This window comes from Crocodylus siamensis, chromosome 9 (genome assembly GCF_052110815.1).
Source record: "Crocodylus siamensis isolate JL-2025a chromosome 9, ASM5211081v1, whole genome shotgun sequence".
NCBI lineage: Eukaryota > Metazoa > Chordata > Crocodylia > Crocodylidae > Crocodylus > Crocodylus siamensis.
In genome coordinates this window covers 32,465,000-32,586,895 of record NC_143403.1, presented here as the reverse complement: position 1 = coordinate 32,586,895, position 121,896 = coordinate 32,465,000, and the positions used below count along the sequence as shown (strand labels likewise).

The 121,896-nt window shown below is 44.6% G+C and overlaps 2 protein-coding genes and 1 long non-coding RNA gene across 4 annotated transcripts; all 3 read right to left on the bottom strand.

Moving 5' to 3' along the window:
- Positions 1 to 1,019: 1,019 nt before the first annotated feature.
- On the bottom strand, positions 1,020 to 35,222 carry LOC149857283 (phospholipase A2, minor isoenzyme-like). Of its 2 annotated transcripts, none has more exons than XM_090062384.1 (5): positions 35,097 to 35,222; positions 13,712 to 13,774; positions 11,614 to 11,773; positions 5,153 to 5,280; positions 1,020 to 2,338 (listed from the first exon to the last, which is right to left on the bottom strand). In XM_090062384.1, exons 2-5 carry the CDS (start codon positions 13,743 to 13,745, stop codon positions 2,196 to 2,198), a joined length of 465 nt encoding a protein of 154 aa, XP_089918510.1. In that variant the 5' UTR covers positions 13,746 to 13,774; positions 35,097 to 35,222; the 3' UTR covers positions 1,020 to 2,195. The 2 variants fall into 2 exon arrangements, with proteins under 2 accessions (XP_089918510.1, XP_089918511.1); XM_090062385.1 differs by lacking the exons at positions 13,712 to 13,774; positions 35,097 to 35,222 and adding exons at position 19,821; positions 19,916 to 20,193.
- A 341-nt stretch (positions 35,223 to 35,563) lies between these two features.
- On the bottom strand, positions 35,564 to 80,509 carry PLA2G15 (phospholipase A2 group XV). The gene is made up of 8 exons (XM_090063292.1): positions 80,464 to 80,509; positions 70,826 to 70,829; positions 68,722 to 69,026; positions 56,117 to 56,273; positions 52,436 to 52,554; positions 49,899 to 49,997; positions 46,259 to 46,483; positions 35,564 to 39,743 (listed from the first exon to the last, which is right to left on the bottom strand). The coding sequence occupies exons 1-8, from the start codon at positions 80,507 to 80,509 to the stop codon at positions 39,232 to 39,234; spliced, it is 1,467 nt and encodes a 488-aa protein (XP_089919418.1). The 3' UTR covers positions 35,564 to 39,231.
- Positions 80,510 to 104,278: 23,769 nt separating this feature from the next.
- On the bottom strand, positions 104,279 to 107,228 carry LOC149857281 (uncharacterized). The gene is made up of 3 exons (XR_016444347.1): positions 107,094 to 107,228; positions 105,947 to 106,010; positions 104,279 to 104,955 (listed from the first exon to the last, which is right to left on the bottom strand). It is a non-coding gene; the product is annotated as an uncharacterized LOC149857281 (long non-coding RNA).
- Positions 107,229 to 121,896: the final 14,668 nt, after the last annotated feature.

Here is a 121,896-nt window from a genome sequence, read left to right as displayed (position 1 = left end):
AAAGCTTAAGAGGTGAGCATGCATAAAATTGTGCTTGAGCAATTAAGCTTTTAACACTATTTTCACTCTGAACTGTGGTGGAAGCAATTAAGAGACATTGAAAGGTATATTTGTGCAGAATTTCTGAGGTATTTAACTCTTAGGGCGCATCCAGATGAGCCTTCCCATGCCTCTTGTTGAATCTCAAAGCAGTTTGTGATATGACAAGAGACATGCTGGGAACAAAAAACATTGCGCAGACTGCATATTTGTAGCAGGTATCAAAAAAAACCAAAAACAAACAACGCCCCCCACCCCCAAGAAACCCTGAAAAAAAGCAGGTCCAGGACTGTGCCTTGAGGGGAAAGGGAGTCTGGGGTCCTCTAATGAGACACTGGTAGCTGACCAGAGCATCTCTATGGCTGTCCCTTGCCTTGGTGCTGAAGCATGCTGCCTCCACAAGCAGGGCAGCCTGGAGAGCTGCAGGCTGCAACCTGATGGGAGTGGGCTCGATCCCAGGTAAGTAACGGATTGAAGGTGGTGGGGACTGGAGTAAGGAAGTTGTGGGGGTTTGGGGGACTGTGGGTGCCGGGAGGGGTGGGTCCCCTGCCTGCCCCCCTGCATGGCCCTCAGCCTGCCCCACCCCACCACTGTATATAGTGGTGTTTCATTTTAGTAGTGGAAGAACAGCATTTTGAGTATATTAATGAGAGAATTTAGGTTTCTTATCAGAGAGATCAGTTGGGCAAAGGTTTATTGACATATTTACAAGTGTAAAGAAATTTGGAGGGGTGGGGGATTAGGGGAGTTTGTGGATGGGTGTAGGGTTTGTGGGGGTGAAGTTTGGAGGTATGGGGCTTGTGCGGGTCTTTGGGGTTTGTGGCTGGGTATCTGGATGAGGGGTTTGTGGGGGTGGCTTGGGGATGTGGGTGGATTATGAGGGGACCAATACCCTGTGGGGGGGCTGTGGGCCCGGTGGGGGGGGCAGTCCATGTGCTGTGGAGGGACTGCACCCTGCACCCCTCCTGAATAGCCTCCCCACACCCACAGTCCCCCAGGGCCAGGAAGAGGTTGACCAGAAGGTCCCAGGACTTGGTGGAGCCATGGATGAGGTGACCAAAAACATAAAGATGGAGGGTGAAATTCAATCAGAACCTCAGGAGGAGGTTCTGGAGGTGGAGATGGAGGGGCTGCAGCCTGGCCCATTCAAAGGTCATGTGCACCAGGGTCTCCCCTCTGCCCACAGAAGGGGCAGGAGACTGGGGTGTCTGTGAAGCTTGCCACATACACATCTGTGGTGATGGCTCCAGGTCCCGCCACTTGGTGTCTGAGTGGGAGGCAAGAGTGGCATGATGGATCGTGGCACATGAGCACGTAGAGGTGACAGCAATGGACAGTGGAAAAGTGGACTGCTCTGATACCCTCCAGCTGGCTTGCATCTTGTGGCATCTCAGACTCCTTTGAGACACTGTGAGAGGCATGTGAGGGTTCATCTGGATGCACCCAGTGAGTCTATTTTAATTTACTGGACCATAAAGGCTTTATTTGAAATGTGTTTCACAACCTTTACAAATTCTATGCATATCTGTTAAATTTTTTCTATACTATCTGTTCCCAATTTAAAACGATTTTTTGGAATAGGACTTTGTGTTTCACTGTCAATAGAAATCTCTGTTTGCTATAAAAGGAGATTTAGGAAATGAAATACATGCTTTTGTCATTTTATTAACTATTGCAAAAGAAATGCACAAAAACAAATGGTGATGTTTTACATGATTTTTTTTTATTCTAATATTTTCAAAAATCAAAGTAATTTCCAGAAAGTGCACCACAAGATATGCTCAGGAAAGCCCCACTGAAAACAATAGGAGAAATTTAACAAGGAACAATACGACGTAGATTTTCTTTTTCTTTTTTTTAAGAGACCAAAGGCTAAATCCCAGGATATTATTCAGACAAGTAGTCCTGAAATGGAAATGGGGGCTGCTCACCAAAACTATTGAGACTCAGCCCTCAGGTTAAGTCCTGAACATATGAGCACAATGTGGGCAGCTCTGTTACAGAGAAGGAAAAGTTAACCATGCAAGATTTGCTCTCAATATATTTTGAAAGGTACAATTGCAAATATTTAGATTTTAAAGGATTCCCCCCGCAAAAAAACCCTTAAATGTAACACCCAATATGAATTTCAACTCTTCTGTGTAAATTAAGTTCCATTAGAAAGCACTGCTGTCACCACCTTGACAGTATTTCTTCTTATCCAGGTCCTTGTGCGCTTTATCATACTGTGCTTTTGAAAAACATATTGCTGCTGCTCTGTCACACTCACAGACATGCATCTCACAAGGGTCATTGTCAGCTTGAAAAGGATTAAAATAGGTAATGATTGATAAAAGTGGGGGAGAGAGAGAAAGAGAGAGAGAGGGAATTCAGTTATTTACCAGTTACTTCCATGAGTCATAAATTTCCCCCCTGACCGTAGGATCTGTTTAATTAGGGGTCTGATTCTGCCTCTCAAATAAGGAAGCAGGATAGAAAAATGTGAGTAGAAATGGCAAAATCTGTTGTGTTGCCTTTTGCTATCCTGTGACAAAAGGAGAGGTTTCTGCTTTCTGAAAGCCTCAAGATTTAATCTATGCTGATGTACCTCTGAAGAAGAAGTCACATTTATTGCCTCCCCCGTGCTGTTGTCTTGCCTATTAATTACATTCTATGGTTATCCTTCTTTCCATGAATTTCTCAGATGCACAGTTGTTACTGACAAATCTGTCTTCTCCCCCCTTTCCCCACCTCACTCAAGCTCCCAGAAGTAAGATAGCAAAGTAAAGAATGAAGACATACTCTAAAACTTTCTAGTCATAAACCACTTAAGTTCTGGAAGAAGAGAGGCAGTAAGAAGAGCATGCAGGAAGACCTAGACTCAGCACAATTAGGCAGCCTGTGTAACCAAGGAAGTGCAGTAACTCAGGCCCAAGCCTTCAAATGTATAAGTGCCTAACTCCATTGAAATCAATGGGTGTTAGGCACTTACATACCTTCGAGGATCTGGGTGTTGGTGCTAAAATGTATGATTCAATCTGAACTTGTCATAGCTCATGATTTTTTCCTATTAATATAAAAACTTCATTGCCACATGCCTTGTTACTTTTTTGGTAGATTCTTTACCTTGGTAGGAGGGGGATAGAAAACAAGCCTTTTCTACAGGAGGTAGTCCAAATCATTCATATTGATGTAATGGGCTAGCTGGCAGTGACCTAGCCCAGGGGTTTTGAAAGGGCAAAAGATGATTCGAGGACTTGGGATTCCCTTTCCTCACCAATCTGGTAATGATTTGGCCCAGGGGTTTTGAAGGGGTAAAAGATTATTGGAGGACTTGGGATTCCCTTTCCTCACCAATCAGGCCCCAGAGACTCACCCTCCATGTCCCCTGATTGGCCCCTGGGTCACCTGGAGGGGGATAAAAGGGACAGCGTGGCTGACTCAGGAGAGATCAGTGAGGGACCACAAGGTAGGAGCTTCAAAGAGCTGGCAAGAGCTGAGCCAGCAGGGTGGGAGCAGTTGCCCCAGAAGAGCCTGAAAGAGCAGGACCTGCAGGCAGCAGTTAGATCCTCAGCAGCACGGCATGCAGCCAGGGCTCCAGGGAGGTCAAGACCCTTAGGACGCTGGAGCAGCGCCACCAGTGGGGACTGTGTAGCAGTGCCCCTGCCTACCAGGTGGGAAATCTGAGTTCAAGTCCCAGCTGGGGTAATTAAGCCAACAAGAAACAAATCTTGCAGTGAAAAGGGGCCATTGTGTTTTCTCCCCCTCCAGGTACTAGGCCCTATATTTCCTTGTCATGTGACATTTTGTATTTTGTACCTTTTTATATTTCACCAACCAGTATTGTTTGCTTTGCTGTTTGTGTTTTACATTTTGTTAATCCTGTCTTTTGTCAGTGATTGTAAGTGTCTAACCTTCGTTGAATCCTGCCCCTTTGGGGCATTGTAGTGTCCACTATACCCTCTGATTTATGCCTGTTATGTTCCCAGTATTGTTCCCTCATTAAAAGTTATATGGTTAAGTCCCCATTGGTGGCCTGGCTCTGCTCTATAGGGGGAGGAGAGTCCCTATACCTCCCACAGCGCTTGTGCACCTGCTTTGATCCCTTCAATTAGAGAGGGGGTACCTCTTGGAGTACTGCCCGGGTTACATTAATAGTTCGCCCATCTCTCTACTGATTGACAGGAATTACTTCAAGAAGGCATATTCTTCCCTCCAAAAAGATGCCACTCCTCACAGAAGATTATGTTTTTTGATTGACAAGGAATCAATCAGTTGGTACAGTTGTGAAACATGGTACCAGTTCAACAGTGCACAAAAATACTAAATAATTTAGTTCTACAAAGGAAGAGCATCTTACTCAAAAATCAGGAACTGATGATGGTATGCATAAAATCAGAATGTGCACCTGATGTATTTGGGCTATCAGCCCCATCACTAGGAAAATTGTATTAGTTTAACTACTATAATCAAACCATAACCTTCACTTTGCTGTCTTATCAAACCCATATGGAATTACCAATTATGCTCCAGCATGCCTGGAGTATCGTACCGTTATGGCCACCATCATATTTTCATCCTAATTCAGTATAATTTTAAATGTTAAAATAATGTTTACAAAATGTACAGTATTTATTCAATCAAAACGGAATCATTCAAAACCTTTTATACAACTGGGAGCATCACTAACAAAAGGAAATAGACTAAATATTACTGATGACAAATTGTCAAAAGAAATCTCAAAAAGAGAATGAAATTATTGCTCTGGGAGATTTTTCCTTAAAGGAAGGATTGGGGTTAGTGTTCCTGGGCAAAAGGATGCATAGGCATGAAAGGGGCATTTTAATTCAGGACTTCACGATTCAAATAAGTGACTAAATAAATATTGTATGGTCCTAATTGCTGTGGTGATATTATATGCATCTCCACCAAGTTATAAGCTCTGTAGGCAGGTTGGGAATGTATCATTTTCTGTATTTGTCTAGTATACAACACCATGAGGTAGCATCAAATGTATGCAAATATAATAACATATAGGTGTTTGAAGGGAAGTACTGACCCTTGAAATGAATTTTATTTTGGATATGTTTATCATTCCATCTTGGAAAAAAAGGATCAAAAGCCAGGAACTTACTGTTACAAGTGATATTTGGTCCAGAGCAGGAGTATGAATAGATTTGAGTATATGGGTTGTGGAACAGAGAATGGCAGTTTGGAACAGTCTCAGCCTGAGAATAGCAATGATCGTGGGTTTGACAGCACCTGGAGAAAAATGGTTGATATACTAATCATTGAATTGCAATCTCCCCCTCTACCCCCACAAAAACAAAATTTCTCACAAAAAAATTCCTTTCTAGTGTATTTTAAAGAGAAGGCAACTCCTGAAAACAAGACTCTGAGGTTATCGTTGGGCTTTGTTATTACTGGTTAAGTGCTCTCTGAAGAATGTTTGGGATTAGATATCATCCCATATTTTATTGGTATTTTGCGCAAATCCTTTTACCAGAACTGATCAGAAATAGCAAAGAATTTTCTTGGAATTTAAATGGAAAAATTCCATCAAAATCCTGCCTATTGCTTAACATCCTACTAATCTGGTCATTTTGGAGGTTAGGAGCCAGTACCCTCAGAGCTGCTAGGTCCCCTGATCACTTTAGCCTTTACTAGGCCAGCTACCATGAGGTGGTGGATCCTGGAGCTGTGAACTGTTACTGATATTTGTCACTCATTGCTGTCCACTAGCCTCAGTAAAATAGGCCAGACTTACGTTCCCAGGGTCCTTAGGGAGGAAAGCTATTTATTTCATTTTAGGAACATGATATTTCCACACATCTGAAAGAAAACTTGTGGAATTTTATTTCCACGAAAAGAGTTTGGGGAAGGTTGTCCTGTTTTGTGCATGGGTAGAGTATTTCTAAACTCAAATTTGCTTGGAACTGAAATTCACTTTCCCAGAAAACCTACTCTTGGCTGAGAGAGATGCTGAGCAGTCGGATTTCAGCATTTGGTACTAAAGCTGTCACTGAGAGCACAACCAGTTCAGAGAGCTTGGAATTAGCACCTACCAAGTACAGAGATTCTAATATAGACTGTGTGGTGGTCACACCCCTGCCCTCCCTCTTCCCCTCCTTCCTCCCCCCCACCTTACTTTCCTGGTAAGATAACAGATTTTTTTAAAAAGACACCTGTGTCTAACCTCCCTTCCACCAAGTGCTAAAAATTCCTCATAGTTGACTGAAAGAAACATTTTCAGTTTTTAAAACAAAAGAATTCAAGGAGAGGGTCCCTTATGGTGCAGATGGAAGTGCAGCTCCTGACTGTAATAGAGTGCTTTGAAGGAAGCATTCTGAGTGACATTGATCATCCCCCTGACCAAAGAGAAGTTCACTGTTGATTCCAGGGGCAAGGGGAATCTAGCTGCGATACATCTGCCCTACCCTCCAGTGGGGCTGAAAACCCCCCGGTTCAAACTTCCTCTGCTCCCTTTCCCCCCTCCAATTCTGAAAACAGCATGAGGAAGGCAGGCAGTGCAGAAAGAAGTTACAGAAATCACTTTGTTTTGAAATGCCTTCATCTGACCCCTCATGCAATAAGGGTTCAGATTTTTGCCCAATCGGCAGGGCTGTGTGAAGCTTTCATCACTGATTCAATTCAGAGGAGATTCAGCTCAATTCAATGGCCAAATTTCCAAATCCAAATTGAATCAGGAGACACATTAATCTCTCCAAATTGAATCAGAAAGTTCAGAGATATTTGACGATTTGGCCATAGAGACACGTTTTCTCTATGTACCTTGAGGTACCAAGTGCAGCTCATGAATGCTCAGACAGCAGGGCAGATGAAGCGTACCATGGGAGCGCAGGGGATTCCCTGAATGCTCAATAGAGGACCCCCCCCAAACCCAGCTTGGTGACTGATGCCTCCTGAGACTAGGAAGGCACCCAGGGTCCCCCCATGGGCAACTGCTGAGCAGGGAGACCCCCTGCACTCCCGTGGGATGCTTCATCCACCCCACCATAAATGTCCACAAGCTGTGCCTGGTACCTCAAGGTACATCGAAAAAACATAAAGCTGTGTCTGTGGCTGAATTGTTGTTTCTTTGAATCAGAATCAAATCTTCAGATTCACATTCAGTTGAATCGAATCAGGACAGTGATCCGAATCAGTGAATTGAATCACTGTCCCCCAGATCAGGCAAATCTGAATCAAATGCTGCCCACTTCGCACACCCCTACTGATCAGCCATTCTTTAGAATGTCTGGTTATGCACTTGTGTTTGGTCATGGCTCTAGGCTGCTTTCTGTGGCCAGACTGAGTGAAAATTGTCACAAGTTGCTCCCTTTATTGCCAGAGGAACCAACTCAAATAGAAAGGCATTGAACTATTTATTTCTAAAAATGAAAAGCTCTAAGCAATATTGGTTTGGTCCCAAAAAATTCAGATTCGGCAGGAACAGTTAAGGGCAATGTGCCCAGTCTTTTTGAAGGGTTTTTAATCATTATTCTTATCAACCTTGGCTCTGTCCCCTTTTATTTTTTTCCAGTAGTCTTTTTCAGTATAGACTAAAAAACATGAGTTCCCTGGCTTATTGGAGTAGCTCATGTGGAAGAGAAACAATCCTGTCAGGCCAATACACAGATTATCTGATAGTTTTGAAAAGGAATTTCACCTTTACATATTGTTGCTGTTTGAATAAATCCAGCTGCTTCATAGGAGCACCTATCACATTTCTTTAATATTCTAATGAATTTTTAAACACTATGACATGTCCTGAACATGAGTACTGACTTCATGGTACAGTAGGTTTCTAGTTGGACCTTCAAATGAGAAAAAAAATCTGATCTATATAAATTATACTTGGGAATAATGCATCAGTTTGGGGTTCTTTTTCACCCAAGATTTTTTTTTTAAGTTTCATTGTGTGCAAGTTTCTCTGACCACCTGCACTTACAGTTTGAATTAATAAAAAAAAGCAAGCCAAGACCCAGTTGAAAGTGGTGAGAATTTCTGCCCAAAACCACATCAGATCCAGACTTATAGCTCAAGATTGCTAAAAAGTAAAACTTTCAGCCCACTTCAAAGTATTTGGTTTGTTGAAAAATACCTCTAGCCTCTCTCAGTAAATGTAGTGCATTCATTTGAAACATATTTTCTATGATTCTGTGCGGAAAATATCACTCTTCTGACCAGAAGTACTTCCAGTCCACTTCCAGGACCACCGGGGAGTATGCTGCCCCCCCCGTACCCCTCCCCAGCTCAGCGACTGGTACCTCCTGGGTCTGGGGGGAGCATCTGGGGTCCCCCCATGGCCAATCACTGAGCCAAGGGGGCATGGGGGGGCTCTGAGTGCTCCCCCAGACCCAGGAGGCACCAGTTGCTGAGCCTGGTGGACCTGGAAGTGGCCCAGGGCTGATCACTGAGCCAAGGGGGTGCAGGGCAGGGAGGGGGCCCTAAGTGCTTCCTGGTGGACCCAGAAGTGGACCAGAAGTATTTCCAGTCCAATTCTGGGTTCACCACCAAGCATATGGGCCCCCGCCCCCCCTCACGTTCCTGTGGGATGCTCCATCTGCCCCAGCATCGCAGTATTCACAAGCCATGCCTGGTACCTTGGGGTATGTAGAAAAAACATTTAAAGCTGTGTCTATGTCCAAATTGCTGATTCCCCAAATCAGCATTGAATCTTCAGATTTAGACTGGGCTGAATCGAATCGGGGACAGTGATCCAAATCAATGAACTGAATCACTGTCCCCGATTTCGGACTGAATCTGAATCTAATATTACACATATCCCTAATAACTATTCTCCAATTTTCATTCTAAAATCACTGTTATTACAAACAGCAGATGAAGAGGGTTGAAAATCCAGTCCAAACACATTTATTTAAAAAATAGAAGTAATGATCACGAAAGCATGTTGCAATTCTCCTGTGCCCCTACTGTGCTCTAATTACTTGGACTGGTCTCTGGATTTGGTTCCCTGAGCTGGATTTTGTGAATCTCTCTTCCATATTCTTCATGGGCTCATCTTCATAATATCTAGAATATTTAGAAGAGATAGGAAGGGGAAAAAAGGTGGGGGGGTTGCGCTCTATGTTAGGGAACAGTATACCAGTTCTACCTTCCAAATGGGACCAGAGGAAAGCTTAACTGAGACTCTGTGGGTCAAACTTCAAGGAGGGTGGGGGGAGAGGGATCTGGTGGTAGGGGTTTTCTATAGGCCACCACATCAGGAGGAAGAGCTGGATCTGGAATTCTCCAGGCAGCTGGGGGAGGCCGTGCATGCAAAGGATGTTGTGGTCAGGGGTGATATGAATTACCCTGACATCAACTGAGAGGAGCAGTCAGCCAAGTCTAGCCACTCACAAAGGTTCCTGACGTGTGTACAGGACCTACACCTTGTGCAGGAGGTACACGTCCCCACTAGGGAAAACGCCATACTGGATCTGGTGTTAGCCTCTGGGGACGACCTGGTGGGGGAGGTGCTAGTACAAGGGAGGCTAGGGGACAGTGATCATGAAATGATCCAGTTTGCTATTCAGAGAAAGGTGGGGAGGGTAACTAGCACAGAGCAAATGCTTCACTTTAGGAAAGCCAACTTTGACATGCTCAGGGAGGCACTCAGAGCTCAGGGTGTAGCTAGTATGGGGGTCCAGGAAACCTCAAGGAGGCTATCCTTGGGGCGCAGCAGGACGCAATTCCTCTGCACAGGAAGGTGGGAAAAGGGTCCAAGAAACCTGCATGGCTGAGTGCGGATATCCAGGCTGGCCTGAAGGCAAAGAAAAAAGCATACTGGTGGTGGAAGCAGGAGGCGGGGATAAAGGAGGAGTACGCCTCCCTGACCTGAGCTTGTAGGGATTTGGTGAAGAAGGCTAAAGCAGCACTGGATCTTAGATTAGCTTCTGGGATTAAGGATAACAAAAAGTCCTTTTTCAAGTATATAGGTAGCAAGGAGTCATCTCGGGGTAACACTGGACCCCTACAAGGCTGGGCAGGGCAGGACAGTTGGTGACAGACGCGCAAGAGAAGGCAGAACTCTTCAACAAGTTATTGGCCTCCGTGTTCCTGTCTGCTGCCAATGGGGTGCTCTCAGGTGATAGCGTGGAGAGGCCCAGGAAGGATGCGAGTCCCCCGACTGTTAGTTCAGACCTAGTTAAGGATTACCTGGAGGGCTTAGATGTGTCCAAGTTGGCGGGCCTGGATGACCGTCATCTGCAGGTGCTGAGGGAATTGGCTGGTGTCATCATGGAGCCATTGGCACGGCCATTCTAGGACTCCTGGTGCTCAGGCCAAGTCCCTGAGGACTGGAAAAGGGCCATTGTGGTCCCTATTTTCAAGAAGGGGAGGAGGGAAGAGCCTGGCAACTACAGGCCAGTCAGCCTCACTTCTATCCTGGGGAAGGTCTTTGAAAAAATTATCAAGGGCCACATTTGTGAGAGCCCTGCAGGGGAAGTGATGTTGAGGGGTAACCAACATGGGCTCATGCAAGGCCGATGCTGCCTGACTAACCTGGTCTCTTTCTATGACCAGGTAACAAAAAGCTTAGATGGGAAGGAGGAAGTCGATGTCATCTTCTTGGACTTCCAGAAGGCCTTCAACACAGTGTCCCACCCAATTCTGGTGGGCAAGCTGAGGGACTGCGGCACTGACGAATGCACAGTCACATGGGTGGCAAACTGGCTCCAGGGGCAAAGTTTGCTGATGACACCAAGCTGTGGGATAAAGGGAATACACCGGCAGGCAGGGACCGCATCCAGGCAGACCTGGATAGGTTAGAGAAATGGGTGGATCTGAACAGGATGCGGTTCAACAAGGACAAGTGCAGGGTGCTGCACCTGGGGAGAGGGAACCAGAATTATTGTTATAGGTTAGGGGCTGACCCTCTCGGCAGCGCAGAGGCAGAGAGGGATCTTGGAGTCAGGACTGACTCCAGAATGAATATGAGTTGTCAATGCGACGAAGCAATAGGCAGAGCCAACCACACCCTGTCATACACCAAGAGGGGCATCACTAACAGGTCCAGACAGGTCTTGCTCCTCCTCTGTGCGGCACTGGTCAGGCCGCAGCTGGAGTACTGTGTCCAGTTCTGGGCGCCACACTTCAAGAAGGACGTGGAGAACCTGGAGGGTCCAGAGGAGGGCCACTCGTATGGTTGAGGGCCTCCATGGCCAGCCCTATGAGGAGAGGCTGAGGGACCTGAATCTCTTCAGTCTCCGCAAGAGGAGACTGAGGTGGGGATCTTGTGGTTGCCTACAACTTTAATGAGGGGCCACCAGCAGGTACTCGGGGAAAGTCTGTTCACCAGGGCCCCCCTTGGAGTCACCAGGAACAATGGCCACAAGCTGAGGGAGGATAGGTTTAGGCTGGATATTAGGAAGAACTACTTCACTGTAAGGGTGGCCAGAGCCTGGAATAGGCTTCCCAGAGAAGTGGTGCTCTCACCTTCCCTGGAAACCTTCAAGAGGAGACTGGATAGGCACCTGGCTGGGGTCTTATGACTCCTGCCACCCCCAGTGCTCCTTCCTGCCCATGGCAGGGGGTTGGACTAGATGATCTGTCTAGGTCCCTTCTGACTCATTGATTCTATGATCTACTCACTTGTCCAGTTCATCCACAGGTGTTCCAGATCCTCCTAAGCCACAATAACATCCATAGTGATTAAATCTCCATAGTGGATCACTGTTAGGAATGGTACATTTGATCATTGACCTTAACTGCCACAAGGCTCTTGGAGTGGGATCAGCTGCAATAATACTGACTGAAACAGATCAAATAGAAAGAATGCAAGATTCATTTTAGGGTACAACAATAAGTTAACACTGATGTGGAAGAAGCCATGTTACTGGTCAAAGCCATGAGAAAACGTCTAGATTTTTCAAATAAACTCCAGCTTCCTTTCCTGATTCAGATTAAAACATTCCCAAAACAAGTTGAAACTGTGATGGAAATCCAGGAAGTAATTGAATCTATTATGTCAAATCTAATTTGGCTTCTTTACTTTGAAGTTATTAAGGTATAGCTCATGTGCCCATGCTCTTAATAAATAACGAGAGGTTTTCTACATTAATTTAATCTAGTTTGGGTACCTGTAGACATGCAGGATGCCTGCTCCAACATGCTGCAATTATAGTGTGTCAGAGCTGACATGATTAATCAAGTCTGCTGGAGTGTGCTAATCAGCATGCTCCAGCAGCCTCAGCTTCTCATGTATTCAGGGGCCCCACACTTGAAAATGGTGGAAGGGGCACTTTAACTAAAGAGGTACTTTAACTAAAGCTCATTGAATGAGTTTTAATTAAAGCACTCCCGCTGCCATTTTGAAGTACGGGATACTGAATACAGGAGATGCTGGGGGCACTGTAATTAGAATCCCCTTCCACCTCAGAGCATGTGTAAAAACTAGGACTAGGTTAATATAAACCAGAAAAAAAACATTTTTACTCTAAAATAAGAGCAACCACATATGGAGTTAGTCTGAAATAGGTTATTGCATTCCATTCATACCCTGCCCTAATCCAGAGTTACATTTCATGTGGAAAAAAGTTACACAGCCAAAGACTGACCAAAATTGACTGTACAAAAAGAAGGACTTTTGGTCCCCTTGACACATTATAGGTATCACACAACTGGTAAATTGCACAATTACCTTAACCAGCTGTGTGCAAATTAGCTAAAACCTCCAATGAGCTATAAAGTTAGATCTAAAAAATGTGTACCAACTTTATAGCTTGTTGCTATTGAGCTTTAAATTGCACATGTAGCAGGGTCTCCACTGTGGCTGGGAGCCCTGCCAGCAGATAGGGCTTCCAGTCACAGGGGCGTACTGTGCCCAGCATGAAACCCCCAAGACCTAGGGATCATGGCTGCCATGATCCCCACGGTTCAGGAGGTGTGAAACCCCCAGCCCACACAGGGCTCTTGGTCCCAGCTGTGCCTCACACAGCCAGGACTGAGAATCCCACAAATCACACAACACTCACAATTAAGAAAAATGTGAGGCGCAGCCAGGACTGGGCACCCAGTCCCGTCTTTGCTGAGGGGGCTTCCAGCCATGGGGGCCACCTGCAGCTAGGACTGAGAGACCCTGCAACTGTGCCTCAATCACAGCTAGAACCAAGAGTGCCACAACTGATGGGGCTCCTGGTACCAGCTGCTACAGGGCTGAGCTGGGGCTGTGCTCAATGCCCCAGGCTAGAATGGGGACATACCCTTGTTCTATGCTGGCAGGCTAAGGTTGAGAGGATGGAAGCAGGAAGCAGAGACTTGGTGGAAGAAAAGGCTTTGGTTGGGTAGACAGGAGGCAAAGGTGACATGGGAGCAGACAGAATCAGGCAGCAAGCAAAAACATATCCAAAGGAACAAAACTGTAAAAAAGGCACAACAAAAAAATTCCCTCCATCAAAACTCCCTATAGCACCTGCCTTTTCGCTGCCTTCCCCCCAGCTCCCTGCAGCAGTGGGGGGAAAAATCAAGACAGCCCTCCAATAATTAGATTCTATACATGGAAAATGATAACAAATGTATACATTTTCTGTATGTGGAATCTAATTATTGAGGGGTTGTCTTAAATTCAGAGTTGTTTTAGATTTGAGTAAACAGGGTAAGTAGCCGTGAATATTAAGAATTCTCCCTCTATTCTGAGACAGGCACATAAACTTATAATATATAAAGATGTGAACATTTAAAGGGTTCTTACCTGCCCCAAGGAGAACCAGAAGCAGGTGACACATCTTTGCAGCGGATAGCAACAGAACTGTAACTGCGCAATGGAAAAGCTAAATTATTTATATGTATTGGTTCAACTTGTATACTCCCACTTACATCAGCGTCATCAAAATTAGTTATGCTCACATCAGTGGATATAATCAAAATTTACACCAGTGTAAGGACACCTTTTGGCCCAATGCCTTTTAAGATGTCCTTGGCTCTTTCAACATATCTATTTGAGGAATTTTTATAGCACTGGACAAATAGACTTCTTAGTTAATATTTGAAAAGGAAAGAAAAGTGAGCAGAGGAACCTTTTGATGAGTCAAACAGCCAATTTAATATCTTCAAATCAAGTGGAAAAATGGGGGAGGGGGGTGATGTGTTTGCTGACTTGGGTGAAGAGTGCAGGGGAGATGTGCATTAATTTAACTCTGAAGATACTAAAGAGATACATTCCGAACCCAAATTTTAATGTGTTCTTCAGCTATGCTATAATTTCCCCAAAGCTCTGATCAAAATGAGATCACTGCTGCAAGTATCATGACATGGTGCCCTCACTACATGGGCAAGCAAAGACTATTGTGACTGCACCATGTTGAACCTGTCTGTCTTTCAGTGATCCAACAGCTTTTCTCAGACCTCTAGTTGCTGATACTGCACCACTTCCACTCTTCTGATTCCCTTCTCAAAGAATCAGTCAAGCACTAGCAGCAGCAGTGCTGGATGTTACAGGTAGGCCAGAGATGGGAAGACAAGTCCAGGCAAACATCCTGGTCCAGGGCCTTTCTCCAACTAATGAAAACCATCTGCTGCTTGGAGCCTTTTTGGATATAGCAGGATATAAGTTTAATAAAAACAAATCCTCTTTAATAAAAACATATTCTTTTGTGGGTACCAACCTTAAGTGGCATCTACTTAAGGATGAAGGCATTTTTTTCTTAACAATAAAAAACATATGGGCTACATGCTGTAGCACTTGACAGTCTTGAATGAGTCAGACTATCACTAAGGTTCTTATATTTCATAGTTTCATAGTTTCATAGTAGCTAGAGTCGGAAGGGACCTAGGTAGATCATCTAGTCCGACCCCCTGCCTTAGCAGGAAAGAGCACCGGGGTCAGATGACCCCGGCAAGGTGCTCATCTAACTTCCTCTTAAAAATCCCCAGGCTAGGAGCCTGCAGCACTTCCCCTGGAAGCTGGTTCCAGGCCCTAGCCGCCCTGACTGTGAAGTAGCACCTCCTAATATCTAATCTAAACTTACCCTCCGCCAGTTTGTGACCGTTATTCCTGGTCACTCCTGGCAGCGCACGGGGGAACAGGGACTCCCCCAATACCTGCTGATCCCCCCTGACCAGTTTGTAGCAGGCCACAAGGTCCCCCCTTAACCTTCTCTTGTGGAGGCTAAACAGGTTCAGGTCCCGTAGCCTCTCCTCATAAGGCCTGCCCTGCTGACCCCTGATCATACGAGTGGCCCTCCTCTGGACTCTTTCCATATTGTCCACGTCCCTCTTGAAGTGTGGCGCCCAGAACTGGACGCAGTACTCCAGCTGCGGCCTGACCAGTGTCGCATAGAGGGGGAGGATCACCTCCCTGGACCTGCTCGAGATGCATCTGTGGATGCATGACAGGGTACGGTTGGCCTTCTTGACTGCCTCCCCACACTGCCGGCCCATGTTCATCGTGGAGTCAATGACGACTCCAAGATCCTTTTCCGTCTCCGTGCTGGCAAGAGGGGAGTTCCCCAACCTGTAAGTGTGGTGCCGGTTCTTCCTCCCCATGTGCAACACCTTGCACTTATCAGTGTTAAACCCCATCCTATTCTCATCCGCCCACCGTTGCAACCTGTCAAGGTCAGCTTGTAGCCTATTGCACCCTTCTAGTGCACCCACATCCCCCCACATCTTAGTGTCATCAGCAAACTTGAACAGGGTGCTTTCTACCCCATCATCCAAGTCACTGATGAAGATGTTGAACAGTGCGGGCCCGAGGACCGAGCCCTGCGGAACCCCACTGCCCACGTCCTTCCAGGTCGAGAAGAACCCATCCACTACCACCCTCTGGGTGCGGCCCTCCAACCAGTTGGCGACCCATTTGACCGTGTGGGCATCGACACCACAGTCTCCCAGCTTTTTGATGAGGACAGGGTGAGAGACAGTGTCGAAAGCCTTCCGGAAGTCCAAAAAGACTACATCCACAGCAACCCCTGCGTCTAATGATTTGGTGACCTGATCGTAAAAGGCCACCAGGTTGGTCTGACAAGACCTGCCACTGATGAACCCATGTTGGTTGCCCCTGAGCATGCATTCCCCCGCAAGGCCCTCCTGGATGTGTGCCAGGATAATTTTTTCAAAGAGCTTACCCGGGATTGAGGTCAGACTAACTGGCCTGTAATTTCCCGGGTCCTCTTTTTTTCCCTTTTTGAAGATAGGGACCACATTGGCCCTCTTCCAGTCCTCCGGCACCTCGCCAGAGCACCACGAGTGCTCATAGAGCCGTGCCAGGGGTCCCGCAATGACCTCAGCCAGTTCCTGTAGAACCCTAGGGTGAAGATCGTCCGCACCAGCGGACTTGAACACGTCCAGCCTCTCCAGAAGTACCCTAACTAACTCCTCGCTAACCCCTGCCCCAGGCGTGTCTCTCTCGGGGCCCGAGGGGGGCCCAGCAGGGAGGTGGCTGAACTGGTCCCTACTTAGGAAGACAGAGGCAAAGAAATCGTTAAATATGTTAGCTTTGTCATCTGGCGTGATGACTAAGTTGCCCATCGTGTCCTGCAGGGGCCCCACATTACCCGGGACCCTCTTTTTACCCCCTATGTATTTGAAGAAGGACTTCTTATTGTCCTTAATCCGGGAAGCTAGTCCTATCTCCAACTCTGCCTTGGCCCTCCTGACTGCCCCCCTATTTGGTGGCATTATACTGGATTACTGCTAGGCTCATGTGGGCAGCTCAGGAAATTTCTTCAGTGCTCAGTGTGATACCCACAGATACATTCAGTGCTTTGCATTTGGTACATACTTTTTAAGTAGAGAACCACACAATAAAGATGGCTGCCAGGCTTTAAAATTGTTCTGCTGGCATTGAGAGCTGCTACTCAGTCTTCCCTTCTTCCCCCTGAGGCATCATATCTGTCCAAAACCCAAAAAAGGGCTACTCATAAACCAAAAGAAGATATTGACTAGCCAGAGAAATGATCATTGCGCTAAGTCACAAAACAAAGTCAGACAGTGTAGTAGTAGTGCATCAGGAGCAGGGTCCTTCAGTTTTTGTGAGACTGTCAAAAGCCTATCAGGCCCTACAACTTCATATCAAGTGGAGAAAGGAGATTGGAAGCATTCAAAACAGCAACATTTTAAAATAAAGCAGTACTGGGGATCAAACTTGTACATGCTACAGCACCAACCAAAATCCAGGCACCAGCGACAGAGCCCTGATAAATTTAGATCACTGAACTTAAATTGCCTGCAAAGCAAAACTAGATAGAGGTTACCTGGGAAAAAGAAAAAACAAACAACACAAAAAACAAGAGAGCCAGCACCTTCATGGCATAGCTCCTTCAAGGGTTCAGTGAGCTTTTTTATTTGACTACTGTCCAACTGCACCTAACTGGAATGGTCAGAGGAGATGGCATGTAATGACCCATGGTGGACCTCATTCAAGATCTACCTAACTACTGCTGTCATCAAGGCTAAAATAGATATTTTAAGAGGTAAGGAAGTCCTACTATAATTCTTGGACCAGGAGTGGAGATGTAGGTCTCTTTTTTCTCTTAGCAAGAGATCACAACAAGCAGTTTGGGCAACTCTTCTTCCACCCTTTGGGTTCTCTCATTGAGTCATAAACATTGTTATTTCTCAGATGAGTAAAATACCTGTTTCAAAACAAGTTGCTAACAGGCAATGGGATCACATGAAACTGCAGGTGTTCTTTTACCCTGAGCTTCACTACAGCATTGATTTTACAGAGCACAAGTATGTAAAAACATTTATTTTTACTGGGAAAAGGGCCTCTTGTTGGAATACCTGGTATGATAAAACCTATCTAGCTGCTTTGTTATATCTTGACAATCAACATTAAATATACTTTCTCCTGAATTACTCTCATGAGTGAAATGTAACCGTTTGTGGCTAGGGATTAAGTGTAAACATTTAGCGAGGTTCCTCATCTTACAGCCTACCTTTGCTGTGAAAATACAAGCTACTTGTAAGTTAAGTTGTAAATGGCATTGTTGGCCCAATGGTTTTGCTGACTAGGACCTAGTTTTGACCAAATCCATGAAATTTATATTAGACTCTCTCATCAGTGCATGATTCTAGAATCCTGTAATACTGAAAACAACCTTGTGAAAATGCTTAGCCTTTAGGCACAACAGCTTGCTTTACATTCAGCAGAATCTGCCATCTGGCTTGATAACTTCTTCTGTGAATTCTTAGACTTTGACTTTGCTAACAGAAGGTGACATTTTTAGTTTTATCAAATCCTCAGTTAGAATTCCACCAATAATTCTACTGTGCCCAAAGTATGAGCAAATGAGTCAGTGGCTACAGATCTGACTGAAATACTGGGTAATGGTTTGGCAGACAACTGTCAACTATAAGTGCAGCAACAAGGTAAGGTTTTAAGGAAACTAATTTAATACACATGTCTTTTACCATTCCAGATCAGGCCCTCTCTGTTACAGTCATATTCCAAAGATGCTCAAACAAGATGCTGTATGAATCTATTCAATTTTATATTAAAAAAATACTGTATGTTGGAATAGCCTATGACTTCACGGAGCTGCCTACCCATACAGTGACCAGAGTTCTTCAAAATGTGCTGTCAATATGTTCATTCCATTACCGGTGCATGTCTTGTGCTTTCAAACTTATAGACTTTTGAACAACAACATCCATGTAGTGTAAGTGCATTTGTGTCCTGATGCTTCATATTCAGGGCGAAAAAGGACAGCATATGCCAACTGTATCTCAGTTCTCCAGATATACAAGACTTCTACACAGGAGAGAGAATACAGGACAACACAACTTCAAGAACTACAGTTAGTATATTGCTAAATAACTTTCCATTCTCAAAGTCTCCTTGAGTGACTTTGAGTACACACTCCATTATTGATTACTCTAAAGCAGCAGACCAAATCAATCCAAGGTGGAATCCCAGAGTCTCAGAAGCAGAATGACTAGCAGAACGGTTTTGCCAAATGCAGCATCCTATCTAGTAGTCTCGAAAATTACAAAATATGTTGCAAATGTGTAAATAGCATTACAGAGGAATACTCTGCAGATATCTGAGAAGAATGTTTGAGGTTTTTTTAGTGAAGCTACCAATAAGTTTCTGTTATGATGCCTGAGCTCTTCTAGAATTCATAGATACAGATGGAGGCGAGTCCACTATAGCTGTCTCACTGTATGTGTTTATGCAGTTCAAAACCCTCTTAGAAGTACTTTGGGTGCAGATAACAGAAAGAATGAAGGACAAAGCAATAACCCCAAATGGGTGCGTCCACACATGCAAGCACATGCGCTTGCAGCAGCTCAAATAGAAGAGGTGCACATTTCAGCTGGAGCTTCTTGCCTCAGTGCACATGCCTGGACATGCACTTTGGTGTGGTATAAGTTGTACCACTTGGGGCAAAATGACCCTGCCTGGCTCTACCAGACCTGCAGCCAGGGGAAACTCGAGCCTGGGGCCAGCACCTGTCCTGGCCCCATCAGTACAAAAAGCTGGCCTGGCAAATAGCTCAGGGCTACTCGCTCTCAGGAGCTGCTACTGCTGTGGCTGGTTGCTGCAAGCCTGGTCTCAGGAGCTTCTGGGGAGAAGTTGGCCCGGTCCTTTCCTGCCTCTGGCTACTGTTAGTTGCTGGCTTGGTTTCAGAGCTTTTAGAGTAAATTGGCTCCACCCCTTCCTGCCTTGAGCTGCTGCTGTCTCCCCAGGGGTGGGTCCTCTACTGCATGGTGTTGTCCCCTGCCTAGGGAGGGGCCCACTGCACTACACCCCAGCTTCTGCACCTCTGTTCTGGCCTGCTGCCGAGCCTGCCACCAAGCCGTGGCCAGGCAGCCTGTGCTGCCTGTGGACCCCTCCCCCACCACCACTGCCAGACCCTAGAGGAACTTTGCCTGGCCCAACTGCCTTGGCAGGCCACCTCTACTTTCACCAGAAGCACACCACGAGTGGCTGAACTAAATGGCTCCCAACATCACTGCTGCTGTTGTTTCTGCTGCTGCCCCCTCTCAAGAGAAAAGATTTCCTGCTGCACCACATGACACCACAGCTGCATTGGATTATTTCCTAATTGACTGACTGCTCCTACCCTCCCCCACAGCTACCTCACTGCATCTGATCCTGATTTGTCTTCCTGCCTACTGCTCTGCTGCTAAGCAACCAGCTGAAGGCTTAAGAGGCTTCTGACCAGATCGTCCAGAAACAAAGCCCCTTCACTGCTCCAGTAGCCTTCTCTGTGTATATTTTGCCTTTGTGTGGTAAGTCTTACAGTCCACTCCCCTTGACCTGGTGTTTGCTGTGTGGCTGAGTAAGCCAGCTTGAGTCTCCCTAGCCCTTGTGTGTGTGTTTCCCTCCTCCCCACATATTCTCAAAGCATAGTCTTCCTGGCTTTTTTTCCTGTGGGGCTGTGGCTCAGTGAGTTTCAGCCCCCTTCCTCCCTATTCCCCTTCTGACCCACAATCCCAGCCTGTGCCTACTAGGTTCACCAGCCCCATGGGATATTTTGTTTTTCTTTACTGTCTTCCCTGCCCTCATGTGAAACAATGGCAGGGAAGGAAACTTGGGGGGGGGGTGATGCCCCCACAGAGCTTCCTGCAGCCCCCCACTGTGGGGGTGGATCCCAGCCAAGCTCCCAAGGGGATGTATGCCCCTGCAGCCTTCACCCCAGAGGCAGAGTCCAACCAACCTCCTCTGGGGGTGGAGAAGCCTGCAACCACTGGTGCAGGGGCAGGTGGGACTCTGGTAGGGAGCCAACAGGGCCAGGGGGTCACCCCTGACCAATCCCACACCCCTGGAGGGGTTCCCAAGCCCCCTCTCCCATTATCAGGGCCCAAGGGCAGTGGGAAGGCTTCTCTTCAGCCTTCTCCACAGCTGGGAGTGGGAAGGGCAAGGGCACCCCAAAGCCTAGACCACCAGCACCTGAGGGGACCAGGTGCACTACACCAGCCAGCACACCCACTCAGCCTGTCCCTGTCCCTAGCTCCGGCCCCACGAATATGGCCCCCTGGGAAGGGAGCCACAGCTAGGCACAGGCAGCTGTGGGGAGACTTGAAATTGGGGGGCCTGGACCGTCCACTGTCAGCCCTTCCAGCTTGGGCAGCAGGGCCCCCTTTCCAGCACTCACCTGCAGGCATGGGGTGAAGTACTAACTGCCCAAGCAGAAGAACCTGCACTTTGAGATCTGGGTGCAGGCCCTGGCTTGGGTAGTGGGGGCCCCCGAGACTGTGGCAACCTCCTGCTTTCATGGCAAGGGGATGTTTTTTCTTGCTTCAGAGGCCACTGCACAAAAGGTGGTGGAGAGGAGGCTCATGTTGGAGGGTGAGTATACCCCCCTTGAGCCTCTAAAAGAACTGGGGACCAGAGTGGTCCTCGGCTCCATCCCTCCCTATATACCCAATTGGTCCCTGCTCCCCCAGCTCCAAACTCTGGGGACAAGTTATTTCCCCAGTAGTGGCCCTCTTGCTGGAGTGCCAAGACTGCAGCCTCTGCCACATGTGCTCTTTCCATCACCAGGTTATAATCCAGTTGATCTTTGATTCTTTTTCAGGGGACCTGGTGAGAGTTTTCTAATCATTGGGTGACCTGAGATGCTTCCGGGGCTCTTGCATCATGAGTGCCCAATGGGCCAGGAGGAGAGGGCATTCACAGGTGCCCCTGCTACTGGTACCCCTCCCTCTTCAGCCCCCCTGGCATGCCAGCCACATCATCCAGCCCCCCATTAGCTCAGGGGACCCTGCCCCCAAACAAAGCTTGGCAGAGTTGCCAAGGGGGGAGAGAGCAGGCACTGTAGCTGCCCCCCTCCCCCACCAACCTTCACCTACTCTTACTAGAGACTGTTCACTTGAGAACCACCCCATGGCTGAGTGGGTGCAGGTCCCCTCTGGGCACAAAACCAAGAGGAAGGCCCGGGCACAGTTGGAGTCCTCTAACCTGGAGGACTCCTCCCCCCACTCCCAAAACCACGATGGGGAGAAGGAGGGGCTCAGCTCCTGGGCCTCCCAGCTGTGCCTGACACCCCAACCCCTGAGAAAGATCAAATGGGTGATCCCTGTGGAGGAGATTTTTGGGCCTGGTAGATGGTCCTGAACAGGAGCACATGGAGGAGGCCCCTCACTCAACTGGCCTACCCCCTGAGACCACAGGCACCAAAGCTGAGGCCAACCCAAAGGAAGATCCAGCAGTGGAGCTCCCCCCCACCCCAATGATCTGGGGGAGATGGGAGGAGCCAGGGGCTCACCCCAGTGAGGCCTGGGGAGGGAGGTCCCTTTTCCCAGGACCCCAAGGCAGACACCAAAGCTATCCTAATGCCTGATGGGTCTCTTCCCTCCCCTCCCAGGAAAAACCTCACTTCCAGCCTGCCCCATGGTCCTGCAGCAGGGGAATCAGGGTGGGGTCCCCTAATCATCAGGCCAATCTTGTTGGGGACCCTGAAGAGACCCTCTGGGGCTCCAGCCCTACCCCATCACCTTGTGAAGGAACCCCATCCCCACCCTTACCCCCACCTCTGTCCCAAGGGGCTGCAAGCTCTCCCAATCCCAACTGGAGTCTGGGGTCTTAGTGGACCAGGGGGTTCAGATGATACCTAAAGAGCCCACTAAGCCCCAGGATGCCCAAGAACTGGCAAGCTCCATGGTGCCTGTGGACCTCTTGGTCCTGGTGGTCCCCAGTGCTGAGGTACTTGCATTTCTTGACCGCAACTACATGTGGCAGTCCACCAGCAAGGTACAGCTCACCTTGGACCACTGGAGAAATTTTGACAGCATCTTTGCCACTGCAAGGGCACTGGTGGGGGAAGGCAGGGGGCCCAAAAGCTGCAATGCCCAGATCTATAGGCGGGTCCCCAGTTTTGTACATGTCTGCCATACTTACGGGAGGGCACCTTCTGAGCCGGAGGGCCCCACACTGGGCTTGATATGCATGAGGCCCCTGCTGAACTGTCTACTCCACTCCCCCCCCCCACCCCCAGCCATGAGATCATTTAAGATCACAACCCTCAATGTCCACAGTTGCAGTGGCCCCAGCTCCCTGATGGTGTGGAGCCACACAGCACCCTGCTGACTCCAGCTGCACCTACATGATGAAGCAGTAGTAGTGTGGGTGCCAGGCGGCCAGGGCCAGGGCCAGGGCCAGGGCCAGTCCCTGCTGCCCTGTGCTATGCTCCACCATAAGACCCCAGTGACCCTGATGGTAGCTGCTACTACTGGTGAGTGCAAGGCTTTTTTTTTTAAATTGCCAGGATGCTGGGGCCAGGTGGAACAGTGATGGAAGGGCTTGGTGGGCAGGTGGGGAATGGGGCTGGGCAAGGCAGCATTCTGGGGGACTTGAGTGGGTGGGAGATGAGGCTAGTAGGGGTCTCCCTGTGGTCCCCTCCCCCAGCCCCTACCCTCTATTTACTGGCATGGAATCTGGGTCCCAGCTCCCTTCAGAGTTCTAATTTTGCTCCTGTGCTGCAGATTTGCAGCATGGGAAGTTTTGTTTCCACTTGTGCACTCATCTGGACACACCCAGTGAATCTAGAGGTGGCCTAAATGGGTTGGGCTTTGTTATGCTCTGGCACCTTACTGATGTCCAAGACACAGATATATTTCTACTAAGGCTACTTGTGATTTTTACAAAGGTGAAACTCTTAGTTCATGTGGAACTCTAACAGTTGTCTTTAGCAATTCCTTGTCCTGGTAGAAAAGTGTAAGAAATGTCAGTTATCTGTAGGTATTGTAACCTAGAAAGAATAGCTATTGAAAGTCTCGATTTATATTGATGTAGCAGACAGCATGATACCATTTCAAAATGAAGACCCATGAGAGCTGGGAAGACTAAGACAAAGTCCCACAACAGGATTGGATTCTTTACAGATGAGAGAACTTTGACTAGACCCTTAACAAATTTTAAACACGCTTGGGGGAACAGAACATTTGACCCAATTCCCATCAAGTGAAAAATTTTATACTGAGGTCACTTGTAAATGCATCCTGACTCAGCTTAATTTCAGGTATCAATGACTCAATTAGTGTAAAGGATTTTATGCTGCACCAGTAGCAAATATTGTGAATTTTGTCAAGTAAATCTCACAATTTATTTTCTACTATTGAACTATTGCTTAAAGGGAGAAAAAAGACCCTGAACAGCAAACTAGCAGGTCTTGCATTTCTATTTAATTCTTGATCTGTGTTTAAAGCTACCAATAATGGTGGTGTTTAACTCCAATTCTGACAGGAATTTAAATGATTCACTAGTGATATGCACTGCTCTGCCCTCCTCTGTGCCTTCAGTATAAGATGTAAAGATCTGCATAAATTTAATCCTGGGTAATTTCTTGCAAAACTTTCACAGAAAAACCTGAAATATGGGGAACTCCAGGATTTGTGCAAAAGGTTTGGACAGACTTCAAGTAAACCCCTGTGTTTCCCATGCATTCCAGGTGATGCCTTATTTTCATTGAACCATTGGTCACACACACACAAAATAAATAAATAAATAAAGCAAGCAAATTGCACGATTAAACATGATCTTAAACTTGGCATAGCCAGCCCCTCAGCAAACAAGGCTGGCTTCAGACAGTAACAAAAAAAATTTTTCCAAGTCTTAGACAAAACCCTCACTCAGAACTGAAATCTGAGAGCCAGAAGTACCAAAAAATGTACATAACTCAAGTTACAAGTCTCTGTTTTCTGTATAGTTGTCAGCTCTATTTAAATATAGATTCACTGTAAATAGGATGTCATTCATCTGTGGCTGCTCTAATGCAAGCCTTGAATATATATGCTCCCCTCCCTACTCCCTGTAATTAAGCTTCATAGCTCGGTAATGCTTATGAATCTCTAATGTTACTGACAGCTGAAAGGCAATATCCCTTCATTCAAAAGAGAGAAGCCTGTGCAGACAAGTAATGGCATAAACATTGGTTCATAAGACACCTGTGTATGAGCAACCAGACTGACAATCTAAATTTCAGAAGCCACCACAGAACCAGCAGATATCAATTAGCTCTTGTTGCTATTAAATCTAGTTTACATGAAGTGGTAAACTTAGGTCTACAGCCTCTCAGCCTCATTTACCAGCTACTTCAGGGTAATCCAGTTCCTCAAATGAGAAACGCCAGCTTAAAGGAATTTCTGCAGGACAGCAGAATCCCTTAGCATTCCCACAAACTTCTGATGTTTACAAAAATATTTCCCCTTTATGTCACTTCTCACAACAGTCTTCCTGCTCCCTGTTAGAAAAGCCAAAAATTATTCACATAATCCATATTAAAGTCTTGTAACTTTCTCTCACTGCTGCAGTAATGCAAGGCTTTCTTAGTGCCAGGATGCAGTTGGCTGCATTTGCTGGGAGTGCCCTCCCTCTAGTGGCTGTGGTGAGTGGGTACCTCAGCCATTTCAAGAGCTTGAAGGTAAAAAATAGGTTTCTGTTTCTGTTGAAATTTTCACATTTTAAGGTGTATGAGGGTTTCTAAGTGACATAGCTCTGACTTTACATCAGTATCCTGGAGGAGTTAACACACGCACTGTTAAAACAAGAAAACTGCAATGATAAGGACTGTGAATCCTGGCTACACCTCCAACCTACCCAGCCTGTTCTACACAAGTTAGGAATGTCCTGGATTCCAATCCCTCCATGCTAGTTGGAGACTAAAACTTGTACCCCACCGTACAGGAAATGCACTGTGCACTCCTCCATTTTGTAACAAGTCTCTTACTATTTGGTGATCTTAGAGACTCAGTTTTGGAGTCATGTTATTATTTGAGATTCCCCCCCTTCCCCAGTTGAGTCCTTGTGGTTTCAGAGAAAACTTTAAAGGAATAAACCCAACAGAAACTAGTGGGCCAATTAAAAGAATTCCAATGTTTCTTTAAAAAGTCTTAAGACTTTAAAAAAGATGATGTCATGATTTTTGAATGTGTGGTATTGATAATACTATCTTCAAAGCACTGTACAAACAATGGATGATTGGCCTTTAACATATTCCTAAAGTAAGATGGAGTGGGAAAAGCAGAAGTATTAAAAATAAGTCTTGGTTCAAGCAAGGCAGCTAATGCACATCAGTTGCACTTCTCTTCATTGTATTTTTTTAGTTTTACAGCAAGGTTAATTCACCAAACCCTAAGTAGGTAAGGGATAAGGTTTATCTCACAGGGAAAACCAAGTGGCTTTTCTTCATTGTGTTTTCACATGGGGCATATGTTAGTTATCCCAGGGTTTAAAAAATGCTGTTTAGCAGTGGAAAAAACAAACCAAGCCTCCACCTGGTTTTAAAGGAACTAGCCATGACTAGGAACTGTTACATAAAGACCCTTTAAAGTATACACAGGTTTCCAGGCTGCTTGGACACAAAACTCCTATCCCCAGGGGCATGACAGGTGAAGGACTTTTCACAGCAGCTGTCAAGCTACAACAACAAAGCAAGTGCCTGGCTTTGGAGAGTTCTCACCCCAAGGATCCCAAATTTTGATCTCAGTCTATGTGAAAAGCATTGAATAAAAGCTCAGGGTATCGGGAAAATTTGAGCCCTAAATTTTCCTAGAGCTACCCAATGTTCAAGCAACTAGAAGTCTTTCTGTGAAAACTTACAAGACCCTGGAAAGTGAGACAGTGGCTTTGCTAAAAGGCTGGTGCTCTGCAATAAGATAACTGCTGCTTCCCTTGGCAACATCTGCTCAGGTGCAAATCTCAATTGCATTCTCTGGCTGATAATAGAACTTGGTGTATTTTATACCTGCTCTGGAAAGCTGTTTGACATCTCAAGCTGGAGGTGCAACTGTTCTTTTCTTTGCACCAGAGGGCATTTTTACACATGCTGGGAAGGGGGGTGTTAATTAGAGAGGCTCTGAATAAGCTTTAATTAAAGTGCCCCTGCCACCATTTTGAATCACAGAGACACTGATATACAAGATGTGGAGGCTAACTGAAGCGTGGTACTTACTGTGCTCCAGCAGACTGGGTTAATCAAGTCTGCTTCAACGCACTGTAATTACAACACATTGGAGCAGCATCCCAGCTCCTGTACGGACACCCAGGGATAGCTTCCTTCTCCAGTCAAATGTTGCCTATTGCTCGACCTCTTTGCCAGCTCCACTCGGTGCTGCTCTCTCAAAGATGGTGCCCTACTGAACTCTTGTTCTGTCATTCATGCAAACACAAGTCAAAAAGCATTCACTCAAAACCTAATAAATTGTCCTTTTTTTCTTTTTTCCTAAGGAGGAAACCATAGTCTGATATAGTTTGTACTAGAGGAAAGTGCAGCCTTCTCCTTTCATTCAGGGTTTTGCAGAGGGCCTTACCAGTTTGTCCAGAGTAACAGAAGTCCTGCCTTATTTCTTACCATTGCTAGATAACATCTTTGACTTTTGGGGCCCATTTATTTTGTCAAAATTAATACAAAACACCACTACCATAATGACCTGTCTAGTGGGGAAGTTTCTTCCAACCCACCCCCTCCTCTGAAGTCCTAAAGCATTAGAATTTATATCCATTATACACTTTTATTTGGGTTTCTACAGGTGTTCTCTCTATCCCTGTAAGTGTCCAAACCTCTTTTCAAATCCTGCTAACATCTTGGCTTCAAGAAAAACTTGTACAATTAAATTCCACAGGTTGGCAAATTAATCAGATTTTTGTCTTAAAAATGCTGCTTAATTCCTACTTTCCTTGAGTACTTAAGCTGAGGTAAAAGAAAATGAGTATCCTCTCTCCCCAAGAGAGCTCTCCTCTCATTGCCACAAAATTTCTTCCAATTCAGCCATATAAAATGAAAAAAAAATCAAATAATGCTGCTGCTAAACCTGCTGTGTGTGTACCCAAGACTAAACACAAAGAAGAGGATTCCATTTAATGCTAATGTACTTCTTGGCTTTCTCTGGCAACACAAGATCCCAGGATTATCTTGCAGGATGTCATTGTACATTGCCTAAAACAGCAGTCAGCCATCATTCTGACCTGTTCTATTGTCGCCTTTCAGCAATAAATCTACATAGCCCCTATTATCTCTGTCTATAAAGCCTCTGACCAAAACCCAGATTTGAGGAGAAGTTACAGCACTAGGATTCAGTTCTGAAAACACCTAAAGGTTGCATCATTTATACAGTGCCTAACACAATGGTCAATATAACCAAATCCTCAAAAGCTACTATAATACAAATAGTACAGGAGATTTAGCTAATTTTGTTGCAGTAGGACTTCAGTAACTATTTCAAACTTGCTCTGGAATGTACTGCCATGTCCAGCCAGACACACATGTAGTAAAGAGCACCAAAAATTTGATATTAATGCATGTCCAAATGTTCATTTAGAACAAATGAGTGGTCACATTTAACACGAAGTACAGTGAGTCAGCTGAAAGGACAGCTGAATCACAAATGGAAAAACATCAGCTCAGGTGACTTGAGAGACTGCATATGACCTGCCTTCCTGGAACGACTGAGAACACAGCTTCACTCAGCTAAGAATTTTCTGTACTGCTCTATATCAGATTTTGACTGCACATTCTGTTCCTAAATAACAAAGCTCGTTGGGATTTCTTTTACTTAAGTTTTTCAACAGAATATGCCAAACTATAGAGAAGGTTTTTCTGAAGCAGGATGGACTTTCAGTGGAAGCAAGAAAAGATGATACTCCCCAAAATAGCTAACCCAACCTGGGGCTTAAGGAGAAGCAGGTTCAAGTCCATACTGCTGTTGGAGATGTTGGAACACCATTTTGTATGAAGAATTAACTGCAAAGACTCATTGCCACATCAGCTGATATCACAAACTGTATGCTTTCCCACAACAACAACAAAAATTTTTACAAACCATCACACATTCCTAAACCTTGCAAAACAAAAATGTTAGCTGGCCTTCCCTATTAAAAATTATAGGCTTTAAAACTAGCCGCTGGAAAATGCTGGAAAAAACAAAGCCTGTTACAGGTCTGTAAATGTACTAATATTAAAACAGTTTAATTTCAACACAGAAGCAGAAAGGTGAATGAACAATGAAATTCTCTTATTGCTAGCAGTGGACAGGTTCCCATGACTGACAGATGGAGAATTGAATATGCATTCTGCTGTGTTGTTCTTGTGTGACTGAAAACAGCAACTGCCAAAAATGTTTCAAAATATAGTTGTTCTCCAATATGCAGTTACTTTTCTTGAAGCTGCTTTTAGCCCTGTAACCAGACTTCTAGTGCCAGCTTGTGGAACAGACTGAGCCCTTATTACAATTAAGACCATTCAATATTTGGCAGGGTTTTTGAATTTAAAATAAAAGTGAGAATGCTTGCAGGGATAATGTCTTCAGCATCTACCCCAAGACCTGGTTAACTGGGGTGTCATCAGTTCAAACTTAATCTTTGTTAAAATGCTGAGTGATGATGAAAAAAGCATGGAAACATAAAACAAAGTGCAAAAATGAATAATGAATAATGTGCCCTTAGTTTTTTCTTTCCCTATCACAGTGGCTGGAAGTGGTGTCACAGAATACAGTATTACCACATCACAAACAAAACTACTAAAGAAAAATCAGATTATGCTCCCATACTTCAGCCAGTCATTGTCTGAGTTTGTACCAAGCACTAGGCAATTAAGCAGAGATTCAGACCTGAACTCAATTCTGGATATAACGCAATTTTATTGATAAGCAAAACTAACTTAAGAGCCCTTGCTTTCTTAATACCAACAAGTGGCATCAAGGTGCGTCTACTCAAAAGTCAGTCAATCTCACTCACATATCTTTTGAGGCAAAGATACCAAACTGGCACAAGTACAAAGTTACAATGAAATCACACATCTTCTATACTCTTAACTAATACATAGTCATTTTCTAGTCTACAAATCAAGTTACATGGTTTTAAATATTTCGCAATTTTTATGCTTCCTATTAAAATGAGTTCTCACTTTTAATGCAAATTCTACTTCATTATAATCTACTTATACCATCATTATAATATTGCCAAGCGGATATGCGCGGTCAACAAGTTCTCAACTTGCGGTTATTTAACATCCTCTTTTTTCACTCCATTGCCATTTCTTGCGGTCACTTAAATGCGTAAGCAATTTTTCATAAGCAATTTTTCTAAAGGTCAGGTGGCGACTTAACCAGAATGTCTATCAAGCACTCCTGCTCCTCCTAGAAGCATTCTGGGAGTTTGGTCATTATAAGGCCTAGCCTTATACCACCTCAGTGTCATGACATCAAAATAAAATTCTGCTCACAATGTGCAGATTTTGCATAACATCTTTCATCTTTCTTGTGCATGTCAATAAGCTGTGAAATAACTCAACAATGCTCAAGTTGTCATTAGGACTCAGTTAAAATCTTAAGGCTTGCTGCGATGTCCAGTAAAGTTTGTCTGCAAGCATAGGATCTGAAGTAGTGAAATTTCTCCCAAAACAGAATTTCCCATACCCAATTATGCAAGTTCCTTTCAATGAGACCTTGTCCTGGAAAACATGAAAGCCTACAAGGTGACCTTAAGAAACGGTAGACTATGCATAGGGGGGTTAACTCAGGCCCCAGAGACCTAAACCAGCTGGATCATAAGATCCCATTTCCAAAAAGGGAGTTAAAAACACAAAAACAAGTGTGTGCCCAGAAGAGGCAGTGTTGCAGCCTACTCAGACCAAGAGAAGCCTAAAAGCACAGAGGACTTGTTTGATGGGACCCAAAAAACAGTAGCCTAGCGAGCATTTAAGTTGGGAGAGCTCTAGTAGGTTTTGGAGACTGGACGAACACGAGTGTTTCTCATCTTTTTCAGCTATTGCATAGTTGCATTGATTTAAATGCTAGTGTACAGCTACATAGGATAGAACTTTTATATTTATTTTAAAAAATGAAAAAAAGTTTAGCGTGCCTGTAGATGTGCTGGGAAGCTGCTTCAACACTAATTACAGAGCTTCTCTCCCCTCCCCTGCAGCAATTAGCACTACTTTTAGCTGGCTCTGGCAGCTGCGCCCAGCAGACCCCATGTTGCCTCCCTCCCACCACATGCAGGAGCCCCACGCCCAACTACGCTCCTCTGCAGCTGTGCAGCGGAGGCTGCCTGATGCCCGAGCTCCAATGGGGCGGCTGCGCCTGCAGCCATGTCTCAGGGTGGCTGCAGGCAGGTGGTGAGAACCTGGTCCCCACACGTCAGCAGTAAGTACCCATGGCTGGAGCCAGCACCTCTCAGGCTTAATAGGCTTAAAATCGCCCCCAGAACCGATACCATCAGGTGCGGGGAATACATGGGTGCAGTGTATACACAGACTATTTTCCAAAAATACAATTTTCCATGGGTTATACATTGGTGCAGGTTATATCAGGGTGCAGGTTATATGTGAGAAAATATGGTACAGAGCTTCAGAGCAGACTTGATTAACTGAGTCTGCTTGAGTATGCCAATTAACATGCATCAGCCAGCCTCCGTGTCTCACATATCAGTGTCCCCACACTTCAAAATGGTGGTGGGAGCTTGTTTGATGAGCTTTGGTTAAAGTGCCCCCACTGCCATTTTAAAATGTGGGGATGCTGATACAGAAGATGATCAGAGAGCCACTCTAATTCAAGTGCCCACCTCCAACTCCCAGAGCATGTGTAAGAACACTCTTAGACTCATGCAAAATATAGAAGATTTTTTTTTCTTATTGATAGTTACAAACAAGCTCAATTGAACCCATAAGAACTTGATAATTTTCTAAAGAAGTAATACAAAAAACTTCTCTAGCCTATTAGGTGCTAGTCTCTAGGTGCCTCTATAATACATGTTAGAGCACTGCACGGGTTGCAACAAATCCATTTATTCACCAGTCATTAAGAACTCCAACACTCTTCTTTCCCTTACCCCAATCTCACTTGTCCCAACTGCCTTTAATTTGAGGGTCCATTTTTGAGCTGCTGCTTTAAAACTCTTGGTCAACTTTGATGTAGTAGTATGTGGTAGTGTGCTGCAGAGCAACTGTCATCTTAATTTCTAAAAGGAATGGACAGTTCACCATGTCTGGGCAGCTCTCCTAATTAGTTGGCAGAACAGTTGACAGATTACTCCCAATATATAGAAAACAGTTGTTTGTTAAAGCCAATGCACAACTTTAAAATTCTTGAGGCCATTTTAATCAATTCCATCATCCAGCTGCACTTGAATGACTGCACAGGGCATCTCCTACAGCAGTGGTCCACAACCTTTTTTGTACTAGGACCCATTTGTAAAATGGCCAGTCCTGACCCAGTGCCTTACACTCCTAACCCACTGGCCCCAACTTCAAGTCCAGCCCCCCAGTGTGTGGGGCAGGGAGTGGGTATGTGGGGCCCCCAAGCAGCCTGTTGCAGGCTGGAACGGTCAACCTGCAAGGGAAAGCCACCATGTCCCACGTTTTTTTTTTCCTTTAAAAAGCAAAAAAAAAAAATCAATTTTTTAAAAGTTTGTTGATTCATTTTTAAAGTTTGTCTGTGGCCCTTTCATATATTCTTGTGACCAGCGTTCGGATCATGACCCACCAATTGAAAAAATGCTGTCCTACAGTATATGAACTCTGCATGTTTATAGTGAGCCTGCCACATTTCAGATACAGCTATACAGATCTGAGGCCCCATCTATACATTACACTGAAGGTATGATTAACCAGTTAATCATGCCTTAAGTGGTCACCTGGCCACATATTCAATCAGTTAAATGGCAGGATAAAAGAAGAGGAATATGCTACAAGTTATTCCACAAAATGTGTAATAACTTTGTAGCTGCTATCACACCATTAATTGAACAGGTGGCCATCAGCTGACCAGTGTTCCCAGCTGGAGTGGGGACAAATGTGCACTCCTGAACCTGGGAGCTCCCAGCCAACATGGCTTCCAGCTTGCAGAGGGGCCCCACACCCCCATGGCTAGGAGACCACAGCTGCAGGGCCTTTCAGTTTCAGGAACTTGCTTCTTGCTGGTGCAGGGGGAGCCCAGAATCAGGCTCCCCCTGCACCAGCAATAAGGCATGATAGGATCTAATGCTCGATTCTACAACCACAACTCTTGCTATGCATGTGTGGCATGGCAGGAGGTGCAATTGTGTGGATCACACATTACATGTGCAGGTAAAAGGTAAAGTGAAATCTAAAAGGAGCCCCAAGGCCTTTCCTAGAACTTGTTTGGAAGCAAGACAGGCATGGAGCTTTACCCCTAAAAAAGTTGCTATTGTTACATGGTGTGCTGTGTTTCAGGCCCCTGTTTAATGCTTCTCAGAAGCACTCTCCAGGGTCACAGGCTTGGTTTCTTGTGCCTTTTGTATGGGTGGAGCCAGTGATGTAGGATTCAGCTTCTTTTCCAGTCATTTCAAATACAACAGACTAAACTGTATTTGGCACCAACAAATTTTCCTTCAAGCAAACATGAGACCACAGGCTGACTGGTTTGTTCACCAGAGCGCCCCAAGGGATGACTAGGTTGAACGGTCACAAACTCCTGCAAGACCGTTTCAGGCTGGACACAAGGAAGAATTTCTTTACTGTCCGAGCCCCCAAGGTCTGGAACAGCCTGCCATCGGAGGGGGTTCAAGCACCTACATTGAACACCTTCAAGAGTAAATTGGATGCTTATCTTGCTGGGATCCTATGACCCCAGCTGACTTCCTGCCCTTTGGGCAGGGGGCTGGACTTGGTCTCCCAAGGTCCCTTCCATCCCCGATGTCTATGAAACTCAAAAACAGTTTCTCCTTAGGTTCATCTCACCTTCGACCAGAACAACCTACTCCAAACCTGGAAGAATAACATAGTCTACGATGCATTCTGTTAGACTCATGTCCAGCAGCTGCTGCTTGCACCCTCTTTCTTCCTAGCCTGGGTGGTTTAATGATTTAGGATCCCTCTTTTATCCCAGGACTTGGGAAGAGAGACTCCCTCTGTTATGCACCATCAGGACCTTGTTATTGTTTCACTTCCTCTGAACACTTCCTTTGACTCTGAAGTCAGACAGTATATCCTGAAACCAGCTAAAATAAACCTAGTTCCCTCCCTAATCCGAGATAACTTTATCACTGGTTACTAGATTACTCTATTGGATGACTAAGCTAGGATTACTTATCACAGCATTTTAGAGTCAGATATTCACATTCTGTTCTTTAGAGTACTTTTGGTCCATGAACCTTTCCTTTCAGCCCAATGAAGGCTGGAGAGCAGAGTTACGAGACTTCCTTCAACGTGCCTACAGTCATGTTCCAGTGGAAGAGGGAAGATAGTGTATTCTCCTCACCCCCAAGGCATTACAAAACAGGGGCATGGTTAGAACTCAGAAAAAGAAAAAACAAATAAAACAAAAATCCCTCAGCACACACACTATTCAGATTTGACTGTTTGAAGCTACACATACCTCCATTTACAGTCTATAGGGTTCATTAAAAGTAATTTGCTTTTCCTAGTGAAACTGATTACTGGGACTGTAAACCAAGTTAGATCTGTCAGCTCTATCACAGATGGTGTTCAGCTTGCTTGGTGTGAATAGTGATGACTTGTTTGATGGCTAAAACGGGCACACATTTCCAAAATGGTATTTATTCTGGATTACGGGATGTCCAAGACACAGGGCTTTAACGTGCTCTAAAGTAGTTCCTGAATGTTTGTAGGCCTATGAACCACTACCACTCCTGAAAGGGGGACAGGATCATGGAGAGTAGGACTACTTACTAGGCCCTCACAGAGCAGTTTGGGCATGACTGCTCTTAAGTGATCCATTACAGAAATGGATGTCATAGCACACCCATCTCATACTACTTTTGCACAAAATGTACACAAAGAGGAATATGGCTTTGGAATATATTTATATAAATGGCACATTCAAATGCCTCAATCTTCTTTCCAATAATTGGATAATTTTCCAGTTCCATGTAATCCAGTCTCCATCTGTTATGCCTCCAACTTCAGGCATTCACTTTGTTCTTTAAAATGTAAAATCAGAGCTCTAAAATGACCTCAGCAAAATTAAGCAAAAATCATATAGGATTATAAGTGAGGAGAATTAGAAGAGCTGGCCATACAGGAACACAGCATGGACTACAGTAAAAGGGCTAGGAAGAGACAGAAGGATACATCTCTGCTCTCATCCCTCACTGAGAAAAAAAAACAGATAAAAACTTTCCCACATTTATCCCAAAAAGGAGAAAGGAAAGAATAAACACTTCTTTGTAATTACTTCCCCAGGTCCCCTTTCCCCCCCACCCCACTTACATGAACTCTCTCCTATCTTCTTTATGACAGTTTAGTCACACTGCTAGAGGAAAAGCAAGCAACAGCACGTGCAGGAAAGAAAGCTGCATGAGGGTCACCTCACCACTTCGTTCAGGTCACAGCCACCACTGGTTATCAGGCATCAGCATCTAGACAAGAAACCCAAGCAGAAAATGTTAAAAAAAGAAAAACCCTAGCTGTCCAGTTTCTCCTATATAAGTCTCCAAATTGTAGCTTGCAATTGCAGTTGAACCGAACTGGTTTGAGCTGAACATTTACTCTATGTTTTAAAAAATTCCTTATGCCTCTTTAGTGAAAGAGATGATCTCAAGCTACATGGGAAGGAAGCCATACTCCATTCTTTGGGTCAGCTCAGTATTTGGTTAGAATGCAACTTTTTAAAAAAGCAGCAACAAACAATAAAGTTTGTAATTCACAACCTATATAACAAAGAATCACAAAAGGCATTCAGTATTAGATCAACTTTATTATGTTATCAAAGTATGACAATAAAATATGCAAAATCTATTTAACTCATTCATACACCAAGAGGCATATAAAATGCTGGGTATCACCAGATTATGATCCATACAAAATACTGTTAAGTGTAGAGCAGCAAAAGTAATTGCCAAACATTCCCTGAATTCAAACGGGCCTTGAACACACAGTGCTTCAAGAACTGTCTTAACACCAAACTTCCTCCCTTTGGCCTGCAACTCCTTTGCAATTATTGCTTGATATCGAAATCTTCTGTTCCTAGCAGAATCACATAGTGACCCTGAACCCTTGCAGAAGTATTACAATAGCTGAAGTCCCTCCAGCAATTTCTCTCTTTATATTTTTCAAAAATAAGTAATATATTTGGTCCTCAAAATTATTTTTGGTTTCTAAATGCATCCTAAAAACTAGGCAAAAAGGGAAATGTTGACAAGCTGCAAGTAAACTGATAAAATGGAAGGAATTTGAGCAAAATGATACACTTCAAATGCAGGGTGTGGCAAAGTACCCAAGGTACTCTTCTTCTCTTCTAGTGTCATATGAACCCCTTCCCAGCAATAGTTAACATTTCCTCTGACCTTCTCTGCAAGAACCTACAATGGTTGTATAACTTTAGGCTATTATAGTGATACTAAAATACTTAGTTTTGCCCTGTAATGCAGAGAGATAAATGATAATGAAAATTTCCTTCTGTGCACACCTTTCAACTTGCTCTACATTTTGAAGCATGTACACCAGGTATTTTATAGTTTAGACTGATGACATCTCTCTCAAGATACAGGATGGGCAGAAAACAAAAAAGTCTCAAAAAGGTTTGATGGAAAAGAAGAAATCATTCCATCTTATATCCTCCAACTCCAATCAGTTAATTAGCAGGCCTGTGCATATCTTAGCATGTTAATGATGAGAACTCAATTAAAGTCTAAGCAGAGCAACTCTGCTCAGGAAAGCCCAGATTCAAGCTGACATATTACAAGTCTACCAGATGTGGGGAGTTGTCAGCTCCACCTTACAATGAGTTAAAAAGCAGCTAAGCAGACTTAGTCAGAAAAGGAGGCAACTCTAGAAGGCCCATCAGCTAATGGAAAACTAAGAGTAAGCATGGACTAAGTTACTTGCATTAAGAGCAAGGTGTAAGTAGGGGTCTACCCAACTCAGAAACTAGATCACGGGGCTGACTGCCATTTTCATTAGTTTATCCTGGTGTCCCCCCACATCTGATTGGTCATGGGGCCCCAGTGACTCCACCCTCCACCACTGATTGGTGGAGAGGGCTATCCATTGTGTAGCCTCATCCATCGTCAAATCAGCAGCAAGGAGCAGGGGCCCATCTTGCCTTTGTGCTGGCAGCCCCTTTCAGGCTGAGCTGCATGGACTGGAGGACTCCACAAAAAAAAGCATATAGGTAGTTAAGTTTTTGCCAGAAGCCTGCCCTGCACCCCAACATGGGTTTCACAGATTGCCTGATTTCACAATTTCTGCAACATCCATGCAATCATGATTTGAATAGGTCCCTAGGTATAAGATATTATCAACTGAAACCCCCCCCACAGGATTGATGTTTATCCCCAAAAGGAAAAAAGTGTGTTGGGGTGACCAAATTCTAACAAAAATAATTCAAGCAGCTCTTTTGGAACCATCCATTTCTTTAAGTCTAAAATGGACCAAAGCTAAACTCTTCCTATAAAATTGTTAGAACTTCATAAAACTAAAACGCATGAGGGGCCAAACAGATCCATAGAAAAGGAAACATCCTCCAGATTAGGTAAAGTTATTAATCTAAATTCTTTCCACGTTCCTCTGATATCCCTATTGGGTGCACCCAGACAATTACAGGTATTTATTGCAGACCAGTCATATATTAATTCAGAATGGAGTTGATCACAGGAACAGCCTTTAAATAGAACTGTGGTTCTTGGCACATGTATCTGGGAAAACCTACATTATAGAGCCCTACACCAAATACAGGCTTCAGCTATAAGGACTTCTCCGTGCCATATAATTTAAATAAAGTAAGCCACCAGTTACAGATAGCTAGCAGCAACTCAAATCTGCACTAGCATAAAGGAGACTGAAGCAGAAAAAGTTTGTGCCATTGAATTGTTGAGCTCTAGCTCCCGGATTGACGATTAAGACAACAGACATTAAGTTCTGTTGGGAACACTTGTCCTACTTCAGTTATAAGAAATCTGGAGGGTACAAAAGGAAGAGTAAGACTACATTAAAAAAAGTCAGTGAATCCAGAAAGATTTTAAACCTACCCATGACCTCAGTTAAGAAGTTTAAAAGAACTCTGAAGGTATCTTTTCCTGAAGAGCCAGGTACTGAAAGCACTAAGAATTCTTATCGAAAGCAAAGAAATGTGATCAAACTGGTGACTTGTTCTAATGCTTGTGCAGAAGAATCTCAGTACCACTTCCCAATCAAGTCTGTGAACCTTACACAATAGGCTATTTAAAAGTCTCTAACTGGGGAAATGCAAACATGAAATTATTTTCACACTATAAAACTAATTCCTCAACCCTAATTAGGACCAACTTAGTGCCACTACAGGAAGTATATCTACACTAAACTTCTTGCCACCAAAATATGATTTTGATCCATATTAAAAGATTGTCAATGAACTAGAATCTGGATCTAAACAAAAAAGTATTTGGTTGGAAGCAAGTTACATACTTTACACCGTATTGCACTCTAGTTTATCCCAGCTCTAGGAAATTTAGAGTTTTGCTTTGTTTTAAATAGTTGCCTGTTTATCCCCCATCTTTTGACAAACAGTGGTAATTTTTCACCTTGACACAAATTCTACATCTTCTGCATTTGCCAGTATTCATTGTTTGTGGATGTTGATGTTTGCTCCACATGTGAATGGCTATAGGGGTCCTTAAGTTTTAGGTTTTTCTTAGTGCTAAAAAAAGGAAAAAAAGTAAAAGATTGCTAGCAGTCCTGGGGATCTAGATGCCAAGTCATCAAGGCCTCAGAGTAAAGGACAACTAGGTCTCTCCTGACTTTTGCAAATATACCCAATAAGCAATCATAAGCATTAAAACACATCTCTTTTCCAGGAACAGTATGAATGTTACAGAAAGGCTAGATGTAATGCACGCAAAAAAGCAGAGGAAAAAAAAAAGCAGTATTTAACTCTAAGTCTGTAACACCTGCTGCTAGATCACATTTGTAAGCTGAACTATTAAGATATCAGATCTTGGAGGAACATTGCTGCCCTCCCAATTCTTGACATCTTTCTTTTTACTACACAACTGACACTGAACAGTAAACAATATTTCTCCTCCCAACAAAGATCACACATAGGAAATGGCATAGGCTGTACATTCTGCACAAAAGAGTTTCACATTCAAATGAACTTCTGTATGAACACTGGACACTTCCACTAGAGGTATCAAATCAAATGCACATGACAGACTTCCAACTGTGAAACACCATGATGCATTTTTAACACTCATTCAAGAGACAAGTGAGCATTAGGGACACCAAAACAGCTTTCTGAAAGTGGCGGAGGGGGGTGTCCCAAAAAACAACAAATAAATAACCCAATTGCCTAAAAACCAGGGGATCAAAAGGCATTTTCCCTTATTTAAGGGAAAGCATCATGGGAAAGAGAGCCAACATAAAGGTGTCACAAACCAAAAAGCAGTTTTTTCACATAAGAAATGGTTGTAACATTTGACAGCATCTCAATATGCTCATTTCCAGACAGCTCAAACAACAGCACCTCCTCCTCTTGCATGCCCACCCACTTTTGACATTGTATGGCACTCTGCAAGTTCACTGTACCATCCCCATCACTGTACATAATCTTGGGCTCTTTGTCAGGAAACATATCATAATAGAACAAGTCAGGAGTTTCTACACCAGTGCCATAAAGACAGTGGATGCGCACACCAGGTGGTATCATCTGGTAGACCAAGGGCTCAGTGTCTTGTCTCATAAGCCAGCCGTCTTCAAAGTTTATGTCCTTATAGAATTTTTGATAATCCTGGATAGTGTAGTTAGCAGTGGGTGTGCTTACAAAGATCTTGTCTGGAGGCCATGTGTAATTGTAAGGGAGCATCCAATTGGTTGAAACTGCAGATCTTTGCTGGTCTCTGATCTTAAGTGGACTGATGACAGGTATCCTGTTGTTGTCACCTGTAAAAAAAGGTAAATTTTATTTTGTTACAGATTTCATTTTATCTGTGTTACTGAGCATCAGTTATTACCACTCAGACATATGGAATGCTTTCATTGCTCAAGATATAGTTTGATGAAGATGCATCATTAGTGAGAAACGGCTTTTTAATGTTTTAAGAAATAAACAGTACAAATTCCAATAACCACTGACACTTAATAAAAAAAGGAACAAGTTGGACAAATGACAGATGGATTGTCTGTCAGATATTCTGTTTTAAGACCACTCCTCTAATAGTCTTTTTTAAAAAGGACCCCCCCATCTCCTACTTACAAAATTTGAAAGTTAAATGTTGGGGCTAACATTTGCAAGACAGCATTAATCAGGCACTCTCCTAACCAACCGCAAACAGCTTGAAATGCCATCTTGAAAAATCTTGTGTGTATTTGCAGTGACTCACAGGGACATACCCTCTCTCAATCTTTGAGACAGGAGTAAATTAACATCAGCCTCCTTATTTGCGCATGTAGAATATATGAGATAAATTACAGAATTAATCATTCTTGGCCTTCCTAGTTCAATGAGGTATTTTACAATTTCTACTAAAAACCATTTGAGGCAGCACTTCGCTTGGAAAAACAGAACAGATTACAATATGGGTTTTGTATCATTTAGGGTGAAGTAAGATGTAGCATCATTACTTGTTTTCCTGCCTGTGTAAGAATAGTTATTGGGAGAAATCCTGCAAACAACTCTCACAAAAAGTCTGAAATCTGATAGAGTAGTAAGAAAAGCTCACTTATGATAGCGGTATGTGGTATTTTCCATGTATATTGCACCAAAAAAAGAAAAAAAAAATATTGCTCAAACACACACTCACAAGACCCAGATAGATGAAATTAGATCTTGTCAGCCAAGTCTGATAATATCTCCAGTACAATATTAAAACATCATATTGATGATGAACAATAATGAAGGGCAACTATTATCCTTCCCTACCACCAGCTATGTCTGTGGGAGACATTTTGCCTAAAGCAAGGGTACAGGCTTGTATGCACTTCAGTGAGCTGGCTGTGAGATCTAGAAAGGAAGGAGCCCTGGATTCCAGCTGGGGCCTTTGTTCCTAGTGAAAAAGATGCATCCCCTGCACTTCGCTTTTTCCAAGGACAATGTTAGCAACTTCAGAAGGAGCACCAAAGAAAGAACTGGATAATGCCAAGCCTGTGGCATGGTGCATTAATGCTGAACTGGAAAATGAAGAGAGACCATGGTTCAAAGTCCTTCTGGGGGAGGGATGTCTAGAATTCAAAACCTCCAGCATCCTAGTGTGTGCTAATTATGAAGTCATAAGGGCAAGAGGGGCTCCTCTCCCTTTTCTGTTCCTGAGAGGCGAGTGTACTATGCACATCCGCTCTGCATGACTACATGGTCATGAAGAACCATCCACTTGTACAGGGGTATGTGCCCAGGTAAAGAATACCAACTTGTACCCAAGTGCCATTTTGGCAGACAGACGATCAAAAAAATGCCATGTAGACAACCAGATCTGAGCTACTAGGTGATCACTTCAAGTAGGGAACAAAATATCATCCCAATAGGCTGAAAAAAAAGTTTATCCAGTTCGAGATACAGCTATAGCAATATTTAATCCATCTAGAACTAGCTGCATTTTTAATCCAGGAGGTGGCACTGTTAAAACAGGCACAGAGCCCGTCTCTAATGCCATTCTTCAAAACATTAGCATTTCCATGCAACTGCGGCTAGTGGTCATACTGCCCAAAGCTGATTAACAAAGAAAGCTTGAAGAGGGAATGAAAAACAGTAAACACCAAGTCCTAAAGGCAGAAGAGGGGGCAGGTTGGGACCTGAAACTATGGTTCAAAGAGGCCTCTACCAGCTACCATCTGACAAAACAGACCGTCACCTATGAGAGCCTTTGCATCTCTGAACCAGTTCACCTCTAAAAAAATATGTCACCACCCTGCCCTACCAGATGCCTTGCCTCAAACTAGCACATCTGACTATCTATTTATGAGAGTCCTGAAGATAACCTCAGAGCCCTATCCAGGCATTTTGGCACCCAGTGCAGGTCTCGTGCATATAACATTACTTCCATTTGATCCGGCATCCTCTCTGTGAGAGTGCCCAGTAAGTGCACCACTGGTACTGCTCTTGCTATGGTACTGGATATTTTTATTGCTTTCCGCAGGGGGGGGGGTGGGAAAAAGAGGGTTCATGTTTGACCCTAAAAATCAAAGCAGTTTCTTGTTCTACTATTTTAAAAGGTAGCACCTGCAGTTGAGCCTTTTCCTTCTTTTAACTTATGGTCTAATATAAATGTCTAACCCTGCTTACCTCATATTAAGCACTAACCACAAGATGCTGAAACAAACCTGAGCTACAGAATCCAACTGTGAAAGGCTGTGTATGGAATTGTTAAAGATACTGGGATCCATATTCTGTTAAATGTCATTAGTTTTTTCACTCTAGGAAGAGCTTGTAGTACCAACTATTATTAACATTGTCCGAAGTGGTCTTTGGCAAACTTAAACCACATTCAACACAGACTGAGAGGTTTCTCTGTGAGAAATATTCAACAAAAAAAGTTGTGACTATTTGGGTAAAAAAAAAAAAAAAAACAGGCTTCTTTGATGTTAAAGTGATTGCAATTTTTTCTTTAAGCAACTATTAAACTCTTGTGTTTTGGAAAAGAGAACTTGAAATTTGGTAAGGGACTGCTTTTGTGCATCAAGGCTCTATTACCCACCCCACCCCACGAGAAAATCCTCCCAAATTTGCCTAACTCAAACTTCAAAAGAAAAAGAAAAAAAAAACCCAAACCTATTTTCACATGGTCGGGAGAGAAGACTTTGGTATTAACCAGTTAAGTTCTCCAGATTTTCTCATTGAAGTTAATCACACTCCAGCTTGGGCTAAGCAGTTTTCCTGACAATTGCAGCACTGCTGCCATAGTTCTAGATACCTGAACAGAACACCAGGAACCCATCCTTCCTGCACTGTTAGTAACTAGTTGGTGCTCTGTCATTAGACTAAGCTATCATGGAAATGGCCCGATTCAAAATGAAGAAACAACATGAGCTAGAGGGATTTCATAGATATCATAGACATTAGGAATGAAAGGGACCTCAGAAGATCTTAGAGTCCAGCTCCCTGCCCCAGGGGCAGGAAGTCAGCAGGGGCCATAGAATCCCAGCAAGATAAACATCCAAATGTTTCTTGAAGGCGTTCAAAGTAGGTGCTTGAACCACTTTCAGCAGCAGTCTATTCCAGACCTTGGGGACTTGGATAGTAAAGTTCTTCCTTATGTCCAGCCTGAAACGGTCTTGGAGGAGTTCGTGACCATTTGATCTTGTCATCCCTTGCGGCACTCTGGTGAACAGATTTTCCCCCAGATCCTGGTGAGCACCCCTTATAAAAAAAAAAACAAAAAAACCTATAGGCGGCCACCAGATCACTTTGGAGCCTGCACTTTTCCAGGCTGAAGAGTTCCATAGCTCTCAGCCTCTCATCATAAGGTCTGTTTTCCTGATCTCTGATCATGTGCATGGCTCTCCTCTGCACTCACTCAAGCTTCTCCACGTTCTTTTTGAATTGTGGAGCCCAAAACTGGATGCAGTACTTCAGCTGTGGCCTCACCAAGGCCAAATACAATGGGAGAACAACATCCTGGGATTTGCTTGAGAAGCTTCTATGGATGCAAGCCAGCGTTTTGCTCATTTTACTAGCTGCAGCATCACATAGATGGCTTAGGTTCATCTTGTGGTCAATCATGACCCCCCAAGTCCATTTACTCTGTAATACTAGCCAGCATAGCAGTGCCAAGCCTATAAAACATGTTGAAAGTTTCTTCCCAAGGTGGAGAACCTTGTATTTTTCAGTGTTGAACACCATCAGGTTTGCATCTGCCTATTTCCTGAGCCTGTTGAGGTCTGCCTGGATTGCCTTCCTCTCCTCAGGTGTGGACGCTTTACCCCAAAGTTTAGTGTCTTCAGCGACCTTGGCCAGTCGCTTCCGATACCAATGTCCACACCATTGATGAAGATATTGAATAGTATAGGCCCAAGGACAGAGCCTTGAGGGGCCTTCACTGGTCACAGGACATGACAATTGATTTCCATCAACCACCACCCTCTGGGTCCGACCACACAGCCAATTCCCCAGCCAGTGAATCCTGGTGAAGCCGAGGCTGCAGTTGCTAAGAGGTGATCATGGGATACCAGATGGAAGGCTTTTTTAAAGTCAAGATATATGACATCAATCTCTTCTCCCTTCTCCTGGTTTGCTCCCTGCAGGTCCAAGGATGGAGAGGTGTAAAGAGGTAATGGGCAAAGGGGAAGAGATTGGCACTGTCTAGCAAGGAAAGACCAGAAGTCAGTGAAGAAGAAAGAGCCCAAATACAGAGCTAAGACTTAAAGGCTGCGTTCCCTTTAGTTGTTGTTGAGATGGATCTGAGGAAATGTAGTGGTGTCAGAAGAGAACCACAACTGTCCACCCAAGAGGCTGTAACAGGGAGTTTGGGTAGAGGAAAGACATTACACAAATTATCTAAAGTAGTATATTGGAACTAGAAAACTAGCCAGGAGGTGGGTGAGAGATTACAACTAAAAGGCAAGAATGGGGAAAGGAGGAGAATTTGGCTGCAGGGGAACTGGGAAAGAAGAAAAAGCAGATGGGGAACACCTGGAAAAGGAAATGCTACACACTGACCCTAGGACTGGCTGGACACAACCTGGAGCAGAGATAAGCAGCATGAAGGGTGACCAACAGGGCTTGAGCAGGCAAGGAAAAGTTTGCATCTGTAGTGAAGGAGTCTGGCATGTCATACCAGACCTCACCTCCTGCAAAAGCTGGAAGGCGAAAAAGTGAATGGAACAACAGATCCAAAAAAAGAACAAAGTAACTCCAGCCCTTAGCAACTACATTTTATTCTCACCTCTGCAAGAAGAGTTGCTGTGTAATGCTACTGAAAGAACTTAAGTCACACATGGTCACAAATTTTGTTCCTCATTTTATGGCTGCCTTATCTTGGAACCTGAATCTATATATATCTATATCTATATATATAGACACACACACACACACTCTACAGAAATACATGTGCAGAACAGGAGTCACTAGGAGCTTTGCTTTGTACTTATGGAAGTGCTATAAAAATGCTAAGCTCTATAGAAACAGTTCTTAATCATACCAACTTGGCATTCAAAAAAAACTGATGGCTACTTCTAGTCTTTACCCTTATGCCCCAGCTGTCTATCTGTGAAACGGTGATAAAAATGCTTTCATCTGGGAGTTGGGCTAGTAAATTCATTTGTACCCATTTGACACCAACTAAAACTGTGAGCACCACTGAAAAGATGAGTAGACAATAATCCCTTTTTAAAATGTGTAGTATGAATAGGTATGAGCCCACAGACTGAAGAATGAGGCTAAAAGAAAGGTCAGAATCCTGTTGCACATTATGCACCCCAATATCAGTTTCAAACTTGCTTAGCTGCCTGTTTTGGCACCTAGTTTGCGATCCTAGTCCACATACAGTATAAATACACTAAAAGTGTCCACATGGCCACTGTGCTGCATAATAGGCTGTGCTTTGGCCAGGCAAGTACATGGTTCCATACAATGAACCTGGGAGAACACAGATCCAAAAACGGTAACTGAGCAGGCAAAAATCCTCAACTGCTATAGATTGTTCTAGTAACAGTATTTTAAAATTTCAGAGATGGCTATATTTTAGTATAAGTTGAAAGTATGCCTATGCAAGCAAAAAAAAAAGATACAGCTGCTTGTACATGCAGTCAGCCACTCTGGGATAGGAGGTGCTGTAAGTAATTATTGCAACAGGCAATAATACATAGTAAGTATGGGAAGATCCTATGCTAATACTAACACTGTTCACTTCCTATTACTTGGTATACCATCCAAAAATGCTTTGATGTCCACCTTAGCTACTCTATATGATCTCAGTACTACCAGTCATAAGTTTTAGAGAATCTCTCTCTAACTTGGGTATGTCTTGCTCAGGTATTTACCAATACCTTTGTTGCTGCCACCACTTAGGTTTCTCAGAAGTTAAGAACTCTCATGTCTGCAGGTGTTGAACTTTAACCCCCCAAACCAGCTATCATAACATTTACGTGAGGAAGCTTATGAATTCAGAGTCCGTTCTGCTTTTCTAAAAATCAGACAGATGTAAGGAAAAAGGAAAGGGATGTGCTCAAAATTTACCATTGGTTCAACATGAAGTAAACTGAAGTGCAGCTGCTCTGAGAAAAAGAAATTGGGTGAAAGGATGAGAAACTCCTGATCAAGGGATACAAAACAGTTGTAGTTTTTAATGGAAAAAATCCACACACCAGAAAGATGGAGCTTGAAACTGATATGGCTATCACATGGGCAGAATGCTGTTTTTTTATTTGAAAGTTCATGACATGTCAATCTACAGCCTCTAAGGTTATTGTTAGCAATAGCCCCTGTAATATCTTATGGCTCTTCAGTTTAAATTCAGCATACATACCTGAAGCCAGCACTCGGAGGGTTTTAGCCACACCTCCCCATGGGGCACCTAGCGACACATAATCCTTAATGTGCTTGTCTTTCCATTCTTGAGTCTGGTGATTGAGGAAGTACAGTGTGTACATATTACCCATACTGTGGGCAATTAACACCACAGGACTTCCATACTGTTCATACATAGACTCTATCATCTTCCGAAGGGCAACAAAATAGTCTCCATTCTCATCTAGAAACATCAGACAGGCAGTTTATGTAGAATAGTCAAATGAAGTGGATTTACAAAATGCTAGCTTTCCATATACTTTATTTATTTTAATGCTAGAAGTGAAATAAGCAGGTTCATATAAAAAAAAAAAGTAGGTGTGCACCAATAGACATTTTGGGGACCAATACCAATAGTGGATATTTAAGAAGGCATATCAGCCGATACCAATCTGATACAGCTGCCATCAGCTGGTAAATCTGTTGTGGTGGAAGGGGAGGGGGGAAGAAAGGGGCACAGGGGGGTAGATCAACATGTCCTGTGGTGAGGGAGGGGGCAGGGGCAGGCACTGCCTAGCCAGGGCAGAGGGTGAGGACATGGAATGGACGCACAGCTCATGGGGTGGGGGTGGCTCCCACCTCTGCTTGCACCCTGGGGTGGTGGTGGTGGGGGGAGCTTTTCTTGCCAAGGGCTGGGCTTGATGCAGGCTCTGACAGTGCTGGGAGGAGGCTGCAGCCACCCCAAGTTTCACTGCTGCTCTGCTCCCAATCCCATGCCACCAACTACTACAGCCCCACTGAACACCCTAACTCCACCCAGGCACCAGGAAAAGCCAGGGTTACAGTGGGCAGTGAGCAGTGGTGTGGGGCTGGGAGCAAAGCTGTGACAAAATTTGGGGTGGCTGCAGCCTCCTTCCAGTACTGCTGGAGCCCACTCCGAGCCCAGCCCCAGTGAGAGCAGCCCCATGCAGCACCGACTCCAGCGCCACTCCGCAGCTGCAGCCCATCCTGCACCATGCAGATCTGGGGGCACCCCCCACCCTACCAGGGTGCAAGCACCAGCAGGAGCCGCCCCTGCTCCACAAGCTGTGCCTAGGTCCCGAGACCACCCCCACCCCAGTGGGGCACCACCTGCCCCCTCCCTCAGTACAGGACATGTTGATCTGCCCCCCTGCCACACTCCCCTTCTGACTTACCTGCTGGAGGCAGTTCTCCACACTGCCAGCTTTGCTCTGGGCTGCACTGTGCACAGCACAGCACAGGCATTTAAATCAGCCAACTTAATCGGCCCCATCAGGCTGATATAAACAATTTTCTTCATGTCGGTACCAATCTGATATCAGACCGATGTATGGGGCACATCTAAAAAAATGCCGTGTTATCAGATGCCAAGGTGTTTGCCCGTGAAGGACTTAAACTTCTGTGGTTTGGTCACAAGCTCAGATGAAAGACACTAATAAATATGTACTACTACAATATATATTAAAGGGTAAGAGTTTCTCAAAGCACCTGACTGATTAAACTGAAAAATCAATGGCAAGATTCCCATTAGTTTTAATTAGACCAATGCTGAATACTTTCAAAAGATCAGTGTTGTTCTTCAAAAACCGAGCATGTTAGAAGCTTCAGGGAAATTTTAAAGTAGACCCTGAAGTCAGTCCATTTTTTACTTTTTAAAGTAATTACCAACTTATTTTTAAGTAATGCTGACACCTTTAACAAAGATTGTACAATCCCTGCTGAAACAGTACCTTTTCTGTACAATTCATAGCATTTCACGAAGTAGATTGTTGCCTATGAAAGCTCATGCTTCTCTGAACCAGTCTCAGGTGTCATCCTGCCCTACCTTCTGCTTTCCTGTTTGTAGTATCATTAAAACATTCTTCAAAAAATGAAGTAAAACCCATATATGTAACCCTGCGGTAAACCCTTTCAGGTCAAGTGCAGTAGAAGTCAGTCACTTCATTACAAGTCAACCTAGATGATTTTCTTAAACAAGTACCAGTATATCAACAAAAATATATTTAGGTTTTAGATCTTTTAGCATTAGACTCTACTGGGCAAGGTAAAAACCTGTTGTAATAGCAGCATATTTTTTACAACTAAAGCTTTGCTTCAGCACACCTGCACATGTAGTATGAAGAGGCAGGCAATTATTTTGGACAGAGGTCCACTTACCCAGTTTAGGCAAGCTGTTGAGGGCCACATGGGTAGCCCTACCCCTTGACAGGTGCCCCACCCCCTAGTCACCTAATCTTGAGACCAATGTCCGAGGGCCAGCACCAGTGGGGCCCAAAGCAGGGTGCAGGCTAGCAGGGGTCTGTGGAGCCAGGCTGGACTGCACCAGCAGGGAGAGGGGGGAGCTGGCCTGGCTCCACAAAGCCCCTGCTGGCCAGGACCCTGTACACCTGCCACCCTGCTCTGGGGCCCTGCTGGCACTGGCTCCTACTGGCTCCAGCCTGGGCCCCACGCCAGCTCTGGGCTCACCCGCTGGGGCCCCTCTGCTTGCCACGCTGGGCAGTGTTTAGGGTTTGCTGCTGCCGCCCACCTAGAGCTTGCGCGCTGGGCAGCACAGGGGTGGCGGTGGCAAACACTGCCCGGTTTAGCAAGAGGAGCTGCTGCTGCCACCTCCAAGTGCAGCCCCAATGGCTGAGTCCAGAGCCAGCGCTGGGCCTAGGCTGGCAGCAGGGGCAGGTTACAAGCTGGTACTGAGCGTAGGGGGGAAAAAAGTGGCCCCTTGCTCCAGCCACTCCCAGCCCATGTGGGGCTGCCTGTGCCTGCTCAGGACAGCTCTGCATGGGCTGCGAATGGCTGCAGCAGGAAGCACCAGCCATAGGGCAGGCAAGGGGCTGCTTCCCCCCCCCCCCACACACACACACACACACACACGGCTTTTCCCCAGGGTCCTCCCCTGCCATTCCCTTTCCCCCTTACCTGAGTTTCTGGCACGATGCAACCGCATGGTCCCAGGCCAGAAGCCCTTCCTACAGTTTCCAGCGGGGCCAAGCAGGCCCTGCTGTTGCCGGAGCCTGCCAGGGCTTCCCCTGGGTCCTACTGCCCCTGGCTCCTGCTATTTAACAGGAACAAAGGGCAGATAAATATTAATTTTCTCAATTTTTTAGGGGCCCCATGGGCCATATTTTGCCCACCTCTGATGAAGAGAATATCCTTTATCCATGCTACAGACAAGAGATGGAAAAAGTGAGACTACAGTGTAATTAAGACTACAAGGGTCTGAAATTCTTGCACAGATGAGAAATTTAGAGGTTTGGACATTGCCCCTCAACTCCAGATTAATGACACTACATAAAAGAAGTCTATTTTTCAGGACCCAATCCAAAGCAATTCTATAGCACAAGTTTCACTTGGGGTGGCACTAGGGTTGTGAGGACTAGGCTTTAAGATTGCCCAAGTTAATTTCAGTGAAGTTTCAGACTTTCTATTGCTATTACATTTGGGGGCTTTGCTGGAGTTAGGCATGTGTGTGAAATTACACATGGAGATTTTCCTTGTACTGGGACCCTAAGAGCAGTTCTGATCAGGACTAAGGTCTAACATGGAATCCCAATGGGAAAAGGAGTCCTGAACAAGTTAAAAAAAAAAAAAAAAACCTGCCAAGAACAAAAAATACTTTATTTAGATAGTGAAGTCTCACTTACTTGGTGCCTTCCGCCAGTCATAAGGAGCTCCTCTTACATCTTCATCTCTCTGGTAGCCCCAATCTACCAGATTCTGCACCAGTGTGTAGAAGTAAGTACCTGCAGACAAAAAAACCACAGGAGAGAAAAGTACAGCGAAACGCTTACCAACAACAGCGGCCACCATACAGGTTTAAAGTCAACAGTGGGCGCATCTACAGGAGATGCTACTGCACAGTGGTTACTGCACTTGCTTAGTACTTGTATAAATCAAGAACTAAATAAATGCACAGTAACCAGAGTTACTGTGCAGTGGTGCTAGCAAACCCCTTTTATATGATGCTACTGCACAGTAGCCTAATAATACCGTGCAGTAGCATATTAGCACTATTGGTGCTGTGATATGCTACTGTACAGTATTATTTGGCTACTGTGCAGTCAACACCTCATACAGAAGCACCCAATGAGGCTGAAATTTAACCCTATAGAAGGTTACTCTGCCAACATACATAGTTTAATTACCTGTAATAATCCTTTAAAACACAATAAAACAGTCATCTGTATTAGGCAAAATGAAAAAGATTCATGTTAGGCACCCAGCAGAAATACAAGGAGACTTAATTCTTGGCTAAAGTTAGCTAAATTAATTGTAAGAAATGTTACCACATTCTTCCTTTCCTCCCCCATGACCCAAATCTTCCTTCATTTTGTACATGCTGCCCTTTTCTCTCAGATTTACCCGAATAGGGAAACATTTCTAATGACTGTATACACTAGAGGTTAACGGCCAGTTAAAACTAAGGCAAACTTGAGTTGCTGACAACAATTAAGGCTTTTCCTGCTCCAGTTCACCTGTTCGTGTGATTTGCCCTACGGCAAAAAATTCTAGGAACTGTTGTGAAACTAGATTTATTTCTGTCAGAGGATCAGGAACTTCAATCTACTTCAGCACTTTACGTTAACATAATGCTTTATAATAACAAAGAAGGGACGGTATTTGCAGACTGGTATCACATGATAAAAAGGCGACTGGCATTTTACTTCAACTGATTAGTGAAGTTATATCCTAAGCAAATATTGCAACAAAAGTAGCAACCTTGAGCTACATGGCCAACTATTAGAGCAATTAAAAGGCTTCAGATAAGTTTTGCTACTTCAAGCCTCAAGAGAGTCATTTTGTAGTCAAAATGGGATTAATATTAATTTAAAAATCAGTACATAAAGTCCATTTCCTTGCGTAATATTAATTGCTAACTACTAAAAGTAACTAGAATACCTATTTAAAATGTCCTTTGCTGGGGCGGGGGGGGGGGCGGGAAATGAATTACTATATTACTTCCATTCAAAAGAAACAGCTCATTAAGAGAGGAAAACAAACCATCCAGCAAAAACAGCCCTATAAATGATTTAGCAGCCAATTGTGTTTGCTGGTGCAACCTGCAGCCCATAGTTGTCAATCACCCAGAGGCTCCTCTCACCTAGTCAGTTTGTCTGGAAGTACACAATAAATTCTGGCCAGAACTCTAAATATACCCCATTTAGGATCAAACATCTTACATGTGCAAATTATCTGCCATGAAGTACATACACTGGACTTTTCAAAATAGAATGCATTTTCTATGAGAGATTTTCTGTAACACTGCAAGGAAAAAAACCTCAATATTCTCTCCTTTTGACAAGGAAAAGGAACTAAAGCAGTAGCATCAATCTCCCCAATTTACTGAGTGGTTATTACAGAAGTCTAAGGGCTACCTAGCCCAGAGCTCAGCCAAAGCCAGGAGAAGGAATCTTCTTTATTTGTCAAGTCCTAGAGCAGGGGTTCTTAACCTTTTTGTTCCCGAGGACTGACCTGGCTCCCCAGCCCAGGACCGCTGCCAGGGGGACGGAGGGGGTCTGAATAGGGGCAACTGCCCCAGGCCCTGCACTTTTGAGGGGCCCCACAGAACCAGGTGGAGCAGCTGTGGCGACTCTGCACTGCTGCCAGCTTCAGTCCGGCCGCTCAGCACCCCTTCCCCCCACCCCAAATGCGCCACCAGCTTCCTTGCGTCCAGGGCAGGGCCCTGCACAGACTGATTTGCCCTGGGTCCTGCACAGGTTGTCCCTGCCCCAGCTTCACCCGCATGGCCCTGGGTGCAGCAAGTGGGGCTCGGTAACAGGGAGCCCTGGGGCTCCACTCACCTGAACAGCAGCGTGAAGCCTCATCTGTCCACCTGCAGAACCACCTGGTTGAGAACCACTGTCCTAGAGCAGTCTTTGGAATGACTATTCAAGCCTCAGAGAATGTTAATTCTGAGTAAAAATAAGCAGGGCCTGACTCTACTCGCCTGATTTACGAAGTTGAACAGAAAGCACTTAAATTCAACATGCCACATACCAAATGCACATGAAACATCTGACTGACTGCTGGTAAACTCGTGTCCTACAAAACAAAGCCACAACTAAGCATGAACTATCCCGCTTCAACCAGTTACTGTCACCTCTCTCAGATTTCAGTACGGAATTTTAAACTGAAATGGCATTATAGAAACATGCTGTACATCTGTAACTGAACTACATACCAACATTTCTTTTACTGGGATCAAGGAACTCCAAGGCAAATGTCTGCCCAAACCCTGGAACTCTGACATCCACTCCATCTGGTGGCTCTGTGATCTTACTTGTCCGATTGTATATCAGCCTGGAAGGAAAGAAAGACAAATATAAAACATGCTGTCTTACTACATGGCAGCTCTCAAATAGAATGAGGCTTTGTTTGCTGAGTGATTTTAAGAGCTATTACCTACAAGAAAATAACATAAGTCAGACGCTTAGAAGGGCACTTTCATGCTAAAGTGCCTACATGCAGCGCAAACAGCTTTCTTATACTAGTGTACCCGATTTAGGAAAATAAATAAAGCCTATTTCAGTCTGCAGAAATAGAATATATTGTCAAGAGGTAGACTTGAACCTTATGGAGAGAATGTGAGCTGCCTCACATAGTTCAAGCATGTGTCAACCTGTCACAAATTCATAACAAGTTTCCCTCCAAGAACTTAGATACTGCAGTATCAGAATACTGTTACTAAAAGAGGGGAAAAGTCATTATAGCTCTTCTACATAGAAGTAGGGCTTAAGAATACCTTTTCAGCTGAAAGTATTTGGAATTGCTGTAACCAATAAAACAAAAGACATCTATGGAAATATACACAGAGATATTAAGTATTTGGTAGGTACCATTCAAATCCATTTGAGACTCACGGAACCGTGAATGTCTTTTCACCAGATCAACAGCTCTGGAATGCAGACTTTTTACCCCACAGCATGAGGTGTAAAAAATGTTGATTGATACCTGAAAATCGTTAACCAAGTATTTTCTGTCAAGTCCCAGATAAAATGTGATAATTAAAAAAAAAGGTAAAAGGAAACAACCACTGAGGGAAAACAACTGCAAAACCAATCACTAAGGCAATGCAAACATATATTCCAACCATATTTCTCTATTGGTCCACAAAGCAGAAAATACGGTTAGTATACACTTGCTTCTCTCTTGGGTTGCTTTACTTAATAGGACATTTGGCTGGTCTTTCAGCAGAAAAGTAACAAAAAAGAAGTTACAAATAAGCCACTTAAGATTATACTTACATTACACATACCAAAGCTAGGAAACCCATTTATAATACAGATTGTGTTTTTTACTGTAAAAAAATATGGTTTGTATGGTTCTATGGTTGTCTTAGAGAATCGATATGAAAAAGCCTTTGCCTAAGAAAGCTACCAACTACAAAAGGTTTATGCCACCAAAAAAAATGTATTAACCAAACAACCAAACTGCCATCTTTTATGATGCATCATTCAGTCTGATTTTCCAGCTTGTAGAAAACATTTGCCAGTTGCAGCTGAGTGATTTCACGAACTGCATTTGTGATCCTTACCCTATGCATAGCGTATAGGGCTGTGCAAAATTTCACCGGCTGTTTTGATTCACCACTGTTTTGACTCATTTCAAGCTGGAAACAGCGAAATTGAATCAAAACGAAGTGCTTCAAAACAGCCTCGAAACAAAATGAGGCCAGTCAAAATGTTTCGAAGCAGCCAGCAGCCAGGTGATAGAAGACAGGGAAGAACCAGGGCTGTGCTCCCAGCAGCTCTGCAGCCCCATGTGGCTCAGCCGAGTGGGGAATCGCAGCCCGGGCTTTCCCTGGCTCCTGCAGCCCGACTGCAGGAAGCCAAGTCACAGCGCAGGGGAAGGGAACTTAGCTCAGGCTCAGTTCCCCTCCCCAGCACTGTGATCGGGCTGAGGAAGGCAATTTGGCCCAGCTGGGCTGAGTTGCCTTCCCCAGTGCTAAAAAAAAATCAGGCTGGGGAAGGGAACTGAGTGATCAGGTTCAGTTCCCTTCCCTAGCTCCCTGGTCCCAGGTGGCAGCACCCAGCTTCCCTCCCTCATCCAGCAGGCAGATTGGGGGCCTGCAACGCCAGGAGGACTGGCACAGCCCTCACAGGGCTGCAGACTCCCAGTCCGCCTGACAGATGAGAGGCCGTTTCGAGTTTCCCTATTATAACTTATGGGCAAAACACTGAAACAGTGTCACTGTTTTGACAAAATGGAACAATGGTTTCAAATTGAAATGAAATTTGAAATGAAACACTGTTTTGTCAAACCATTTTGACTTGAGTTTCAAGGTTAAGCCCTACTAGCTTACACTATGCTAAAAAAAATTATGAATCACTTTCAATTGCTGTTTAGAGTTTGCTTCTATCATGTGTATATCCAAAGTTATTAAGCTTTAAAGTTGCACAAGGACTTTATAAAAACACAGAAACTGTACACACTTTTTAAAACAGATCTACAGGTCTGAAAATAAGAGTCTGTATTTTATATGCAACACATAATGGCTTTTTAAAACGGAAAGGTAAGGCAAGATCAAAGTTAATATTTTAACCAGATTTGAGAAGAATCAAAAAGTTCCATGTATTATTTTTTGCACTTTCAAAAAATTTGCTCATATTTTCATACAAAGCACAGGACCCATGACTTGAAGCAACAAACCACCTGTAAACTTTTCAAAAGTTTACAGACAATAAAAAATGTTGAAGAAAAAAGGCATAATGAGGAATTAACAGATTTTTAAATCATTTTACGCTTCAAAGACAACAGACCCCCTCCCCCATTTCTTGTAACAGTATTAGCAAGGTTATGACTCAGCAGTTTCAGTAACCAACATCACCCAGAGTGATGTGTGCATGTATAACTGTCTTTTAATTTTGGAGGTCAAATGATTTAAGCACCAAGTTACAGCTGGGTTTATTAAGCGTAGGTGTTAGCACAAATCCAGATTGGGACCCAGGGTAAGCTTATATTTTAGCTTCTTTAAAAATGGAAGTAGAACAGTTGCAGCTCTGAGTAACTTATGACTACATGATTCTGTAGGGATAGACATGCATCAAAACCAACAGCAATTTTGACCCTGAATATTAGTCAGACAATTAAAAACCCTGTTCAAGTCAGGGTGATTCAGCTAACTTGTATCACATTACAGGATCCTGAAGACTTAACAGTTTTACCAGAACAGCTTTTACCAGTGTAATTTGCTAGAGCCACAAGTGTTACTCCTGTCTATACCTTCCACCACACTTAAAGAGTACAACATGTCTTATTGTATCTCTAAATGTTAGATGATCAGCTACTCACACTGGGCTTTTTGTAATAGTGCAATTATTTCAGCCCTGAAACCCCTTGGGAAGAGACACCTACCTCCCCCCCACGATGCCTACCCTGATTTTCAAGATGCCCATGTTTTAAAAACTTGAACAGTTAATAGGACTGAATGTTCAAACACATCTACTCCAGCCCCCTTCAGATTTTTTTAAATCCAGGCACCAAGGAAAAAAAACACAGGAAGTTAACAGTTCTCTCTCTAAGCAGTACTTTCCCTGCTTCCAAAAGCAAAGACCAAGATTACTAACCTGAAGAAAAACAACAGCCAGGTTCTCATCTATACCCCAAGCCAAGCCAGCTGGGTGCATTTAAGCCAGGCACGGGCAATTATTTCAGCTGGAGGGCCACTTACATTTCACACAACATCTTTCAGAAGATATCATTTTAAACAAATCATATAGTAAACTGTCTGATTTTTAGTATAACAGTGCAATTATTTCGTGTTAATTGTATTTCAAAAAAGTTATCATGATTTTTTTTTCTGTTTCTACAGTTTAGCTATACACTGACCTAATATTTTGTTTTACAGGGCTCTGGATCCTACCTGATATTGTCAATCCAGCAGTCAATGATGACAGGCAGCAGCAATTCTAAATTCAGCCAGAGAGTAAAGTAACTTTCTGTCTTCTTGGAGCAGAGGTAGTGTACCACTGTCGGTTTGTCAAGTTTTGCTTCCAACTGGTTACCCAAATCCCCTGGGACTACAAGAAACATATGAAAATCAGAAATATATTAGTCAGACAATTAAAAACCCTGTTCACTATGAATACATATGCTGTTCTCCACGTTACTTTCACCTTTGTATTCTGTACGAATGTAATTATGTTTCCACATCAACCAAGGTACCTGATAATAAGTAAATGGAAGAAGGGCATTACGCAAGCTTAGAGTACTGGTCACAAGTGATCATTTGCTTTTTCAGAAACTCCCAGCTTCAAAAATGTTCCCCATGGGTATTTATGAATCATCTTGACAACCAAATTGGGACAGGATATCTTAGGCCATGGCTATCAGAAGCAGATTCTCTCAAATACTTTTCAAGAGAATGAGTGTCCCAAAAAGAGCTATCTGCAAGGTTTGGGTTGGAAAAAAAAAGCTTTTTTCTACAGAGTATTGCAACTCTAATCAAATACACAAATCCTTCAGTTTTGCAGACTTACTTTATTTCAAGAGTTCTATTTTTATTCTTTTGTATACTGGTTAAACAGGTTGTATTTCAATGATCTTTGCACTTTCCTTTACATCCAGATTTTGGAACTGTTTAACACTGATGTCATGCCTAACAGGATCTAGAGCAACTCAGTATGCATCTGTGCTGTCTGTTAAACTATTTCACTGGAATACCATTTCTTATTCATTCATTCTACAGATTAAGTGACAGAAACACTGAATTCCAAATTAAAGTCAAGCATGCACTGAAAACTTCTAGTACAGCAGCAAATAGCAAATGGAATTCCCCAAGTTCTGCTACATTTTAGCCACTTCTTACAAAGAAAGATGACAGCAAACTGGAAGGTCCTATGACTGGAAAATTCCTCCATGCCATGACAAAAATTAAGTTAACCTATAACGTGTTCTCAGACCGAACTCATTTTGATATTATTATACTCAGTAGTGGGAGTGCCTGGTTAAATACAACTTTAAGTGCCAGAAATTAGACCAGTGCTTCCTCATTTGGGGTTGCAACCCAGTTTGGGAACCGCTGAATTAGATCCTGTAGCACCTTACAGTAAAACCTGCTATAAAACTATCAGACTACAAAAATATATTTCCATTTCATCTCCTAATGCCATTTTCTAATACTATATAGGCCAGATTAGGTCTCAGCTTCAGCTAAGGCCACGAACAGGCAATATTTTTGTTATATTATAGAAGCTGAGGGTACAATAAACATACCCCCCTGCAGTGCTATAAAACTGGTGCAAGCACTACAATAAATGTAGGGTTTCTCTGTAGTGTAACCTTTTGTAGCCAGCTTGTAGATTATACAGAACTGCACAGATGTATAAATAAGAGTATAAACTCAAAAAAAAAAAAAAAAGAATCTCAATCCTGAAGAACTTACAATACAATTCGGAAGTTTACTACTATATGTAGCATATAATTTCATACAATTATACAATGGAAGAAGTACTGACAGGAAACAGTTGTCTTTTAGTCAGGCTAGACAGAAATAGCTGTCACTGAGTTAAGTGGATGCGCCTTAATGGTATGGGACAAGAAGCAATGTGATGGTAATACAATCTCCCCACGTTCTCTGCTCAGCCAGACCTGCCCCTCCCTCCCCCAACTCGGGGAATAGGGCTGACTGAGCACAAAAGCAGGGCTTGCGTGCTTATGGAGAGGCACCCCAAGATTCCCCAGGTGCCCCTCTAAGCACAGAAAGCAGGCAGCTGCTTCAGGGGCTTGAGGGGCCTTTAAGCTCCCAGAGCACCTGCCAGTGGCTAGAGTATGCAGGTATCTCAGGCTGTCAGTACTCTCCTGCTAGAGGTAACAAGTGTCTGCCACAATACAAAAGCAGCATCTAGAGCTACTTTGTCACACCACTGATCTTCTTTGATGTAGTGCAACAAAGGGTGGTAATGTCTACTGGTGGCACAAATGGGACATCAGGTGACATCTGTTTCCACCCTCATATGTTTGTCATATCACATTTGATAGGTCTGTCCACACTTCAATAACAAAACAGTAACATGCCAAGTAAGTATGCTTTTCCTTTTAAAGCATGCCATGAAGACTTAGGACTTTGCTATTCAAAGCACCGTTTTATCCAAGGAGAAGTGGTCAGTATTTATGTGATCATTTTAGTACCCCAACTTATTTTGGAGGTGTGATACTTAAAAATTGCATCTTTCCACATAAACCCCCCAGGCCTCCAATATAATACCCAGAACAAGTCATGTTTAAATCTCTCCCACTTTACAGCACGGTTTTAGATACCTTCTCCCCCTGCCCCCACTACAGTCTCACAGGGTACCCTATGCAGTCAAGTGAGGACAACTTGAAAGTCTGTCTTACATAAACAAAAGCAGTCACACAAAGCCTTACTGCAACAGACTAGAATAACTGGCCTGGGGGCTCCTTAAATATGTCTTGGAATGAATGTTTCTATGAAGAGCAGGAAAACAAGTTATAGAAGGATAAACAGCTGGTAGGAAACAGGCAGAGCCAAACTTCAGTTACATGCAAGTAAAAATGTGTCTTTTGGCACTGTGCTTATCGGCTAAATAGTCACATATAGATATTTCTTGTCTCCTGCTCCTCTGGATTGGAAGTTCCAAGGAGAGAGGCTGTGAAATGGGAAAGTATCCATGGTATTGCACTTTCCAATTGAATTGTTGGGTGTGTTAATTAATAGCAAAATTATCACATGAACTCGCTAGAACACTCTTTCAATGTAAGCACTATGCTTATAAAATGCTGCCCAATTCCAGGAAAGAAAACAAGTGAGCTGAATAAAGTGCTCAGATTTGCCCAGTAGTGGGCACATAACAAGTTAAATAATTTGTTTAAACATTTTATTCTATACTGATTCATCAACAGCAGAACATTCCCAGCAATCGGATGCTAAACTGTAGAAACAGAAAAATATTTCTGAAATTGAAATTTAAGACATTCCCTTCCCACAACTGTTTTCTGTGAAAATCTTAAGGCACATGCCTGGCTTAAAACCAAACTCTTGGGAGATCTCTGAATGTTATTTTAGCAGTAAAGGACTTCAAAAGATGACCAAAAGTCTAAAGGAGTATGTTCTTCCAACGTATTCTTTAAAAGGGAAAAGGCGTTGAAAGAATTAAAACAAGTCTGCTTCAGAGTCCATATATTTTAAATTTTTATTCCAAGGGTCTTCTCTTCACCCCAGTGCAACCACACAGCTGGGAGCTGCACCAACACTACCACAGTATCTTCCAGGCCCCCAGCTCCCTGGCTGTGGTATAGATCACAGCTTCCAGTCAGAGGGGAGCTGTGCTGGGGCCAGGGAGCAGGAAGCTTCCTACACACAGCCCCTACTTCTCCCCACCTCCATCCCCCCTCTATCCAGCCCCGGGAAACTGTGCTCACATCACACACAGCCTTAGGAGGCAGGGGTTTGGGAGTGGAGAGGGGGAACAGTACCAGCACCATTGGATCTCTGGTACTTTTATTTCTGTATTTTAAGTGAACTTAAGTACACTAGGGCTAAGGACAGAAAATCACACATAAACCAGTGTAAGTGATTGGAAACCAGTTCAAATCTGTAATACAACAGAAGTTCAGTGCACATAAACCACTTTCAAAATGGCTGGAACCATTTTAAGATAACCTGGATGTAGTATCAGACTCAACTGATTTAGGTTAAATTGGTTTATTAAAACTTCTATCCCAGATCCCCTTCAGATTCAAATTAACTCATTCCCAGAATGCTTTGTACCTCTCCCACAAACTCTGCCCCCTCCTCCCTGCAGGATAGGTGGGCTAGCCTTGGCCTAAACGGTCTGCTCCAGCCAAGCAGGAAGGCATGCTCTAGCATTCCCCAGCTTCTAGCCTGGGCCACTGCAGGCCTGTGGCTGCATTTCCAGTCAGAAGTGAATGTCTGTTCACCTGCCAATCAGTTCAATTTACACAGCTTAGACTAACCTGTAAAAACTGAATAGATTCAGCCTTGACTGTTGACTGCGTACACTTACTAGGCTACAGTTCAGCTTAGGTCACAGCAAAAGCCCTAACAGATGGAGAAGCTATCATACTTCTAGCAATAGGGCAATGTAATATTGCATCATGCCACTGAAAAAGTGTATTCAAGTTCAAGTCTCAGAATATCATAATATGCCGTTTAATTCTCTATTTACACCAACATGTTATTCCCAAAATGTCATGCCCATTTTGGCTTCTAGGCCAAATTCCTAACCAGAAGCACAACAAAACATAGGCCATGAACAAATGTTCATTTCAATTACCCCTCAGTGATCCCAGTCTGCAACTGGAGTGATCCTAGTGGGGGGCGGGGGGGAAGGAAGGTGCATGGGGCAGTGGTTGCTCCACTCCCCCCAGCCCCTGGGAACCCCAGCCTGAGAAGCAGGCAGGAAGCCAGAAGCAGCTGTTCTTCTGCTCAGCTCCCAGTGGCTGGGAGCCAAGAAGAGCGAGCAACATGGCAAACCCCAAGCCCACTCCTCAGGCTGGAGACTAAGTTAAAATTTGAACCCGGAGGGGATCTGGGATAAGTTTAATAAACCAGTTTAACCTAAATCAATTGAGTCTAATACTAGAACCATCCAGGTTTACCTTCTACCACACACCGTGGCTCTACCCCACTGTTCAGTCCCTAACTGAACCTGGAAGATCTTTCTCCCAAATCTGGTTTCCCTGAAGAAACTGAGTAAATACTTCACACTCAGTTTCTACCAGGAGAGCAGCAATTCTCCTGGTTGAATCAAACACCTGTATGTGCCCATAGTTAATATTTAAAAGTTACTCATTCAACACCAGTCAAGTTTTATTGGCAGATCTGCTAAGGACATAAGACAAATAGACTGTCTTCTGCTCCTGACAAACTCAGGACTTCTGCTCAGACTAGAAGGCTCACAAGTCAGAAGTGGGAACATAAATGTTAAAAAGCATTTAATTACTAGCTTCATTATACCTTGTGTTAATTGCAGAGAATTTTCATCTGGGATTACAGGAACAAATTTACATTTACCACAAGCCAAATTATATTATAACATTTAGAAATGAAGTGAAGTGTTCTTGAGGACAGAAAAAGTTGCATTCCACTGTGCGGGACTTAAAAGCAGAAGATATTAAAAGCTATATGCTAAGGTATAGAGGGAAAAAATTAAAAATAAATACACCAATGGATAAACAGGGAACAAACAAAAGGTGGAAGACTGATAAAATTGTATGCAATATCGGTTATTAATTTTTCATTTAAAAACAGAAGCAAAAAAAAGGGGTTCACACCTACAGTGAATCAGTGAAAGGCTGCCAGCTTTGTTTGTAAACATCAAAAGAAATGATTAGGTAAATCAAAGATTAGCTGGAAATATTTTTCTGATTTACATATTTCCACTGATAGGGTTTCATCCCTATATACTCAACTAAAATTTTATAAAGATGTCGGTTGCAAGCTGCAAAATAAAAAACTCAAGAAAATTTATGGGGAAATAATTAATAGAGCCAGCAATGCAAATTCAGATTTTCCCCCCTGTATCCAAGAGACTGATGCATTATCTACAAACTTTACTCAACAAAATTTAAGAGCATTACAGTTTGGGGTGGAGGACAAATCAGTGGGTTTTTGAATAGCAAACTATTAGGTAAAAGGCTCCAGCAGAACACACATGAAGGAAAGTACTATAAACCATATGCATGCACAGAGTAGCTTTCCAATGCCCCCCATCCCTTTCTTTCTTTCTTTCACGTGGAGCTCTAAAAAGCATTCCCTTTAAGTTCTGGATCATTTGTAGACAATAAAAATGTTTCCAAATTTGGCTTCCATGTAAAGGTGTATTTTGTGCCCATTTATTATTCTCTGTTGAAATGCTTACATCTACCCAATACTTTTTCCATTTTCCAGTACACTTCCTTTTCACCGGAAGTTACAGAATATTAAGCACAGTTTTATTTTCAAGTCTGCAGGCACAAACAATTACATTATTTACCTAAGTATCCTTTACTAAAGTCTGATACCCAAGCAAAAATTTCAAAGGCTTTGCTAATTTTGTGACTGTGTCAGTGCTTAAAACAATGAGATTTCTGTGAATAGAACAAAGCTCCCCATACCTCAAAGATCATTTTCAAAAGGTTATTTAAAATTTATCAGATTAAATGATCAAATGTCACCATATTCTTATTTTCAGTGCTTGTAACTAGAAGTATAGGAAGACTTTTCAAGACAAGACAGTAACAGGTAAGTCTGGAGAAGAGACTATTGAGATTTTACAACAGTTACAAAGTAACTGAAAGCATCAGCTACTCCTATAGGACTTGTTACACCTGTTGATCCATGTTAATGCTAGCTTAGAACAGAGATCGGTGTCACAAAAAGAGATAATCCATATTAGGTTATATTTCTACATTTTAAATGCACATTCTTTGATGCACGAAATAATTCTTCAGATCTTCTCACTGGGGGAACTTCAGCACCAAATCAGTTAAACAGCTGGCGGGGGGGGGGGGGGGGGCGGCTTTAATTAGTGCAGCTCTTACTGCCCTGATTAAAAGCACCCAGAGCATCACATGCATCAGCATCCCTGCATTGAAAAATGGAGGCAGGGCACTTTAAAATTCAAGCTTGTTCAATGAGCTTTAATTCAAAGTGCCCCATCACCACTTTTCAGCAAGGGAATGCTGATGCACATGATACTGGAGTCTGCTGGAGGGCAATAATTACTACACTCCAGCAGCCTCGATCAATCAAGTAATTACAGTGCATCGAAGCAGCCTCCCTGTACATGTATAGGAGCTCAATGTTTCTTTTATCATACTGTACTGTGTTTTCCCAAAAAACCTCACTTGAATCACTTATCAAAGCTGTCAGGAGAGGAGGGCTCAAAAAGTTCATTTATATGCCTAAAGAGAACATGCCACAGAAAATGCTTCTCTTTATAATTAAAAGCAAGGCACAAGAACTCACATGACACAAGATATCTGAGGTCACATGATGCACAAGGAGTTATCTTACTGTTGACATCTAGCCAGCTAACTGCACAAACACAGACCTTGGCTAGCAGTCAGCAGGAATTCACAGACAAGCCTCTTTTACATGTAGATCATATACCAAGTCTCATTTAGGAGTCTTTCTAGAAATCTTTAGCCCAAAACCTAACAAGTTGTTTGCAGAAGGTTTGAGAACATTGCTATAGCAACTGTGTTGAGTTGGCTTTAAAAGCCAGAGTTCAGTGCAGGTTATCAGTTTCAAACTTGGTAAGCCAGTATGTAACAAGTGACTCCAAATGGGATGCAAGCAAAAACAGTAAAATCCTGTCAAGGATAAACAGTGTATGAATTTGCTCACTGACTGATTAAACATAAGATGCACAACAGCAGTGTAACAGAAAGAAGACGAAAAAAAAAAACCACACATTAAGAGTGATGTTGTGATGTGAAGCTTCTGTGTAATAAGTTTTACAGATACTGTATGCAACCTGCTTAGTGGAGTAAGAAGAGGTAATGGTAAAACTAACACTGCACTAGGAGAATCTATTCATCTTGAGAAAATGCTGTTGGAACACCAACAGAAAAATAATAATGCCGACAGATAAACTGACACCCAGAAATCATTAAATCACTTCAAGGCAAAGGTCTAATGCAGGGACAGGCAATTATTTTGGGTGGAGGGCCACTTACCGAGTTTTGGCAAGGCATCAAGGGCCACATGGCAGACAGCCCAGGGCAGATTAATATTAATTTTCTAAAAATTTTTTTTAGGGGGCCCCACAGACTGAATAGAGTGGCTTGGCGGGCTGCATCCAGCCCTCAGGCTGCATTTTGCCCATCCCTGGTCTAAACTCCAGACCCAAAGTCACACAGAGCTGGTTAGCAGAGACTGGGGACATTGATCAAAAGAACACTGGACAGTTAAAAGGCCTCTCTGAGGAGGGGAAGATGGGAGTTCAGACACAGAAACAGATCTGTGGAAGCATCTGAGTAAGAATAAGGCCTGCCAAAACATCCAGAGGAATGCCAGCCATAAGGGAACTCAACACATATAGAAAATGTTTGTTCCCTAAAATGCTTTAAAATCTAAAAGAAAAAACAAAATCAAAAAACAAGAAGACTTTTTGGTAATAAGAGGAAAGATAACTGGAGATTCTGAACATAAGCATCAGTCCAGGCTGATTTAAATCATAGTTAGCATATGGGAGCTGAAGAAAATGGGTTAGTCAGACAGAGATTCATGTTAATTCCACTCAAAGACCCATTAAGGCTCAAGGCCTGAGACTTCCTAAGAGAGGATGCACACAGCCCAACAACTGACAGCATAAAGCCTAATTCTGACCATCAAGTACAAAAGGACAAACAAAAACTCACATTGCACAAGAATCAAAGTATTTGAGCTATTTCTCCTAGTTACTGCAGGGGCAGGGCTTGTACCCATTACTAGAGTTAATTCTGGGGTTACAGATAGACAAGTATAACATTCACAAGTGTTATGTATTGTTAATTTAAAACTTAACAAAAGATTAAGTTAGCAAAGTGACCTTAAGTTAACTTGCAAGTTTCTTGTGAGTTAATATTAACTCTTTTTACACACAAGTAAATTATGCACAAATATAGATAGTCAAACCTGCAAGGAGCAAACAGACCATCTAAAGAGACAGCTTTTCACTTTGAAAATTTTTGTTCATGTGTTTCTGCAATGTAATATGATAGAATCTCTATCAGGTGACTTAGGTGACAGGCTATAAGAATGTGATTTATTTAAGATTTGTTTTTCCGCTACCTCAAACTAATTTATTACTACCTTGCTAAAAACACTAATCTGGAAAACAGAAACCCTGCATTAACTATTCTTGGTATGGGCAGTTTTTGTTCTGGTTCTAGTTTGCTAGATTTTATTCTGCTTCAGATAGTCAGAGATGAGCCAGCTTCACTGTGTATGTGTTTCCTGCCTTCTATTTTCCGTTTGCAGCCTAAACAGAGAGGTCCTTTGGCCAATTTAATTTAAAACAAAAGAGATGTTTTAAGAACTAGAAGACTAAGGAGCCTGATCAGAGTTAACCGATGTTTCATTACGGAGAAAGTGATTTCTTTACAGAGTTTGAAATAATTTTTGTAAGGTTATTTTCATTCAATTTATAAGTGTAGATCAATAAAATTCCTCATCTTCTCATATGTTTGCATAGGAGAAGTATGGTTTTAGATACTGGGATTAAACTGAGTCAGTGACCTGCCTAGAAATCACTATTGTCTAACACAGAGGTGTCAAACATACAGCCTGTAAAATGGACCCAGCCCACTGAGGTGGGTCATGTGGCAACTAAGATTGCTCCTGGCAGAGAGCAGGAGAAGTCGCAGTAGCATCAACTCCTGAGCTCCCTGGATACTGAAACAGCAACTCTGACAGCTGCAGGGCTGCTGTAGCCCATGGGTTTTCCAGAACCTGTGAAGCCTCCCACGTAGGGGCCAACACTCCTAGCCTAATGAGTTAGGCATAGACAATGAAACCAGGATTTATCTAAATGATTAAAAAAGTGTTTTTTTAAAAAAAAAACAAAAACAAAAAACCAAGCTTCTAACACATAAAATGCTTCTTACTATCATGTGTAGACCCTAGATTAAAACTTCAGGTTTAACCTCAACTAACAATCTCTAAACATATAAACTGCAAAAGGATTATTAAATGCAAGCACAGTGTTTTCTTCTCTCCAGTGAAGACATACTTTGTAACATGTCAAAGTCGGAAAAGAAAATTATTCAGAAAGAAACTTAATAATGTGACATTAGTTTAAAGTAACTATAGCCAGTTTCACAATTCTTTATATCTGAAGTTAATAATTTTCAGAAATAAAGCTGAGGATGGAAGGTTTGTATAGAATGCAGGCAAGTAATTTAGTTGTTCATTTTCATTCCTACTGCTAAAAATTAAGACCACTTATGAACTTTTTGTCCTCAGTCTTCAGCTCTGCATGATCTTCTGCCACAAGTTCTGCAAGACAACAAAGCTCACAGGAAGGGGAGACCTCCAAGAACCACTGAATTCATGTGATTGCTGCAAGCATAAAACAGTAATATATTCTTTAAGAGGGTTATGGTAAAAATGAGAGTGTGGAGGGAAGGCTAAGAAAATGAGTAAATCACTTGTTTCTTTGTATGACCTGGGTTTTCAAAGTCAACACTTACATAGTTCTACTTCACACAGCCCCGGCTTACATTTCCTTTTTCATACACAGTTCTAGCATCAGTCCAATCATCAAACATTTCCATGCATTTTTCCAGGTTGACCTATACATTTGGGAGACCCTCTCCAAACCATACTGCCAGCCACTGCCCGTCTCACTAGAGTGACCCCTAAAAGTTCATTTCTGCCTCATGTTCTTCTCCCTTGTTTGCACCCAAAACAAGAGAAAAGAAAAACAAATGAACAATAAATGGGACCCAGAAAGGTGTGCAAGCCTTGCAGAACTGACATAAATGATGCACAGTTAGCCTCTTATTTCCCTTGGCTTTTGGTCTTTTGGCATTTATCACCTACGTAAGAGCAAATTTAAACTAAGGCCTTCCCAAAAAAAGACACCCCCCCCCCAAAAAAAAACCCACCAAACACAAAACTGCCCAAGAAAACGTCATGTTTTGATACTCAAAATGAGCTATTAACAGGTCCCTGCCCTGAAAACGTTGTACCCTTTCAAAAACACAGGCAAACAAAACAACTGTATACAGTCATAATACATAGAATTTAAGCAATCTTTTAAAAATGAGGTTGGAAAGAGCTTGAGTATTTCCTGAGGATTGTTCCCAGTATCCATCAAGTTAGGACTAATCAAAGCAAGGAGTCAGAAGAAAAGGAAGCAAATGACAGCATAGGAACAAATCAGAATATTAAAAGGTGGAGAAGTCCTAAAAGCTTTAGCTGAAACTTGGAGAGGAGCTTCAGCCACTCTGGTTACTCCCAATCATCTGCTTATCGTATGACTGCTTTCAAATCTCATTCACCCATCATGTGGCTGATATCCGATACTGGATCAGGGAGGACTATTCCCCTTTCAGTTTTATTCCAGTGCATAAATACACTTCTTCAGAATACATGCCAAAGTTTATTGCCAACATACAATGTTAGGAAGGAAGCAGAGCAGAAAGCATAAAAACCTGCTTCTAATGAGCAAAAACAGGACTGAAAGCAGATTGCTCTTCAGTCCTGGAGTTTAACACCAGACTGGTGTCCTTTCCCTCCCCCTGCCTTAATTCATCATGTCATCCAGCAAATTGGCCCAGAATCCATTTGAAGGATGCAAGAGCCTCTGCACAGCAGCATATTGGATTACAGCTAGTTACAATTTAAAGCATTTATGTTTTTCAATAGCATTTTCTGTAAAGACTTGTCGAGCATCATCTGTAAATCAAATAGACCTCGACCCCCGTGGTATACCAGGAGATTCTTCTCCACTCTCTTCTTGCATTCTTGCTATGCCAATGGTGATATTAGATGTGTCCAAGATATTCATAGTAGTGCTAACAAAGATTTACATTAGTATCCAGAGCAAATGCATCGCTACTTAAGCTCCTCAGGGTACATTCTGCCATTACTATTCCCCTGAAGACCAAGGTGTCTGTAAATAGGCATGTGCCTAAGGAAGAGTTGAGAGCAAACAAAGCTGGCAAACTTTTTTTTTTTTTTAAACAAAAGGCAAAACAAAATAAAGCATTATTATGTTTTGAAAGCTTTTTAAGCAAACCCTTCGTATTTGCACAAGAAGTTCCAGCCTCCAGATCTGGAGAACATTTCATGAAGAAAAGAAATGCTAAAGCAGATCTGGAATAGTCAAAACACTCATTTTGTGGATATTTATTAGCTCCATTAGCTTACCCTAAGTGTTCCACGTGCTTTGGAGTAGGACCAGCAACTATTTTAATCAACATGCATAACTGCTAGGGCCAGAAGCCTAAACCTTGAACTGTATTCACTGGACTCACAGATACTTTCCTAGAAGGAGCTGCTACACTAACACGTTGCTGCCCCTGGGGCACTTTCCACATTGCAGGCCACTAAAACACAGTAGGCACAGTGGGTGGATTTCAGCCAGTTGAAGATGAGGATGGAAAGAGAGCGAGCATTTTCCCGGGACTGCATCCAAGGAGGCAAAGGACCCCGGGAGAATACACGGGGGGACTCATGGGGGGATTCATTTATAGGTGTAGATCAATAAAATTCCTCTTCTCATATTTTTGCATGTGATAATTATAGCTTAATACCGATGTCTAGATAGTCAGTGACCTGCCTAAAAAGCACCAATGGAAAAGTCCCACGCTGCCTTCATCCGCCGGCGAGGACCAGGCAGAGCTCCTCGCTCGCCCCCGGCCCCTTGCTAGAGCTGGGCAAACTCCCCCTCAGCCCCCGATCCGAGTCCCAGCCCTCGGGCGCGTCCCAGGAGCCGCCGCCCGCCCACTCCAGGGAACTGGAGGCCGAGGCCCCCGGGGAGCGTCCTGCGCCTGCGGAGCCGCGGCCCTTACCCAACACGACGGGCGGCCCCGGGGGCCGACTTGGCGGGCAAGCGCTGGGGACAGCGAGCAGCAACAGCGGCAGCGGCAGCGGCAGCAGCAGAGGGGCGAGGAGGCGGAGCCTAGCGCCGGGCGGCTGCACCATCTCGGCCGCGCATAACCGCGGTGGCCCAGGCAGCGCAGAGCGACGGCTCCGCCGGCCCGAACCCACAGCCTGGGCGCCCGCCCGGCACCGGCAGAAGAGCGGGGCCCACAGCCAATGCGCGGCGGCCGCCGCTCCCGCCCGCCCAATCAGCGCGGAGCTGGCGCCCCGGCCTCTGCCAAGCCTGACCAACTAGCGCACAGCGCCCGATCCGCTTCGCCCCGCCCCTCTACCCCTCTCTTAGTCTTAGTGCCTGCACAGGGAGTGCCTAGTGGGCTACCTGTTAGTTCAAGTCCCTTTGTTCCTTCTGCAGGTCCTTGTGGAAGATTCATTCCCATACAGTTTGGCAGATGTTGCTGGGTATTGTGTCCATGGGCGATAGCCTGTTCCATGCCCTTACCACCTCTTGGATTTTATGGTGCTTCATTAGGGTCACTGGGGCCTCATTGCACAGTTTGCATTTGCTCCAGAAGCACCCCAGGACTCTGTAGAACCATGGCAGCTCCAAGGTATGGGCATGTGTTGGGGGGTTTGTAGACCTCCCAGTATCGCAGCAGGTGCCCTGCAAAGTATCTTATGAAGCAGGCTGTTTTGGATTCTGCCCCAGTTGCCAATTTACAGATACTTGGCCCAGAGGAACAGAAAAACATCAGGCATTCCTCAGACCCCAGTCCAGTTAGTCTTATACAACTTGGTCCTTGCAACCTTTTCCCACCTAGAGTTCTAAAAGGAGACACACATGGCTCTTTGAATTCTATGGATGGTTTGCTCCAAAGGGAGGAAGACCAGTGTGGTACCCAAAAGCACTGGTAGCAACACTGCCCTCATGACTGCCATGTGCACCCCCTGCCCCATCATTGACAGGCAGCATGTGTGCCAGTTCCAATCTCTGTTTGACTTTCGCCTTAGTCTTTCCCATACTTACAGTTCTTTATAAAGAAGAATGTTAGGTGTTTCATGCCTAGCCAGGTTAAAGGGAGCTGTTTAGCTTTTACTCCTGACAAAAGAGTAACTTTACAACAGGACATCACCAGATTAACTAATTGCAAGTACAGTGACAAATACAGTGTGTTGTGACGGACTAATTAATCACCCTGCAAATGTGACACTTTAGAAAATACCAGAAATGAATCCAGGAAGTCTGGGTTGCCAGTTAACCACAGAGCAACAAATCTAACTTTACTTAAGTCACATGCTAGAGTACTTCTTTCAGTGATGATCTTTCATCAAAACCCAGCAGCCTTTGAAAAAATAAGTACTGGTGGCTTACCCTTCTTCACTCCTATAGGCAAGGAAGGAGAACAACAGCACTCATGATGGAGCCCAAACTATTATCACTATAAAGGAGCTCCTCAAAACAATCTGTGCATCTGACCATTCTTTTTTCAAAGATATTCCTTAGTTACATCCAAACAAACTAGCAATCTAAATACGTTGTGAGAAACAACATTTTCCTCACAATTTGTCCAGTCAGGACAATACTCCAACCGTAAATGAGTGATAAGAAACTAGAGCGTTAGAATTGTCCATTCATATTAGAGACCTTAAGGGTTTTATTTGCAACTTGCTAGGAATGCAAAAGCTACATCTAGGGTAGATAGGAGTTTTCACTCAAAACTTGGTCACTCAAAAACAATCATATTCACAAACCTAACACTTGTATGATCTTATATTTTATTTGATTAGAATTTGTTTGGCTTAGTTCATTATTGGTGGTAGTTGTATTAACATTGCATGAGAATTATAGACCTTGATAAGCTAGGCCCCCTAATACTAGAAATAAAGTTTTTTTCTTGTACAGAGTTTATATACTTACCTCATAATGAAAAAACACAGAGAGGAAAACCTAGCAAAAAAACAATGTTTTTTTTCTTTCTGTCAGTCCATTCTGAGCATCTGACAGAGCAGGCTATTACCTACAAATGCTCACGCCTCTCTAAACCAGATAATCATTAAGGGGCCAGCCTATTCTACCTTCCTAAAGACAAGAAAAAGGAATCTGTGAAACATTTAATAATAAGCAACAATCACCTCGTGTCCCCCATTTAGACAGTGTCAAATGTTATATAGGCGTTCTGGCAGAGGTGAGTTTTGAGGAGAAATTTGTACTGGCTTTTTACAGAACTTAACATACATCCATAAACTAAATTCTGGTATATGCAGCCTCAGAATATTGGAACATCATGTTTGTGTTTGATTTTAAGATACTGAACTTAGTATAGTTCAACATGAATCATAAATGCCAATTAATAAAGGATTTTTTAATGATTTGGTGTTGATATATCAAGCTATTAGTAAAAGTCCTATGCTCTGCCAAAACAAAGTCCTATTTTATTTTGGTCTCAACACAGCACAATTTTCTCAAATTGCATTTCAATGATATTTAAATTTTAGAGAGCTGTTTCTGTAACTATTCAATCTTATTCAATAAATATTGAATATTAAACTGTTCGATAAATATTGCCAACATGAATGCTAGAATAAAGCTTAATTATACTGAACGTTGGTTGGCTTACAAATGGCAACTTCTTCAATTGCATGCTGACACTTGCAGGACAAAATGAAGCCTATTAGATATGTACATTAAAGCTGTGTGAACCTTTGGTCCCTGATCTGATTCAGAGGAGATTTGGCCTGATTCGGTGGCCAAATCTCTCAATCCAAATTGAATCAGAGGACCCTTTAATCCAGGGGCGGACAATTCGATTTGGGCAGAGGGCCACTTACCCAGTTTTGTCAAGCTGTCGAGGGCCACGGTAGCCCTGCCCCTTGACAGGCACCCCCTGGTCACCATCTTGGAACCAATGTGCCAGGGCCAGCACTGACTGGTAGGGCTCAAAGCAAGGTGCAGGCTGGCAGGGGTCTGTGGAGCCAGGCTGGGCTACACCAGCAGAGAGAGGGGGGAGCTGGCCCAGCTCCATAGAGCCCCTGCCAGCCAGGACCCTGTACCCTTGCTGCCCTGCTCTGGGCCCTGCTGGCACTGGCCCCGACACTGGTGCAGGCCCCATGCTCCCAGTGCCCCCCAGCCCACAGTAAAGGCAGGGGGCAGCATGCAGCACTGACCCCCTGCTCTCCGGCAGGGAAGGAGCTGGTGCTGAGCACAGGGAAAAACCCCTCACCTGCCCCATGGCCTGTGCTCCCTGCTGCAGCTACTCACAGCCCATGCAAGGCTGTCCTGAGCAGACACAGGAAGCCCTAGGTGGGCTGCAAGCGGCTGCAGCACAGGGCACTGGCCACGGGGAGGGCGAGGGGTTGCTTTGTGCCCCCCCACACTCATCACCCATCAGGACTGCACACGGTACCAGCACCTGCAGCCCCCCCGCTTGCCATGCTGGGCAGTGTTTGCTGCTGCTGCCTGCCCGGAGCTTGCGCACTGGGCAACTCAGGGGCGGTGGTGACAAACATTGCCTGGTGTGGCAAGCGGGGGGCTGCAGCTGCACCGGAGCTGGCGTGGGGCCAAGCTGGCAACAGGGGCGGGTTACAAGCTGGTGCTGAGCGCGGGGGGGAAAGCGGCCCCACGCCCACCCCGTGGCTGGCGCCTCACACTGCAGCCACTCCAAGCCCATGTGGGACTGCCAATTTTTGCAGCACTTCTTTGTATATTATGAGAAGTCACAACTCACTTTCAGAGCAGAAAATTTATTGGCATTACCACTGAATATATTTTTCCTTTAAAGAAGATGTCACAGCTTTCTTCTATTTTTCACATATGCACCCAGCCCCTCTTATAAAAAAGGCACCATGGAAATTTTTATGCTTCCTCAATTGTCATACTGTGTTAGAAGTCCCACTCAGACAATTTAAAGATTCAAATGCATTTCTACACTTGAAAAAATGTACAGTTTATAGGACAGCATTCGATACAGGATTTGCTGCTTCTCATTGTCTGTAGATCAAATTTTTCTGTCCAATTACCAACCCTGAAAATTCAACTTGGCACTTGAAAATTGAGTCAGGTTCTTTCTATGGTATACTGTTCTTAATCACCCTGCCTTACCTTCAACCTATCAGCAATAATGGTTCTGAAGGTCCAATGAAGCCTCCAATGATATAAATACAACCTGACTGGCTTCCTGGTCTGCTTAAGTATAATTTAGTACACAAGTAATTAGAATGTAACTACAAATTCTGTTGACAATGCAGGAAAAATTTTAAACCTGTTGTAACTGAGCCAGCAGGAGTAACAAACTGATAAACATTTGGTTTTGTTACCAGCTTTGACTGAAAATACCCAGGATGCAGTCTAAATTAAAAAGTAATAGTTTAACACAGTCACTTACTAGTTCATCTTAAGTAGTTCTTTCTTTGGATTATTAGATATTGAGACATAACTCTACCTGATTTTCAGGGCAAGCCACTGAGTGTTTTTGCTGAGTCATACAGAAAGATAGGTTTCTGTTCTAATTTTTCTCACCAGTGCTGACAACTTGAGAGGATCATTCTGTTGCTTGCAACTAGTAAAGAATCAATTGTCACACACACAACTCTGTTAAGAGATTCTAGGTATTCACAATTAGTGAATACTTTTGATCTTAATCTCTCCACAGGTTATCATCTGTGTAAGGAAGAGCATATCATCTCTATACCTGACTGGAGGTTTTGCAAAAATTAATAAATATTTGTAAAGTACCCATGTAATTGAAATGAGTGCTACAGGGCATACTGTAATGAAATCAATAATTCCATCCTCATAGCAGGGTTTGAATAAGGCTAAGGACCACACACTGAACTTTGAAGATAAGACTATATTGAAAAACCACATTTTGGACACAAAAGGCAAAGGCTTTTATGGAAGAAATACTATGGATCATGTTATAATGAGTTTATAATTATACATATAAATATGTGAGCTGAATTAAGGGTGCATGGTTGTCTTAACTTTTAAGAGCTTTCTTTCTCAATCTTAACATGTTTTTCTAATGTAGGAATTTACATGCAAAGAACTATGTCTTTAAAAAAAACAACAAAGCACTGAATCCCACCCCCTCCAGAAATTACATCATGTGATATCATGTCAGCACCCACATGGGTCATCACCAGCAGGGTTATCAACAAGGTCAGAACCTTTAGAACCACCACACAAGACCTTTGCCATGTGAGCTAACAGACTAGCTCATAGCAATAGAAAGCTCTCATCCTTTATGGACTAAAGGAAGATAAGACAATTTGCCAGTGGGTTTCACAGTTATTTGCTAACAGCAGCAACAGAACAGTCGGACTTAAAAATCATGGGTTCTCCTTCCAGTCTCAGGAGCACAGTGTGTTCAAGGAATCACAGACTCTTTTGGACCTCCCCCAGACTGAACCCTTCTTCCCTGACCCATCTCTTCTCCATTCCCATTTCTTTTCCAAGTTCCATTCCCTTACCTGGCATATTGCAGTCTCCACTCCTCAGGCTACACTTCTCCTGTTCTTTTTTGCTCAGTGGATCCTAAGCTTTCCCTCATAAGCCAATATCCCAGTCTCCTCTCAGTTCTTCGTGTCTCTTCCTGCCTACTCCTTGGCCCTCTCTTCCTGTCAAGTGAATCCTAGTTTTCCCAGTTTAGTCTTCATGTAATCTATCTCTCCCTTATCCTGTACCTGCTGTTTGCCTTCCCTGACTCCTCATTCAGTGTCCCTGCAACATTTTTGTAGCTCTTTGTTGCCATCTCTTTCCCAGCCAGCTTAAGTTCTTCTATGTCTCCTCTTCCCCCTCAGTTTCATCCTCCATTCATACTCCCAGTCTCCTCTACCCATGGCAACACATAAGATTTTAGTCAGTCCCTAATTCCCCTCACTGACTCTCAGTTCATTTCCTGTTTCCGCAATCTCCTTGCCTAGCTCCTAGTCTCCTTGCCTAATCAATCCCAGTCTTCTCTACTTTAATTGCTATAATTTCTCTTTTCTCTCTAAGATACCCCCAATCTCAGTCTTGCCAGACTCCTTATCTCAGTTTATACCTTCTCCTTCATGGTGGTCTGGTTTTTGTCCATTCTATGCTCAAATCATAAAACTTCCTTGTCTTCCACCCTGGCCTGGAACAACCATTAAATAGAAAATCCAGCTTTACCTCCATAGCCTTGAATTGGGTCTGCTCAGTCATGTTGCTAAGAGGCTCAGGCATGTTCAGTGAAGATAGAAGAGTCTAGCTCAATGGTTCTCAACCTTTTCAGACTCAAGGCACCCCTTGGAAAATGTCAGTTCTTAGTCATAACATGATTTTTGACTATAGAAAAATAGAGCAATTTTTCTATTGCTAACAACTCATAAAGATCTCACTGGGTCAGAATGTTTTTAACAACATGGGTTCCTATTTGAAAACTCTGGGCTTATCTTGTGAATCATGTTTACACATCTAACAACACTAACATTGTGTGGTAACCTACAGCACCCTTGAAAGGATCTCATGGCTCCCCAGGGTGCTGTGGCACTGTGATTGAGAATCAGTGCTTTAGCTGTTAAGTTCTATCCAGTCTCTACAGAGCACACACAAACTGCCTTTTTTCAAAAGTTTGGTCAAATTTGGCAAGTTAAACCTTTCACTCAAAGAATAGCATGCAGACACATCTCAAGTCTCTGTTCCTACCCAATGTGGTAAACAAAGAATTTTCTATAAAATGTCATAAGATTTTTTTTTGTAATGGCTAATTATTTTTTCTAAGTCTCAGGAGCAGCTGAACCATTTTGGCTGCATTAAAGAAAAACAAAAACCAACAAGTCAGGCTAGGCAAATGCCACCATGGGAAATTTAAGCTCAAATAGTTAAAATTTGACAAAGTTATAAGCCACCATAAACAGGGTTTGACATGGAAAGCATTAGGCAAACTTCCACTTCAATAATTGCCTTGGTTGCATTTAATTTTCGGATCTGATCTTAATATTTGACCCAAATTAGCCAACTGCAAGAATTCTATTCTAAAGTAGAAACTTCTCACTCAACAGATATGTTTCCCATGTGTACTGAAAGCTGTGCAATATACATTTGCTTTACTGACAAAAAGCATTACAATATTTTAGCACATAAATTAATCATAGCCATAGTATCAGCTGGAGTGTGTTTATTCTTTAGCATCATAATCAACAGAATTCTTTAATACATATCAGTTACAAAAGTAATTAATTTCTTATAACACCACAAACCCCCATGGATCAGCAAAGGCGCAATTGAACATTGCAGCTGTAACTACTAGTCATGGTATCTGAGAAATAATCTATCTTGCTGCTCAAACTCCAAGCTCATTTTTTAGGGCTTTGTGGTTACTAAGACGTAGCAATTCTGAAACCACACGATGCCATATTTAGAGTTACTCTTCACATAAGGTCATGAGTTACACTGACCTTTTTAGTCTTTGTATCCCTAATGTTATAGGTTGATTGACCGGAGGTCATCACCTTAAACTTCTAAACTGTTTCCCCAGAGATTAGGTTTTAAATCAGACAGAAATATGGAGTAAGCAGAAAAAAAGAGTAATAGGAGCATGAAGGAGTAGAACTATGTGCTATGGGAATATATTAAATAAGGGCTGCAAATTTAAGCTCTATTTTCATGTAAAGTGAGTTGGTTAAACCCTTAGGGACAGATCAGAACTTGCACAGCTTCCCACAACTATAATCACCTGACTATCATAGGATGCCTGCATTATTTTTTCTCTGTTGGTAGAGTGGAAGCTACTTCCTCTTTTCTATTTCAGAATAGGACACAGAGCTGTCAGAGTCATTTTTTCCATTTTAACTGAAATCCCTATGAATGTATTAGAAAGAGGGAATGGATTTTCCTTCTCCAGAACTAGTAGCTATACTTTGGTAGAAAGGTGAAAGCAGAAAGAGTCATTTCAAATTTTATCCAACTTTGAGGTTCAGCTAATTCCATTAGATGTCATTAATGTTCCATTTCCTCTTTTTTTAGGTTTATGTTTTTCCAGTGCAGAAGGCTGAGGAATGACTCTGATACTATGACACTGATAACCCAACTCTAATAACATTCATATTGTTGAAACACTTTTGACTTCAGCCTGTGGAAGATAATTTCTGGGATCATCTTCAGTGGTTAAGAATGGATAAATAAAAAGGTAGATTGAAATAAGAGGATATTTTTAACTGTGGTATCTGACTGAGGGGGTGGAATCATGTTTATCCAAATATGTACTACAGATCTCTCACTTTCTGATGTGTACATCTGTGATAATGCAAATATTTTTCCAGGCAAACAAGGTTCTTTGAATAGATGTGATATCTTTTATTAGACCAACTGAGTAGTTGGAAAAAAAGTTCTTAGCAAGCTTTCGGGCACAGTCACCCTTCTTCAGGCATAGGGAGTCTAGGCTACTCTGAGACTTTAAGGAATGAGAGAAGCTAAAAGTGTAGCAGGATGGCAGTGAGAATGTAAATAGGTAGAAATTAGGAAAACAAAAGGTAAAGCAGGGAAGGCGGGGGGAAAGGGGAAGCAGAGGGGGAAAGGGCCAAAGGTGAGTAAGGGAGACATTACAGTGGTAGTAATTCAAGGTATAAAAGAGGCTGTCTGTGGAAAAAGAAATGGCTGGAAATTAGGAAGACAAAGGGCAGAAAAGTAGGGGAGGGGAGAGGGAAAAATGTTGGGGAAAAGCAAAATGTAAGAGGTCAGGTCTGGCAGGTACCTGGTGAATCAGATGTCAGGCAGGTTGTAATGTATCTGTCCCAGGGGTACAGGACCAGAAAAGGGGGAAGCCTCATTCAGAGGCGGACCCCAGACCAAGGTGAAAGTAGGAAAAAACTTACCTGTCACAGAGGTCTGGAGGACGAGGAAGTGCATGATGGAAAACTGCCTGTGTGGTTTCTCAACTGCGCCCATATCCAGCTGGGAGAATTGTTCAGACTACAAGCCAAGGAACTTATACTGCCAAGTAAGGGGCAGCCAAGGGAAGTAGGTCTGACAGATGTAGGAACAGCAGGGAAGGATGAACAGACTACCCCAAGGAGCGAGACCTCCCGCTCAATCTACTAGGACCGTGCACAGACGGTCCAGGGCCTAGGGCAATACGGGTCAAAGACAGACTCCACAAAAAGGGGATCAATTCAGCCCAGAGAAGAAGATAGGGCCAAGGCACACAAGATGAGGAGGAGAGAACAACAACCAACGGTGGGCAAGAGCCTGTGGAAAGATCACAGGTTTATGTAAATAATGTCCCTAGACAGACCCGGTGGTGGGCATTGAGGAAACTCATTGAAAAGAAAGTGGGAGGCATAGCCTATGTAAAGATTTATAAAGGGCCGGGAGGAAGACATACTGGTAGGGGGAAGGTAGAGTTTTGGAGAGAAAAGTATGCCCAGAAAGCGCTGAGTAGACAGTGGGAGATCTGGGGAAGGCTTCAGGATCTCCAGGGAGTTATAAATAGGCAAGAGATCCCACAATTTGCCCAGAGAAAGAGACCAGGGTGCAAGGGGAACATAGAAGGGCCAGAAGTGAGAGGGAGAAAGAACCCTGAAAGGTAGGCTGGAGCTTGACAAACAGAAAGCATAACTTACCAAGGTTTGCTAGTGTGGGGGGACTGTCTCATAAAATCCCACATGGTGCGCCTAGGATAAAAGGCAGGTAGGAGGCACCTTAAAATCTCCGCCCCTGCATGTCTGAATGGTCAAAGAACCAGAGCCAAGACCTGAAAGAATGAAGACAAAAGGTGTGTGGCAAGAATGAAGATCAGCCTCGGTGAGTCTGGATCTTAAGGGGGAAGGTGTGTCGCAGAGCACTTTGGTGCTCTGCTGCTATGAAGAGGGGAGGGATGTAGCAGGGCACTGAGGTGCCTGCTACTTGTGGAGTAGGAATGAAGAGGCACAGATGCAGGTTGCTAGGACAACCGGTGGGAGTCAGCTGACTGGAAGGGGCAGGGCCTGGCTCCTATATAACGCCCAGGCTGAGGCCAGGCAGGCAGTTCCCTGCTGGCAGCCAAAGGGGTAGGAACTCTGCTGGAGCAAGAACAGAGAAGAGGCCAGAATGCACGAGCAGTTATGGGTGAAAGATGGAGCACCCTTGGGGGTGGCTGGAATAATATTGTAGCCAACTGACAAAGGTTTATGTTATAGCCTAGGGGCTTGAGTTTTGTGCTGGCAGTTTACGACCGGTGGTTTGGGTGAGGCTATTAGGGGTTGGAGGAGGCCTCATAGGGGGTCCACAGCAGCATGGGGACCCGGGTACCAGAGAAGGTGCAGTATTGGCAGCGTGAGAAGCCCCAGGTAAAGGGGGCAGCGTGAGAAGCCCCAGGCAAAGGGGGCAGCGTGAGAAGCCCAAACACCTGTGGGATGCGGTGAGAGACATGACTGCAGAAAGCCAGAGCACCTGTGAGGTGCAGTGAGAGACAAGGTTGCGGTGAGCCCAAGCGCCAGAGGGCACAGAGAGAGACAAGAGCTGCAGCTAAGACCAAACAACGCCCAGTACATCAGCGAGGCTTGGGGCATGGTACAGGGGTGGTTGGAGCCACGCATAGCCCATAAGGCTGGGGTGCCCAGGAACACCCATTAGCAGAGCCGGGCTAATGCAGCAGGAGGTAAACTGTGTCCAGGGAGATGAAGAGGCAGCCTCCCTATCATATACATTTAAGATCAAAGACATGGCGGGCGAGAATGAAGGGTGCTTTGTAAGTGAAATGGACATGGTAAAGGGGTGCTAGGGGAGAGCACAGCAACCCTAGGCTGCCCTGCCTGCTACAGTATCATAAATCTAATGTCTATATTAAGTAGATGACTTTTTGTATCCAGTAGATTTATTAAGTGAAGTTGATAGGCTTGTCTATGAAAGGTGTTTTTTAAGTTCCCTTTGAGGATTAGAATTGAGAGATCGGAGAGGGGGAGATTGTCCTGTGGGAAGTGTGCCCCCACAGGTAGTTAGGTATTCTTGTCTTTGATAGTTTTGATTTATGTTCAACATGGCTACAACCAAAAACAACCAACACAACCAACATGGCTACAACCAACAACATAGTTACATCCAAAAACCCAGCAATATCTGTCCAGGATGTTTTTAATCCAAGCAAAAACATTAAAATCTGGAGCTGATACAGAAAGATTACTACTTCTTGTCAGAGCAAAATTTTGATTAGATGCTGCCAACACAGAAGATTGAGACTGACATGCATATTGGACTCTGCGAGTGGAAAGTTCCAAGGCTCACCCAGCCCTTGCCCCCTGGGTGACCTGCGGACCTGTCAATCATTGTTGACCTACTTTCCCCACAGACGCATGTTCAGACTGTGCCAGCTTCTGACTGAAAGCATGCTCAGTCAGAACCTGACATGAGGTAATCTGACTAGAAATTTCTCTGCGGAGAGCGTTCTGATTGGCCACTAAATTCAGATAAAAGTTCTGTGAGCCCCTCCCTCAGGGGGGAGATCACGTTAGCTGGAGACAGAGGCTAGTGCTGCAGGGACTGTCTCTCAGTCAGGCCCCTAGGCCTATTGATCTCCTCCCTCGATTGGCACTCCGTGTCCTTAATTGATAGTAATTGCGGTTTTGATTATTCGGCTTTCGATTGATTTATTCACCATCCTTGACTACGATTTGGATTCTCCTTATCCTGTCGATTCTCTGGTTACTGGACTGTTTTCACTTTTGACCTTGACCTCGCCTCCGGATCACCCTCGGTACCTCAACACGACTCTACTTACCTGGCTTTCGACCTCGGCTTTCATCATCGACTATCCGGTTGTCCATCTTGGACTGGCATCACGACCCCAGTTATTGACCTATGTGTTACAGTTTTGTCTGTTTGATTACTCCCATTTATGAGCTGTTGACCAGCCCTGGGACTAACAACGGGTGGCCGCTCGTTGTGAACCTCGTGGACCAACAGACCCCTCTGTTGTTTATTGTTTACATCTGTTACTGTAACTGAAGATCCTACCTACGCCATCAAAGCATAAGTGTAATAAACCATTAATTTGGAACTATAAGCGTGCGTACCATTCAGACTCGACCGCCGCTAATCCCAACCTGTCCATTTCCAAATTGCCACCACTCGACCAACCAACCGTGACCAAGACCATGAGCTTGGCTCACCAGCCGTGGCTCCGGATCCTCGCACACTCCTAAGGACCTATTAAGGTGCTGTTGCTGTGATGGTCCAGGTTGGTCAGGCCTGAGGAAGTGTACTATGATACCCAAAAGCTTACCTATGTCTACACCAACCATACAGTTGATCAAATAAAAGATATCATCTACAAGAATTTTTGTCTCTCCACTACTAACGATGAAACAAAAAGGAGCAGACGAGAAGCAGCACAAAAAGAACCTCCAGGTTTTAATCTGAGCTGATAGTGTGCCACAAAACTAGAAAAACCACATAAGATTTATTTGACTTTCCCATGAATATTATGCTTTACACATGTGTCTCATTTACTAAACTGTGGACATATTTAAGGCATGCTGCCATCTGATTGCCTTGAGAATGGTAAGACAGGTTGGGTGTTGGTCACAGGCTCAAGGAAGAACAGTGCCGTAGGATGAAGAAATACAGAAATTAAGTAAAATGATGTTATCATCAGGAATGGGCGCAATAAGCAGTAGAGCAACTCATGAGAAAGAACAACAGCATTTCATCATTGGATGTGTCATATTGGTTACTACATATTGCATGTGGGTGAGAAGACAGGTTTATCCTTATAGCAATATTAAGCAATAAACCTAATGCGAACGTACTGAAACATGCTGTTGCAAGTAGCATCTCTGAATAAAAACTCAGCACCTCACAAGATTTTGTCAGCAGCAATGAAAATGCAGCTCTAACATAAAAACTCTTTTTATGAACTCAACAGATCAGCATTTCTAATATCAGTCACAGCAAAGGAAATTCAATTGAGTTTTTGGAACACAACAGAGGTTATCAGGTACAAAGTAACACCTTTACAAAATCAAATGTGCCAACAACACCGCACCATGACTAAGTATCAGTATCATGACTAAGTCCCCCAGCCCTGCCCAAGCTCATGGGCTAATTGTCTGTACAGAAGGGGGCAAACCCCCTTTCCCCTCTCCCCCCAAAAATTGGCTGAAGTGGCCATCAACACTCAGGTCTATTGTACCCATTACAGCTTCTGGAAAAACATTTTAGATAACTGTCAGTAGGTTTGCCATTATGTAGCAGTGCTTAAACAGACTTATTATCGCCTTCCAATTACTTCCAGCTGCAAGTGCTAAGCAAATCAGCCCACATACAGAAGCTGCAAATTGGGTCTAAGGAGCTGATGGTCAATCATTGTCTATTAACTAGGGGTGCATCAATAGAGATTTTCTGGGCTGATACCGATGGCCGATTTTTAATGACCCGTATTGGCCAATGCTGATCTAATTGCAGATATGCAGCCAGGCAACTTGGAGAACAGCATCTGGCTAGTCAGTCTGCTTTGGGGGAAGGGGGAACAGGGAAGGAGGGAAGGAAGGGGGTTGGGGGTAGATTGCGGCCCCTATGGTGAGGGAAGGAGTGGGACTGGGGTAGGAGCAGGCACTGCACAGCCAGGGCAGGGCACAGGATGGAGCCACATGTGGCTCATCCAAAGGGCACGGTGGTGGGGGGGTTCCTGCCACTGCACGTGCCTTAAGACATGGTGGCATGTGCCCCTGGATCTACACACAGGGTGAGGGTGAGGGTGGGCTGCTGCTGCAGGCTGGGGCCAGGGGCAGTGCTAGGCTCTTCCCAGCAGGGGATCAGCTGGGCTGTCCTAGGGGTGGGTGGCAGCAGTGCTGGGAGGGGGGCTACAGAGTGGGATGCATCCACCCCAAAATTCACCATGGCCCCCCAACCTTCCCTCCCAGTGCCACCACCTCCCATCCCAAGTGCAGCCCCCACCCAGACTCTAACACTGGAAACAGGCTGGTACAACCATGGCCCCAGCCTGCAGTGGCAGCCCGTCCTTGTCCCATATGCAGATCTAGGGGCACACCCCTCCCATGCCTCCCTGGATGAGTTGCTTGTGGCTCTGTCCCACACCCTACCCTGACTGCCCCTGCCCCTGCCCCAGCCCCAGCCTCAGCCCCACTCTCTCCCTTACCACAGGAACCTCGATCTATCTCCCCCCCACACCTCTTCCCTCCAAAAGGCTTACCAGCTGGACCCACTCTCCCCAACAGACTTACCTGCTCTCTACGCTCTTGGGCTGTGCTGCTGTCTGCCTGTGTGGCTGCACACATGCACGGGGCATTTATCAGTGACATTATCAGCCAAATCAGTCAAAAAATGCTAATTACCAATGTGGCACAATACCATCTCTGTCTCTCCCCAAACTCTGTTATCTGACAATTTGGTTACCATGGTCACTGCAAAGGGCAGACACTTCTGCCCAATCTCTTCAGGTGACCCTGAGTTGTAACCTAAGCTAGATACATTCCTGAGGGAGTGGGGAAACCAGCTCCTTCTGCCTATGTGACTGGCATCTCATACCTGGGTGGGGGCTTAAACTCCCTATTGTTCTAAGCAATGCCAACATAACTGGGAAGGGACTAAAGACACTGCCAGTCTACCCAGCAACCAGTGATGCATTTCAAATTGGTTGGCTGGCAGCCAACAGTTGCTGGCCTTCACTGGATCAGGTAAATGAGGTCATAAGGACTATATAAGTGAAGGACTGCCCAGGAGGAGGGACATGATGAGAACTCAGAGAGAAGCTTTACCATCTGAAACTCTCTCTCTCTGAGCTGTTTTCCTCCGGAGGGAATCTCCACCTGCCTCTAGATGATACTCCTGAGTAAACTACCTAAGATCTAACTAGATATATAGCTTGCATTAACTCGTGATCAAAGGCTACCATGCTACTATTTGCTGTAAGGTATTTCTCTGATATTGCTCTACCTTGTACTCTATACCAAACCTACTCCTTGTAACCAATAAAGTTCTCCTTTGTACCTAGCATGGGAGACTTATTGGGAAAGGGTCTAGATTATGCCTTGGGGTCCCCTTGGTTCAACTAAGGGAGACCACTATTTGCGCTTCAGTCTGACGGAAGCACCCCAAGTTCTTGCGGTGGGTCAAATACACTCAAGGACTAATAGGCCTGTGTTTCCCAGAGGGTGCAGGTCCTGGATCAGTCCAAACTCTGGGTGGTGGCATCATTATCCCCAGCCTTGTGGGTGTGCTCCAGAAAGGGGGACAGCTGGACACAAGGCAACCCCAGGGAGGCACTGAGAATCTGTAAGGTGGTTGGGCACAGTGAGCTGGGTGGCTCAATGTAGGAGCACCCCCTACTGGCCCACCACAGCCAGTACTGTCAATTTTCCTTATATTGGTGCCGATCTGATATGGGACCAATGTATCAGTGCACCTCTACTATTAACCCTTAATTTGAATTGAAATTCGATTCAAACTGTGTGACGTGAATCAGTTTAAATGGTTTAGAAAATGGTGGGTACATCTGCAAGTGGCCAAAGTGATGACTGAACTCAGAGTCTGCATCCAGATGAAAGGCCACGTCCACATAGTGGACATTCAGCTGTTCTCCACACTGTAAGGTACCAGCACAGGGAGGTGGCGGGGGTTTGACCCTGGGAGATCCTGGGGTCAACAAATCCCATGCAAAAAAGAAAAAGCAGAGTGGCGCACACAGGGGCAGCATGTGCCACCCAAAATCAGAGCCTGGCCAGCCGGAGTCACACTCTGGCTGCTGGTCAGGCTCTGAGTGGCAGGATCATCAATGCTGTAGCCCCAGGAGGCCCCCAGGACCCCAAGTAAGGCTTCTGGGGCCAGCCCAATGCTGGCCCCAGCCTTCCCCGTGCCACCTGAAGTAAGCTGCCATGCACCAGAGGGTGCATGGCACAGACATGCCCCAGGAACAAGTAGCAGCAACACAAGGTGTGCTGCTGTTTCTTGCCCCTGGGGAAAGAAATGTCCATGCTTATGTGGACACTGCCATAGTGATCAAGTCTAATAACACAAAAGGTGGCTACTTCTCTCAGATCATGATTCCTAAGCCTAACTAAGCCTCCTGCCCCCTCCATCCTCCCACGACACAGGAAAGATCATATCCAAGAAAATTTTTGATCCTAAAATGTTTTAATCTATATCTAGTTTGCTAAATAGATGGGGCTTGTTTCTTCAAAGGTGTTCAGCATTTGTAGCAACCAATGGTTTCAGCAAATGGCTATCCTGAAGAAAGTCCAGTAAATACCACTCTTTCATCTCATATGCAGCAACTTCAAATCCTTCCAGGGAATAGCAGCATATTGAATGAAAAACTGCTGAAGACTAGTCATATTTCAACCTCAGGCTTTCAACAGCCAGTAAGTATATGAGAAACATTATTAGAGGACCATTTCTGGGAATGCTCTCAAAAGGCAGCTTGCCAAAAACCTTATTGCCACAGTATTTTGAAAAAGAATGGGGTGATGTTGCAGAGCACTTAGGCGCCCTGCTCCTTTTAGAGAGGGGAAACTGCTAGGAAAGAGTCCTAGCAGTGAGTGAGGAGCCCCAACTGCCAGTTGCCAGGGCAACCAAAGTTAGTTAGTGACCCACACCTGCCAGCGGTCAGCTAACTGGAAGGGGCAGGGCCTGGTTCACATTTAAACCCCCAGGGCTGGGGCCAGGCTGGCAGTTCCCTGCTAGCAGCCAAGGGAGAAGGAGCTCTGCCAGAGGAAACAGAGGGGAGAAGCCTGACTGCATGAGCAGCTCCTAACTGCTGTTATGGGGTGGAGAATTCCCTGGTAGGGATTGAATGATGTTTAGCTGGACAGCTTAGATTTTATGTTGTAGCCCAGGGGTTGTGTTTTGTGCTTGCTGTTTAGACCCAGAGGTTTGGGTGAGGCTATCGGGGTTGAAGGAGGCCTCATAGGGGAGCCACGGCCATGTGGAGACCCCAGCCCCAAAGAGGGGGGGCAGCAAGAAGCCCCAGAGAGGGGAGCAGCATTGATGAATGCCCGGTGAGGTGACCAGCGAAGCAGGGCCACAGAGAGCCCAGGGAGGACAAGGGGGCCAGAGTAGAGTAAGGCCCAGACTAAATGATGTGAGTACCATCTGCGAGGCTTGGGCTGTGGTGTAGGGGAGGAAAGGAGCTGCAGATAGTGCCCCCTTGCATCGGGGCAGCAAAATGGGCAGCCTCCCACTTAATTAACATCTTCTAATTAAGCAATTAACAACATGGCGTGGCAAACGAGCAGGCCGGCAGTTGGCCCATAACAGGTGGGTGGGGTCACCAGTGGACAAAACCTGAAGGGGCACACCTGTCACCTGGGAGAAAAAAAAGTTTTCAGTAACAGTAGTGTAAACCCCACCAGGTCACATCACAAATGTATTACTAGAAAAACTCTCTATAAAAATATATTATTGTGATTTACTGGAAATTGTTTGGTAGCACCAAGCACTTTCCTTGCACATCCAAGCTGAGTGGGATATGCATATCTGGCAGCTTGTGAAGCAGTACAAAATGGATGCTGTAATCATGTGGATTAAGGACCAATTCACTGGGTTAAATATTCTGGTGACAATGGGCATAACTTCTATTGAAAATAATGTATCTCTACTCTTTTATAACAGCAGATTATTTGTCTGTTAGTCTTCAGTTAATAAAAATACTCTGTTGGGGGAATTTCTTGTCTACCTGATCCATACTGGCATCACCTGGTGGCAGTGTTGTTATACAGAAGTTACGTAGCTAACCCCATAGCTCTGTCCCAGGCTTCTGAGTATTCTTCCTAATTAAATATTTTTCTTTGGTAATCTACCCATCTACTCCCTTCTCAAGTGCTGAACATATGAAAGACCTTAAAATTAAATACTCTAATCCCTAAGATCCAGAATGAGAGGGAGATTTATAGAGGGCTCTTACTTTTCAGTCATAGTCTGATCTTGAAACTAGTTTAAGATAAGCCTGGATGGATGTAGTATCAGACTTAACCAATTTAGGTTAAATTGGTTTATTGAATTTCTGTCCCAGATTCCCTCCAGATTCATGTTAACTCACAGTCCCCCAGTATCCCAGGATGCTTTGCACTGCTCCCCTTGCCACAAGCCCACCCTCGCAGGTTGTGCAGGTCCACCTTAGCCCAAGCTATCTGCTCCAGCCAAGCAGGGAGGCATGTTCTAGAGCTTCTGGCCTGGACCACTGGAAGCATGTGGCTGCATTACTGGAAGCAAAAGTAAATGTCTGTTCAGCTGCATATCAGTTCAATTTATACAGCTGGGACTAACCTGTGAAGATTGAATCAATTCAGCCTTGGGTTTTTTGACTGTCTGTCCTTAACCCATATGTCCAACGCTATTCTAGTTCTCCTTTCTGTAGTCAAAGTTAAAAATGGTAGAATTTTGTCCTATTATCACTAAGAAAGTATTTAATAAGCCATCTAAAACAGAGAGATCTAGCTTTCAAAGCAATGGTATAATATCTCAGAGGTTAAAAAAACGGTAAATTATTTTATTTACTGATTCATAATATTTGGCAAGGGAAATATAGTAAGAAAAATATCCCTGGCAATACTGCACTCTGTGATGCAACTTGGATGTGTCATACCACCTGATGTGCAGGAAAAATAGCAAATATAATAGGTGACCAGCTTGGCTTAGCTCTTCAATGACCTTAAACACAAAAAGGAAGCTTACAAGTAATGGAAGCTTGGACAGATGACTAGGGAGGAGTATAAGAATACTGCTTGGGCATACAGGGATGAAATGCAATTAGAGTTGCAGTTAGCAAGGGATGTAAAGGGTAACAAGATGAGTTTCTACAAGTATGTTAGTAGTAAGAGGAAGGTCAGGAAAATTGTAGGTCCCTTACTGAATGGGGGAGGTAACCTAGTGACAGATGCTGAGGTAAAGCCTGAAGTACTCAAAGCTTTATTTACCTCTGTTTTCACAGGCAAAGTCAGCTCCCAGACTACTTCACTGGGCAGCCTAGTTTGGGGAAAAGGTGAGCAGCCCTCAGTGGTTAAAGAGCAGGTTAGGGACTATTTAGAAAAGGTGGACATGTAGGAAAACCCCGTTTTTCTTTTTTTTATTATTATTTAAAAATAAATTCCCTTCCCTTCCCCAACCATTTCTGATTTTTTCTCTGCCCTCTCTATCCCTTATAAGTGATTACAAATAATACTAGGTAAGCTAAAATAAGTTCTTATACTCCCTTATAGTAACAAGCCCCTTTTATTTTGTAAATAGTATTCTATTATGTTTGTATTGATTTTTACTGTTTTATATTGAATGTGTGTGATTTAGGCCTATGTCTGTAAAGTAGTCAAGTTTCCATTTTGAATGTCAAGCCTCCATCTTGTGTCCTCTGCCCGGGTGTAACCTATGTTGTGACTCATGTCTAACCAGTCTCATGTAAGTTAGTTCCTGAATGACTGGGAGTGAATGAGGGTGCTTGAGGTACCATGGTAGCAGGTCTCTACTGAAAGATCAACTCAACAACTGGATGACCAACTCAATGACCGAACTATTGCCTTGCATTGACTCACCCAGGAACCACAGACCTCACCCAGGAACAGAAGCCCAGCATTTGAAAGACAAAGAACCTACAGGAACTCAACATTTGGAAGACAAAGACCCTACAGAAACCAGCAACCTCACCATTATGTCCTACCACACAATGAGGACACCTGAATCTCCACATAGGCATCTGAGCAGAACTGTCCTTGCCTGGACATGTCCCTCCCATAGGAGACACAAGTAGTCCACCCCTATAAAAGGGGTGATAGAGTGTGACCTCCTTGAGATACCCTTTCCATCTGGACCAGCACTGTGCCACGCCACCTATCCACCCAGAGGCCCTTCCGGCAACCCCCTCTGGACAACACCTTACTGGAGAAGACCCCGACTAGCCATCGAGGATCAACTCACAGCTATCACCCACCTTCCTACCCTAAGCAAAGGACCTGGACTCTGTCCCTACACACTTTAACATCAATCTTTCCACCAAGTCTTTTTCTCTCCTGCTACCATTGTGTGTTTGTGTGTAGGAACCAATAACTTCATGAGCTGTATAGTACATTGCCTGTCTAATAAAGCTGATATTCTTGACCCCAACTTGGTCTCTGTCTTGCTGCAGGCTCCCAGCTAAATCCCTGTCTCTCTGACCTTCTTCTGGGCTTTGTTCCTTTCTGCCGCTTCTATCTCCCCCGGCTCCAACTTTCTCTCCCTCTCCAATGACCTCCCACCCCAGCTCTTCGGTCTCCCAGCTCTAGCCCCCTGCTCTGCCCCACATCTCCTCCTCACTCTTCCTCCTTGTTGACCTCCTGGCTTTCTGTTTTGTGTCTCACCACTTTTGCCTTCTCCCCAATCTTCCCTCTCTGTTCCCTGTTTGTGTCCTGCCACCTCTGCCTTCTCCCCAATCTCCCTGGCACCTCCTGTAGTGTCCCTGGATGTCCTGGCTTGTCCCTGCTGACTCCAGTGGCTCCTCTCTCTCTCTCTTCCCCAGCCTTTCTCCAGCTGCTGCCTCTGCCTCCCAGCTCCACCCACAGTTTCTCCAATCCCCATTTCTGGTCCCTGACCCACCTCCCAGCTTCCCCTGCCCCCACCCACAGACTTTCCCCTGCATCCACTGCCTCACACCTCCTTCCCAGCTCCCCCCACAGCCTTTCCCTGGCACCTGGAGCCCCTCTCTGGCTCCCCTGCAGCCTTTCCCCTGCACCCCAGCACCCATAGCTCCTAGCCAAAGTCCCCCCATCACAGCCTCTCCTGACAGCCTTGACCTGGTTCCCAGCTACGTGCAGCTCCCAGCACCCACAGCCCCTACCCAGTTTCCAGCTGCCCACAGCTCCCCCACAGAGCCCCAATCTGGCTCCAGCACACAGAGCCTCTCCTTATCCCCTGCCCCCAATCTGGATCCCAGCATCCATGGTTCCCTCACAGCCTCTCCCTGGCATCTGTGGCTCCCCCACTGCTCCCCAACCCAGCTCCCAGCTTCCCTACCTGGTTCCCAGCTACCTGCATCTCCCCCACAGCACCCTGATCCAGCTCTGGCACCCAGAGCCTTCCCCAGCTCCCCAATCTGGCTTTTCTCAGGACCCACAGCCTCTTCCCTGCAGCCTGTCTCCATTCTCCGGCTCCTGGCACCTGCAGTCACTCCCCCGCAGCCTTTCCCTGGCACCCGGAGCCCTGATCCAGCTCCCAGTACCCAGAGCCCCCCTCTGGCTCCTGGCGCCTGCAGCCACTCCCCCGCAGCCATTCCTTAGCACCCAGAGCCCTGATCCGGCTCCCCTTCAGCCTCTCCCCTGCAGCCCCTCTCCATTCTCTGGCTCCCAGCACCCACAGCCTTTTCCCAGCACCCGAAGCCCTGATCCAGTTCCCAGCACCCAGAGTCCCTCTTCAGCATGTGCAGTCTCTCCCGGCACACCCACAGCTTTTTCCTGACACCTGCAGCACCCACAGCTTCTCCACTGCTCCCCAACCCAGCTCTTGACTCCCCACAGCCTCCCTTGGCTTCCCTGCAGCCCCTCTCCAGTTCCCCATCTCCCCACAGTCCCAGTTTCCCTCTCCCCATACCTTTCAGCTACCCCGCAGTCTCTCTGCTCCAGCTCCAGCCCGGCCCCAGCCTCTGTGCCAGCTTCTCCCTGGCATCACTCCTCTGCTCTGCTGGCTTTTGGCTTTTTTTCCTTTGATTAATTAACACTAATTAACCTTAAGTATCCTCAAGCCCCAGTAACCTTAAGTAAGCCCAGGGGCCACAGTAACCTTAAGTAACTCCAAACCTAAGTGACCCTGAGTAACCCCAGGGGCCACTTGACCTCAAGTAACTCCTAGCATGAAGTTCCTCCAATGCCCCCTAGTGTTAATGCACAGTCACGCAAGTCTGTGTTTGCATGTTTGTGTATGTGTACATGTGTGTGTGACCTCATAGTGGTGTTTGTGTAGTTTGTGTGTGTGTATATAATTTTCTGTCATGCCCTCCTAACAGCACAATATTGGGATCCCGAGTGTTGATCTGGAGTGTGTCAAGTCAACAGATACGTAAAAGTAAATGGAGCTGAATGCAATGCATCCAAGAGTGCTGAGGGAGTTGGCTGGTGTGATTGCAGAGCTGCTGGCCATCATCTTTGAAGACTTGTGGTGACTGGGGAGCTCCCAAATGATTGGAAAAGGGCAAATATAGTGCCTACCTTGAAGAAAGAGAAGGAAGATCCAGGGAACTATAGATCAATCAGTCTCACCTCAGTTACTTGACAAATCATGGAGCAGATCCTCAATGAATCCATTTCTAAGCACTTGAAGGAGAAGAAGGTGATTAGGAACAGGCAGCATGGCTTCACCAAGTCATGCCTGACCAACCAGATTGCCTTCTATGATGAGATGACTGGCTCTGTGGATGTGAGGAAAGCAGTGAACATAATAGACCTTGCCTTTAGCAAGTCTTTTGATATGGTCTCTCACAGCATTCTTGCAAGCAAGTTAAGGAAGTCTGGGTTGGATGAATAGACTTTAAGGTAGCTAGAAAGCTAGTTGGATCATAAAGCTCAATGGCTTCATGTCTAGTTAGCAGCCAGTATCAAGTGGAGTGCCCCAGGGGTCAGTCCTGGGGCCAGTTTTTTCAATATCTTCATTAACAATTTTGAAGATGGGATGGAGTGCACCCTCAGCAAGTTTGTGGATAATACCATGCTTCAGAGTATAGTAGATATGCTGGAGGACAGGGTTAGGACTCAGAGTGACCTAGACAAATTGGAAGATTGGATCAAAAGAAATATCAGGAGATTCAATAAGGACAAGTGCAAATTCCTGCACTTAGGATGGAAGAATACCATGCACTGCAACAGGCTTGGGACCAACTGGCTATGCAGCAGCTCTGCAGAAAAGGATCTGGGGGTTACAGTGGACAATAATCTGAATATGAGCCAACAGTGTGTCCTTGTTGCCAAGAAGGCTAACATCATATTGGGCTGCATTAGTAGAAGCATTGCCAGCAGATCAAGGGAAGTAATTCTTCCCCTGTGTTCTGCTCTGGTGAGGCCGCACCTGGAGTACTGTATCCAGTTTTGGGCCCCTCACTTCAGAAAGGATGTGGACAAGTTGGAAAGAGTCCAGCAGAGGGCAACAAAAATGGTTAGGGGCTGGGGCACATGACTCAGTGTCAGCTCCCCAGATACTGCTAGGGAACAGGTACGAGGCCCTGGAAGCCGTGGAGGAGGTAGGAGAGGATGCCTCCAAGGGAACTGATGCCACTCCAAGCCTGGTACAGGCCAAGAGCTACCAGAACACCAAGAGGAAGAGATGCCAGGTTTCATCATCAATGAATCCATCCTGGGAGGAACGGAGGGGCCCATCTGTCACTCTGATCCCATGGCATGTGAGGTTTGATGGGGACTGGAGCTCAGATTGGGGATGTCACAAAGATGATCCTGGACCTCATCCAACCCTCTGATCAATACCCCATGGTCCTCATCCACATGGGAGCAAATGACGTGGCCAGGGCCAACCCGTACCACATCATGAGATACTACAAAGCTCTAGAGGAAAAGTTCAAGGAGATAGGGGTACAGGTGGATTTTTCATCTATCCTTCCAGTGAGCAGATGTGGACAGTGCCATGAGATGTGCATCACCGAGGTCAACTGGCAGCTTCGGAGCTGGTGTTACCAGGCAGACCTTGGATTCTTGGACCATGACCCACATTTCCACACAGAGGACATGCTGGGACAGGATGGACTTCATCTCTTCCCAAAAGGTAAGCATGTTTTTTCTTCCAAGCTGGCCTATCTCATACAGTGAGCTTTAAACTAGGATCCCCAGGGGACGGGGATGCAGAGGAACATGAGGACGCTTTGCTGTCAAGCCAGGTGACATGCACAGGTAGTACCCAGGTAAGTGACAGGGCAGAGCATGCTTAGGAGCAAGGGGGAAGAATGAGAACCTACAGGAGGCCTTAAATGCCTCTATTCAAATGCTTGAAGCATGGGGAATAAGCAGGAGGAACTTGCCCTCCTGCTAGCTAGCAAAAAACCAGACCTAGTGGAGCTCCCAGAAACCTGGTGGGATTCTACCCATGACTGGGCCTTGGACATTGAGGGATACAGGCTGTACAGGTGAGACAGAGCAGGGAAAGGTGAGGAGATGCATCAAAGAGCAATACATGTCCTCAGGATGGGGTTAGAGGAGGGGCAAAATGAGGCACTCTGGGTAAGAATGCAAGGGGTGTGTGGGGAAACGGACTTGATAGTGGGTGTCTATTACAGATTGCCTCACCAGGGGGATGAGCTGGACCTGGAATTCTCAGGTCAGCTCACGAAGGCTGTAAAGTCAAGGGATATAGTTGTCATGGGTGATCTAAATTACCAACCACTGATGTAGGTTCTGAGCTGGGATACAGGACCTCCACCTAACCCATAGTCCCACCAGGGGAAATGCCTCACTGGATTTGGTCCTTGCCACACACAATGACTTGGTTAGGGGTCTGTGGGTACTTGACCACCTAGGCGACAGTGATCATTGCCAGCTGGAATTTACTATCCAGCACAGGGTGGTAAAAGCAAGAAGCAAGGCAGAGGTCCTCAACTTCAGGAGGGCCAACTTCTGTAAGCTAAGAAGGTTAGTAGGAGAGGCATTGGGATCTCAGAGCTTCAATGAGATGGAGTCGGGTGGTTGTTCCTCAAGGAGATGATCCTCCAAGCTCAAAGGGAGTCAGTCTCAATGTGCACCAAGGGGGACAGGAGTGGTAAGAAGCCCCCATGGTTCAGCAAAGGCATCCAGGGGCCTGAGGGCAAAAAAATGAGGTGTACAAACAGTGGAATCAAGGAGCTATCACCAAGGATTACACCTCCATTGCTTGGGACTGCAGGGAGGCTGTTAGGAAGGCCAAGGCAGAGATGGAGCTAGGGCTGGCGACCAGAATTAAGGATAATAAAAAGTCCTTTTTCAGATACATAGGTAGTAAGAAGAAGGCACTGGATACTGTGGGGCCCCTACAGGATAGGCTTGGCAATCTGGTGATTGCAGCAAATGAAAAAGCTGACCTCTTTAATTAATTCTTTGCCTCTATATTCCTGAACAGGGACCAGGACATCCCCCACTAGAATTGCAGATGGACCCAGGGGAGGCACTGCCATGCCTAGGGTCAGGGATGACCTAGATAGAGAACTTTTGGAGGGGCTGGATGTGTTTAAATCAGTAGGTTCAGATGCTCTTCACACGAGGGTGCTGAGGGAATTGGCAGGGGTCATAGTGAGGCCCTTGGCACAGCTCTATGAGTGATCGTGGGGCACTGGCCAGGTACCAGAGGATTGGAAAAGGACCAATGTGGTCCCCATTTACAAGAAGGAGGAGAAAGGAGGATCCCAGCAATTATAGGCCAGTCAGTCTTACCTTGGCCCTTGGGAAGACCTTTGAGAAAATTATCAAGAAGCACATCTGAAAGGGCCCAGCAGGGGAGGTAATGCTCAGGGGCAATCATTGAGGTCAGGTTCTGCCTGAATAACCTGGTTTCTTCTTATGATCAGGTCACAAAGTCCCTGGACAAGGGTTTCGGGGTGGATGACATCTTCCTGGACTTTAAGGCCTTTGACACGGTTTCCCACTACATTCTCTTAAAAAAACTTGGTGACACTGATGTCTACACAGTCAGATGGTAGGCTAGATGGTCGCACCCAGAAAGCGGTGGTGGATCATCATTTTTGACCCAGAGGGATGTGAGCAGTGGAGTCCCCCAGGGCTTGGTCCTGGGGCCTGTACTGTTCAAAATCTTTATCAGTGATCTGGATGTGGGTGTGGAATGCACGCTGTCCAAATTCGCTGACAACACCGAGTTGTGGGGTGAGGTGGGCATGCTGGAGGGGAGGGACAGAAACCAGCTAGATCTAGACAATTTACAGATGTGGGCAGATGAGAATAGGATGGAATTCAACACAGACAAGTGCAAGGTGCTGCATCTAGGGAGAAGGAACCAGCAACACACCTATAAACTGGGGAACACCTTTCTTGTCAACACGATGGCAGAAAGGGATCTTGGAGTCATTGTTGACTCCAGGATGAACATAAGCCTCCAATACAAGGAAGCAGTCAGTAAGGCTAACAACACTTTGTCGTGCATCTACAGATGCATCACAAGCAGGTCCAGGGAGGTGATCCTTCCCCTCTACGCAGCACTGGTCAGGCTGCAGTTGGAGTCCTGCATTCAGTTCTGGGCACTGCACTTCAAGTGGGATTGAGCGCCATTGAGAGGGTCTAGAGGAGGGCCACTTGCACGGTCAAGGGGCAGCAGGGCAGGCCCTACAAAGAGAGGCTAAAGGGCCTGAATCTCTTCAGTCCCCACAAGAGAAGGCTGAGAGGGGATCTCGTGGTCATTTACAAACTCACTGGGGGGACCAGTGACAACTGGGGAGGCTCTGTTCCCCCGGGCACCACCCAGGGTTACTAGGAATAAGGCCAGAAATTGTTAGAGAGAAGGTTCAGGCTCGACATCAGTTAGGGCTGCCAGGCTTTGGAATGGGCTCCCAAATGAAGTGGTACTCTCTCCTATCTTGGGGGCCTTCAAGAGAAGGCTGGACAGATATTTGGCTGAGGTGATATAACTCCAGCACCCGTTCCTGCCCAGGGCAGGGGGTCGGACCTGATGATCTGTTTAAGTCCCTTCTGACCCTAAGCACTATGATACTATGATTCTTATGAGGAGACACTGAGGGAACTGTGCTTATTTAGTCTGTAGGGCTAGGGACAGAAATTACACATAAACCAGTATAAGTGATTGAAAACCAGTTCAAATCTGTAATACAACAGAAGTTCAGTGCATATAAACCACTTTCAAAATGACCAACCTGTTAAGATAAACCTGGATGAATTACTAGACTTAACTGAATTAGGTTAAATTGGTTTATTGAACTTCTGTCCCAGATCCCCTCCAGATCCAAGTTAATTCTCAGTCCCCCCAGCATCCCAAGATACTTTGCACCTCCCCCACAACCTCTCCCCCACCTTGTAGGGCAGGCAGGCTAACCTTGGCCCAAGCTGTCTGCTCCAGCTGAGCAGGGAGGTGTGCTCTAGTAGCTTCCAGCCTGGGCCACTGCAGGCATGTGTCTGCATTTCTGGACTCAAAAGTTAATGTTTGTTCATCTGCTTATTGAGTCAATCTATGCAGTTTACACTAATTGGCAAAAAATGAATAGATTCAGCCTTGGGCTTTTTGACTGTCTATACCTAGCCCAGAAGAAAAGACTTTAATAACAGCCTTTAACTACCTGAAGAGTGGTTGTAAAGAGTATGGAGTTAGACTGTTTTCAGTGATGGCAGATGACAGAACAAGGAGCAATGGTCTCAAGTTGCAGCAAGGGAAGTTTAGGTCAGATATTAGGAAAAACTCTCACATTAGGAGGGTAGTAAAGCACTGGAACAGGTTACCCAGAGAGGTAGTGGAAGCCCTGGCTGGAATGATCTAGTTGGGGCTGGTCCTGCTGTGAGCAGGGGGTTGGACTAGGTGACCTCCTGTGGTCCCTTCCAACCTTAATTTTCTATGATTGTATGATATATAGGGCTGTTGAAAGCACAGAAAAAAATAGTGATAGGCCTGAAATAGTGATAGGCCCAGATCCAGCAGATGGAACTTGGATAATGCTGGGGATTGTGTACATAATGATGAAGTTGGATTCAGATTTCTTGGGCCACACCTAATCTTTTGATTAAACCTCAATCAATCAGCACTTAAACTCAGACAAAGTTTTTATGTCCATTAAAGCATATAGGAGTCAGGAAAGATATGCAGCAAATTGCACCCCTAAATCAGAAAACAATAGTGCTATTAGAGCAAAGCATAATCAAGTAAAGCTGAAGTGAACAACAAAGATAGTTTCAGTAGTACTGTGGGCAAATACCACACAGCTGTGTTAATGTACTGAGGCTCCAATGACAGGAAATCAGTAATCGTGAAGAAACAGAACCTGTCACACATCACTGAAAGTGTGGGGAAAGGGCTAATAACAAAACTTTGTAGAAATCACTGATCGCTCTTCCTAAGATCAAAAACCGAAACCTTCACATGCAGTCAGGTATCACATAGTATACCAAGAAAACAGGAAAAAGACCATAGGAGAAAAGCAGCACATCCAAATCACTGACTAGAAGCAATCAAGGCTGAGTGACACTATCACAGGCAACTGCTGCTATTAATGTAAGCAGGCATACAAAGCACACAAGGATACATCTCTACCATACAGAGGGCATCCGTGCTGAGTAGATGACAAATGAAAATCTTTGTGGTGAGGCAACATCCGGTATGAGAAAACATCCAGGAAACAGTGACATAGCAGGGTCTTTGGTTGAAGATGTGGCAAAAAACCATGCTTGTCTCTCAGTGCTCTAGCACAGTCCTAGATGAAGGAAACAACCTTGTCTGCCAGGAATAAACCTATTAATTTTATTAGCAAGTGTTTGGAAATAGTGATCCAAACAGTTAAAAATATTTAGCATGATGCTAACAGCAGTCTCATTTACCTTGCAGTAGAATAGCACCAACAGAAATAAATGATAAGATGACTTGTCAGACATAGTCATATATGTCTATAATAAGGGAGACTATTATTTGGTGAAGTCAGCAAGGAATTACCAGTACGGAGTCCTGAATTCTGTTCCTAATTCTGTCACTGACTCACTGTGTGATCTTAGGCAAGTTACTTCAATCCCCTGTGCTTCAGGTTCTTCTCCTGGAAAGCAGAGATGGTATTTGTTTGTTTTGGGGCTTATTTCATGTGATATTTTTAAAACTCATTGAAAATGTTGCAAGAAATAGGCTGAAGTGAAAATAGTTGATGCAAATTGTGTTTGGTCTTGCATGAAGCCACACATTAGTGGCTTTGTTAGTAAGGGCTGTAAGTGTACAAACCAAACTAAACATAATATCAGAAAGGGAAAAGTAGCATATTTTGTTGCCAAATATCATATCTCTACATGATAAAAGGAAGTGTATCTGTATAGTCCTTCATTTTCATACTCTCCATGTATAACTAATACCTAGTACTTATAGTTTGCTACATTTTTTGAGGACTGTGTGAACATTTCCTTAACCTGTATATTACACTATTGAGGTCAGTTTTAACCCTCCCCCAAAGAAACCTCATCCATTACCACAGACAATTCCTATTTCTTCCCCATTGGCCAGACTGGCTGTGGGCTGCCAGAGAACCATTTTCTATTCATTCCAAATTTTCCAACACAGTCCTAAATTACTGAGCTATGTCAAGGTATTCCTAAAGAATCTCTTAATTGGGAGTTTTGTCTTGAAATTGAAAACCAATTTGGCAAATCTCCACCTGAATAATCTGGTAGTGCCAGGTTGTGTGTTGCTGTGTCTAATGAAAGAATATGGTGTGAAGCTGCCAGGTACCACATTAATACTGTTTATTGCTCCTGGTCTTAGCGGCAGTGATAGGCTACTTCCCCAGCTAGAAGCAGTACAGCTACATATTCATGTGCTTTTGTACCCAGGATTCATAGATTCATAGATGTACAGATGTGAGGGGCTGGAAGGAAACTCATGAACTCATCAGGTCCAGACCCCTGCACTTGGGCAGAAAAGACAGCTGGGGTCAGATGACCCCAGCAAAGTGCACATCCAGTCCTTTTTTGAAGATCTCCAGGGTAGGTGATTGTACCACCCCTGGTGAAGTCTGTTCCAGACCCTGGTCACTCAAATCATAAAGAAATTTTTCCCCATTGTCAGGTAGTCACCAAGGTACGGGCATGTACCCCTACATCCCACTGACATTCACTGGTCCCCTCAGGGGATCTGCAACCCCTAAGGTAGATTCGGGTGAGGTCTGGTGACCTGTCTTCTCACCTGCCATGATTTTGATGATAAAGAGAGGGAAAGGGAGGTGGTGACTACCTGTCCTACACCCGGATTGACGGGCAAGGTTGCCTCAGTGCCTGAAGCCTCAGCATAAAATGATGACGGGACCCACACGAGACCAATTTTTTTACTCTCTTCCTTTTTTATTTTTTTTTACTATATCTTTTTTTTGTTTGTTTTCTTTGGGTTTTAACTGAATTCCTAGGGCTTGGTCTTCGCCTGCCTTTGGGACGCCGTCGAAGTCCAGCCCCAGATGGCTGGGGCTTTGCTGCCCCTTTAAGCCTGCCGGTGGCTTGCTCTCTGCCGGGGACTCCCCTGGATACTTTGTTGCTGATGCCTCTGCTGGGGCTTAATTGGTGGCATCTGCTGCTTAACAAGATGGGGAACTTCTTCTTCTAGGAACGCCCTCGAGGATGGATGCCAGGTCCTGGTCCAGGAGCTCAAGCAGACACCGGGAACACCAAAAGGAGGGCGGGGGGAAAAAAGAACCCCATGGCAGCCAGTTTGGCCACATCCACTGTCTCCCTCATTTCTCCCCACTAAGCTTCCCGCTGCCTCTTCACTCCCACGGCGGGGGTATTATGTCCTCTTCAGAGTCTGACCAAGGGCTCACCCAGCTGTCACCGCCCCCCTCGTGCATCTCCTGCTCCCGGTCTTCTCCCTCCTCTCCTTCCTCGGCTCCATTTTCCACGCCCAGATATGGCTTGCACTGCGGATTAGCCTCAATCCGCTTCAGTTGGTGAGGAAGTAAAGCCAGGCCAGTGCGGATGGAAAGCTCCCATCACAGCATGGATGTCTTGGTGTGGTGAGATCCGTGCTCCTGGCCGGGTTTGAACTCTAGGTTGGTATCCTTCAGACTCTGACACTCATGTCCGATCTGAAGTGATCTTCTAGCAGTTTGTGTCCATTGCTCCTTGTCTTCCTCTGGGGTGCCTTGGTGAATAGATGTTCCCCCAGGCCCTGATGTACACACTTTATATACACACATACACTCCCCCAGCAAAACTTGTTAAGTGGTCCTCCAGCTGAAATAATTGCCCACCCTTGAACTATAACCTCAATGTGTGAAAAATCTGTGTATAGTTCAGGATGGTGACAGACCTGTGAACAATCCTAGAACATATTTCCTAGATATGATTTATTGGCTGCCACCAAGTCCCCTATAAATCTTCTCTTCTTCAAACTGAAAAGTCCCATGTTTTTCAGCCTCTCCTCAAATGGCCTGCTCTCCAGACCTCTAATCACATGCTTGGCCCTCCTTTGGACTCTCTCAAGCTTCTCCACATCCTTCTTGAAGCGCAGCACCCAGAACTGTGCTCAGAACTGGACTCCCTGAGGTCTCACCAAAGCCAAGTAAAGCAGGAGGATGACATCCTCCTGAACTTCTGTGAGGTAGAGGCCAGAATAAATCATATCTAGGAAATGTGTTCTAGGATTGTTCACAGGTGATATCTTTTATTACATCAACTGCACAGTTAGGATAGACTTAGACACACTTTCAAATGTAATGTGTAGCAGACTTGCATTTTGAAGTTTGGGTTGAGTCCCAGGCTTGAAATCTTGCTGTTTTGATTGGTGGGAGCTCATCCCCTTTTCCAGAGGGGGGGGGAGAGGAGTTCCTTCCCCCTTCCCCCCCCGTGGACCTGATTGAAGACTGCAACACTGCAATACTCAGGTCCAGAAGACTTGAGGGGCAGAGCCCTGGAGCATATAAAAGGAGCTGCATGCCCAGCATGAGGGAACACATCTGGGAGAAAGAAGAGAGAAGAGCAGGGCTTACAAGAGCTGAGGAGAGCTGCTCAGCAGGCCAAAGCAGTAGCCCAGAAGTGCCCCTGAAGATGTTCATCAGCAGGGAATGGCAGACAGCTCCAGCAGCTAGGCTCTCCATGTGCAGCACAGCACACAGCATCCAGACCCTGGGAGCTGTGTGAGGCAGCTTAGGTCTGCAACCTCTGGCATGCAGCCAAATGCACAGGACAGTGCATGGAGTAGGATCTTTGGAGTGCTTGGGCAGCTCAGGTCCTCAACCCCTGGAAGGAGGAGCTTGGTGCAGGAGGCGCTGCACAGAGGGTCCATGAGCGGACCAAGCCTGGTGCTGCATGAAGCAGCCCAGGACTCTGACCCATAGCAAAAGGATGAGTCCAAAGAGCCAGACGGTGATCAGGCTACTGAGCTAGCAGGCAGGGCCAAGCCAGAGGCCCCAGAAGTTCTGCACAGTGGAGCCCTGCCCCCAAAGCCCACTGCAGGTGAGAAAGCAACTTGGCGCACAGTATGAGGACCGCCCTCCGGGCCTGGGAGCCATGAGTTGCAGGGAAAAGAGGATTCCCACCAGGGAGGGGAGTTCCCCCCCCACCAGTTAGTTAAGGGCTCCTGAAAGGGGAGGTCCCACTGTGAGGCCCCCCCTAAAGTTACCATCTTCTTTGTAGGTCTTGGGAAAAGCCCAAGGGCATTGGGGTTTCCCCTCGGGATTGAGTTTATCTTTGGGGTTTATCTGTTTCAGATCAGATACCTGTATCTGGAGCACTGGTATAAGGTTTGATGTCATTTACCCAGAGGGTATTGTTTACATTACTGGTTTAGATATCTTATAAATGTATATATACATTGTACTTAGGTTTGTATCCATGTTCCTTTCCTTTGTGATAAGTTAATGTAAATAAATGTGTATATAGTAAAGTCCCTTGACTATCCTGGCCTAGTTCTATAGGGATGGAGGGAAACTGAGCGATCTGCAGTTCCCACCCCACAGCACACCTGCCAGCTAACAATCCCCTTCAATTGGAGAAGGAGAGTATATACCCAAGTTACCTGGGCTACAAATGCATTCAGGAATTGCATATGAAAGTATGTCTAAATCTATCCCAACTATGAAGTTGACCCAGCAAAAGATATTACCCACAGAAATCCTTGCCTCTGGTTTTAATCTCATGTTTTCCAAACTCTATTAGAAGTTAAGTGTGAAGGTGAGGTAATGTCTTTTATTGCAGCATTTATACAGTTAGGAGATACAAAAGTGATAAGCTCTCAGGCTTCAAAAACTCTTCATTAGGTCTGAGAAAGGAACGGTCACAATTGAAGCCAAGTACAAGTTATAACAATTACTCCCACTTAAACCCAATTTTATTAATCATTGGGGCCACTTCAAGGAAAAATGAGTACTAGTCTTTTGTGGACTCAAGCAGAATCAACAGAGAGGGGGTAAATCATAATGGACTCTAAGTCTGCTAAATTCATGATATTTAGTATCCAGTTAAGCTATGAATTTCTGAAACCACTGTGTAGGTTTGTTTTGAGAATAAAGACTTTAAAAATCAGTATGAAAATGGCTGTTTTATGAAAAATGTTCTCACAGTGCTGATAAGGTGTTTTTTTCCTTTATCATTTTTCTGTGAAGGTCATTCTGAAGTACTGTGATTGCTTCTGTCTATATAGTTTCCTTCAGGGTCTTTGGTGCATGGAATAATGCGTCAGGGTTCTTGGTGCATCCCAGGTTGAGTTATGTCTGTATAGTATCCATTAATGCTGATAGTATTGTTCTGGTACTATTTATCATGGTACTAGTTGAGATGTATTGGTCTGTTTTACATTTTTTGTTCTGTAATTGTCTCACTCCATTTGTAGTCACTGAGGAAAATAAACCTATATACAACCTTCAGAAGATCATAGAATCATAGAAGGTTGTGAGGGACATCATGAGGTCATCTAGCCCAACTCCCTGATCAAAGCAGGACCACACCCAACTAGATCATCCCAGCCAAGGCTTTGTTGATCAGGATCTTAAAAGCCTCTAGGAGTGGAAAGACCACAGCCTCTCTGGGTAAGCTGTTCCAGTGCTTTACTAACCTTCTAGTGAGACAGTTTTTCCTAATATCCAACCTAAACTTCCCTTGCTGCAATTGAGACCATTGCTCTTTATTCTGTCATCTGTCACCACTGTGAACAATCTAGCTCCATCCTCTTTGTAACCACCCTTCAGGTAGTTAAAGGCTGCTATCACATCACCCCTCGGTCTTCTCTTCCTCAGACTAAATAAGCCCAGTTCCTTCAGCCTCTCTTCATAAGTCATGTGCTCTAGTCTCCTAATCATTTTTGTTGCCCTCTGCTGAACTGTCTCCAACTTGTCCACACCCTTTCAGTAGTCTATGTGTATGGGGGGGGTATGTTAGTAGCACTTGTCACAGTTTCTTCTAGGAACTGAAGGAAACTGCTACTTAAAGTGGCTGTTTCACCAATGCCCCCAAGTGTTAAAAATGGGTAACTTCATGGATAGTCAGGCAGATCTTCAAAATACTTTATAGCAGCATTTATAGCATTTTATATGCTGCTTTATAGCAGCATTTCACAATCTGTGGGTCATGACCCAAAAGTGGGTCACAAGAATATATGAAAGGGTTGCAAACAAGTTTCAAAATTGGATCATCAAACTTTAAAAATGGATTATCCTGTACAAGAGAAAAATATGGGAAACCGTGGCTTTTCCCTTTCAGGCTGTCAGAGTTCCAGCCTACCAGGAGCTGCTTGGGGCCCCTCCCCATGCCCCACACACCCTCCTCCCACCCCACTGCCCCACACAGTGGTAGGGTGGGGCCTGGGGGTGGGGGCAGTGGGTCAGAAGTCAGGGACACTGGCCTTCAATGTTTACAGGTGGGTCTGGGTGCAAAAAAGGTTGAGAACCACTGCTTTATAGGATAACGTATGCCTGTAATATCTAATTTATATAGCAGATTATACAACAAAGACTAACACAGCAAATTGAACACCTTCAAGAGTAAATTGGATGCTTATCTTGCTGGGATCCTATGACCCCAGCTGACTTCCTGCCCTTTGGGCAGGGGGCTGGACTCGATGATCTCCCGAGGTCCCTTCCAGCCCTAATGTCTATGAAATCTATGAAATTATACAACAAAGAGTGAAATATCAAGCAAGTTCCTAATATATGGAGGGCAACTTTCTGGATATGACTACATCTTGGATTTTGTTCTAACCAATAGAGAAGAATTGGTTGAGGATGTGAAGGTGATGGGAAAGTGACCATGAAATGTTAGAACTGCTGTATCTAAGAAATGGAAAACATGAAGTTAGCAGAACTGGGTTACTGGATTTCAAAGGGGTGGATTTAAACTGATTTAGGGAAATAGTAGGCGAGGTCCCTTCGCCAGGGGGATAGATATAGGTGTCTAGGAGGGCTGGTAGTTTCTAAAGGGCATTATGTTGGAAGCTCAACAAAAAACTATTCTGACATAATGAAAACATAAAAAGAATGGCAGGAGACCAGTGTGTCTGCATAAGTTAGTTCCTGAATGCTTCAAACTTTAGAGGAAAATATACAGGTGATGGAAGGACAGGCAAGTCACTTAGGAAACATACCAAGAATTACCAAGAACTTGCAGGGACAAAAATCAGAGAAACAAAGGTAAAAATTTAGGTATACCATGCAACGGGGGCTAGGGACAAAAATAAGAGATTCTATAAGTATATGGACCATAAAAGAAAGGCCAAACTAGCTATGGGTCCACTGATAAGTAGTCAGGTGGATGATTAATGAAAGACACAAATAAGGCAGAGATCTGCTCGACAGCTACTTTACTTCAGTCATCACAAAATAAATAGGTTATGGGAAATGGCTGAGGGTCCACTGATCAGCCCAAATTCAGTACCCAGTGAATTACTGGAGCACGTTATAAAGAGGTTAATTTGTAAATACCTGGAGGAGAAAAGGTTAATCATGAGCAGCTGGCATGGATTTGTTAACACTAAGTCATGCTAAAAGAACTATGTCTGTCTTTGACACAGAACTAGTTAGTAGGGCTCTGCAAAACACCGTTGTTTCATAGATTCATAGATGCAGGGTCAGAGGGGACCTGAACAGATCATCAAGTCTGACCCCCTGTCCTGGGCAGGAATGAATACTGGGCTCATATGACCCCCCACTAAGTTAAGCTCATATGACTCCAGTCAGGTATTCATCGATCCTCCTTTAAAGACCCCTAAGGTAGGAGCCAACACCACTTCTCTTGGAAGCTGGCTCCAGATTCTGGCTGCCCTGCCTCCTGAAGTCTAGCCTGAACCTAATCTCAGTCAACTTGTGGCCATTATTCCTTGTTACTCTGGGAGATGCTTGGGGGAACAGGGTCTCACCCAATCCCCTCTGGTCCCCCCTGGTAAGTTTTTAGACAGCCACAAGGTCCCCTCTCAGCGTTCTCTTGTCCAGGCTGAACAAGGGTCCAGGTCCCTTAGCCTCTCCTCGTAGGGCCTGCCATGCTGCCCCCTGATCATGCGAGTGGCCCTCCTCTGGACCCTCACGATCCTGGCCTCATCCCTCCTGAAGTGCGGCACCCAGAACTGGACACAGTACTCCAACTGTGGATTGACCAGTGTCACATAGAGGGGGAAGATCACCTCCTTGGACCTGCTCACGATGAATCTGTGGATACATGACAAGATGTGGTTAGCCTTGCTGACTGCATCCTCACGTTGGCAGCCCATGTTCATTTTAGAATCAATAATGACTCCAAGATCTCTTTCTGCCATTGTGCTTTCAAGAAGGGAGTTCCCCAACCTGTAGGTATGCTGCTGGTTCTTTCTACCCAAGTGCAGTACTCTGCACTTCTCAGTATTGAGTCCCATCTTATTCACATTCACCCACCCCTGTAACCTGTCCAGGTCCAACTGTATCCTGTCCCTCCCTTCTAGTGTGCCCACTTCACCCCAGATCTTGGTGTCATCAGTGAATTTGAACAGGGTGCTTTTCACCACCTTGTCCAAGTCGCTGATATAAATATTAAAAAGTACAAGCCCGAGGACTGAGCCCTGGGGGACTCCACTACCCACCTCCCTCCAGGTCGAATATGACCCACCCACCACCACTCTCTGGGTGTGGCCCCCTAGCCAATTTGCAACCCATCTGACTGTGTAGGCATCAATGTCACCTAGCTTTTTAATGAGAATGGGGTGGGCAACAGTGTCAAAGGCCTTCCTGAAGTCCAGAAAGATTATATCCACTGTGACACCTGCATCCAATGATTTTGTGACCAGATCGTAGAAGGCAATCAGGTTGATCTGACAGGACCTGCCCTTAATAAACCCATGTTGGTTGCCCTTGAGTGTCCTCCCCACTGCTGGTCTCTCCCAGATATGCTCCTGGATAATTTTTTCAAAGAGCTTCCCCAGGACCAAAGTAAGACTAACAGGCCTGGGTCCTCTCTCCTCCCTTTTTTGAAAATGGGAACCACATTGGCCTTCTTCCAGTCTCCTGGCACTTGGTCAGAGCACCACAGGTGCTCGTAAAGCCATGCCAGGGGCCCTGCAATGACCCCTGCCAATTCCCTCAGCACCCATGGGTGGAGAATGTCTGGACCTGCTGATCTGAACATGTCCAGCCCCTCCAGAAGTTCCCTAACTCAGTCCTTCCTTACCCTAGGCCTGGCAGAGTCGCTCTTGAGTCCAACCTGAATCCCAGTGGGGGAGAAGTCCTGGTCCCTGCTCAGAAAAATGGAGGCAAAGAATTTGTTAAAAATGTCTGCTTTTTCATCTGGTGCAACCACCAGATTGCCAAGTGTGTCCTGCAGGGGCCCCACATTGCCTGGTGCCTTCTTTTTACTCCCCATGCATTTAAAAAAGGACTTTTTGTTATCCTTGATCCTTGTTGCTAGCCCTAGTTCCATCTCCGCTTTACCCTTCCTAACAGCCTTCCTACAGCCTCTGGCTATGAGGGTCTCATCCTCTTTGGTGATAGCCAACCCCACTTCCACTGGATGTATGCCTCCTTTTTGGCTTTCAAATGTTCCTGAATGCCTTTGGTAAGCCAAGGGAGCTTTTGAGCACTCTTGCCCCCTTTGACTCGTGTTGGGACTGTCACCCCTTGGGCTCAGAGGATCATCTCCTTAACTCAACTTGGACACCTAGTTCCTGGAATCCCCACACCAAGTTGTCACCTGTGGCCAGGACCAGGTCCAGTAAGGCATTCTCCCTGGTGGGACTGTGCACCTCCTGGGTTAGGTGGAGGTCTTGTATCCCAGCAAGGAACCTACGTAAGTGGTCAAACCTGGCTGGCTGCTCCTCCCAGCAAATGTCCAGGTAATTTAGATCACCCATGATGACCACATTCCTTGACCTAACTGCCTCCATGAGCTGACCCGAGAATTTCTGGTCCAGCTCTTCCCCCTGGTTGGGTGGTCTGTAGTAGACCCCCACCGCTAAGTCCCTTTCTGCACAACCCCCTTTTATTCTGACCCAGAGCACTTCAGCCTGCCCCTTGTCTGTCCCCATCCTGTTAGTTGAGGGTGTGTATTGCTCTTTGACATCAAACCCACCTTTCCTCCCCATTCTGTTCCTGCCTGTATAGTCTGTACCCCTAATGTTTACCACCCAATCATGGATTGAATCCCACCAGTTTTCAGTGAGCCCTACTATGTCTGGGTTTGTACTAGCTATCTGGAGGGCAAGTTCCTCCTGCTTATTCCCCATACTTTGAGCATTAGTATAGAGGCATTTAAGGCCTCCTGTCAGTGCGTGCACCACCCCACCCTGATTCCTAGGACTATCTAGACCCTTGTTACTTACCTGGGTACCACTTGTGCTCATCACCTCTCTTGGCTGGGAGGTGTCCTTGTGTCCTCCTGTGGCCCCATCCCCCAGCGAAGCTAGTTTAAAGCACACCATAAGAGATCAGCCAACCTGAAAGAGAAGACATGCTTGCCTTTAGGGGAGAGGTGAAGCCCATCCCACCCGAGCATGCCCCCTGCACAAAAATGCGGGTCGTTGTCCAGGAACCTGAGGCCTTCCTGGTGGCACCAACTCCAAAGCCTCCAGTTGACCTCATTGATGCAAGTCTTGTGATGCTGCCCGCATCTACTTACTGGGACAATAGAGAATACCACCTGTGTCCCATCTCCTTGAGCTTGGCCCCCAAGGCCTTGTAGTCCTTCATGATACACTCACTAGGGGGGACCAGAATGGTTTGGGAGAGGCCTTATTTCCCCTAGTGCCCCCTGGCATAACAAGGAATAATGGCCATAAGTTGTTGGAGAGTAGGTTTAGATTAGACATCCGTAAAAACTACTTCACAGTCAGGGCAGCTAGGATCTGGAACCAACTTCCAAGGGAAGTGGTGCTGGCTCCTACCCTGGGGGTCTTTAAGAGGAGGCTTGATGCCTACCTGGCTGGAATCATTTGAGCCCAGTTTTTTCTCCTGCCCAGGCAGGGGGTCAGACTTGAAGATCTACAAGCTCTCTTCTGACCCTACTTCTATGATTCTATGATGTGGTCTGGATTGCCCCGGCCACGTTTTTTGTTCCCACATGGATTAGGACCATGGGGTACTGGTCTGAGGGTCAAATGAAGGCTGGGATCCTCTCTGTGACATCCTGAATCCAAGCCTCAGGCAGGTAGCAGACCTCCTGTGCCATGGGGTTGGGTCAACAGATGGGATCCTCTGTTCCCCTCAGGATGGAATCTCCAATGACAAGGACTCGGAGTTTCTTCCTCCTGGTGCTCCATCTCTGCGCTGTCTGTGTCATGCGTGGATTGGCACTGTCCCCACTGGAGACATCCTCTTCATCCTTCTCCTCCAAGGCTGCCAGGGCCTCATATCTGTTTGCAAGTTGTACCTGGGGAGCCTCCACCATGCTAGCCCGAGCAGCCCTGGGTCTGGTGGGCACCTTCTGCCATTCCTCTGTTATGCGTCTCTCCTGGCAGGGTCTGTACACAGGACAACTGTTTCTGAAGTGAACAGAAATAGGTGTCAATCTTGTCCTCTGCAGCCCTGATCTCCCGTAGCCTGCTCACCTCAGCCTGGAGCTCCCCCACCTGCTCCCCCAGAGCCTGAAGTTGGGCATAGGAGGGGCAGGCGAGGGAGACACCAGACCCCTCTCCCACCATAGGACTCTGGGTCCCCACCAGGCCACCCATCCATTTCAACATCCATTTCACTATTTCAAAGGGACAGTGTTTTGTTTTGTCATTTCATTTCAAAGTACTGTCCCATTTAGTTTCATCAAAACTGTTTCACTGTTTCAACTCATTTCAATGTTTCACCCATAGGCTATAATGGGGAATCATGAAAATGCCTAAAATGTTGTCATTTATTGCCTGATTAAGATGCAAATTGCAAAGATGGTAGCCCCATCTTTGAGGGTATGAAGTCTGCCAAGTTTCAAAGAGATAAGTAAAGAGGTTTCTCCGAAACTGCACCTCAAAGTCTTGACAGCAACATTCGTGACACTTGCTGGCAGCCTCCTGTCATCTGCCAAGCAGATCCAAGGGTTCACACTCTCAGGAGGGCTGTGGGGCTATTCTGGACTCCTCCTGGGGTGTGGGCCCCTGGATCTGTGCCGGATGACAGCAGGCTGCCACTGCCACCTGGGACTGGCATTGGATGCAGCCTGCACCCAAAGCTGGGAAAGACTGATGCTGCTGCTGGCCCCAGGCAGCAGTGGCAGCCTCCTGTCACGTAGTTCAGGGGCCCTCAGAAGGTCTGCAGGGCTGTGCTGGACTCCTCCTGAGGGTGTGGGCCTCTGGATCTGTGCCAGATGACAAGAGGCTACTGCTTGGGAGCGATCAGAGAGCAGTCCGGTAGTGGGAGGCGGGGAGAGCTGGGGTTGGACTCCACCTCTTGCCACTAGGTTGAGCTCTATGGGGCTGGTGGAGCCAATCGACATGCAGCGCAGTGGCAGGAGGTAGGTAGAACTAGGGTTGTGCTCCGACCGACTTTGCCAGCCCCACGGAGCACAGCCCAGCGATGGGAGGCAGGGAGAACCAGGGCTGCGCTCCCCACCGGGCTGAGCTACATGGGGCTACGGAGTCACTCCCATCACAACCCTGGCTCTACCCTGCCTCCCACCACCGGGCTGCTTCGAAACATTTCAAAATTTTAAAAATGTTTTGAGTGCCCTCCTTTCATTTCAAAGCTGTTTCAACGCTTTTTGTTTCATTTTGATTTTGCTGTTTCGAGCTCAAAATGCATTGAAGCAGCTTTGAAATGAAACACTCAGTGAAATTTTGCACAGCCCTACTAATTAGGTAGATGAAGGGAATTAAATAGATGTAGCATATTTGGACTTTAGTATGAGTTCTGGTAAAATTCCACATGACCTTCTCATAAGACAGAAGAAATAAGGCCTGGATAAAATTACTAAGAAGTGGATATAAAATTGGCTTAATAACTGCAAGCAAAGGGTAATCATAAATGGATCCATGTCAGAATATCAGGTTTCAAGTGGGGTTCTACAGTGGTCTGTCTTGGTCTAGTGCTATTTAATGTGCTTATTAATTATCAAGATGTCTAAAGAGAGAGCTTCCTAACTAAACTTGCAGAGGACATGAAACTGGAAAGGACCACAAACCCATTGGAGGATAGAAGTAACATTCAGAAGTGTCTTAACAGTTTAGAAAGCTTGGCTAGCTTTCCAACAGGATGAGGTTCAGTTCAGAAAATGTAAGATAATACATCTGAAGAAGAACAATCAAAAGCAAAAATATGGAATGGAAGACTTGTGTTACAATCCAGCAGGCTGTGCATCCTAACAGGTAGAGCCAGGTATGGAGCTGGTGGTTGCAGGGGCAATGGTCAGAAGCCACAAATCAGGAGCCAAAATGCCAAGCAAGGGTCAGGAACTGAGAATCAGAAACCTAGTTACCAAGTCTGAAGGATAATTCACAGGGTGAAGTCCAATAGTTAGCCAAGAATCCAAAAGCCAAAATCCAGCTGGAAGCCAAAGACAGGGTGGGGGCCTCAATCTGCCCCCCAAACCTCTTCCCCTTCACAAAGTAGATTGATATTTTCCTGCCAGTGTTGGGCAGTGATCCACATGCAGGGCTGCAATCCCAGCTGCGAGCACATTCCTACCCACCCCTGCTGTAGCCCCCCAGAGCCTACAGTCAGGCTGCCCTGTGGCCCTATCCACTGCCCCATGTTTGCGGAGGCTAGACCCCCATTATCCCTGGCCTTCTACTGCATCAACAGAAGTATAAGGTGTAAGACAAGAGAAGTGATAGGGCCACTCTGCTTGGCTTGGCCTCATTTAGAGTAGTGTGTGCAGCCCTAGCCTCCACATTTCAAGAAGGATGTGGAGAAGTTAGAGAAGGCACAGAGGCAGGCATCTCAGCTGAGAGAGAACATTTTCAGATTGCTTTTGGATGATTGCTTAATATTAAAAAGCCCTTGTGCAGGGCTGTCCAAATTCTAAGTAACCAGGGGTACCAGGAAGAACTACACACCCCAGGGGCAGCTCCTACCACCTAATGCACCACGTGTACAGGTGGTTCCCACCACCAATGTTGCACTGCATGCACTGTCTGCCTCTACCTTTTCTCCCCATCTACTAGCTTTCCTGGTGCCATGTACTGTGCTACCCCACCCTTTGGGGAGGGCAGCCAGCAAAAGCTGTAGGGAGAGAGGCAGGGCCTGGAGACCCAGATGTTGCTACAGCAGGAACTGTGAGGGGAGCAGCAGACATGTGGAAGCCCAGGGATTGTAGTTTAACCCCTTGGTTGGCTGTTAGATGGTCAGCTCTGATCTCATGGATCAAAGACACCATTTCTCTGAACACAAAGGATACAGGTTAAAGAAGCAATCCATCCCTTTTAAAATTCTCATCTCCTATTCCAAGGAAGGGCAGCTTTCTCATGGCTTTCATGCTCTGTCTCTTGCCCAACAGATTTGTGAAGTAATGTGTTTGTGAGTTTCTTTTTGCAGCAAAAATCAAAGGTTTCTTATATACTGAATCTTTTTGTGAAGTGCTCAATATTATTTGCACTTCCAGATTTTGCACATTGTCAGTTAGACTGATGACCACAGAGCTGATGCAAGTTCAAGAACACCAGAGAGAGGTATATCCCAATGAAGAGAAAACCTGATGCTGATGAGGCCAGGTGAAGCTTATCTAGCTTTAACCCAGCTACACAAGAAGAATGTTCTACATTCAAAAGCTTGTCTAACTTTACCCCAACTATATAGTTGATCCAATAAAAGATACCACCCTAAGAAATCCTTGCCCCTTGCATAATTTCTGGATCGTCAAGGCTACGACTCACTCTTACACTCCTTAGCACAGGGTGAATTCCATCCAACAAGCACTGTTTTTCATGAAAGAAAGAGGCCCCCTTAGCTTAAGTGGTTTTCTCACTCAATTGATCTGAATGTGGCAGGGTACCTCTCCGGGGCGGTGGGCTATGAAGCCCCTGGAATCCCTACATCCCTCATTTTGTGGGCAATCACCCCTTCTACTTGCCTACTACCCCTTGATTTTTGTTATTTTAACAAGGGATTGTAGAGGGACTCAAGCTGAGTCACTGTAGCAGGATGGGGCCTGTGCACCTCACATTCAACAGGTGTCTCACACTCTTTCAAATCTTTCCCATCATGACTTGATGTAGTTGAGAAGAGGTATAAGGAGGTGCTGCTTAAAGAGAGCCAGCTGAAGCTGACATGGGTCACTGATGTGGTCTTCTGTGGGCTCCTCCTCCCCTATACCCCCCACCCCTTTCCACTCAGGGTTCCAGTTGGTGTTGGACACACACAGTTGGCCATTCTGACCAACCCCCTTGCAGCTCAGACAGAGAAAGCAGCATCCAGATTGACTGGAGTCAGTGCGTTCTGGCTGTGCTGACTGGATTCTATTGCAAGTTCAGGATCAGCTGGGTAAGGCCGACACAAGGAAGCAAAAAAAACTAAAAACAATTTAAATGACTGTGCTCTCGGCTCTTCTCTGGCCCTCTAGGAACTTTGGTAACCTTTCCTCAGGTAGTCCCAGTCCCACAGTAGTTGCCCTGTACTTGCCTAGTCTGTGTGGGCCTGCTTAACCTAGGCAGGTCCCTGAAGTAATGCAGGGCCAGGGATGTCATGAATCCAGCTTAGCTCCTAAGGGTACCTGGCTTCTCTGGCAGCATGGAAATCCAGTATTGGTCTGGTTAACTCAGTTGCTTTGAGTCTTGAGCTTCAGGCTCCTTGCCTCCTTGGAGAAATGTGACGAGAATCCTCATCTGTCTGTTTGTTCCCCATCCTGGGGTCAGTACATGCTTATATAGGGGTTTCTAGGTTGGTAGGAGCCAGCCCAGCCCTTCATTTGCCTCCATGTGCCCGACTGCTTTTGACATGTTAGGATCTCCTGATCTCATCATTACCTGAACCTGCTGCCTCCAGGCCCCAGGTTGTGCTCAGTGTACCAGCTGCCTGCTCCCTCTCTGGGTTGCAGTCTAAGTCCGCATGGACCTGGAGTTCTGACCCCCACTCTGTTCTGGGCATGGGGCCTGGGGAACACCCGCTGCATATTGTCTGGCTGTTTGGCAGTGCAACAGAGTATGTCCTGGGTGCATGGGCTCACCGTTTCCCCATGAGCCTGATCAGGGATCTGCTGCCTGTGGGGTATACCAGCAGCCACTGTCCCAGTGAGTATGGGGCTTGGCTGGGCCCCTGCTACAGGGAGGCTGCAGCACCAGATGCATGTGGTCTCTGTCTTATGAGCTAATTGCATGAATCTGTTCCTCCACTACACCATGCCCTATGCCTTGCAGATGTTATCCTTGTGTTTTCTTTCACTTAAGCCTCTTCTAGGGTTCCTGGACCTTCTCCAGCCCCACATCCTCAGCTCCTTATTAGGTTCTGGACCCTCTCTGGGTCCTTAGGCACCTTCTCCTCCCCTTAGTTCTTCCCCAAACCTCCAGACTGCTTTCAGTGTTCTCTCCATGCTGACCTTCTGGAGCTGTAGCCATCCTGCTGGGGCAGTATTCTCTCAGCAGGCTCCAAGGGCATTTATACACATGCTCCAGGAGTGTATAAATGTTCTCTGTGCTGCTCTAATTAAAGCTCTTAAAGCATCATGTATATCAGTGTCCCTGCACTGAAAAATGGCAGTGGGGATGATTTAACTAAAGCTCGTTGAATGAGCTTTAGTTCAAGACACCCACTGCCATTTTTAGTACAGAGATGCTGATACATGCAGTGCCTGGAGTTTACTGGAGCACGGTAATTACCATGCTCCAGCAGACTCAGTTAATCAAGTCTGCTTCAATGTGCTGTAATAACAGTGCATCAGAGCAGCCTCTCTGCATGTCTATAGGTGCCCTGAGATGTTACTGCCAGCTTCTCTCAGGGCCTGGACTTACGCCTGTTGGCTCCCTGAGCCAGCTGACCCCAGAATTAGCTCTGGCCTGCACCTGCCAGCAACTTTGCAGACTGCCTGGCCTCTTAAAGTAGCAGGTAGCCCAAGTGTCCTGCCACTGAGAATTACAAATGTGATAAGAAAGATCCCTGTGATGATAGAAACATTGTTGTACTATCAGATCTTTCCCAGCTCCCCTTCTTCCTCTAGTCCCCAAAAAACAAATCAGTGCAAAGCATACATTAAAGACAAATGATTCTGACTTCATTCATGCTGGCGCAAATACACATTAACTCAACTGATCATAATAGAGCCAGATCAGAGTTAATAGGAGCAAATTCTTGATTTCTGAGTGTTTACTCAGTGGTTACTTGTGCCCCATAATCTTTAATTAATTTGCCCTCCTCCACCCCTATCCCCCAGGCAGGTCTATGTTTATTAATGAATTTCACATCACAACAATTTTTTTGGCAAACATTTCTTGGCTAAATTTCCAATAAAATGTATGTGTTGTATAAAAATGAAATAATGCACAATACCATATAGGTTCAAATTAAAATACAAGGGGTATGAGACCAACAGACTTTTTCAATACATAAAAGAGGTATTACAGATATTTTAAATAGTATTTATTAGTAATAGGTGATAGAGATTATACTGTTATTTTTACTAGTATGTAAGATTTCACACATAAAAATTCTGTAGTCCTGACAGTGTGTTATCACAGAAACAGTCCTTGGCTCTTAACCAACTTTATATACCGAGTTGCTTTTTAACTCCATGTAACAGACTTGTGGCCCCAGGGGCAGCTGTGACAGCTTGATCACTTGCCCTGCCTTGTTCTTTTTGAAGATTGTGTAAGGGAGGCTACCCATGGACTCTGAGTTAGCCTGAGCCTGTCAATCACCACTAGGCCCCTCCTGGGTCCCCTTAGTCACAGCCCTGCCCCCTGGGTTAGCAGGCCCTGTCGGTACATCTGCTAGGCACCTTTAGCCTTAAGAGCAAATTGTGTGGCTCCATTCTTCCCCTACACCATGCCCCAAGCTTCACAGGTGATATTGTACCATCATGTTCTAATGTAAAGGTCTTGGTCTTATCAGCCGTTGCCCCTTTTGCTCTCGCTGGGCTCTTTTTAGCACATACCCACAGTACCAGACCTGGCTTCTAGGCTCTGGTCTCCTTGACTGCAGGTCCCAGCAGTGGCCCCCTGGACCTTTGGCCATTCCTGGGCTCTGACCTCAGTCAAGACCACCAGGCTCGCTGGTTCTGGCAGTGCCCAGCTACAGTCCCTCCTTGACCTTAAACCCTTCCTGATCCCCCAGGCAGCTCCTCCCTGACCTCCTGGACCCTTGGGCTCTCCCCAGGCAGCTCCTGGGCTACCAGTTCTTTGACTATGTCTTGAGCCTCCCTCAGTAGGCCCTCAATTTCAAATTTGATACAAAGAAAGGAGTACATCACTGCTTTTTCTGTGTGCACATTTTTTTGTAAAATACCATTCCAATTTCAGTTCTCCAAATCTTAGCTATTTTAGTTGTTGCTGCTTTTTTAGGCCCTTATTATCCTCCTGTAAGAATCAAAACTTCTTAAGAAAAATATTCTGCCTTGTGTCTTAGTGGTTAAATCCAGAGCAGGCTTCTTATGTCACTGAAACTGTGATGAGCTTATTGCACTAGAGTTTAATAAGAAGAGGGGAGGACAGCCCTGTTTAAAACAGTTTCTTTGTCAAGGACAATGTAAGGTATGGTAAAACCATTTTCTTGCCTTCCATACGGAACCTGGAAATCCTCATTCTGACTCCTTCATATTTAATATATAACTTCATATTCTACTTTTTTGCTTTTTCTTTTGAGTATAATCCTCACCTACAGAACATTACCTTGTTCATTACAAGATTTTACTTTGTCTTGTTAAGAACTTCTTATAAACTCTGTAAGTTATACTGAAGTAGCAAGCTTCTTAAGAGCAGGAATGTAACAACTAGTGTTCCAATTCCCCTCTCACTCTTGTTTGAATCAGAAATAAATCCACTGAAGTCAATGGAATTATACCCATACATAACTGGCATGAATATGAGTGCAGAGTCAAGCCTAATGCTTTCATTTGTTTTATATTTTGCTTTGTAGCCATGCAGTCTTCCTAAGTAACAAGAATAATGAGATAAACTACATGCAAGAATGAGCAATAGGATGTGAACTTGCACTCTGTATTAGCCTCCTAATCATTGGTTCTGATCTATAATCTTATGCCCTCTCTTATTAGAGAGCATTTGATAAGGTTCATCATTTAAGGCTACAGAACTAGAAGCACAGTGTGCATAGCAGAGAGAACAAGTCAATAAAGCAAAATGAACCAAAATGAAGAAGCCAACAGCCATCTGACGTGGTACATTGGGAAGTCAGTTGTCTGCCTAATACTGAGCTTGTCATTCACCATTGGGATCCCTGGCAATATCATTGTCATCTGGACTGTTTGTAAGAAAATGAAGCAAAGATCTTCTACAGTCCTGCTTATCCTAAATCTAGCCATTTCAGACCTCCTGGTGCTGGCTACCCTACCCATCTGGATTTACTCCTTTGCTGATTCCTGGGCCTTTGGAGTCCCCATCTGCAAAATGCTGGTTTACAAGGTTTACAGCAGCATGTATGCTAGTGTGTTTATCGTTACAGCACTGTGTCTATAACTACAGATTTTGCATCTGTTATGCAAAATGTCTTAAACTAATAATTTTCATTCAAAAAATAAATATTACAACAGAATTGCTTACAGCAAATACAGAAACTGGACCATAACTTGTAGGAAACAACAGATTGCTGTTAAGAAGGTATATTCCACTTTCCAAATGCCACTTTTTGCATTGTGTATAAAAGTGTGCTATTAGGAAACTGTCTGATTAGTTAAAGAACTTAGCCTCAAATGTTTGCCTTTAGTAATATTTTACTTAAATTGTAATTCATTGTAGCATTTTCTACACTTCTTTGCCTATGATTCATAATTACCAAATGAAGAAAACTATTGCTTACTTAGAAATACACTGCAATATCCATCAAGCTATGTTTAGTCCTGCCACTAAGTTACTGTGAAGATAATAATATATAACATCTCTTTTTTAAAAATTGCAAAACCTGCTAATAACTGAATCCACAACAACACTAGGCATGTGTGCAACAGCCTGGTTACGTCTGAGATGCATTAGTTTGTGTGTATATATTGAAATAAAATAATTGTCTTCAATTAGCATCTTTGCTTTTTAAAGTAAACATATTTCTCTAAACATAGAGCATGAGCATGCTCTTAATTGAGGAAAAAAACAGTCATCAGAACAAATATTAATGTTATGGTCTCTCTTTCTTAATGCAGTTCCTCCCCTAAGAAAAGCAAAAACCACAGACAAAGCCACAGACGGGGCTGCCACATTGCAGCAGAGAAGGAGGAAGGAAATGGAAGCTTCATCTTCTCTGTCCACTCTGTCCATCATTCCGTTTGCCAGACATCTAGGGCACAACTACTAAGCAAAATGGTAAAATGACAACAGTAATACTAGTTAGAAGTTAGACATCTTAGAGCAGCAATTCTCAACCAGGGTGCTGTGGCACCCTGGATGCCTTGAGATCTTTTCAGGGGTGCCACAGAGTCCTGCACAATGTTAGCCCTGCAAACATGACTCATAAGATTAGCCTGGATATTCCAAATAGGAATCCATAGTGTTAAAAACATTCTAACCTGTTGTAGTCTTTTGAGTTCTTTGCAAAAGAGCTGTTTTGTTATTTTTCCATAGTCAAAAATGTGAAAACTAAGAGCTAGTATTTTCTGAGGGGTGCCTCAAATCTACTGAGGGTGTCTTAAGTCTAAAAATGTTGAGAACCACTGTCTTAGATGATTATTTTCCTAATCTGTGGGTTAAAAGCTATAGTTTTAGTAACAAACTGCCTGGAAAGGGGCAGTTACTGTTCAGAAGAGTTGGTGTGATGATAAACATCCTGCCATTTCATATGTTCTCTCCAACTTTCCAGTTCTCCTGCGTGGTCTTTCTCCCCCTCCCAGGCTTTTTGCCTGCCCCCAGACACTCTTCTGTATTGTTATCCAGGGTTTGATGACTCCCATCTGATACCAAGAAGGAAATATAAGCATGAAAGAATCAGGTCAGCTATTAAACAGAAACAACCACAAAGCAAGCACAAGACAAGGAAAAGACAAGAAAAAAAATTAAAATTAAAATTAATACATTACTTACTTTTGATCATGCTTAAAGAGGTGCATGTTCTTTCAAGAATATTTACAGGCAGTTATGGCTAGCTCATGGAAGATGGAGAGGCTGGTGACCTTCTACTGCCAAATATGCAAGTATGAAAGTTTAACACTTGCCCAGTCATATCACATGTGCAATTCACTGGGCAGGGCCCAGGACAGAATAATCAAGATGCAGCTCTGTTCACTGACGTGGAAAAGTGGATTTATTCCTGCATTAAATCAGTGTAGTGCTATTTATCCACTACTGTATGAAAGCTGAGTCAGGCACATTGTGTGTGTATGTGTGTGAGTGATATAAAAAGCATGCACACACAAATAAATGCTGCTGAGAGAATTTGTTAACACTGCATTTTCTGCAACGGAAGAATCATAAAAGAGGAATCAGAATAAAAGCATAAAAGAGGAAATGTCTTTGTCATTCATATATTCAAAGACATAGTGAAGTTGTTAACTAAAGCAGAATCCTGAAGCAGGACTCAGAACCTGCTTTTAAGAGAGCTTGGTATCTACATCATGGTCCTTCCTAAAGGAAGAACAGACTACATATAGATAAGACTGGGACAGGTCTCTATGGTCCCTTTGCAGCACTCATATGAGCACTGCCAAGTACGTCCTAGCCACATGTTCCTGTGTTGAGGAGTTTGTGACCCCTTGCGGAGCTATTCCCAAAGACACAGAGTCGCTGTCAATCTCAAAATTTATTCAGCATGCTGAGCACACTGAGCAAGCTCAGAGGCCCCGAATAAAACTGTTAGACGCGATTTATAGTTTCCAGACAAGATGCGCGCGCAGGTGGGAATTTTCCACTGATAGCAGGTCAGTGTGAGAAAACTCTTAATTATTTCAAAACTGGTTTTGGCTACATGTTTGTTTTGAAAGGCTAACTAATAGGGAGGAGAAGTATATCTTTGCTTACTTCAGATTTCAAAGTGAATAGGGTTAGGTCATTGCAAAGTCTTATCAGCCTGTCCTTGGAGGCTAAGTCTGTTCTACACTATTATTTATGGTCTTGTTAGTAAATTTCTACACCTACTCTGTACATGTCAAACCTGGAAATAAGAAGGTGAAAGTGCCCTAAGTGCAACTGCTGCTACTGTTCTCAAGTATGCAGGAAACAGAAATGGTAAGAGTGAGGTTAGTAGGGGTCACCTGCAGGGCAGCTTCAGGAGCATCCAGGCTCTCTGTGCCTTGACAGAATCACAATGTTACTCACTCAATGTTGCATATTTGCTAGCAGTGCTCTGATGAGTTCTCTTCTGATAAAAGTAACCCTTCTACACCCAAAAGGAACCAGAACTCCTGGTAGAGGTGGTGTATTTTATTAGACCAACTAGATGTTTTCAAAAACATTTCTTCTCTACCCAGTCACACAGACAGTGACAAGACAAGATTGCAGTAACTAGTTTTGATTGGTTTTTTTACTACCAGTGAGTGGATATGCCACATCAGTTACTGAAGCCAAGAAATGAAGTCCATTTATCTTCCTAATACTTGATTTATCCTTTTACAACTCATCCTCCTTAAAACATGCACCATTGTCCTGTTTCCCCAGTACTTCAAAGAAATTGCTGTCAGACTCAAAGCAAAGGCTTATGGGCTATTTCTTCAATCTCAGCAAGAAGCTATGAAGTAGTAAATGTGAATGCAGGAAACAAAGCAAACCCACAGCTCCATCCCGCCACTTCTGATAAATCCTGGTTAACTCTTGTCAGGGTCACTGCCAACAGATTGAGAACAGCTGAAAGACACAGGTTTCACAACTTTTTTCTGGAAGATGCTGGTTTTTCAAAGTTGGAGCTTTTAAGAGAAACATACCATTATGCTTCTGTCAGGAAAACAATTCAGGTCCAAGATGGAATCTGTCAAAACATAACCACTTAGGTTATGCAGGTCTCTCTCTCACACACACATTTGCTCAAAAAAAGACTTGAAAGGCTTGTTTCTTCCCAATGTGAGGTAGGAAAAAATTTAAATTTAGAACTTCTTTGCAGGGTGGGAAACTGTTTCCTGTCCAGGAATATTCAGAGACACATGGCAGAGTGCAGCCATCCTGTATCTGGGTATGACACAGAATTCTGTGAAGTTGCTCTGTTTTTCAGATTTTGGTTTTCCTACCTGTATGTATTATTCAAATATAAGGGTGGAAGCAGGAATGGACCATTAAAAGTGATTACTGGAAGAATAATGGGAAGCAAAGGGAGCCAAAGTATAACTAGAATGTTTTATTTGCTTAAATGCACATCATAGTGGCCACATCTGGACGAGACACTGACTGCTCATTACTACTGTGCAGTAGTGTCACATGGCATGAAGCAAGATGTGATGCTACTGCACAGTAATAATGAGCTACTGCACAGTCAGTGTCACCAAAGAGCCATTTGGGGACATTACTGCACAGTAACTCCTGTTATTGAGCAGTTATTTAGTACTTGTGCATACAAATACTAAATGACTGCGCAGTGACAACGATGTGTGTATGTGTATATAATTACATGCATGTTTCATTTTAATCACAGAAAATGTGGATTTGGGGTTACTTTTTTAATCTAAAAATTGGGGATTTATTTTTAATCAGAGAAAACCAGGACCCTTGGTCATCACCACATAGACCCATTTCAAACAATGACTTTGAGGGTGAAGATGTTAGAGCACATTAGTAATCTCTTTCAGCACCGATCTCTTTCAGCCTGCTCCAGTACCATCTCTGGGAGGCCAGATCTGAATTCCCCTTCTTTAGCTCACTTCCCAATTCCTCAACTTAGTTTTTAATTTGTGACATGAAAATTTTGATATCTAATGCTCTCTCTTCATGATAAATTCATTCAAGACCATTCTCCCAAGACTCATAATATATTACTTGCATTGCAGCAAGACCTAAAAACCCCAGTCATGAACCAGGCCCCAGTTGATCTGGTTTTGGTACAAACAGAACATGAAGTCAGTTTTTCCCCAAGGAGTTTCAACTTCAGCATAAGCCAAAACAGGGTTGGCCAATTTTTAAGTGGCTAGGGGCAGCATGCTCATCAGGCCACATCAGTGGGGGCCATACATGCAAGCTATAGGCCCCCCTGTTCTGTGCATCCCCCATCCCCACCTGCACCACATACCTGCCCCCTTACTACACTGTATATCCATGTGGCCTCCCTACCATTTCCCTCCAACCACAGCACTGTGCATGCTGCACTAGTTCCCTAGGACAGGAAATAAGCTGGAAGAGGGAGGGGGATCCTGGAGGCTCCAGTTGCTGTTGCAGAAGAAGAGATAAGAAAAGTGGCAGCCAAGCAGAAACCCTGGGCTTGCAATATGCAAAATGCTGGGAGCTGGTATTAAAATTTCTAGTGGCACAGGTAGGTAAGAGACACTATATTTCAGAGATGTTATGAAGAAAGAATTGGCAAAATGTAGACATAATAGATGTCATAATAGATTACAAACTTGGAACAGGAGTTTCATAGTGGTGTCCAGGGTGGTTAAAAAAAGGAGATGAAACTTATAAACAGACATGTATATAAAAGTATACAAATATACTTTAAAAAGTTTATCCTAAAACATGAAATTAAGACGTTCAACTGTGGTTTGGAAGCTGATTTCATATCCATGATAAAAATGGGAAGTAGGATTTGCTTTACTTACAGACAAAATGCTTTCAGAAGTGTGACTCAAGCCAAAACTCTGCTCTTGATCTGGAAACTCCTAATGTGATATTTACTATTTTATTTTTATTAAAAGCATGATTTAAATAATATATATTATAGAATTAGGACCTTGACCAGCAAAGTGATGATTTCTTTAACTTCCAACTTCAGTGAGAGAGTGATGAGTGTTTGGGTAACTGGAAAATTGGTCCCTTGGTCTCCACAACCTAAAATACCCATTTATTATTTCAAGGATCTTCTTAAGGTTATACTGATCATATTACATACTCAGGATTACAAGTGACTCTTACAGTATTACAGTTGATATTATAGCTGATTCCTACTTGTCTCCTTTCCTATTTCCATGCTGCTGGTGAGTCATAG

Excerpts from the sequence above, each read along its gene's own strand:
- LOC149857283 (XM_090062385.1), bottom strand. The coding sequence starts at position 19,981 with ATGTGGTGCAGCAGGAAATCTTTTCTCTTGAGAGGGGGCAGCAGCAGA. Across the intron at positions 5,281-11,613 it reads CCTGTGGATGAACTGGACAA|GTGCTGTCAAACCCACGATC; the intron begins GTGAGTAGATCA and ends ATTTTTCTCCAG. Across the intron at positions 2,339-5,152 it reads ACCAAATATCACTTGTAACA|CTGACAATGACCCTTGTGAG; the intron begins GTAAGTTCCTGG and ends ATCCTTTTCAAG.
- PLA2G15 (XM_090063292.1), bottom strand. The coding sequence starts at position 80,509 with ATGGACAACCGGATAGTCGATGATGAAAGCCGAGGTCGAAAGCCAG. Across the intron at positions 56,274-68,721 it reads GGGGCCGCCCGTCGTGTTGG|TCCCAGGGGATTTGGGTAAC; the intron begins GTAAGGGCCGCG and ends TGTTTCTTGTAG. Across the intron at positions 46,484-49,898 it reads TGACTGGCGGAAGGCACCAA|ATGAGAATGGAGACTATTTT; the intron begins GTAAGTGAGACT and ends TGATGTTTCTAG.